The sequence below is a fragment of the Pelodiscus sinensis genome, chromosome 4 (assembly GCF_052426305.1).
Source record: "Pelodiscus sinensis isolate ZL-2025 chromosome 4, ASM5242630v1, whole genome shotgun sequence".
In the NCBI taxonomy this organism is placed as follows: Eukaryota; Metazoa; Chordata; order Testudines; family Trionychidae; genus Pelodiscus; species Pelodiscus sinensis.
This window is the reverse complement of record NC_143055.1, coordinates 65,956,021-66,085,501: the sequence shown is the minus strand read 5'-3', so window position 1 is coordinate 66,085,501 and position 129,481 is coordinate 65,956,021. Positions and strand designations below refer to the sequence as shown.

General features: G+C 44.1%; 2 protein-coding genes across 5 annotated transcripts; both read left to right on the top strand.

The window, feature by feature from the left end:
* Positions 1 to 23,806: 23,806 nt before the first annotated feature.
* WDR17 (WD repeat domain 17) lies at positions 23,807 to 128,812 on the top strand. Of its 3 annotated transcripts, none has more exons than XM_089777908.1 (29): positions 23,807 to 24,032; positions 49,895 to 50,023; positions 52,838 to 53,021; positions 57,046 to 57,276; positions 64,397 to 64,648; positions 65,528 to 65,650; positions 67,039 to 67,226; positions 74,882 to 75,050; positions 77,353 to 77,444; positions 78,381 to 78,463; positions 80,324 to 80,410; positions 84,777 to 84,941; positions 89,039 to 89,241; positions 89,384 to 89,533; positions 89,627 to 89,757; positions 91,119 to 91,244; positions 94,450 to 94,605; positions 96,391 to 96,455; positions 101,106 to 101,238; positions 105,804 to 105,892; positions 109,211 to 109,310; positions 110,884 to 111,023; positions 117,547 to 117,658; positions 120,663 to 120,804; positions 120,909 to 121,011; positions 124,310 to 124,411; positions 126,112 to 126,210; positions 126,431 to 126,614; positions 127,800 to 128,812. In XM_089777908.1, the coding sequence occupies exons 2-29, from the start codon at positions 49,901 to 49,903 to the stop codon at positions 127,917 to 127,919; spliced, it is 3,852 nt and encodes a 1,283-aa protein (XP_089634034.1). In that variant the 5' UTR covers positions 23,807 to 24,032; positions 49,895 to 49,900; the 3' UTR covers positions 127,920 to 128,812. The 3 variants fall into 3 exon arrangements, 2 of the variants coding, with proteins under 2 accessions (XP_089634034.1, XP_006131660.3); XM_006131598.4 differs by lacking the exon at positions 23,807 to 24,032 and adding an exon at positions 40,593 to 40,658; XR_016349417.1 differs by lacking the exons at positions 126,431 to 126,614; positions 127,800 to 128,812 and having other exon boundaries at positions 120,909 to 121,007.
* XAGE3 (X antigen family member 3) lies at positions 67,234 to 70,763 on the top strand. Of its 2 annotated transcripts, none has more exons than XR_016349418.1 (2): positions 67,234 to 68,984; positions 69,527 to 70,763. XR_016349418.1 is itself a non-coding variant. In XM_089777910.1 (2 exons), the coding sequence occupies exons 1-2, from the start codon at positions 68,735 to 68,737 to the stop codon at positions 69,640 to 69,642; spliced, it is 375 nt and encodes a 124-aa protein (XP_089634036.1). In that variant the 5' UTR covers positions 67,234 to 68,734; the 3' UTR covers positions 69,643 to 70,763. The 2 variants fall into 2 exon arrangements, 1 of the variants encoding a protein (XP_089634036.1); XM_089777910.1 differs by having other exon boundaries at positions 69,518 to 70,763.
* Positions 128,813 to 129,481: the final 669 nt, after the last annotated feature.

Below are 129,481 nucleotides of genomic sequence, written 5' to 3'. Positions count from 1 at the left end.
CATCTAGACTGCAACAAGTACTTTCGAAAAAGCAAGCCGCTTTTTCAAAAGAGCACACTCAAGCAGTCTGGATGCTCTCTTTCGAAAAAGCACAGTTCGCATTACATAGCACCTTTTTCAAAAGAGCACTTTCGAAAAAAGGCGTTCTTCCTCGTGAAATGAGGAGTACCACCATCGAAAGAAAAGCCACATTATTTCGATTTAATTTCGAAAGAACGCAGTTGTAGTCTAGACGTAGGTGACTTTTTTTCAAAAAAAGGCTACTTTTTTCGAAAAAACCCTGCAGTCTAAACACAGCCATTGTTAGCATAGCATGACACTATGCCCCTTACTTCTGTAAAGAGAATACAGATCAAGTGCCTGCTTTAAATATAAAGAACCAGTAGTACATCCATATCTGTTAGGCCGAAGAGCCTGCTGGATGTGTCTACAATTTAGAAGGAATTTGATTCAATATTTGTTTCACTTGAGCTTCAAAAAGATCCTATCTGCTGAGGAATCTTTGGTATTGGAAAAGTCTGAAAATGAAAAAAAATGACATCTCGTTTATGCTAGTGTAAATCTTGAGTAATTCTGTTGGAGTCAGTGGAGTTTTAAGTGGTATATAACTAATGTGGCATCAGATTTAGAGTCTTTGTTATCTTTAGGGATGCTCAAACACAGGGTCAGTTTCTAGATGTGTTTGTTTATTTTCCTGTTATGGAAATAACAGAAAAAAACACACACAGCAGGATAATGGGATTTCCTAGTATCATAGTAGTCAAGGCATGTTATTTTATGCAGTATTTGCTGAGCAGTGCCTGTGGGTTGCTACTGAGCAACTTTAACTACCAGAGAATGATTCGGGAGTTGAGGGTGACAAGTACATCACATGAGCATTTACAGATTGCAGCTACATTCTGAAGAGTGCTTCATCTACAGAGGTGGAAAACTGAAATAAGGCGGCATTTGTGGGCAAAATACATACAAATCAGAATCAGAGAAACACATGTTTCTCTAATTAATCACATTTTATTGTAAACCTTACCTTACTTTCCTCTTCCTCATCTCCTTAGATTTAATTGTATCCATTGGGAGGTAAATCTCCAAACTTTATGAAAATAATCAAAGGAACTATTTCTTGTCAATATCAATAGATTAGGAGGACTGAAACTGGCTTTTTATTATATTTCTAAAGCATATAATATATTGGAGCCTCTAGGTACAACAGAAATATAAATAAGAGTCTAGTTGACTTTGAGATATTACAAGCCAGAAGAGATAAACTTAAAAACCAACAAATAGTCTGGTAGCACTTCAAAGACTAACAAAACATGTAGATGGTATCATGAGCTTTCGTGGGCCCAACCCACTTCTTCAGATGACCAGAGTGTTAGATGTCCAGAACGAAAATAAATAAGGGGAGGGGGAGAAAAGAAATGGGAGAGGGAGGGAAAACAAGAAGAGGTAGTGGGTATAAAAAATATCAGGGAGAAAGCTGAGCTGGAATGTAACAGGAAAAACAAATAGTCTATAAACACCTAAAGACTGGATAGTCAAAAGAGGCAGATAAGAACCATTACTAGGCAATAGAGAAGAAGAGTACTAACACCAGATACTATACAGAGAAAGAATCAATGGCATCTTCATTGTTTGGTGGGTTGATAATGTCCCAGCAATCTGGTATCTTTATTTAACCCATTAGCATGAGTATCAAACTTGAGAATGAATTGCAGTTCCAGTCCTTCTCTGTGTATTTGGCTTGTGGAATTGGTCTGTAACAAAACAGCAACTTGAAGATCTGTTAATGAATGCCCTAGTAGATTGAAATGTTACCCCACATGTTTTTGTATGTACCTTTTACAGATATCTGATTTATGTCCATTAATTCTTTCCTGTAGGAACTGTCCAACCTGAAACAAATTCTCTCCGGTAACCATGCTATACAGCTACATCATAAATGTCCAGGAATCCAGCCCTGCAATCAGCCCCGATGCCAACTCTGTCCACATAACTATACAAGTGAATTCATCACTAGAGCCAACCACAAAAGCCACCAAATCAGAGGTTCATTTAACTGCACATCCTGGAATGTAATCTATGCCATCAAAAGTCAATGATGCCCCACTGCAATATATATTGGACAAACTGGACAGTCCCTATGGGAAAAAATTAATGGACACAAAAAGGTTGAGAGAATAATTGTTAAAACAAATACATTACATACATCAATCACCAAGTTCTTGATGCAGGCTCTTAGCAGAGATGTAACAAACTACCAGCTTAAAAGTCTCTGGTGTACATCCTATTTTAGGACGGGTCCATGAATCCTTTGGGCCCTCTGTCCTTGGCAAAGGTGCTTTTGGAGTGGAGGGCAGAAGCAAAGACAAGATGGAGGCATCCTTAGAATACTTTTGTAACCTTGCCTATGTGGAAGGAAAATCCATTGTTCTCCTGGGTGCTGGTTCTTCCCAAAATAGGGCTGACCACATGATCACCAAATGAGACTATGTCCTTTTTTAGGCAAGGGGCCATGGAGTATCCAGGCGTGTCTTTCTCAGGCCAGGGGCCATTGTGTGCTCTTCAGGTGTCAACTGGCAACTCTTAAGAGCCAATGTCCATGCAGCATTAAGTAACCACCCTTCACAGTAGAAAACATTTAAAATATAAATACAAAGCCATATTCATAACTTTATACACACAGATCATACAAATACATGAGTAACCTAGATCAGTGGTTCCCAACCTTTTTATACTGCAGACCGGCAAAGCCATTCACAAACTTTTGGTGGACTGGTAACATTTTATTTGCATATTTTGCATATTCATTATGGTAATTAATTTTAAGAGGTCACATGTTATTTTACATCACATCTGTATGCACACAATACATGTCATAACAGATCAGAGTTTGCAGAGATTTACAACACTAAAAAAATTCAGAGAAAGACTTCTCCTCTGGCTGCTGGGTGGGGCAGCTCCTCCCCGAGGGGCAACTGGTTCCTACAGAGGGAGGGGCACCCACAGGGCAGGGGGCATGTGGGGTGCCCTATTTAGCAACTGAAATTTTTTCACGGGCATAGGAGCTGGTACTCCCAAGTGCTACCACCAGTCACCTCTACCCTCCCCACCTCCTGTCCCATGGGATGAGGGAGCTGCCACTGTATCTCCTCCATCTTCTGCACAACCCCTGCCCTGTGCCTCTCCCTTCCCCAGCCAGGCTGTTCTTGATCCCACAGTCTCCCCCCAGACTTCCCTCCCCACATCCCTGCTTTCCGTCCCTGTGATCCCCCCTCAATGTTTCCTGCCATCGCACCCTGCTCCCATCTGGCCCATAAGTCTCCCCTAAATCCTCCCAATCTCCTTTCAGCATCTCCTGCATCCCCCTCCTGCCCCCGCCTCACACATTCCTGTCCCCTCTCACCCTTCTTATCTGTCCCCACCCCTCCTCAGCTCCCTGCTGACCCCCCCTGAAGGGCTGGCTCTCCCCACCCCGCACATGCTAAGAGCTGGTGGCAGCTTCCCTGGGTCTCAGGCAGGGATTGCAGCCAGCTCCACTGAGAGCAGCCAGGGGAAAACCCACCCCCTGCAGTCCCGAGGCACTGCTCCTGGGAAGAGGTGTCTCTCTTACCTACCTCCAAGCACTGCCTACCCTGGAGCAGGGGCCAGACTGGGGCCACTGCCCTGGGAGAGGTTCGTAGGGAGCAGCAGGACTTGCCCTGCTGGAGACTCCCCCCTCCCAGCTGCATCCCAAGCTCCAGGGGCCCAGCAGCAGCCCCCCGCCAGGACTCAGGGATCCAGCCCCAGAGTCCCCTCGAGCTGTGGGTACAAGTTGCTTCCTGTTGCAGAGGCCAAGTCCAGCCCTAGCTCCCAGAACCCCTGCCAGCTGCTGCTGGGTCCTAGCGAGCAACCCATCGCACTGCAGCCCCTGCACTCGGGCAGCGTCCCCGGCATCAAGGCAGCATCAGGCAGAGAAGCCAACGCAGTGCTTGGTGCAGGAAGAAGAGACAATCCCAGGGAAAGAAGAAGAGGGGTTTCTGGGCAGACTGGGCAGTGCTCCAGAGTCCCACAGAACCAACCATCAAAGCATGGGCATGGCCTGGCAGTGTGCCACAGCCCAGCAGCCAGCAGTTTGCAGTCTGGCACCAGCCCCCAGACCTGGCTGTTGGGAACTACTAGCCTGGACAGAGTCAGCATAGCATAAGCTTTCATTTAACACCTCACATAGCCCACTTTGCACCAAATTTGGGGCAAACACACACTAGTGGGTACAACAATGATCTGCCTACTCACATTAAAACCCAATAACGTGACACTGATTGAATGAGTACAATGATACTGTTGGTTACCAGTTCTGAGCAGCTCCTGGTGCTCTATGGAGTGTTGTTCATAGCTTGGCTTCATGAACGAAGATCTAGGAAGGAAATCCACGTCTTCTGCAGGCACGCTGGTGGCTGACGAGGCCTATGCGGGACAGGCAGGTCCTGCCACAATGGCTGCAAATATAGGTCTGATCCAGGATAGGTGCTGAGGGGTCACGGTTCTTCCTTCTTCTTCTTTTGTCCTCCATACAGGCCCTGCGGGTATCTTCAAAGAAGGAGGTGGCCTGGTGGACTGCGTGCCGCCAGGAGTTGTGATCAGCTGCTTGTGTTGCCCACTGACGGTGATCGATACAACAAGCAGTGAAGGACTTCTTCAGAGAGTCTTTGTACCGCTTTCATGTGCCCCTATGTTGCGGTAGCCAGAGGACAGTTCCCCATACAGCACGATCTTGGGTAGGCGGTGGTTCTCCATCCTGGCGATGTGCCCTGCCCAGCGAAGCTGTATCTTGAGGACCATGGCCTCGATGCTGGTGACCTCCGCTAACTCGAGGACTTCAGTGTTGGCGACGAAGTCACGCCAATGAATACTGAGGATTGTGCGGAGGCAGCGCTGATGGAAACGCTCGAGGAGACTCAGGTGACGACGGTACGTGACCCAGGACTCAGCGCCATACAAGAGAATGGTCAGCACAACAGCTTTGTAAACGCTGACCATTGTGTCTCTTTTGAGGTTGCTGTTGTTCCAGACACATTTGTACAGTCTGCCGAATGCATTGTTTGCCTTGGCCAGCCTGTTATCGACTTCTTTGTCGATCTTGGCGTCAGACGAGATCATGCACCCCAAGTAGCTGAACTGGTGGACAACTTTCAGTTCTGTTTGTTCAATGAAGATGCTTGGTGCTCCTCGTGGGGTGTGGGCTGATGAAGAACTTCAGTCTTCTTCAGTCTGACTTCAAGACCGAAGATCTGAGCAGTTTTTGCGAAACAAGACGTAATTCGCTGCATAGCTGCCTCTGTGTGAGCAAGGAGGGTGGCATCATCAGCAAACAGCAGCTCCCTGATCAGTTTCTCCATGGTCTTTGTATGGGCCTGCAAACGCCTCAGGTTGAACACGCTTCCGTCGAGACGAAAACGGATGTATACGCCATCAGCGTCGTCGAGGTCCTCTGTGACCTGCTGGAGCATCATGCTGAACAAAATGGTGAACAGTGTGGGAGCAAGAACACAGCCCTGTTTCACACCGTTTGCAATAGGGAAAAGCTGCGAGAGGTCGCTGCTATGTCTGACTTGTCCAAGCTGGTCTTCATGAAGCTGGATGATCATGGTGAGGAACTTCGGTGGGCAGCCTAGTTTTTCCAGGATTTTCCAAAGTCCCTGCCTGCTCACAGTGTCAAACGCTTTTGTCAGGTCCACAAAGGTGATGTACAATGCTTTGTTTTGCTCCCGGCACTTCTCCTGAATCTGCCTCAGGACAAACACCTGCGGTTCCCTGGTTGGCTATGAAGCCACACTATGTCTCTGGGAGGTGATCTTCTGCTATCTCGGGTACCAGTCTATTCAGCAGTACTCTTGCGAGGATTTTGCCGGCGACGGACAGAAGTGTTATGCTGCGATAATTGGAACAGTCTGACTTTTCCCCTTTGTTCTTGTACAGGGTGATGATGACTGCGTCCTTGAGGTCATGAGGGAGTTTACCCTGCTCCCAGCAGCAGACAAAGAATTCATGGAGTTTGGTGTACAGTGCTGGGCCTCCATTCTTCCATACCTCAGGTGGGATGCCATCAACTCCTGCAGCTTTACCACTCTTCAGCTGTTCAATGGCTTCCTCAGTCTCCTGTAATGTTGGTGCCATATCCAGTTCAGTTTTCACTGGTTGTTGTGGGATGCGGTCAATCGCTGGTTCTTGGACTGAGCGGCTAGCATTGAAGAGGGTGTAGAAGTGCTCAGACCAGCGGTTCAGGATAGAGTCCTTTTTGGTGAGCAGTTCTTTCCCGTCTGCACTCCGCAAGGGGCCCAGGATTTGGTACGAAGGGCCATATACCGCTTTTAGAGCTTCGTAGAATCCCCTGTAGTCACCAGTATCAGCGCAAAGCTGAGTTCTTACTGCGAGGTTGGTCCACCACTCGTTCTGAATCTCTTGAAGCTTGCGCTGGAAAGTGCTGCATTCCAGTTGGAAGGCTGCTTTTTTGTGCAGGCAAGATGGTTGGGCCAGGTGGGCCCGGTGTGCTGACCTCTTCTTTGACAGCAGCTCTTGGACTTCTAAGTTGTTCTCATCAAACTAATCCCTGTTCTTCTTCGTGGAGAATCTGAGGATATCTTCAGATGTTTGCAGAACAACGGTTTTGATACGATCCCACAGCACTTCTGGAGCCGGAGGCGAGTCTGTTAGGCAGCTCGGTTCCTCTAGCCTGGATCGTAGGCTCTCCTGGAAAACTGCCTTGACCGCAGCAGACTGAAGGCTGCAGACTTTGAAAGATAGTCTGGATGCACCCTCGGTCAAAACACTGGCATCTCATAGATTACATCTTAGTGCGCCTGCGTGATCTAAAAGATGTCTTTCACACCAGGGTAATGCCCAGCGCCGAGTGTCACACAGACCACCGCCTTGTCAGCTGCAAACTCAGCTTCCACTTTGAGCCCAAACCAAGGAAAGGTGGCGCCCCGAGGAAGAAGCTCAAAGTCTGGAAGAGGGAAAACAATGACATTACTGGCATATTAAACATTTAAAGGATAACCCTTATGGTTGATAAAAAAAATGAACTCTAGGTATTCCTTTTTAATAAGACATTCATAAATCAGCTACCGAACTGGCTAAAAAACTGTGAACAACATGAGTTCTGCTTTTTGTTGTCACAACACCTAGATTCTGTGGGAGAGCTTCATTTGATGGAGTGGGGGCTCTTGAGGTGGAAAGTCAAAGTCATTAGTCTTGTTAAATTTAATAAGATCTAGGTTGTTACCGGTCCACACAGCCCTTTGAGATGGTACAAAACAATTTTCCCTTTTAGGGTGGAAAATATTTTTCAGTTCACCCACTTCCAGGCACCCAAGTAATAAACAAAATAAAACAAGGCCCAACAGAATGCCCCCTCCCTTTAATAACTCCCCCTTCTCCCAGAAGTTGGCAGTCAGGGTGATTGCCCTGCTTACCTGGAGGGAGATCAGAGACATTCTGTTCCACAAAGGCCTCCTGAAACTCTCCAGCATGTTGGGAAGAGTTCAACATCTCTTTAAGAGGTACAGCATACTCCTCTGGTGAATGGGAAAAAAACCCCTCAATAGCTAAGGAGACCCCTCAATAGCTAAGGTCTGAGCATTATAGTTTTCTCTAAGATGTGCGCACAAAAAAATTCTACACCTGCTCACCTCTTCTGAAGAGCTGTGCAGCAGCATTCACTTTCCTGCTTTCCTGCTAGCCTGGATCGTGATGTAATGGACTCGACCTCTGGCGGCAGCCACGCAGCTTGGCTAGCAGGGCCATGTGACGGGCAGCTGTCCCGGGGTGGTGGTGAGGCTGTCCCTATTGGGGAAGCCTCACCACAGCGCCAGAAGGGTTGCCAGATATCCGGTTTTGAACCAGACAGCCCAGTATTTGAGCTTTCTAGCCGGGAAACAAAATGAGAAAATATAAATGTCCAGTATTTTCTAAATAAGATGTAATGTAGATTGTGATGTAATGTCAAGAGTGTCTAGTATTTTTGTTGAACCATCTGGCAATCCTAAGCGCTGGGTCCAGCTCCCATGGCTGCCATGCAGCCTGGCAGGTAGTGCTGCATGGCAGGCGGTGCCGTGAGGCAGGCGGCTGCCCCAGGGCCACAATGAGGATGTCCCTTTTGGGGAAGCCTCACCATGGCCCTGGTTCCAATTCCAGCGGTGGCCTACCACGCGACCTGCTCTGGGAGCTGCTGGGCAGCCACCATGAGGCAACTGCTGGAGCTGGAGCTGGAGCTGGAGCTGGAGCTGGAGCTGGGCTGTGGTGCAGCTGTCCCAGTGGGAGACACCTCAACCCCAGTGCCCCACACTGGCGATTGCTCCATGCGGTGCCATGAGGTCCTAGGATTTGGCTGCCCAGCTGAATGTGGTGGAGTTTGGCTGCCAGATGCTCAACCTCACATGGTGAGGTCCAGGCCTGGCTGTGGGCCCCAAACTGCAGGGTTCTGGCTGCCCATCCCTGAACAGTGGTATGTGGGTCCATTTGTCCAGCCCTGTGTCCAGTGCTTCCCTCATGGCACCAGTCACTGAAGAAGTCTCTGGGGGCACATCAGGCATAGAGCCCAATGGGCTTAAGGGGAATTGGTGGAGGGGTGCTACGGTTCTCAGCCTGCAGTCCATATAACACATCATGGGCTACACATGTGACCCATGATAAAAAGGATGAAATCCACTGGGCTAAACAGAAAACATAGTCAAAGGATAGGAGTCATAGCAAAGAGGAGAACCCACAACTTGTTTATACAACAAGGTTGATCCTGGCTGGCTACTGCTGGAGACCTTGACTGTTTCTATTTGGCTCCTGGTCTCATTCCCTGTTCTTTGATACTGTCCCAGTTTCCATCTCCAACCTTGTTCTGGTCCCTGAACCCTTTTGTCGTGTTTTCTGACTGCTCCAGCTCTGGCCATAGGCTCTGGTTCTTTGACTTCCAATTCAATGCTGACCCTTCTTGGATTTAGCTCCTGTGAATTATTTTAGAGGAAACACTGATGATCATATTTCTCTATGCTGAATATGGGACATCTGGTAAAATTACTCATATTCAAGCAAGTTCAACAGCAATCAATTGTACAAGCATTCAAATTAACACCAAGTTTACTGAGTCCCTGTTAAGATATACTGTGTGGTAGGATTCTTTTATTTACTTTCTTATCTTTAAGGCTTTAAGGTTCAAACGTGGAGGGATGACACACATTTACACTCCTGTACACCTCTCTCACGTGGGGGTAGTGGTGTCTGACTGTCCCTTTCTGCATGCCACTTTGCAATATTTGCTAAATGGGATCTCAGGACAGACCCGCCTCTCTTGGTACCTGGTACACATCTTTCTAAGCAACATATGCATGGAGGGAATGCAGGGTTAAAGGTGCACAGGGGCTGCAATTCTGTTTTACTTGGGCTATGCAAGTTGGAGAGAAAGTTTGTTCATGCTTAGAATTGGGATAATAAGTCACTCACTATTCAGGCATGTTGCAAGGCTTTACTAACTAATTTTTATATATTGCTTTGAGATTATCCCCTTGTAAAATGCTTTATATTATATTATATTATATTATATTATATTATATTATATTATATTATATTATATTATATTATATTATATTATATTATATTATATTAAACATGCTAGCCTATAACTACAAGTTAAATATGAGTCAACAGTGAGACACTATTACAAAAAAGCAAACATGATTCTGGGATGCATTAACAAGAGTGTTGAGAGCAAGTCACGAGAAGAAATTCTTCTGCTCTACTTTGGGTTGATTAGGTCTCAACTGGAGTATTGTGTCTAGTTCTAGGCACCACATTTCAAGAAAGATGTGGAAAAATTGGAGAGGGTCCAAAGAAGAGCAACAAAAATGATTAAAGGTCTAGAAAACATGACCTTTGAGGGAAAATGGAAAGAACTGGGTTTGTTTAATCTGGAAAAGAGAAGGCTGAGAGGGGACATGATAGCAGCTTTTAGGTACCTTAAAGGGTGTTACAAGGAGGCGGGAGAAAAGTTATTCTCCTTAACCTTTCATGATAGGACAAGAATCGATGGGCTTTAATTGCAGCAAGGGAGGTTTACGTTGGACATTAAGAAAATCTTCCTGTCAGAGTGGTTAAGCACTAGGATAAATTGCCTGAGGAGGTTGTGCAATCTCTATCATTGGAGATATTTAAGAATAGGTTAGACAAACATCTATCAGGGATGATTTAGAATGGTACTTGGTCCTGTCATGAGGGCAGGGGACTGGACTTGATGATCTCTCAAGGTCCCTTCCAGTTCTAGTGTTCTATGAAAGTTTACTCCCTTCTTCTCCATCACTATATAGCTAAAAGCAAGGACTATATTACGGAATCTGTCATAATCAATACTTTACCTGAAAATGTGAACAACAGAATGAAAGGTGAGTAGCAGCAAGGCACCTCGTCTCACCACAGGGATTATATCAGATGAATTCCTAAGGGCCCCACTGAAAACAACGGAAGCAGGATTAGCCCTTAATAGACTGATGGGAGTAGCTAGAGATAAAGAGGTCACTGGCTAATTCTAGTCTGGTAAACTAGTACAGTTGCCAAAAATTGCATTGCTGTTTTTAATAACAAGAACATGACACAAGATTATGGACAAAACTGCAATGCTAAGTGTCTCTACAAAATGCTCTAGCCTAGGAAAATAGGGGATACATAACTTTTAAACATTCAGTAGTCTGTAAAACAGTGCACTGTAGACATTCAAATAAGAGTAGTTCTCTTAAAAGAAACATGCCCCATGTTTTCTGATGTCCTTGGCACATGAACAAGCTTATTTAAAAAAAATTATCTATATACAAAAGATAATTTTACTTATTTTTATCCTAAACAAATAGTATTTATTTATAATCTGTGACATTTCTTGCAATTACACAGAGTTCTTGAATTGAAGCTGAAGGATTTGGAAGAACAGAGGATAGTGGGTAAGTAGAATGTAATGCTCTTGCAAAAGCTTTGGCAGTTACTAAATGAGTTTTAGCCTATACTATGTGTCAGTAAGCTATTTTAAGCTAACCTCCAAATGCTAATTCAAACCTCGGATTCCTTGAAAATGCCTCTCAACCAATCAATATTTCTGCATGATTATTTCACCTTGAAAATGAATTAATAGATTTAAAATATACACGTTTTCTGACACTACTTGCATGCTTTTTGCAAAGCTGTATAATTGCTTTATAATCATACTTGTATCTATCCTATTTATAAAGAAAATGTAGCTGAGAAACAGAGGAAATAAATTATGTGGAAGACATTGTATATATCAGATGCTGCACTGAGATTTTTTTGGTTAACACTGGCTATTGCGCCAATAACAAGTGTTGTTTGTAGTATAGTGGAATGTGCAATATTGGAAAATCTCCATTTGCTAAATAAAATAAATCTACATCTAGGCCAGGTAATAGTCAATCTTTCTCACCAGCTTTAACAACTCTTTTCCCTTTCCTGCATGCACATATATCCCCTGCAAAAATTATATTTATTCATTTTTACATCTGTCTAGAAAATTTTTTTTGTCCTTATGATGTTACAACTGAATTGTACTAATAACAACCATGTTCTTCTTCGAGCAGTGTCCTGTGGATGCTCCACTGTAGGTGTTGGGCTTGTCCTGGCGCCACAGATTGGAGATCTTTTCCAGCTGTAGTCTGCCGGACGGTGCACGTGTGAAGCGCATCTTGTGCCTTTTGTGCCATTTGTGTGCACACGGTCCAGCTCCCGCCAGTTCCTCCTGACCATCCTCAGCCGCGGACAGAGTGAATAAATGTGTCATAAATGGACATAGTTTTCTTCATGGTGTTCTGAGACGCACTTAGATGCCTACTCTGTGCCTACCCACCGGATTCTGGACTATCTCTTACATCTTAAAGATCCTGGCCTTACCTGCTGTTCTATTAGAGTACGCATAGCAGCTATCACTGCTTTTTGTCATTCAGTGGACGTCTACTCAGTCTTTTCACATCCAATGACAAAGAGATTTATGAAGTGGATGGCTAATCTCTTTCCACACCATAAACAGCCTGCGGACCCCTGGGATTTAGAGCTGGTCCTGAACACTCTAACACAAAATCCCTTTGAGCCCTTAGCAACATCTGACCTACACACTCTCACAGTGAAGGTCATCTTCCTGCTTGTGATAACCTCTGCACGGAGAGTTGGGGAACTGTCTGCCCTATCAGCTTCACCACCCTATACAATATTCACCCCTCAGGGAGCTATTATGCCCTCAGCCTACGTTTCTCCCCAAAGTAAATTCAGAGTTTCACATAAATGAACCAATTGTCCTTCCCACATTCTACCCTAAACCTCATTCTTTGGCACAGCAAGCATGCCTCCATAGCTTAGATGTCAGGCGAGCATTGGCATTTTACATAGACAGAACTAGATCCTTTCTGAAGTCTCACAGGCTCCTACTGTCCATGGCTGAGCATCATAGGCATGCGCAGGACATGTCATTAGGGTGTGCACCCAAATAATTTTTTTTAAATGTACTTTGACCCCCATTAGCCACACCCCATACCCTGTTAATCACGCCCCCTGATCCCCATTGACCACACCTCTGGAGGGAATACTCTCCTGGCAAGATGGACACATAACCAGAAGTAAAAGGTGTCATGTGACCCCCCTCTAAGGACTTTTTCCACCATCCTCCTACCAATAGGGATTAGTTTGCCCCCCCTCCTCAATCTCCCCTCATGCAACTATCCTGCAGTTGCATTACCCCAATGTGTGTGACATTAACTCGGGGGTGGAGGGAGCAGAGAGGCTGGGGGAAGTGTTCCCTCTAAGAGTTTCCTCCCATGAGCAGAATGAATTTTGTGTTGTGCACCAGTACTGAGTTCATGTGGCTTGTTTGCATGTGCCACTGTGGCACCCAAGTTATTAATAAATATCTCATTAACCTCTACCTTTTCCCTCTGCTGCCATGTCTCCTGCCCTTGCTCCATCAGCTCCCCTGGTGCCTGCTGCCCCCCAACTCCTCACCCTCCTCTGCTGTCCTGACTCCTGCCCTTCTCACTGCCCTCAGCCCTCCTGCAACCTGCCCCCCTCCACCAGCCCTTCACTCCCCCTGTACCCACTCCTCCAGTAGCCCCACTCTGATCATGTGAGCTACACCACTTCATCCCCTCTCCTAACACCTCCCTCTACACACCTGCCCTGCCTCTCTTCTCTGGTGCTGGTCCCTCCCCTGCAAGTGTCTGCCCTTCTGCTTCACCCCAGAATCCTCTGGCACCTGCACCTTCCATTACCCCTGCATCCTCTTGGTGCCTCCCCCTTCCCTCACTTCCCTTGCCCCCTTTTCCCTCTTTTTCCCTGATGCCCACCCCCTAACCACCCTCTGCCCCCATTCCCCGCATGCCCCTGTGCCCTCACATATGCTGCTGGTGCATATGTATTCTCTTGGCAGTACCATGAGAGGAGTAGAACAGGAAGGAGGCAGAATTGAGACCTTTCAAAGTTTTGGCCTAAGCAAGGGGGTATGAGGGCATCATTTGAGCTCCCTGCCTCAGGTGCCAAAATGTTGTGGGCCGGCCCTGCTCTTGATCCAGCGCAGCCTCTGCCTGGGGCTGTAAAGCCCTCTCCATAAGGTACATACGGAGCCTAAACTCTCTGTCCTTTCTTGTTCTCGCAGACAGGATTTTTTAAATGGTTGCATTTATGTGGATTGTGCTCCTCTCCCAAGCATTTGACACAACAGCTGTGTCCATCTGAGGCTGGAATAGGATCCCTGCAGCCGCAGCACTTTTGAAAGCCCTGCGAGCCAGGCATATTTGAGCCATTGGTGATTGGGCTGGGGGGGAGGAAGGGGTTCGCAGTCGAGGTGCTGGTGCCCTGTTAATCTGAGGGCGTCAGCTTGTGAGCATTTTTTTTCTTCAGATTCAACTGAGAGAAAGCAGCAGCTGCAGCTGAAGCTGCTAGCACTGAGGGAACAAAGTGTTCCACAGTTTTTTTGGTTTTTTTTGTTTGCCTTTGAAGTAGTTAGAAAGTATCAGTGTGATCTAAGATTAATTGAGGTCAAAAGGTTGAAGGTTTTATCTATGAGGAGAAAATTGCCTGAAGCAGCAGGAGAACTCCCTCTAAGGCCAAGGGCAGTAGAAGAAGAACTGAGGGGAGAGGGTCGGGCCATGCTCAACTGTCAACTGCCACTAGCACAAGAGGCTCACTGCGCGCACACGCGCGGCCCCCTGCTAACTGCTATGAAAAAGTCTCTGATTTGCGGCTCCGGGGAAGACTTGTCACCTACAGTGGAGCACTCACGGGGACATCACCCGAAGAAGAATAAAAAGTCCATGCCCTTGGAAGGGGCAAAGTATTTTCTGTTGGCCTGTTTATTGATGGGGGAGGCTGCAGCTGGTGTTTGGAATTGTTTTAAATTATCTGCCTATAATGAATCAGCCGGGATCACCGCTTCCTCAGGTGTGGAGGACAACTGGACAGTTTGTGAAGTATTTGGTGGCTGAGGATCATCCTCATCCATGATTTGTCTCTCTTTGGTGTCCAAATTCTCTGTTGGAAGAGGGCTCTGAGGGAGAGAGGATATTGCAGATCTCTTAGAAGGTGTTGATGGCGCAGTAAAAACCATGTCTTGAGGATGACCACTGATGCCAAGAGTCCCAGTGTGATGGATAATAATGTACTTGATAAAATCAGTCTGGGAACCACAGGGGATGGTGAGAGTATGGTGGTCTGTGCCTCTCATAGGGTGCATATGATCTGGCAGGAGATGAATACTGGGAAGAGAACATACCCCTCCAATCATCCTCAAACTCACATTGATGAGAGAGCACTGGTTATCTGGGTGAGCAAGGAGACCCTCTTGATGATGGAGGGGATGGAGATGGTTGCCTCGAAGTGGTGCTGTGTGCTGATGTCGAGCATGGCACCAAAGGTAGCACCAGTATACCACGGTCATGTCTACGTGAAGAGGAGCAGTGCCGAACCGGGTCATCGGCTAGTGGTAGAGATGGCACCAGTTCTGGGCTAGGTGTGCATAGCAGAAGTCTGGTCCATTTGGACTGTGCCTTTTGTGGTGCTGGTGTTTTAGTTGGCTCCTGTGGTGCAGGTGGTGCTGAAGACTTGTCTGATTCTCAGGTTTTGGCTGGCATCGGTTCCGCTCTAAGCGGTGCCACAGTCTGAGTGTTGCAATTTTGGGAGCAGCCAGTGCTGGATGTGCATACTTTCCCTGGCCTTGGGTGGTGTTGTACTTCTTCAGACCTTCTGAGGAACAAACCTGGACAAAGGGTGGGCTGGAGCAGTATTACTTTTGGGGTTGTTTATTGGTACAGATTCTTAAGAGTAAAATGATACTCACACACATACATCACATTCATGCTACAAGTTTGGAGGCAGGCTTCAAGTACAGTGTAGATTACTTTTGATTTCACTGGTGGCTGGAGTGCTGGCCAGGCATCAGCTTCCTGAAGACTTGCCTATAATGTTCCTTGGGAAAGCCCTCTGGGTTGGTCCCAGGTTTCTGCTCTGATGTTACATTTTGTCCAAGAGAGAGAGAGATTTTTCTGACCGCTTCTCAGTTAATTTATCTGTTTGCAGGGTCTTTGTCTGCCTTCAAAGGTTACGGATCCTAAACTGCCTTTTTGGTTGGGTATTTTTCATTCATACCTCACACACATTCCACAGGTTACATATATATTCATATCATAAGCAATATGGTTTCTAAGCAAAATGGGGCCTCATGGCCTTGAATATAAGAAATTGCATTGTAATACAGACAGCATACCAAAGGCATGATAAAAAGCTTAACAAATTATAACTAAGAAAGCCAAGGTCAGGGAAGAAGGGAAAAGCAGAGGAATATGTCTGGTCAGCTAGATGCCAGTGAAGAGGAAGGAGGGAGGTCATGTCCAACTGGTTACAGTTGGTAGATTCGAATTCCTAGGCCCGGGGCACCAGCAGCATGGGTCTGCACCCCTTTCTGCCAGCTAAATCTGGGATCTAATCACTAGACCACCCCACTGCCAGGGAGACCTGGTCCCAAGTGGTGAAAAATGTGGGCACTGCCCTAGCCCTGCTGAGGGGTATTATTAAAGAGACAGCAATAGAACAAGCGAGTGTGAGCCCAGTCCTTGAAGTGAAATGGAGCCACTGTTGAAGTGGATGGCAGAGCAAAATGCCAACCAGCAGCATCCATAACAGCAGCTATTACAACAGGTGGCTTAGCAGCAGCAACATCTAAATGAGGAATTAGCAGCCCAACAACAACAGCTAATGCAACAAGTGATTCCCCTGCTACAACAAACAACAATAGCCGAGCTGCCTGCACCTGCACTGGCATGGGCATCTATCAAACTTGCCAAGATGGGGCCAGAGTATGATCTGTAGGTGTTTCTGGTAACATTTGAGTGGGTGACTGTAGTAGCCTGGTGGGCCTAAGTACAGTGGGCAGCCGTGCTGGCCCCATACCTGACTGGAGTAGCCCAGACTGCTTACAAGTGCCCTAGATCCCACTGCCACTCAGAACTATGCCCAAGTCAAAGCTGTGCTCCTTGACGCCCGAGACATCTCAGAGGAGACGTTCAGACAACGTTTCCGAGAGGAACAGTACTCACCAGGAACCTGACCCCACCTCAACAGCCAGAAGCTGCGCGACGGCTGCTGGAGATGGCTGAAGCCAGAGACAAAGACAGGAGCGCAAGTGACTGAGTAGATCCTGCTCAGTTTACCCTCTGGGGGGAGGGAGTGGGTTGTGCAGAATCACCCTTATAGTATGGCCACTGCCATCCAACTGATGGAGAACTATCTGGCAGCCAGGCCCCTGGGGATGACACCCTCTTCAAACCTTAAGAGCAATCAAAAGCACCACGACTGATAGACAAAACTATCCGGGGGCCCCAGGGCCAGGGGGAACCTTGGCATTCTCTGTCCTCCCCGGGCCCTAATGAGCTCATGGGTTCAGGGGTATCCACATATCCTAACTCCTGAGCTTGGGACCAGCCCTCCATCCCCCTCTTCAGGAGACCATGTGTCTACCAGACGTGAAGCCTGGGCCCCTACTGAACCGCAGATTCAGGGAAGCCTGCCCAGACCCATCTCCTCAGGCACCCAGAAGAGACGACCCTAATGCCACCCACAGTCAGGATTTGTGTAATATGGGGGGCTTTGGGCATTGGTCAAGGAACTGCCTGTACATGGAATGTAACTTTGGAAAGCTTTGGCCCCACACCCTCAAGATCCCACAAAGCTAACCATCCCACTGTGGATAAATGGGCCGAAAGCAATCAGGCTGATTGACTCTGGTTGCACTCAGACCCTGGTATGGCATGCTCTGGTACCTAACCTTTGCCCTCCTCAGGGCACCATTAGGCTGCAGTGTATCCAAGGGGATGTAAAGGCCTACACAAACATCCAAAAGTAGAGAGGTGCAAAGAGCCCTTTATGGCTGGCATGACCCCAACTCTTTCCTACCAAGAGATACTGGGCAGGGACTGGAGGTATTTTGCTGAGTTTCTGGCTGAACAGGTGCAATCCCCTTCTATGGAGCACTGACCCCAGCCTCTAGAGGCCGGTTGATTGGAAACAGCGACTCTTGCAGGTGTGTGGGAAGTTACGGATCTGGGGGAGAGGACCTTCCAATGCCCAGTGCTTGCCCAGATGGACCTTATGTCATGATTATGAGGGTTAGCCAGCAGCCTGGGGATTAAGGGGTTAACTACACCTAGCCAGGTGGAGTGGCCAATAGGAATGTAGGTAAGACTTTCAAACTGGGACAAAGGAATTTGGGTTTTTCCCTCTTTGTCTCTCTGAGCAAGTCCTCTGCAGATACAGGGAGGGACAAGCATGTCTCTCTTTCTTCAAGAAACAATTCTTCACTTTCTGTAAGTAGGGTAAAGTTTAGGTAGTTTTGCTAGGCTTTATTGTTTTAAGAATTGGGTATGGGATCTGATATCTGGCACTGCTTAAGAGATGTTTGGCTTTTCTTTTTAACTAAGTTCTAGCCCATGGTGTAATTCCTCCATGAGTATATTTTGTTACCTTTCCATCTGATCCTTATGCTTGCAACAGGAATATTGTTGTAATAATAAAAGTTCTTTCTTTTCTTTTTATTAACCCGAAATTGGTTAATTGTGTGCCCTGATTTTTATTCTAGGGGTGAGATTTCCCAAATGATCTTTCCCCTGATTTCTTTATTAACATTTGGGTGGTGGCAGCGGAATTTTTATTCCCAAAATCTAGGGTTTTAAGATTTTGGGGGAAGTTTTATACCAAAGCCTGGTAGATAAGGCTTTGGGGTACACTTGCTGGCCCCCACTTCTGCATTTATCATGCCAGAGTGGGGAAGGAACCATGACACCATATCCCCAGCTGGCTGGAGAAAGAGCCAGCCCCATTTCCCAAATCAGCCATCCTGAATCATCTCACAGACTTTGTGGGAGAGCAATGAGCTGATGACACCAGGAATTGAGCATATGACCAGGTGGCCATGGTGTATGGAGAAACCACGGACCCCCACCATGTGGTACAGTTCCCCCATTTTGAAATTCAGGGAGACTGCCTATATTGGGTAGAGAATGACACACAAACAGAAGAGGAATGCCACCAGCTTTTGGTGCTTTCACCCTAGTGTAGGGAGGTCATGTGGTTTGCCCATGCTATACCCATTGTGAGACACCCGGGGAGGGAAGACACAGACTTGGATCTTGGCCCACTTCTTTTGGCCTCGGGTCCACAGGGAGGTGGCAGACTTTTGTGTCTCCCATCCAGAGTGTCAGCTCACCTCCAGTAGAGAAAGCCCTGCTAATTTCCCTCCCACTTGTGAGTATACCCTTCAAACAGATTGGCATTGACATAGTTGAACCTCTGGAGGAGAATGCTGCTGGCTACCCGTTCATCCTTGTGGTAGTAGACTACACAACTCAGTATCCTGAGGCGGTACTGTTATGCTCCATGAATGCCAAGAAACTAGTGACCAAGCTCATGGACATCTTTGTCCGTGTTGGAGTCCCTCAGGAGATCTTAATGGACTGGGGACAAACTTTATGTCTCAGATGGTGCAGCAACTCTGCCAATTATTAAAGATCAGAACACTCCGAACATCCATCTACCACCTCCAAATGGATGGCCTAATACAGCTTTTCAACAGGACCCCGAAGGCTATGCTGCATAAGTTTGTACTGACTGATGTGAGCGTGACGGACTGGGCCGGGTCTGGGCACCACTGAGGGCGTCCACTCAGGGCGAATTGCTCAAAACATGGGCTACTTTCAGCCCCCGACTGGAGACCTTCCCAAACAGGTCACAAACAAGTCACATCTAACACTTCAGCTGCCAATCTGGCCAGCCAGAAGTCTCACGAGTAAAACCCCTCTGACACCCGAGCTATTCCTGTGCCCCAAGCAGCCCCTGGCTTAACACACAGGTGAGGGGTTATAAAACCCAATCTCACCTACCCCGAACGGATTCTTCTGGTCCCAAGAAACCAGCCAATCAATTTGCACTCTGGATCTTACCCACAAGATCACGCTGAGCCAATCCTTTAGAATCTAAAATCTAAAGGTTTATTACTAAAAGAGGGTATGTCTACACTACCCTCCTAGTTCGAACTAGGAGGGTAATGTAGGCATACCGCACTTGCAAATGAAGCCCAGGATTTGAATTTCCCGGGCTTCATATGCATAAGCGGGAAGCCGCCATTTTTAAATCCCCGCTGCTTCGAACCCCGTGTAGCGCGGCTACACGGGGCTCGAACTAGGTAGTTCGGACTAGGGTTCCTATTCTGAACTACCGGTACACCTCGTTTTTTGTAACTTTCGAATTTTTAGTATTCAATGCTTAATATTGAATGCTTATATTACAACTGGTTTTAAATACAAAATATTATTGAAAACAATAACCAACAACTATGTGCAACCGTAATGCCTATTTTGCATCAAATTTTAGGGTGATCCCTAATATCTATCAATTTGGTTAAAGAACTAACTATAATAACTAACATCAGGTGAAGCATTGTATGCTCTATACAGTCATTGGAAAGAATATGTAATACATTGAAACATTGGATTACATTTTTATGCGTAATTCCAAATTACAGAAATGAAGAATTTAATTTTGACAAGAATTTAAATTTGACAGATTCCCTATGAAAGTTGTTCAGTTAAGTAGTGGAGCCATTGCAGATTCATCCCAGCTAGTGCATCAAATTTCAGGGTGATCCCTGATATCTATCAATTTGCCTCTCACTAAGGCATTGTTCAATATCAAGGATTGTGAAAGGTACAAAATTATTATCATTAGTTGATATAAGACGTTCAATGTATTCTGATCTCCAACCCAGTGCATCTTTTAGTAAGCAATAGGATATTTTGAATAGTTGTAAAAGAATCAGGATTTGTTCTGTCCAAAAGATGCAGTTCTGGACCCAGAATCCTGAAGTGACATGCTGGGAAGCACGCTTAGTGAAGATACAACATTCAGGGATGTTAGCAGCAAACTTCAGTTAAGTGAGCAAATACAAAACAGAAATAACTGAAAAACAATGAGTAGAAATATTTAACAATTACAATTTACCCAAATCTGAATGGATTTCTATGGGGACAAGAAAAGGCACCTCTCTGACCTTCTACCAGATGTACCTGTTAATACTCATCTAATGGCTTTATACTGTTGCAAGAGGAATGTAGGATAAAACGGAGTGTCACACAGTGAACTTGGTACTGAATTGTGACTTGTTCTTCTGGAGTGAGATAAAAATCTAGAGGATTCAGAGATTCTTAAGGGTGGGCTAGCATTTTTTTTCTCTCTGCTGGGAAAAAGGAATAAAACTGATTTTCATCTTCATGAGAGAAGATTAGATAGACAAAGAGAGCGGTATGTTGGTGACATCTCTAGTACCTACTCATCTGCTGAAGATAGAAGCCAACATATATCCAACTGCATATGTAGGTGCACAGATGGCCAGAGAATCCCATGTTTTCAGACCTTATTCACATTGTGGGTTTGAAGATATCCAGGACAAAAAGTGTGGGCAATTCCGATACAGTACTGTATAATCATAGGACTGGAAGGGACCTCAAGAGGTCATCTAGTTCAGTCCCCAGCACTCATGATAGGACTAAGTATTACAATTCTGACAGGTTTTTTAAAAAATCTGCAATTATGGAGATTTCATCACCTCCATAGGCAATTTAAGGCAGTTCTCAATCACCCTGACAATTAGGGAGTTTTTCTTAATGTCCAACCTAAGCCTCCCTTGCTGCAATTTAAGCCTATTGCTTCTTGTCCTATCCTCAGAGGTTAAGAACAATTCTTCTCCCTCCCCCTTGTAACAACCTTATAAGTACATGAAAACTCTCACTGTATCCCCTCTGTTTTCTCTTTTCCAGACTCAACAAGCCATTGTTTTCAATCTTTCTTTATATGTCATGTTTTTTAGACTTTAAATTATTTTTGTTGCTCTTCTGTAGACTTCCTCAATTTGTCCACATCCTTCCCAAAATGTGGTGCACAGAATTAGACAAAAAACTCCATTTTAGGCCTAATCAGCATGGAGTAGAGGGGAAGAATTATTGCTCATGTCTTACAATACTCCTGCTAATACATCCCAGAATTATGTTCACTTTTTTAAAAAAGTGTTACACTGTTGACATATTTAGTTTCTGTTCACTATAAGGACGTTAAAATGCGATTATCTGGCTAATCGTATAGGCAATATAATTTGTTCGCCCATACAATTAGTCAGTAAGTGCTGTTGTGCAGAGCCACAGCAGGGGTAGCTCCAGGAGCCGACTCCAACTGGGAATGAGCAGTCCTGGCTCATGCTAGCTCCGGAGCCACCAGTGCTGTGGCTCTGCATTTTAAATGTAGTAAGATCTGCTCTTACATTTAAAATTCAGAGGCACAGTGATCAGCGCTACCTAGGACTGCTTGGTCCTGGCTCACACTGAGTCCAGAAGCCTGTTCATGGAGGATGACCGTCGCAAACAGGTACTGGTGTTGGACCAGTCCCGGTTTATGGCGAACAGAGACTGCTGTGGTACCAACCCCTGTTCTGATAGAGACAGCAAGGGTGGGGCAAGCAGCACAGCACTGAGTCCAGAAGCCCTAGAGGGCTCTTGTACATTTCAAAAGCAGACACGCCCACAGTGGGAATGGCACAAGCAGGGACTGAAGCAGTCCCGGCTCACATCATTTCCCTGATGTGTCTCTGCCTCCCCGTCACCTGCCCTCTGCGGAGACGGTGCTGGCGGTTCTTCCCAGCACCCGTTCTTCCACACATACTGCCTTTCTCTGATAAAGGCAGCAAGGGGAGAGACAGAGCGACTAGTTGAGTCTCTACTCGACTATCCAATAAGCATTTGCTAACATCCCTAGTTTACTATGACTTCTCACTTCTCCCATCCACATGGTATGTAACCCTCTCAAAGAAATCTATCAGGTTGGTTGGACTTTCAAAGATAGTTATAAGTTATGCTGAATGGTAGCTCTGTAAATTCCATCAACAACTTGACAAGGTTTTGACCTGGAAGGCTCTACATCACCAGAAATTCTGTTTTTCATTTTTTTTGCATCATGTATCTTGTAGGAATTGTGACACAGGAACCTCCTCTTGCTATCTGGCAGAGGGCACAGATGGTCACAGAGTTTTATAGAGCTACCCTTGATGTACCTTGCATAATTTTCTAAAGTGAGGCATGTAAGGCTTCCACCAGTCTTGTGGGAGGGACGACTGGACCTGGGGCTCGACTTATTACTTGGTATAACTAATAAAGACCTAGGTCAAGGAGCCAGTAACCCACTGGTCATTCTAATCATTGTGAAATATTTAAGGAGCTGGGCCCATATTAAACATTATGCTCTTAACGAGGGTAACCAGATGACATGTCTTAGATAGGTTTCTTTCAGGCATGGGCTAGGGCAGTGGTTCCCAACCTTTTTATACCATGGACAGGCAAACTCATTCACAAACTTTTGGTGGACTGGTAACAGTTTACCTGAATGTTGGATATTCATTATGCAAATAATGAATATTCAAATATGCAAATAAAATGTTACCAGTCTGCCAAAACTTTGTGAACAGGTTTGCTAGTCTGAGGTATAAAAAGCCCCAACACCCAGAGCCCCACAGTGCCAGCTCTAACCCCCAAAACCGTCAGCCTTCAGTACTCCCCAGAACCAGCTGCAGATCCTATGGTCCCCTGCACCAATCCCCCCTTGCCAGCCTTCCACCCTCAATGCCCCCCAGTGCCAGCCCCTCATGCCAAAAGCCTCAGTGCCAGTCCCCTGCCCCTTAGAGCCCCCCCACCACACTCCCCAGTGCCTGCCTTGTTTCCAGAGCCCCACTGCACCCCACCTGCCCCAGAGCCCCCTCCCCGTGCCAGCTCCCAATCACCAATATTAGCCCCGTTCCCAATGCCCTACGGTGCCAGCCCTGCAGCCCGGGTGGCTGAAGCCCGCTGGGCTCGTGAATACTTATTTCTTGTAAGGTCATTGCGTACGGCACGTCTCGCAATACCGCCTGTTTGCACAATGAGCCACCGACCGACTGCGAAACATATAAGCAGGGAGAACAGCGGGGGCCAGGGGCGGCCTTCGGCCGATTCCCCGGCATGGAGCCCCGCGCCTGACGGCACCCCGTACCCAGGAAAGTGACGCATGCGCCGTGTGCCGGGAGCACGACGCTTGCCCGGGGCGGGGGAGGCCACGCATGCGTTGTGCTCCCGGAGCACGGCGCATGCGTTGTGCTCCCGGGCGCACAGCGAATGCGTCGTGACGTCCAGGACGCACGCGTTGTGCCTCCAGCTCGCGACGCATGCGCCGTGCCGCCCGGGGCCCCGCGCATGTGAAGCCCCGCCCCCGGAATCGGGCCCCGCGCTCAGTAGAGCCGGCCCTGGGGGAGGGGTCCTGGTTATGAATGAGCACAGTGGATTGTTCTGAGACATCTGGGGTGCAAATAGATCTTTCACCCAAGAGGCGAGCTGACAATGTGACTGGTTTTATGAAAGGAGGATCACAGCCACGCCTGGCCGAGCGCGTTGGGAGGACTGTAGGTGAGCGGGCTTTTCAAGATGTGCAAGTATCTCCCTAAACCGTTCTAGGGTCTGTAATGCATCTTCTGATTGTATTTCCTATGTAACCAGTGGTTGCCAATACTTTTACTTCCTATCACTGGAATCTCCGTTCTTTGTTAAGAACGTTTACTGATTTGCTCTGTAAATGGAGTGTGTCATGGGGAGTTGTGATCTGAGGTGAAACTGGTAAGCCACAGTGTGTGGCTAATTTAAAGTTGCCATATTGACTGCTGCCAGTATCTCTTTTAGAACAGAGGCTGGACAATACTGGGAGACACTTGGAGCCTGGGATGAGTCTATTACTAACTTGGAGAGAGGAATAACAGTGCTTGCTTAGTTAGGCTTAGAGGAGAGTGCTTGTGTTGCCAGTGGAGTTGAGCACAGACAAGGCATTTTCCAGGGCAGGTGGTATTGAGGTATCAAAACCTGAGAAGTACATACACTTGAATGTTTTGCCTCTGCCTTGGAATATCTTCTTGCTTCTGAAGTTGGAAAGTAAAAGGACTGTTGCTTTTGTCCCCACCTACGGTGTGTTTTTGGGCCTGTCTTGGTTTGATATTCATATGAGTTTCCTGTGGGGAATATGTTAGGACTGGAGGTTGTCATTAAATTATGCACCAGTGATGAAAGCAAGCCTGAGTGCTTCATTCAGAATGAAATTATAAAAACATAAGAACTGCCATACTGGGTCAGACTAAAGATCCATCTAGCCCACTATCCTGTCTGCTGCTATTATGAATTATGCTTGTTTTGTTGACAGCTGACAATGCATTCAGTGGATTTTCAGATTGTTGTTCTCTTTTCCTCCTCTCTCTAATGATTTTACTGATCAAACAATTTGCTTCAGATGTCCAGCTTTTGGGTTTTTCCCAATGTAGTGGTTTGGAGGAAAGTATTCTTAACACAGTGTAAATTTGGAATTGTGTAGAATAATTGGCTCCCACATATTTGAAGATGCAGATATTCTAGGTTTCCAGATTTTTGGGTCTGATAATATTGTGCTGTTCTTTGCTGTTGTCCCCTGAAAAATCAGGATGATTGTCCCTAATAGTTGCAGCTAACTTAGGGTGGTGTTGGAGTACTGGATTCTGATGCAGATGGAAGGAAGCATTTTTTACTTTCTCTTTATCCATCTTTTTTAACAATGCTTCCTACTCCTGTGGTTTTGTGGGGAGAATATGGAACAGAGAGGTGTACATCATGGCTCAGAGGGTAACAGTCAAAGTAGAGAATAGCACATAGATGGAACTATCTCTTTAAATCTGCTTGATTCCAAAGGGGTTAAGAGTGAGGGAAAAGAAACAAATACTGCATAATCCTATAAAGATATGGTGTGCTTTGAGCTCCTGATCAGTCCTGGTAAATCTAGAGATCCCTGTTGTAAACTGAAACAAAAGACAGAACTATGTAGTACTTTAAAGACTAACAAGATGGTTTATTATGTGATTAGCTTTCGTGGGCTAGACCCACTTTCTCAGATCAATACGTGGAAGAAAATCGGCACGACCGTATATACCAAAGTGATACACTCAAAAAAATGAATGCATGTGAAATTGACAAATCAAATTTTAGAACAGAATGGGGATGAAGGGGGAAGGTTAGTGTCTGTGAGGTAATGACATAGGGGTAATAATAGGGGAAGTTTCAGTGAGGTAATGACATTAGAGGGGATAATTGGGGAAGCTATCTTTCTAATGGGTCTGGCCCAGGAAAGCTCATCACCTAATAAACCATCTTGTTAGTCTTTAAAGTGCTACGTAGTTCTGTCTTTTGTTTCACCTAGACCAGACTAACACGGCTGCATCTCTATCACTGTTGCAAACTGTGGATGCTTTAGAAGTCTTCAAAACAGATTTATTTTTCTGCGATAAATTGTTAGGCAATCTGTATATAGGAATTGTGACCATTACTGCATGGTATATTTGTGCCATTCTAGACCACTCTCAACAAAACTGAAACTCAGATATTGAAATTGATATTGCCTAATTTATCTAGCCACATAAATCTAAACATTTGGTATAATCTAAAGCTGAAAAAAGAAAATCTGTTTTGGAAAATAAATAAGAAGCATTAAACATTCTAACAGTTGTTTTTCACAGTTCAGTGCTTTTAATACAGTTTGAATGATTAATCAGCTTTAATTTTAAAATATTGACTTCTGACTCTAATGATTTTATTGATTTCTATGTCCTGATTGAAAATTTCTTAAATTGATCATATTCTCATTAAAATTTTTTACATGGAATATTCACGAATTTACAGCTTATTATTATATGGAATTATTTCACTGAGCTCAGAACTGATCTCTGTGTAGCTTGGTTTAGTTTGGGTAAATTTTAGCGCAGAACCCATATTGTCCTTACATGTGTTTAGAGGCTGAGAAATAGTCTTACATAATTTGTTGGAAATTTAAAACAATTGTATCATGGCTTGGATGAATTATATTTCTCACTGGTTTGATGAAGATGATTGGTATGAAGAACACAAAAGAGTAAGAAATCTTTAAAATTACCAATTTTTATTGTACTGCCTTACATTTTTCTTTATTGCACTGCTGTTTCTCTGTGTTGCATATACTATTAGTATTATTTGCACTGCAGTACTGTGAATGGATCAGTAAATATTTTATTCAGATTGTCTTAAACTTAGGATAAGTATATAGTGTCCTGTTTTGAAGATTTCAGTATAATATGATTAACTAGCAGAACAGCATTTTTCATTCTTGGAGCTTCAGTCACTATATAGCTGCATTTTTATTTTTTGGTTGCATACTTCAATATGTGGTAATTTTTCAAATATTAAATATTACATTTTAGTCTTTTAGAAGGAATAAATATAGTAGCTATGGGTTCTAGTGGACTAACTATAGTAAAGAATAGACTAGATTGTGGAAAATCGGAATAAGACAATATTTAATAAATAGAGCACAGAACTTTACTCGGGGTCTTCTCCATGTTGCATGGTGGACATCTGTATAGGATTTTATGGAGCAAGTGACATTATTTCAAAATAAGAAGAATGTTGCTATGGCAACCTTTGCAAGAGTATTGGAAAAAATAAATCTGTTTGCTTAGAATATGCTCCAGGCAAGCTTGATCAATTACCGTTTTTCATAGGTTTAAGGCAGGAAAATAATGAAAGGCATATTTCTTTCAATATGTTATGCTGTCTTTTACTGTAATTGCTTGGTGTCTCTTTCATATTTTTCTTTTAAAGGTATATTTCTCAGCCATTAGTTCATCTTGCACCAGGAATTGTTGGCTTCCCTTTTTTTCAGTAGTTCCTTATTAATTAACTATATGTGTGATTTGTTAAGTGTGGATTATGTACTCACTGCTGCTATGTAGAGCTGGAAGATTTTAATCTTTGTTCTCATTTTTATCTACTGTATCTTTTCCAACACACAGTTGCTTTTGATACAGCCTCATACTCTAGCAGCCACACATGAGGTAAGAAGGCATGACATAAATGGTAGACATACCTCAGACAAATAATGATGCACTGTAGGGATGTAAGTGACTAGTTCAACTACCCGATATGTAGTCAAGTAGTGACTCAATGAATTGCTCCCTGTGCCCTGCTATCTCTTCTCTATCAGAGAGAGGCAGTGGGGTGGAGTAGGCTCCGATGCTGGGGGAGCTGGCTTAAAAGCTGGTTCTTCCCAGCACCATCTGGGAGAGCTGCAGAGGAAGAGGTGTAGCTGGGACCGGGCGTGAGCCAGGAATCAGCTGTTCTGGCTCATGCCCGGTCCCCCCAGCTGCACCTCTGCTTTTTAAATGTATTATGAGCATGATGGCTCTTAATGCATTTAAAAGGCAGAGCTGCAGCAGGGTTAGCGCCTGTCATGTTATTGGATTTTATAATGAGCAGACAGAACGAGTGGGGTGTGTGTGTGTTTTGCCCCAAAGTCTATACAAACGGGGCCATGTGGGGTGTCAAATGAAAGCTTATGTTCTACTGATTCTATGTATGCTACTCATATACTTGTGTGATGTGTGTATGTGGAGTTATAAATATGGAATCTGTGCTTGTACTGTGAATGTTCTCTGTCTGAGACAGAGCAATGGCCTGGACTGCCTGCTATAAGGAAGGAATGGCCAATGAATGACTATGCTAACTAGCATGGCTTCGTGGACAATGGCTCTCAGAGAGGCCAATACATACCTGAGGAATGCGTCTGGAAACATGAAGACCAGCCAATACCACATGGCTGCTGGCATGTGAAATGTGCCATCATGTGACCAGCTCCAGCTTGGGAGACACCAGGAATGAATATAAAATGCCACGAGGCTGTCTCCATCTTGTCTTTAACCATGCTGCTGATCCCAGATGCAGCCTCGCTGGGACAGAGAGCTGGGAAGCATTGATGACCCATTCTGACATAGGATATACACCAGAGATTTCTAATATTGCAGTTTGTAACATTTGTGCTAAGAGCCTGCATCAAGAACTTGGTGATTGGTGAATGTAATGTATTCTCCTTAACAACCTTACTCTCAATCTTTTCTTTCTTTTATTAATAAACCTTTCGATTTTAGATTCTAAAGGATTGGCCCAGTGTGATACTGTGGGTAAGATCTAAACTATAAATTGATAGGGGATCTGTGACTGGTTCTTTGGGACCGGGAAGCTAGAGGGCAGGACTAGGACTATAAGAGCTGCAAGGTCAGTCAGAGCTGGGCAGCTGACCCAAGCAGATGCCTGGTCCCGGCTCCTGCAGCGAAGGGCTCAGCCGTGGTACCCCCGACCGGAAGACTGGATTGGGCTGCCAGGACCCCTGCCAACGCTGGAGCTCTGTCCTGGGCTGTGGAGACCCTGGCCACTACTTGAACCCTCCAGGACCCTTGCTAGGCACAGATGACTGGTTCAGTGCACCTGGATCCCTGCCTGAGCCGGAGCCCATGGACACCCTGCCAGCCCCTTCGTTGCCCGCGGACCCCACGGAGCAGTGTCAGAGTGTGGTAGGCCCTTGGGGGGATTGGGAAGCGGCCCAAGGTTAGTCGATCTCGGAGCGGCTGAGGAGATGGAGGTCAGGTGGGCAGCGCATTATGACCTGGACTCCCGCTGACCCTCGACCTAGTCGGCATGTAACGGCCTGGATCCTCGCCGACCTAGTGTCTGCAAGGCCGCCACTATCAGGGCCCTGGGCCGGGACACAGTGGAGTGGGTGGGCCTGCGTCCCCTCCTGCCACCCCTACCTTTGGGTGGCAGCTTCCCCCTGTGGGGCCAAACCCCCTCTGCTTGTCGGCTTTCCAAGATGAAGAGACCTGACCCTTGCTTGGCTGGAACCTGGCCGGAGCTTTAAACTACTGAACCCCCATTGCCTAGCACCCTGACCCAGGGCTGCACCTTAGACGGTGACCTTTGAACTATTTGTGTTCCTCCATTGCCTCGTGCCTTGACCCTGGGCTGAGCCGTAGGAGCTGTCGCTAGGGCAATGGCCAGGCTGAAACATGCCTTAAAGACTGGTGGGCACTCTGGGGAGTCAGCGATGCCTTCCTCCCCTGCTGACCATGACCCTTTACAGCCTATGAGGGATGTAGGTGACTAGTTGACTATCCGATAAGCAAATGCTTATCGGAGAGTCGATTTGACTAGCTGCTCCCCCAGCCTCACTGCCTCTATCAGAGAGAGGCAGCAAGTGGTGGAAAACAGTAAAACCAGGGTTTCCCCCAGCACTGTCTGGGGGGGGGGGGGGGGAGAGGGCAGGGGAAACAGAGGCACAGCAGGAAATGGTGCGAATGGGTACTGCTTCAGTCCCCACTCCTGCTGGTTTCCACTGCCAGCGCTTCTGCTTTTGAAATGTACAAGAGCCCTCCAGGACTCTCGTACATTTCAAAAGCAGAAGTGCTGCAGGGAGCATGGGGTGAGCAGGGATTCAAGCAGTCCTGCTGGCCTGGTACTCTCTGTGGCTACCCTCTGCTGCCTCTCTGAGAGGCAGCAAGGTGGGGACAGGAGCCAGTGCAGGGGGGAGCTGGCTTAAAAGCTTTAAAGAGCTGTCTCTGGGGTGCTGTCTGCTCCTCCCCTCCTCCCCCTGTTGCCCCTATCAGAGGCAGCAGTGGGGGGAAGGGGGGAATAGGGGACACTGCTGTGAAGCAGCCTCTTGTCTGCAAGGGTCCCAGTGGGGAGCTGGGCCCCCTTGTGGACAGGGGCTGTTGCTGCCAAGCAACCCCTTTTCGCAGCAGCCATTGCTGGCCACGGACGTGGACTCAGTGTGAGTCAGGACCAAGCAGTCCCGGCTTGTGCTGATCACTGCCCCTCTGTATTTTAAATGTAGTAAGAGCCCAGTGGCTCTTACTACATTTAAAATGCAGAGCTGCAGTGTGGGAGGTTCTGAAGCCAGCACAAGCCAGGACTGCACAGTCCTGGCTCAATTCGACTCCTCAGGAGCTACCCCTGCTGTGGCTCTGCAGAGGTGCTTATCGACTAATCGTATATTCGATACAAAGTGTATCGATTATACTATTAGCCAAATCATCGCATTTTAACATTCTTACTACCTATTTCTGTCTCTTGTCCTCCACGGTTGCTGTGATAACTATAGCAATAGTTAATCTGGAAAACTAATTAATTGGAAGTATTTAATATCTTTCAGCTGTCACTTTAATTGCATTTAACATTGAAATCTATTAATTCTAGTATCACATGACCAGCCAGCTCTTAAAAGATGTTGGTTTGAAACCTGCACTACATATTGTCTCAGTCTGAGATAACTACTTGTATAATTCAGCGTCTTGCTAAGTGCTGTTAAGAATATTAGCATTCTGGAGCACTGGTATTAGCATTTGCATGTTCATCTTAATGCAGTTCTAGAAGAAAGAATTTGAAGAAGGAAAAGAATAAAATCTTGTAATCTAGGGATGAAAAAATCTAATAGATAGCACTGGTAGAGTTGCCTATAGCTAAGGTCATCAAACACTTTTTGTTATTAGACCCTTTTTTAGAAGCTCATAAGTTTGCCAAACATTAATCGTTTAGGCAGAAATTTTCCGTGTTGGTATCTTCTTTTTATGTTTCAGCCATTTCTGAGAAGCTTAGGAAAAAATACATTCTCTGCCTATGTTATAAAATTCTTATAACCATTTATTTCGGAAGCTCTACTAACTCTTCTCTGCTTTGCAGCGAAGACTCAACATTTTGGTAGCTAAGTCTGGTGGAAAAAATATGTGATCGTGTAATCAAAGACCATACCATGAGCATATGTGTAAAAATGCTGAATTAAAGTTGCATGGGCATCTTTAGTTCTGGCATTTCCTAATGCTTGGGGCATTAATTCTGACTGAAAAAATAAAAATATCTACGTGATTTTGTAAAAGACTTCAAGGTAGGGGTAGAGGAGTAGAAGACGTTCTAAGCTGGAGTGCTATCTTTATAAGATAGCATTATGTTCTTGTGGTTTATTTTGTATGTGTCTCTTTAATTCTTCCTGTGCTAATGATTCCCAGGATGTCACAAGGGGTTTTGCATTTTTCCAAAATGGAACTTCTGAGTTCCTGGGCTCACCCTTTGAAATCAATAGAGATACCACAGAAGCCAATGTTATTGGGACGCGACATATAGACAGGTTCTCATCCCCATTGTGAAGTACAGGTTGGACCTACCAAAACCGGGACTCCCTCATCCGACAAGATCTGGGAGTCCTGGCTGAGATCCTCATTGACAGGAGGGCTGGTATCTCGGAACCCAGCGGGGCTGGAACCAGCGCCAGAGCCCCAGTAGTGCAGCAGGGGCTGTGGCATCCCAGGTAGCAGGGCTGGGGACGTGGCAGTTGTGGCAGCGGGGTTGGAGCCACAGACGAAGAAATCACGACATCCCTGATAGTAGGGCCAGGGACAGACGTGCGGGCCAGAGCAGTCCGGACTGCTGGGGCTCAACTTCCAACTCAAATGTATCTTTAAATCAGAAGTACGCAACCTTTCCAATAATGCAAAGTCAGCATGCTAGGAGCTTGAGGATCAGGCATAGGTTTTCATACTTCGATCCATTGTACATACACACAATTACATATTTATGCAGTAATTGACAAAATATGGGTAGATGTCTGCAAACTATCAATGAAAAATGGGACTGGACATACCTGTTTCTTGAAGTTTGTTTTTATCTTTGAAGCAACCACCAGCTCTTTAAATCTTACAGGCATTTATAGAAATATAGTAAATTCTCATGATTGACGTTGTATTGAAACACTGTAACTCAATGTATTCTCGAATTTCTTAGCGTGCGTGCGCGCGCGCGCGTGTGTGTGTGTGTGTGTGTGTAAAACCCACACCTAGTGTGGTTACTGAGCAATCAAAGTGGTACCTAGACCACAGCAACAGTTAAGACCAAGAGACCTCTACAGGATGTGCTGGCAGCCAGCTGGCTTTTAGCTCAGAGAGTAGAAGCTCCTGTACTCAGCTCCAGAGGTCCTAGGTTCAAATCCGCCTGGTGGTGATTGCGCACGTGCATTTATGAGAGTCTACTTAAGATGGGTCTGTAAACATGTTTGAACACCTCTTTGTTCCTTTGAAAAAGCTTTGAATTTTGAAGCTTCTTGCACCAATTGACATAGAAATGGCAGGCACTCACACTTTGATTTTGAGATTTTGTTGGCAAGCTGGCAATTAGGATTTATCATTCCATGGAAGCTGCCTTTGTAAAAGCATATAGCTAGCTGTAAGCAAAGTTTTTGATCATCCAGAAGACTATTGTTTAAACTGAAATTCCTAATTCTGCTATCTTGCACAATGAAATCTCGACTTTTTTCTTTTGCTCATTTTCATTGGTTCCTGCTTCTTCAAAGGTATGTGAAAATTATGGGCAGTTTGGGAACTTGGATCATGCATGGGAAACTTAGTAAATTTTTCCTGTCTATCTTCAGTGAATGATCACACTAGATAAGCACATTAGCTGAATAGTTCTAATAAAATGGCCAGCAATAAAGTAGATGAACTATACTTAACATTTTAACTGTCATCATTAGTTTACAGAATTGAAATCTAATTGAGAAATATGAGGCATTAAACACTTATTTTAGAGCAGCACTGGCACCAAATCTGTGCAATTATTATTGTCACTGTCATTATAAATGAAAAATGTATTAGTGGGCCAGAAAAGCTTTGCAAGGCTTTGGGCTGTTTTTCAAGGCAGTGGGTATATAGGTTCATTAAGTCTGCATTGGATCAATTGATATTCAGAAGGCCATTTTTGTTACCACTAGAGCTAGAAATTTGAAGCTCCATATCCAGAACTGGACATTCATGAGACTTGTTTGCCACCAGAAAAATAACAGAGCTTTTGCCCCTTTTGATTGGTATGTACCTAATGAGAGAGTTATCATTAATGTTTTCTGTAAAGGGGAAATATAAAATATTTTTAAAAAGCCATCATTTAAAGTACCTGATTTTGCCATCTCTTGCTAGATTTCTAACTTTCTCTACTTAGTTGAGGTTACCAAGGAGTTGTTAACTAATAAACATGACATAACTGTTTTCTGTCAATATTCTCAATTAGAGTCCACATTCGTTTATGATAGGAAGGGACTAAAGTAAGGGAGAGCAGCTGGTGAGCCCAGTTTGCTCTATTTTGCTAAAAACTGCACACTTCTTTCTGTATGATGTGTTTAAGTAAAGCTTCCCACTATTCCCCTGGTGAGAACTCCTTCTGATTCCATCTATTTTAACAGCTGGCATAGATGGTGGATTTGCCTTTTAGCCATGGGCAAAGGACATTGGTGATTGATTCATATTAATGTTACATCTGTCATGTTACTGGATTTTAAGGCGAGCAGCCAGATCACTGCTTCACCCATGGGAGGGGGGTATTTGCCCCAAAGTGTATACAAAGGGGGCCATGTGAGGTGTCACATGAAAGCTTCAGTTCTACTGATGCTATTCATGTAATCATCATATATATAGTAGCCCAATGTCTGTGACTCTGTAACACTGAAATACTGGCTGTTCCCTCTGGGCGGCGCTGTTGCCTCCCTGGCTGTTCCCTCTGGGCGGTGCTGTTGCCTGAGTCACATTCTTTGCCTCCCGCTGTGGCACTTGGCTGACTTCTGCGCCGCTCAGCCGGGCTGCCGTGGGGGAGCAAGTGGCGCAAGTGGCCGTTTGGGCACTGCGGTCCCCATGCAGCACTCATGAGCTTTCGAGGGCACAACCCACTTCTTCAGATGACCACGGCGGGAGGGGAAGGGGACAGGGCAGTGATGTACATGGCCAGGGGGCGGGGCCTGGCTGTGTACATCACCACCCCGCCCTCCTTTGTGCCCTCCTCTGCCTCCTGCCATGGCACTCGGCTGACTTCTGCGCTGCTCAGCCGGGCCGCCGTGGGGGAGCACAAACGGCCGCTTGCTCTGCATGCTCCCCTGTGGTGGCGTGGCTGAGCGGCACAGGAGTCAGCCGAGCGCCACGGTGGGAGGCGAAGGGGGGCGGGGCTGGACGAGCGTGCATCCCCAACGGAGACAGAGGAGAGCGGAGAGAGAGTGAGAGGCAGGAGGGGGAGAAGAGAAAGAGAGAGACGAGGAGAGAGAGGCAGAAGGCGGAGGAGAGCTGAGAGAGAGAGGAGCAGGCAGTAGGAGGAGGAGAGAGAGAGAGAAAGAGACACGGAGCGAGAGACCAGAGGCTCAGGAGAGAAGACGGGCGTGGAGGAGAGACCTGAAAATCCCGTCTTATGATGGGCTAATTGGCTAGTCATATATATATAGTAGCCCAATGTCTGAGTGTCTGTAGCGCTGAAATGCTGGCTGCTTCCTCTGGGAGGTGCTGTTGCCTGAAATGCTGGGTGTTCCCTCTGGGAGGCCCATGCAGCATGGGGAGTGTGGGGCCCAAACGGCCGCTTGCTCCCCCGTGGCGATCCGACTGAGCGGCACAGAAGTCAGCTGAGCGCCATGGCATGAGGTGAAGGGTGGGCGGGGTGGTGATGTGCAGCATGACTGCAGCTCCAGATCCTGCCCCTTGGCCGCGAATGTCACTGCCCCGCCCTCCTTTGCCTCCCGCCGTGGTGCTCGGCTGACTTCTGCGCCGCTCAGCCAGGCTGCCGTATGGGAGCAAGTGGCGCAAGCAACCATTTGGGCTCCGCGCTCCCCGTGCACCACGGGGAGTGCAGAGCCCAAAGGGCCATTTGGTCTCTGCAGTCCCCTGAGTGAGAGGCAGAAGGGGGAGGAGAGCTGAGAGAGAGGGGGAAGGAGGCAGTAAGAGGAGGAGAGAGAGAGAGAGAGAGTGAAAGACCGGAGGCTCAGGAGAGAAGACCGATGTGGAAGAGACACCTGAAAATCCCGTCTTATGACGGGCTAATTGGCTAGTTGTATAATATCTGTATATAAAGTTATAAACGTACTCTGTGTGGATGCTGGAAAATTCTGTCTCCGGCTGAGAGATGGGCAAGGAATGCTCAGCCTATGGCTATGCTAATTAGGAAGGAGACAATGAATTTCAAGGTTCCAATACACACCTCATGAGTGTGACTGATACCTGCTGCCAGTTTGGGACACAGGGATAGGTCATTGGACCATGTGACCTGCAGTGACCTGTTCTGGCCAGGAAGATGTCAGGGGAGGTATATAAGTGCCATGTGGCTCCCTCCATCTTGGTCTTCAGTTTTGCTCCAGATCCCAGATGCAGCCTTGCAGGGAACAACGAGCCAGAAAGAACTGTGGACCCATCCTGACATAGGATGTACACCAGAGACTTTTAAGACAGCAGTTTATAACATCTCTGCTAAGAGCCTGCATCAAGAACTGGGTGATTCGATGCATGTAATGCATTCTCCTTTAACAACCTTACTCTCATGCTTTTCATTCTTTTAATAATAAACCTTTAGATTTTAGATTCTAAAGGATTGGCTCAGCATGGTCTTGTGGGTAAGCTCCAGAGTGTACATTGACCTGGGAACTGTGGCAGGTTTCTTGGGACTGGAGGAACCCATTCAGGGTGGGTGAGATTGGGTTCTAAAACTCCTCACCTGTGTGTTAGGCCCGGGACTGATTGGAGCACAGGAAGAGCTTGGGTTTCAGAGGGGTTTTGCTTGTGAGGCTTCTGGCTGGCCAGATTGGCAGCTGAAGTGCTCGGTGTAACTGGTTTGTGGCCTATTTGAGAAGGTCTCCAGTGTGGGGCTGTAAGGAGCCCCAAGTTTGAGCAATTCACCCTGATCGGATGCCCTCAGCTGTGCTCAGACCGGTCCCGGTCCATCACAATGTCTATGTCAGTTCCTCATCCAATAAAGGTCTGTCAGTCTGCATACAGGGTTTGGTGGGAATGCTGGTGAAGTGACAGTAATTTGCCTTCCTTTGAGCCTATTGGCCAAATTCTAGAAGGATCAGCTACAATACATCTAAACAGATCTATGCTGGAACAATGGCTCCTTTCTCTCATCAGTTCACTTCTGTTTGTTGGTGTGATGCATCCAATACTTTAAGGTTGGCTAGTGTCAAATTGTACTTACAGAATGCAGAACTGCATGTATGCACAAGGTGTTTGAGTGTGAGCACACGCTCGCATCTGTGTGTGAGAGAGCTCTCTCATTCTGCCATCTTCTCAGAAGAACCATGAATAATCACTTGAAAATGAGTGGTAAGTAAGTGGTATTTTTTTGTGTGAGGTATACATTATGTGTTTTGTTTTGTTGTTGTTGTTGTTGTTGAACACACTATGCTTCTCATAGACTTCTTCATCTTTAGTTAGATAAGTCCTCATATTTGACTTATTTTCTTCCTTTACCCTCCTTTAAAAAATGGTTCCTTAGTCTTCATTTCCATTTCAAGTTGAATGTCATGGAAATTTTTGAAACATAGCTCCAAAGCTCTCTTTTTGGGAAAGTTTGGGATAAAAAATGAAAACAAATCTGATATGAAGCTTTCCATGTGAAATGCGAAGGGGTTTGGTTTTTTGGAGATATGGGGGGAAGTACTTACAGTCTGTTTTATAATTGAAAGCTGGACTCAACTTCATCTCCATAAGTATTTTAAATAGTTTCCATGCTTTGAAATAGGGATGTTAGATATTAATTGAATAATTGTGTAACCACATCAAAGGTATGAGACATATGCCATAAGGGGACCGTGTGCTGATTCTGAGTGGCAAGTGCAGCTTCCCTGGCTGGAGTGTTGTAATTGCCACACAGCTATAGGCTAGAGGACTAGCTCTAGCTTCCTGCTGGTAGGACAAGTGGGGGGAAGTGGAGGTGTGAGCGTGGTGTAGGGGGTGAGGCAGTCTAGCAGGTGCAGTGGGTGGCATGACCCCAAACTGGGCTCCGTGTCCCAGGAGCTGCCCCTGTCCAGCCTGGATGTGCGGCTCCTAGGAGGTAAGGGGTTAACATCCCTCACACTACAGACTCTGCTCCAGGAGGGGGTGGGGTTGGAGCTGCTCTGCAGATTCAGGGATGTGCATCCAGTCACAAGCTGCTGCCACCTCCGTGGAGTGCTGGGGCACGGGCTGCGGCATGTTGCTCCTCTTCCCCAGTTCCCCCCTGCACCTGGCTGGGCTGGAACCAGCCCCAAGCAGCCCCTGGCTATGCCTACCCCAGCCCATCAGTCTGCAGGATAGGAGGTGTGCAAGGGTTTCTCTGAGGGGGATAGAGCGATGCAGGGGATCAGGCTGAGGGGTTAGGATCATGGGACTGAGAGGAGCAAAGCGGGAGCAGAGGGAAGATGTAAGAGAGGGGAATACAGGCAGTCCCTGGGTTACGTACAAGATAGGGACTGTAGGTTTGTTCTTAAGTTGAATTTGTATGTAAGTCGGAGCTGGTACATATTGTACCCCAGGTGTCCCCGATTCAGCCGCTGCTGAAACTGACCAGTGGCTGACTACAGGAAGCCCGAGGCAGAGCTACTTTGCCCCGGGCTTCCTGGAATCAGCAGCTGATCAGTTTCAGCAGCAGCTGACTTGGGGACACCTGGGGTAGAGCAGCTGGGGTGCTGCCAGGTTGGTGTCCGCAGCGCCGAGGTGCAGCGCTGTGGGGACCAACCCGGCAGCGCCCCAGCTGCTCTGTCCCAGGCGTCCAGATTCAGCCGCTGCTGAAACTTACCAGCGGCGAGAAAAGCCTGGTCTGCTGGGGGGGGGGGCGGTGCAGCTAGTGCGCTCCCCCCAGCAGACCAGGCTTTTCTCACCGCGGAGGACGGGGGCGGCGGGACCGCGGCGCGTGTCGGTGGTCCTGCCTCCCGCATCCTCCGCGGTGAGAAAAGCCTGGTCTGCTGGGGAGGAGGGGCACACTAGCTGTGCCCCCCACCCCCCAGCAGACCAGGGAGACGCGGGCGGCGGGACCGCCGAGATGTGCCGCGTCCTCCGTGGCGAGAAAAGCCCCATTCGTAAGTAGGGATCTGACATAAGTTGGATCCATATTACCCGGGGACTGCCTGTACAATTTTACTTTGCAGAAGTTGCGCTTTCCTTTACTCCCTATTTCTTTGCCTCCCTCCTCAACTAACTATTTGGCTGCATTCTCACCTTTTCTGTGTTACTCTCTCTGCCTCTTCCTGCCCCCAAACTCCATCACGTATCTCTACCACGCACTCTGTCCTGCTGCCAAACTCTCTTCCAGGTCCTGCCCTCCTCATCCCCTCCTGCACCCCAACTCCTGCCCAGATTCTGCATCCCTATCCAACTCACTAGCAGCCCTGTCCTGCACATTGAACCCCTCATTTTTATCTCTTCCCCAAAGTCTAAGGAGGTCCACAAAATCCACTAACTCTGGAACCCCAGAAAAGTAAATCTGGCCTGTGAGAAGCCCTGAACTTCAGTCATCCCTGTCTCTTTCCCCTTATCCATGGGGCTGGTACTCCAGAAGAGTGGGGTGTCTCAGCTGGGGGCCACATCAGTGAGGGTTAGTGGTATTTGGTAGAGTTTTTTTCTCTTTTCACTTGTGTGGTCCCCAACTGATTTTTCTCTGAGTCAGTGGCCTCCGACCCAAAAATAGTTTGCCTACCTCTACCATAAATGAAGAAAACATTGAAACCTTTTGTGTTGGACATGCATTTGATATTTTACTTTATTTAAAATGGAGTTTGATAAACTAATATGCAAAAGTTAAAACACTTAGTCTTTTTAACAATTTAAATTTAAACTGTTCTCCCTAGCTGCAGCTGGTTCAGAAAATATGGTCACCGTACTCAGCTGGCCCCAACCCCAGCTTTCCCTTGGCATTCATATCTGTAACTAGAAGTGAATAAGTTAAATCTTGGCACAGCACTTCTGAAAGGTTGCCAACCCCTGAATTAAGCAGTTGAATGTGTTTATTGGCTTTCAGATGATACACATGTCCTGACTATTTCAGTGTTCTTTCCTAGTACCCTGCATTATTCCCTGTGGAATCATTATGTTTGACATAAAAAGATCAGTTGGGACTTAGTTTTGCTTTGTAGTCTTCAGTCCCTTTGGAAAAGAGGTAGTGTACTAGTTGCACTGTTACTTAGGGTTGCTAACTCTAACTTGAAGCTATTGCAGGAGGGTTTTTTTTCAGCATGACATAATGTCATTTTCTTTAAATATCCTATTAATCTCCAGGATTGCTTTCAGTAGTCACTGGGAGATTGACCTGGAGTCTCCTAAAATCAGCTTCAGTCCGGGAGGGTTGACAACCCTAACTGTGAGGCTTACTTCCTCTGAGGCTGGGGGAGAGTGTTAGTGTGTGGCATAACTGGTTGTTTGGCTAGTTACCCAGATACCAATATGGATAAGGGGTGGGGAGCAGGAGCCCGTTGCTGGGGGAGCCGGTTTAAAAGCCGGTTCCCCCCAGCAGCATCTCCACGGGGACTGGGTGGGAGCCAGGAATCAGCTGATTCCCAGCTTGCATTCAGTACTAGATGCTACGCCTCTGCTTTTAAAATGTATTAAGAACCAACAGGGTTTTAATATATTTAAAAGGCAGAGTTAGCTCTCAGGGCAGGAGCTAACTCCACTGTGGCTCCCTCATTTATCGTCTAATCGATAGAAAATCCATCGACTAATTAATTAGTTGATTAAACTAAATTTAACATTCCTCATGCATTCTATAGACTCAGAAAATGGGGCTTTGAATAGTCAGTATTCCAATGTATAAGAGGATCATAAAGATACAGCATATTCATGCACCCATACAATACTATATATATCAGCATAAACAAAATGATACCTTATGAGTCAAAATCATTCATAGCATGAGGATATAAAACTGAATTGATTGTGGCCACTAGTCATTAATTTATGTGTGTTTATATTATACATATATCCTGATTAAACAATGCTGTACTGTGGTAGTCATGCCTTTTCACTGGCCTTGAAAAGGCTGCTGTTTTGCAAATAACAATGTAGTACCATCTTGAAGTATAGCAAATAGATGAAATACACAGAGTACATGAAACAAAACAAAAAGAGTTAGTTAAAATGGTACCTCTGAAAGAGCTGCAGTTGCCAGGCTACTGACACTGCTATTCTGTGTGTGTGGCGTGACACAATGCTCAGGCTTTTCTTCTGCTTCCTTTAGTAAGTCTGCACTATCTTTTGCACATCAGGATTTCGTTCCTTCATCTGTTGAGTAACGTGATCTCTTTCTACATCCAGATCAAGAGATTGTATATTTTGGGAACTACAAGGTTTTGGAATGGACATGGAAATTCTTAAGTGTTTCACAAAAAATGATATTTGTGCCAAGGTAGGGATATAGACATAACTGAAAATAATGATAAAGCTGTAGCTATTCATCCAGTTCATTTTGTCAGATGGGTTTATATAGTTTAATAATAGTATCTCTAAAGGAAACAGATTTTCAGTTTAATGATGTTTTCTGTATTTAGTAATCAGGAAAGTGTGCTCATGCCAGTTGAAAAGAGGAAAGGCTTGGGCTTTTCTCTATCTCCTAGGAAACTGTAGACATTCTTTAATAATAGCTTCCTTAGTGCTATATACATTTGACAGAATTTTTGAGTAAGCAAAATGTTTCTGCATTTTATATATTTATACACACACACACACACACACACACACACACACATCAAATAATTATTTGTATTTGGAATAGAAATGAGTTTAACAGAGTACGACTGGAAAATAAAGATGAATGGCTAAAGATGTAGCATGTAACACTTTGGATATATATTTATATTGTTTATCTAATTTGCTGCAGTTTTGTTCATTGTGCTGTTCTGATGAATGCTGGTGTTTGTCTCATACTATGAGCATGTTTGACTGAAACCTGCAATGTCTGAGGAAATCTACAGGATGCTGGCCTGAAACATGGTGTTGATAAGAGATAACCTTGAAAAATATGATTTAAGTTCTTTAGCAGTAATGGATTTATCATGAAATAAAACTGAAGTATTTTGCAAGCAGATAGTATCATTGAAATTTTATAAATAACAAAATATCAATACGTTTACAACAGGCACTAGAAAGTCAAGTTTAAAGTACTTTATATTATAGCTCAGAGTAAACACTAATATTTTGAAAAAATGTAGATTCAAATGTAACTGCAAATCAAAAATAAAATAACCATGTAAGGAATTAATACAGTATTGACAGTGTTAAGTTCTATTATCTCAAGAAAATATTAAGCAAACTTAATATTTTCGTTTTAACTGTGCTGTTTATAGCATAATTTCATTTTGAAAACACATTTTAAGAAAAACACCAATTTAGCAAGTCAAAAAATATATTATTTTCTAATGACCTGGCTCACCTTGTTTGCCAAGTCTCCTGTTTGTGTCTCTAAAATGGTCATGCCAATTCACTTTCAGAATATGATCCGAAGAAGTGGGTCTGCCCCAGGAAAGCTCATCATCTAATAAACTATCTTGTTAATCTTTAAAATGCTACATAATTTTTTTCCCTTTTCTTTTACCAAGATCAGACTAACACGGTTACCTCTCTCTTCTCTAAATTGTGTATTTCTATCTTTTCATAGAGTTGCTTTTTGCCTTTTTAAACATATTCTGATAGAAGAAAGTCAAGCCAAATTTAATGTTTTAGATAGGAGCACAGTAGGTAATGTGGTATATACTTTGATATGGACACACATCAATTGGGAACTAGAATGAGAATACCAACTTGTTTCAGAGCCATCAGAAGACAATGGATTTTGATCACCATTAACAGAGCTTTCACTCACACCAGCAACCTAAAGGTCTTGTATCCCATTAATGATACCTTCAGCTGTCCAGAATTCTTTATATAATTTAAAAATATAAAGGACTATATACATCATGCAGACACATTGAAGGAGAGAGTGGGGCTATCTCTAATGCAAAATTGCTGTTGTCTAGTAGTTGATGAAGGAAATTTGCAGCCCAGCATGAGAACCCTTTCCTCTTCCTGCATCTGCTCTGAAATTGAGCTTTAATCCTTGGAAGTCTCCCTGTTTTAGAACAGTTTTTTTTGCTGACTGAATTTTAGTGAGCCAGGTATAATCCAGCTAAAGGGAAAGGGTACAAGAAATGTTTTTAAAATGAAAACTTTACTTAATATTTTACATTTCAAACATTTTAATTCCTTTTCTGTATCTTCATTAAAAATCCGTTTAACCTTTTATTAGCGTTTGCGCCAGGGTGCTCAGATCTCTTTATATCAAATCCTGGACCTCGTTTAACACACTTTAACATTAGCTAGTTAGGGGGGCCATGTCTACACTGAGAGAGAAGGCTGAATTTATTAGGATCAATTTTTTAGCACCTGATTTTGTAAAGTCAAAGGCACAGGTTCCCACTGTGTGCAAAAATTTAATGTAGTTTGAAGTAGCGCATCCCCAGTAGGGTTGCCAGATGGCTGAAAGAAAAATACCAAACATCCCCCCCCCCCCCCCCAAAAAAAAACCACCTGGAAAATTTTGTTGAAGGAAAAAAAAGAGGGGGGGGGGGGAGGACCAAAGTTGTTGAGGAGAAAAAAAAAAAAAAACCACCCCTCTGAGAACCTGGATCACTGCTAGGGGTTACCAGGTAATCATTTAAACCCCCCTCCCCCCAAAAAAACACCCTGAACACGCTTCATTGGGGAGGGGGGGACCGGCCAGGAAGGGAACGGTGCTGGCCAGCAAGGGGGGGCCTGGAAACAGCTGATGGGGGGGGGCAATGGGAAGCAGGGCGGGTTGGGAAGAACGGGGCTAGCCGTGGGATATCGGGGGAGGGGGGACGGGCTGGCCAGGAGTAAGGGAGGGGGGGCGGGAAGCACAGCTGGAGGCCGTGAGGGTGGCTGGGAGGAAAGGGGAGCGGGAAGCAGAGCTGGGGGGGGGGGGGGAGTGGGAGAGGGTTTGCAGCAGTGCTGGCTTGGAGGAAGAGGGAGTGGGAAGTACAGCTGGCGGGGCAGAGGTGCCGGGAGGAAGGGGGGCGGGAAGCAGAGCTGGCGGGGGCAGAGAGAGGTGCAGGAGCGCTGGCCCGGGGAGAAAAGGAAGAGGAACGGGCCGGCGGGAAGCAGAGCTGGGGGAGATGCGGGGGAGGAGGGGTGGCCAGGGAAGATCAGGAGGGGAAGTGGGGGAGAACCGGCCGGCCGGGAAGGGGGTGGTGAGCACATTGGCTGGTGGGGAGCGGGACTGACATGCACTTGCTGCCTGTCCCGTGCAGGCTCCTGGCGACGCACGAGTGAGGAGGCGTCTTCCCCTCCTCACACGCATCCAGTTGAGGGACTCCCAGCCGCTCTCCCTGCTCACGCCAGGCTTCCGTCCGGTGCACAGCTGGAAAAATCAGAAAATACTGGACATTGCACATGTCCCATATTTTCTGATTTTTTTTACCAAGCGCACAAATACTGGACTGCCTGGTACAATACCGGACACCTGGCAACCTGATTCCCCAATAGAGTGGCTACTGTCAACTTTGAGAGCGATGAACTGTGGGCAGTTATCCCTCAGTGATTGTGCCCCTTTCCATTCTAGGTTATGCTCCCACGGCAGGCCGGGACCAAAACTGAATGACATGTCATCAGTGGCCCATAATGCACTCATTCCTCCCTCCCTTCCCCCTCTACCACCGCAATGGCGAACCGTATTTGTGCCCTTTTTCTCTTGTTGGTTATCCACACAGACACCATAGTATATGCTGTATATTTATAATATAGATGACGAAGAAGCGTTGATCTTGTTCAGCATCAAAGCTTTATGATTATCACGTTAACTTTGGTGCACCTAATGCTTGAGTATGTCCAGAACATATCCAGGATCTGCCAGAATGAGGAAGAATCTCAGAAGCATACTCTTTTTGTGATGCACTTGAGTTAATTGCAAATGCCACTGGCATTTTATCCTCTCCACACAATGGAACACAGATTGTGGTTGCTGTGAGACAAGCAAAGACTGATCAGCTGTGGCTGCAAAACTTTTGCATACATAAGACTGCTTTCATGGAACTTTGTGAATTGCTTTCCTCTGCCCTGGAGCACAAGAATACCTGAATGAGACTTGCTCTGACAGTGGAGGAGCGAGTGGCAATATCCCTGTGGAAGCTTGCATTGCCAGACAGCTACCAGTCACTTGGGAATTAATTCATAGTTGGGAAATATACAGTGGGCGCTGTTGCAATCCTTGTAGCCAAGACAATCACTATCTTTCATCCATGGAGGGTAGTGACTCTGTGAAACATGGAGGACATAGTGGAGGGCTTCGCCAAACTGGGGTTTCCTAACTGTGGTGGCGCGATAGATGGAACACACTTCCCTGTTTTGGCACCCAGTCACCTTGCAAAGGAATATATGAACTGCAAGACGTTCTTCTCAATGATGCTGCAGGGGCTGGTGGATCACAAGGACCATTTCACTGACATCAGCATGGGATAGTCAGGAAAGGTGCATGACATGGACATCTTTAGGAACTTCCAACTGTTCAGCAAGTTACAAGCTGGAATTATTTCCGCCCCTCCTCCCCCCACTGGAAAATTATAACTGGAGATGTTGAAATGCTGCTAGTGATCCTTGGAGACCCGGCCTTACCCCTTGCTCCCATGGCTCAAGAAGCCTTACATGGGCAGCTTAGGCCACAGCAAGGAGAGGGTTCAGGAATGGTGGCAGGGCAACCCACTTTGAGCAAGATAAAAAGTATGAACTCATCAGAAGTGCCTTCCTTGGGATCAGTGCCTGACTGAGACATCCTGGAAGGAGGGGACTGTCTCTAAAGTTATAAAAAGTTCTTGGCTGTCAGTGACCTTGGTTGCCCCACTCACCAGCTGGGCATTCTGTCCCTTCTCTTTCTCCTTAGCCATGTAGTCCTCCATGCCCCTTCCTAAGGCTGCCTGAGTGCCTTGGGAGGAATCCACTGAAAGACTATGGAAGCTGGTCTGGGTCGCCCCCAAAGGATTGCATGCAGGTGCTCGTACAAGTGGCATGTTTGTGATGCTGCTGCAGACCATCCGTTTGCCTCTTGCCTTTTGATATGATTGCTTCAGCTTCTTTATTTTCACAAGTTACTGCCGGGCATCTATGGCATATCTTCTCTCCTCTATGATCCTTTCAGTCTTGGCATGGATATCTGCATTTCTTTCACTGATTTGTAGTTCTGTGAAAACAGATTCGTCTACTCACATAGCAATGAAGTTCAGGACCTCCTGCACACTCCTTGCTGGTGCTTGTCTGCAACCCTGGGAACTTACGGAGCTCATGGAAATTGAACTCACGGAAGTCACGGTCAGGTGCGCTGCTTGGGTGTGCTGCCTTCTCTGAGATCTGCAGGCCATAAAGGAAATGGAATTTCCCAGGGCTTTTCCTGTTCACTTGGAGAGCAGTAGAGTTGAAAGTCATGGCTAGACTGGTCATCATGGAGCATTGTGGGGCACCTCCAGGAGGCCAAGAACATCAACTTTCACCGTGCTACATCTGCACTACTGGAAAGTTGACCATTAAAGATATAATTTAGAAGCTACTCCTTGTGAAAGCAGGAGTGCAGAAATGGACTTTAATGGCCCTTAAAGTCGATGGAATGGGCTTGGTAGTGTGGACTCATTGTTTAGAGAAATCCGTATAATGTGGTTAAGTTCAAACTAAACTCTAGGGCTGTGTCTACACTGGCCCCTTCTTCGGAATAGCCATGCTAATTTAGAACTTTGGAATAGGGAATGCGCGGGGGATTTAAATATTCCCCGTGGGATTTAAATAAACATGGCTGCCGCTTTTTTTCCGGCTTGGGGAAAAGCCAGAAAAGAGCGTCCAGACTGGCGCGATCCACCGAAATAAAGCCCTATTCCGGAGGATCTCTTATTCCTACTTAAAAGTAGGAATAAGAGATCCTCCGGAATAGGGCTTTATTCTGGAGGATCGCACCAGTCTGGATGCTCTTTTCCGGCTTTTCCCCAAGCCGGAAAAAAAGTGGTGGCCATGTTTATTTAAATCCCACGGGGGATATTTAAATCCCCCGCGCATTTCCCTATTCCAAAGTTCTAAATTAGCATGGCTATTCCAAAGAAGGGGCCAGTGTAGATGTAGCCTAGGTGTAGAGCAGGCCTAGGTTATTTAAAACACCTTTAGTGCATTTAGTTCATCTATCTTAATGCAACATAGCTGTTGTGCGAAGGTTGTACCATCCCAGGGCACTTACTCTTAACAGTTGTAGCCAATTCTCCTTCCTCCCAGCCCCATGCACTTTAACAGCTGTAGCTTCCAGGCCTCCCCTTCACATAATAATAACAATGACTCTGAAGCTTTCTGCAGACTTGGGAAGTTAATGTTGCATCAGCTGACACTTGGTTTGTATTTGAGAGGTTTTTGCCTGAGCTAGAGACTTTAACTTGTTTTTTTAAATAAAAGCTGAGATACTACAGAATCTGATGGCCCACATCTGAGGAAAGAGCCCTGTGACGGGGCGCTCCCGCCCCACACTCGGGGACCGAGGCGATGGCCGGAGGAGTCCCTGGGGTGGATAAAGCCAGCCTGTTGCGGGAACCCAGGAGCTGGCTCCGGACTTGTGGGCCGGCTCCATGGGACGCGGGGAGCACGGTGTGCTGACGGGGAATGCCCCGGGAGGAGGGGCTAGTGCGACGCGGGCGGATGACGTCAAAGGGGGGTGACCCGGGTCGCAGGCGCGGTGACGCCGGGAGCTCCGCTGGCGTGGAGCTTAAAACAATGCCTGGCAGCCGGAGAAGGGGAGAGGACGGCGAGGCACTGGACGAAGAAGAGGGTGAGGAAAGGGCACCCGGGAGAACTGGCCACTAGTAGTGGCGAAGCAGGAAGTGGCCCAGGGCAGGGTCGCGTAGCCCGTGAGCGGGTGTGTTTAGGGGCACTACCCCCATCCGCTGAGCAGGGACCGGTCGCCCCTGCCTTAGGGCCCTGGGCCGGGGTTCGGAGTGAGGGAGGGCCCGAACCCCCCTACTCCACCTGCCGGGGCGTAGCAAGGCGCATCAGTGAGATGGACTGCCCAGGTCACCGGCAAAAGTAGAGTGACTCTGGAACCAGGGGGGCGAGGCACGGGACTATTTTGGGGGTGCTTAGCCATAAGAAGTACACAATAAAGAGGATGGCAGGAACCCACCAACTGTTGGGGTAGCGTGATCCTTCTACAAGCCCACCTTGACCTACATGAGTGGATTTTGTAAGCCAGGGAGTGAACAACTTCTTAAGGAATCTTTTCTCTGAACTTCCCAATTTTATTTCACACTTCTCTCTATTTACGTGGTTGTGTGTTAAAGTAATATTAGGACAGTCTTAATATGAAACAAACAAACTCACTGTAATATGATGGGCAGAGCTTCTTGGTTACATACCGTTATTTTGTATTCATGCTATTTATTTCCTTTGCTTTAACTTTACCCTGTCATTGCTTAACTAATAGTAATTAGTATTTAATTTCCCCCTTCAATGTCTGGAACACCCACTCCTGTAATCTCTGAGTCACTTTGAAGTTTGGCTCTGTTGTCATGTATGTTTACTGTCCCTCCAATTTTGCAGAATCTGCAAAATTTAATCATGGTTGAAATTGTGCCAGAAAAACACATAAAAAGGGCATGAAGCAGTGATGTGTTTTTGGAATGCCTAACGTGGCCTAGTCTGGATTAGTCCTACAATAGTAGGATTTTTCACTTCTTGGAAACTAGAAAGGCAAAGTAGGTGAAGTCATAGGCGTGCACAGGGGGTGTGCCAGGTGTGCCCAGGCACACTCTAATGTCTCAAAAAAAAGTGGCTTTGCATTTTAATGTAATTGCATGATACGCTCTTTTAGTTTTAAAGTATGGATTGTTGTATTATGCAATAAGCGCCGAATGTAGAAATGTATAGAAAGCCCACATTTGCTCGCAGCATATCCTTTATGATTGAGTATTCAATATATGTTCATCTTTAAAAAAAAAAAAATTCCCTGGGTGCACACACTAATGAAATGTGCTGCGCACACATATGGGTGAAGTACTATGTTTTATTGGACCAACTTCTGATGACGAGAGAGAAATTTGAGGTACAAAGATCCTTTCTTGAGGTTTGCTTGGAAACTGACAGATGTTTCATACAAAGACTGAAATGGAAGCACTTGGAAGTATTCTATGAACCACTGGTGGCTGTGAACCACCGTTGGGTAACCACTGATTTAGAGTGCCAAGGATTTCTCTCTCTTTGCCCTCCCTTGTCACTTAGATTATTGATTTAATCCATATTGTTATAAACCCTACTATTTCTCATTTAAATGAAATTAAATGGAAACACACTGTCAACTCAGTGAAGAGCACCTTTGGATATGAATTGTACAGCTAATGAACTGTGTGTTGAGTTGGGAGCATGCTTAATTGTTTACAAAGACCGGTGCGCATATTTTAATCTTCATTTTAAATATAAGGGCTATGTACAAATATAAATGGATTTTTGGGGGGAATTTTTAAGAAACCACTTCACTTCATTATAAATATACATCTCCCAATCAGAGTGAGGTTGGGATATCACACCCTGCTTTGTTTTATACTGGAGTAATTAATTTGTGGGAAGAAATAGAGGTTAAGTGGCTCATTTTTCCAATTGGTCTTGGTGTTGCAAACATTTTGTATCTGCAGAGATGTGTGCTGTCTCGGTCACTAGATATTATATGAAGGGTGTGAATGAGCTGAGTCACTATCTTATCCCCAACAAAACTAGTAACAGAAATAATAACAAAGCATACATTTTTATCTCAAGCTTCATTCCTGAACTTGGCCTTATCTTGGTTTTTCTGTGGGACCTTTCCTCCTTATATACCCACTCTCATAGGCCACATTTTTAGTAGGTGGAAGTCAATCTTCTGGGGTTTGATTTAGCCAGTCTAGTGAAGACCCACTAAATTGAACTTACAGGGCACCCCCATTGGTGCCAGTACTCCTATTTCTCATGAGGAATAAAGGAAGCTGACAGGAGCATTTGCTCCTGTCGACCTACTGCTCTGTGGCCAGCGCGGAAACATGATATTAGATACATTGACTCTGGCTACGTTAATTACTTATCTTAATTCAAGCTTCCACTATAGGTAGACCAAGCCATAATGTTCCAAAGCTAAGTACTTCTTAGCTTTATTCATGTGTCTAATAGCTACAAACAAGGCATGTCCACAGGAGAGTCCCATTTCAAAGTGGTAAAAGCGCATCCACAAAGACATTTAGAGATACATTAACATGCCAGTTGTCGTCTTGTTTATTTTTTCTGATGCATTTTAAAATCTTATTGTAGAAGTAGAGTACTCAAAAGCTATGAAATTGCATTTTCACTGATCCAAAGGGAAAAAGTAGGAATTAAATAATTAGCCCAGAATAGCTAAGACTAATTGTTTAAAAGATTTAAAAAAATCATGAAAATATGTTGCTTAGTTTATTTTACATTGAGATGTTTGGCGCACAATATATTTTACTTGCATATTTTGCGGGGAATTAGATTTAATAGAAAATGTTGAATTTTACTGTTGAACAAAAGTGTTGGCTCATTTGAAAAGGGTCCTGTCTTTTGTTCTCATTTCCATACTTTAATTTTTTATAGGCAAAAATGTCACAGGTTAAGCAAGTGGGCCTGTTAGCTGCTGGATGTCAGCCATGGAACAAAGATGTATGTGTTGCTAGTGGCGACAGATTTGCCTATTGTGCCACCCTTGCTATTTATATTTATCAGGTAAGACTACTTTTTTTTTCTCAACTAAGTACTTTAGAACATTGTTCTCCACTTTTTACTTCACTTTCGTCCCTTTCAAGAAATGTTTCTGCAGTAGTTTTGAAGTATGATTATAATCAGAAAAGTGACTGTAGAATTGGCATCTGTTTACTCAACATATCTATGGAAAAAGAAGTTTAAAAATGAGTTACAATTTGTCATTCAGGTCAGCATTGCAGAGCCAGTATAGATATGGGAGAGGGAACAAGATTTCATGTTGACTTGTGCATCACCATCAGAATTGTGTGGCACTGATAAGTAGGGCTTCCTCAAATTCACAGCCATGCAAAACATATCAGACCATGAAATCTGGTCTTGTGTGCTTTTACCCTGTACTATACTGGTTTCATTGTGGGGAGACTGGTATTTCTCAAATTGGGGGCCCTTATCCAAAAGAGGATTGTAGAAGGCTCACATTATTGCCACCTCTACTTCTGTGCTGCCTTTAGACCTGAGAAACTGAAGAGTGGTGATTGTAATGTTGGCCATGTGCCCAGCTCTGAAAAAAAGGCAACCTTCCAGCAGCAGTGCAGAAGTCAGGTATTTTCCAGGTAATACCATACCCATATCATCCTTCTGTGCTGCTGCTTTTAGAGCTGAATGGTCAGAACATGGCAGCTATTGACTAAGAGGCCAGCTCTGCAGGTAGCAGCACAGAAGTAAAGTTGATAATGCCTTACTATGCCATTGTTACTTCTGTGCAGCTGCAGAGCTGGATTCCTGGCCAGCTGCCACTGCTCTTCCGATGCCTAGCTCTGAAGGCAATGCTGATGAAGCTTTTCCCCAGTGCTCCCAGGTACCTTTCCCTGACACTATGGGAGTGGTGGGAAAAAGCTATAGGGGAAGTAGATTGCTGTGCGCCATTCTCCCTCATGCCTAAACTCTGTACTGCCCTACCTGGCCTGGCAACATCTTTAATCTGGCATACCTCATTTTCCAGAGTTGCTGGATTAAAGAGTTTCAAATAGATCTGAAATAATTACATTTACCATTTTTAAAATCCTATAATGTGAAATTGACTATGATGGGCCCTACCGATAAGAGAATGTCAGGATCAGATTTACCTGCAACCACTCCCTGTTTCCACTACTGTGTTCCTTTAAAGAAGTGGGCCCAGCAGAGTTCATCATGTGCTGTGATGAGACTGAGCTGGTTTGGGGTATGTGCAAGTGGCATTTGAACGTAAGAATGGACATGCTGGGTCAGACTAAAGGTCTATTTAGCCCGGTATCCTGTCTTCTGACAGTGGCCAATGCCAAATGCTCCAGGGGGAATGAACAGAAAAGATCATCATAATAATCCATCCCGTTGCCCTTTCCTAGCTTCTGGCAAACAGTAGCTACGGACACCATTCCTGCCTATCCTCCACAAATGTATCTCTCCTCTTCTTGAACCCTGTTATAGTCTTGAACTTCATAGCATCCTCTGGCAAGGAGTTCCACAGATTGACATTGTGTTATATGAAGAAATATTTCCTCTTGTTTTAAGCCTACTACTTAAATTTAATTTGGTGACCCTAGTTCTTGTGGTGTGGGAAGGAGTACATAACCCTTGTTTATTCACTTTTTAATTTATTTGTTTTATTTTAATTTTAATAAAATTTCAGTTTTCAATCCATCTCTCATTTTGAAGTGTAACAGTTCATAATTGGGTAAAACATCTCTGCATCAAATAGAGTAGATGAGGTGCATATTATGGAGATCAAGCAAGGTGATAAACGGCAGCCTTTCCTGTAGCCTGTGGTCTGTGAAAAATTAATGGGGCATAACCATTTTTACTGCATGTGGGCTGTGAAACATTAATAGAGCAAAACCTTCTGCTGACAAAAATGAGTATTCAAAATGGCATACAAAATAATCAAAATTAATACTATATGTAGTCCACTGAACTCTTGCAACACCAGAGCTTCTCCATGTGTCATTTTCCCTTCTTTGCTATATTAAACAAAACAAAAAAAGCCAGTTAAGAAAACTGAACCAGAGAACATACATGAAAGAAATATTAATAGTTTGATAAAAGGTAAAAAAAATCAGAATCAAATCTTTACTAAGTCTTTAACCAATCATGTGTTCAAATGAGACAAACCTGGGTTGATGTTGCTCACCATAAATACTTAAACTTCTAACTCTGAAGTGTTGGATACACATCAGTGGCACTAAATAAATGTTCCTGGAGATTATATTGATGACCAGATATGGAAAATCCCCACTGAGTTCATTCAAAGCAGGATCACTATATCACAAGTAAATGTTTTAGGTTTCTTCAAAGCGCTTTCCATTAATGCCAATGCCAAATTGTTATTGGTCTATGATCTAGGAATCATAAATTCTCTGCCACTGACTGGCTATGTGATGTAGGGAAATCTCTTCATCTCCTTCTTCTGTAAAATAGATATAATATCTGTAAAGTACTTTAAACTTCGGATATGAACATTGCTGTAGAAATGAAATAAAATAAGTTATATGGAACACATGCATTTATTTTTTAGGAGGGAGGGGAAGGAGCGTAATTGAATACTTTTCTGTGTAATTTAAATGTATTTGTACCTAGCTTATTAAATGTAATTTAAACGTATTTGTACCTAGCTTATTATTGCAAATACTAGGACTTGTTAAAAGCAGTGGAAATCAAAGTACTACTGTAAGCTTCATATTCTTGGCCATTAGTGACTTAAGCCACTACACTAACTTAGCAATGTATACCATAGATGTTAAATTAGTTTACTGAAATTTGAGATTCTAAAATAAATGGTTTTTTTGTTTTTGTTTTTTGTAGTTGGATCACCGGTACAATGAATTCAAACTCCGGGCAATTATGTCTGAGCATAAGAAAACAATCACAGCAATATCTTGGTGTCCCCACAACCCTGATATGTTTGCAAGTGCCAGTGCAGATAACTTAGTGATCATTTGGAATGTGGCTGAACAGAAAGCTATTGCAAAACTTGACAATACAAAAGGTATCCGAAACACAGAGGTTTATTTCTTATCGCTGTTCATGTTAGCAAAAATATTCACATGTACTGATTGTTGAATGATTGGTGGAGAAGGTTTTAGAAGTTAAGCAGTTATTGAAAGAACACAAAATTCTTTAATTTCACTTCTACTATAGTTCATTGTAGAAAATGAGAAAAATACAGTATTTTGGTACTGCGTCAAAGTTGCTAATTTCACATGGTGGGTCACTTTTGAGTAGTAGGTTGAATGTTATCTCTCCACATTTGGGGAAACAGCAGCTCTCTGTCTAATTGCTCACCATCACTCTCAGCCTAAACTCTTTACTTTAGGGGCAAGTCATAATCTGACTTTAGCTAGTCTGATCACTGGCATAGCAAGGGGTGTGGATGCAATAGACTAAATTTCTTATCCCAGTCTTTTCCTCTTTTTTACTCCCTCAGACTTCTGGGGCCCCAAAGGGCTGTTCCTTGGGCTTGCTCTGCTTGCCTCAGACCTTCCCTCCTGGTATCTGACAGTTCCTGCAACAGGCCTTCCTCTAACCACTCCTGGCACACGTCACTAAACTGACTAAAGGGGAGGTTTTTAAGCGTTTTCAGAGGGTCCTTGATTGGCACCAGGTGTCCCAATAAACCTCACTGTTTCAGCTGATTATAGCAAGGTCTAAATGGCCTCCAGGTGTCTTAACTAACCTGACTCTCTCAACTGAGTTATAGGAGCTTTTTAATTGACCCCAGGTGTCTTAATCAAAACAGAGTAAGTGTCATTTGGCTGTCATGGCAGGGATTTGTTCATTGTAGGGTTAATATTTATCTCACTTTCTGGCTTCTCCCCATCCAGTACATTGTTCTGAACTATATAGTAATTGCTGAAAAACTGATTCCCCCTCCTCCCCCCCAACTCTTCTTACAGCAAAAATAGCCTTTCACATTTCTTTATATTCAGGGAAAGTTTATTTTTATTGGCAAATAAAATAGTATCAGTTATAATCATTGTAGTGAAATGCAGGCAATTATGATTTACGATTTGGATGGTGAGTTTTCATGACAGTTTTGCAAGGCTGAACACAAGTAAAACCTGATCTACAACAAAGGCTGCTGTTTACAGGAGGCTGTTTACCAACTATGATCACGCTTAAAATCTGAAGATACAATTTTTGGTTCTGTTTAGATAAACATCTCAGCTAGCTCTTATCAAAAGCATGAAACTCTTGATCCACCTGTATTTTGTTTCAGTGTGTTTGCCAATAGTGAATATGATGACTGCCTCTGCAATAAGTCCATGTTCCTTCCCTGCAACTAGCTAGATCACTTCAGGTGCTTTGCTGCAGTCAGTTTTTCAATACAGGCAGTCCCCGGGTTACGTACAAGATAGGGACTGTAGGTTTGTTCTTAAGTTAAATCTGTATGTAAGTCGGAACTGGCGTCAGCCGCTGCTGAAACTGATCATTTCAACCGCGGCTGAATCTGGATGCCAGTTCTGACTTACATACAGATTCAACTTAAGAAACCCAGGCGTCCCCAAGTCAGCTGCTGCTGAAACTGATCAGCGGCTGATTCCAGGAAGCCTGGGGCAGAGCAACTCTGCCTGGGGCTTCCTGTAGTCAGCCGCTGGTCAGTTTCAGCAGCGGCTGACTTGGGGACACCTGGGGCAGAGCAGCTGGGGTGCTGCTGGGTTGCTCCAATAGCGCGGCTCCTCGGCTCTACTGGAGCAACCCAGCAGCACCCCAGCTGCTCTGCCCCAGGCTGACCTGAACCCAGCAGCGGCTGAATCAGGACGCCTGGGGCAGAGCAGCTGGGGTGCTGCCGGGTTGGTCCGGAGCGGCGCTGTGGGACCAACCCGGCAGCCCCCAGCTGCTCTACCCCAGGGGTAGGCAAGAAAAGCCTGGTCTGCTGGGGGGGGGGGGGCACTAGCTGCAACCCCCCCCCCCCCAGCAGACCAGGGGGACAGGAGCAAAGCCGCGGAGCACGCCCGCAGCGGGACAGCCTAAGCGCGCCCGGGCTGTCCCGCTGCGGGTGTGCTCCAAGGCTTTGCTCCTGTCCCCCTGGTCTGCTGGGGGGGGGGTCCAGCAAAGCCGCTGGACCCCCCCAGCAGACCAGGGACACCAGAGCAAAGCCGCCACCTGGGTGGCTTTGCTCGTTTCCCTGGGAGCAAAGCTGCCCAGGTGGCGGCTTTGCTCGGGTGTCCCTGGTCTGCTGGGGGGGTCCAGCGGCTTTGCTGGACCCCCTAGCAGACCAGGGGGACAGGAGCAAAGCTGTCCAGGCGAGGGGAGTCCCTCTGCCTGGGCGGCTTTGCTCCAGGGCAAACGAGCAAAGGCGCCCAGGCAGCGGGACTCCCCCCGCCTGGGCGGCTTTGCTCGGGTTTCCCTGGTCTGCTGGGGGGGGGGTCCAGCGGCTTTGCTGGACCCCCTCCCCCTCCAGCAGACCAGGGAGACCGGGAGAAGCTTTTCTCGCCCCGGAGGACTCTGGTGGCGATCTGCCGCCCGTGAGCTCCGGGGCGAAAAAAGCCCCGTTCGTAAGTGCGGATCCGACGTAAGTGCGGATCCGACGTAAGTCGGGGACTGCCTGTATGTTTCACCTGCATAGCTGAACCTTTTCAACTTCTGTGAGATCCAGGAAGTCTAGCAGCCTCTCTAAGGTTTCTCAAACTCTCTGGTGCTCTGTGGCTTCACATTTTGTATGTATAGAATATATGGCATGCCTTTGAAAACCTTACGCACTGTGAAATCTAAAGGTCACATGAAAGCACAAGAAAGCTGCTTTACCAAATGTGATACAGTGGTACAGCTGAAATTGGTGCAGCTGTGCCAATGTAGCCCTTCTAGTGTGGATTGGCCCACTGTGATTAGACTTCCTGATGGTTTTTTTCCCCAAAATGTCAATACTTGTTTTAAAAGTTTGTATATAGCTTTGGTTTTAACTGATCAATAACAGTTTATTACTCTTACTGTAAGGCAGTGGTCTCCAACCTTTTTTTGTGCGAGATCACTTTCTGCATTTAAATGCAATCCAAGATCTACCTCAGATCCCCTTGCCCCACCTCCTTCGTGCCCTTCTCCAAGGCTCCACCACTGCTCACTCCATCCTCACCCTCACTCACCTTCACCAGGCAGGGGCGGCATGTTGGGGTGCAGGCTCTGACCTTGGATTAAGGGATTTGGAGTGGGAGAAGGACTCTGAGCTGAGCTTGGGGCTGGCAGTTGGGGTGTTGGAGGGGGTTCTAGGTTCAGGAACTGAGAGGGTATTTGGATGCAGGGTTGTTCAGGGCTAGAGGTGCAGGAGGGGCGGTTCATGACTGGGGTGGGCACCAGCTGGGCACTGCTTACCTCAAGTGACTCCTGGGTGCAGTGGAGCTAAAGCAGGTTCACCTCTGTCCTGTCCCTGCACCACTTCCAAAAGCAGCCAGCAAATCCCATTTCAAGTCCTGGAGATAGGATACAGGGTGGGAGAGGGGGAACCTCTCCTCCCCCACCTGCCCCACAGAAAATAGGATGCTCCTGATGGGACAATTCCAAGGCAAAGGGCAGGAGATGAGCAGCAGCGGGGGGAGCGGCAGCTGAAGTGCCAGCACTTGACAGCCTCTTGGCCAAACCAGTCAGGATCCCCTGTCAGAGGCTCCAAGATCTACCAGTAGATCCCGAGCTACTGGTTGGTGACCACTGCTGTAAGGTAACTAATTATGTAAAAATGAACATACATCATATGGGAGCAGGATAATCCTCTTTGGCACTAATGAAACTTAAGCATGTATTTCACAGTATAGTCTGCTACCATGTAGTATATACAATCATTTTTCACTCTCTGAAAATGTGTGTACTTGGTATGGCATGAAAGTAAACTCTACTTACACAATTGCCTACATATAGATTAAAGTCTGTTAAATTACTAGTAAAGTAATAACATATTTAAGATCTGTATCTTTTTAAGATCAATGTCAGTAATGGGCTGAGAATATTTGGCAAACAATAGCATTCTAAATTTTAAATGGTAGTTGATATGCAGGTGTGGGTTGTTTTTTTTAATGTTTCAGGGGTTCCTGCCTCACTTAGTTGGTGCTGGAATGCAGGGGATGCAGTTGCATTCGTTTCCCATAGAGGCCCATTGTATATCTGGACTATCTCCGGAGCAGACAGTGGGGTAGCTGTACATAAAGAAGCACATAGTTTCTTGTCAGACATTTGTCTATTTAGATGGCATCCAAAGAAGAAAGGAAAAGTAGTATTTGGACACACTGATGGAAGTCTTTCTATTTTTCAACCAGGTAAAATTTACTTGATAACATTATTATTGATCAATGTACAATTTCTGTTATCATTAGGTTTGATAAAACTTTTATAAAAATTTGTTCAGAATATTGTAGTATTCCTGTTCACTGCATATGAAAAAATGCATCTGATTAGCTCAAGAAAATGCATACTCTTTTATCTTTATGTTTAATCCTATTTGGTTTGCAAATCAACACTGCATCTTTGAAATGTACAGTAAGCTGATTCTTAGGCTGTGATAACAGCCCTCTTTATAATTTTGATCTGCCATGATCCCAACGTTTGCTAGAAAGTTCTGATCTTCTAATTTTATTTATTTGGATTGTTATTTGTTAATGTACATAATTCTTTGCCTTTTGGGGGGAAAGGGGGACCATCAATTATGAACAGATCTTGGAGTCTTTCTCCTATTAAAAAATATTAAGCCAAGTAACTGCCTTTTTAATTTTTCTGAAGTGTACCCACTACATTCTTGGACACTTTAAAAATAGAGCAATACAGTATTAATGCACATTCCTTAAAGGAGTATTTGGAATTATCCTTTGGGACTAAGTAGTTAATTTTTGTATACATTCCTCACTGCTTGGTGAGAAAAGATGACTATCTGTGATTACCATTGACTCTGTTGAGGGGTGCCTTGTCCACTCTCCAAAGACGGCAGGGAAAATTTGTTGCAGTCCTTTGGACACCTGTTCAAGATAGACTTTGTGGGTGATAGGCCACCCTGTGTACTGTGACCGGCAATCAGGGAAATATGGCCTAATGGCCACTGAGTCCAAACATTCCCCCTTGCATTTAGGATAACATGGCCTAGCGGCCACAGATTTAGTACACATTATGGCCCAGCAGCCTCAGTCCACATGCAATCCCCCTGTATTCAGGGTAGTACAGGCCAGTGGCCACAAAGTCTATACACAGTACAGCTCAGTGGCCTCAGTCACTAAATAATCAGTATTCAGAGTAGTGCAACCCAGCGGCCACAGAGTTTATACACAGTGCAGCAGAGAAGCCTCAGAGTCCATATACCGTCCATCTGGGATCAGAGTAATACAGCCCAGCAGCTCCAAAGTCCAATATATAATAGACAAAGCTCCCTCACACAGGGGTATCTGAGGAGAGAGGGGCAGGCCCTCCCTCTCCACCAGGTCCCAGCCCAGGGCCCTATCAGCAGTGGAACAGTCCACTACTAAGTTGGCAGGGAGTCCCATTGCAACACACCAAGCTCTTGGGGCACAGTTCCCCACCCTGGGCTATTTCCTACATAGATCTTATAAGAAGTACCCTTTGTCTTCACACTCTGGTCCAGAGGCTTCTACTGCAATCCCTCTTAGCTTGTTACCATGCAGTTCGGCTGTGCTTCTCTTTTGGAGCTCCTGTAGCAGTCAGTCCCTGAGTGTCAGCTCCAGAGGCCTTTATAGCCAGCCTCCAGTGGGAGCATGCCCAGCAGAGCTGTGGGGGTGAGACTTTCTCAGCCAGTTGGGGCAGGTTAATGCCTTCAGCCCCTGTGCCTCCATCACAGTGTCCCTTTGAACAGAAGTAGTTGAAAAGACTCGCACTTCTTGGGCAGCTCCCAGGCAACGGTCCAGTAGGACTGAGATCTGCGAGCCCTTTCAGTTGCTTCTGTTTAAAGGGTTTGCGCCTGTCTAGTGGTTACTAGGTAATGCAGCTATCCAGCAAGCACGAGCTTTTTAAATAGAAGCAGTTGAAAAGGCTCAGGTGACTTCGGCTCCCAGGCAGCACGCTAGGGCAGGGGTCAGCAGCTTTCAGAGGTGGATTGCTGAGATTTGACTTCTTAGCCTCTATTTACGGGTCTGAGTGCCAGAGTGACTTTTTAAAGTCAATAATAGTCCTATTTATAGCAGCTTCATTAATAAATAAATAAAGATGCAGCTCTTACCTTTTAGTGCAGCAGTTGGCAACCTTTTAGAAGTGGTGTACTGAGATTTAACTTATTCACAGATCTGTGTGCCAGGGGAAGGAGAAGGGGAGGGGAGGCAAGTTCAGACTGGGTACGGTGACCCTATTTTCTGAACCAGCTGCAGCTAGTGAGAATGGTTTAATTTAAATTATGAAACAGATTAAGTGCTTTAACTTTCTCATGTTAGTTTATCAAAATTCATTTTAAATAAAATAAAATAAAATGTTATGTTATGTCCAACACAAAAGTTTTCAATGTTTTCTTTATGGCAGGGGTTGGGAACCCACAGAAAAATCAGTTGGGGATCACACCAGTGAGAAGCAAAAAAACTCCAAAACCCGCCAACACTCACTGATGTGGCCCCATCTGAAACACCTTACTCCTTGTCAGCCGACGGTCAGGGCAGTGTGTACGTGTGTGTTATACACCTGAGACTTCAACTGCTGAGACCGGGGTCCCTTGCAGCGGGCAACCTGGAGGAGGTTGACGGACACCCCAATAAGGTTACAGGGAGAGCTTATAACACCTCAGATTTTAGCTGCTAGGATGCAGAAATCCCTTCGCAGTGGGCAGCCTGGGGAGGCTGAGAGGTGCCCCAACGGATCTGTCCCCTGGAAGCGACACGATCCAAAACGCCCAAGCTCTCCCTATATCTGTCCCTTATGACCGGCTGAAGTTCTTTTAAAATTGTGCTTGGTTCTGTTACAGCAACTGAAGGAGTCAGGTTAAAGCTTAAACAGTTACTATTTTATTGTTACAGGGTAAACTTAGTTGTTAAATGCTATTACTGTGTTACAGATAACACAGTCACTACAAAGGACAGGACAGAAATTACACTAATAAGTCACTTATAGGTACCATGAAACCCCTTTGGTTCACTGACCTCTTATTAAATGCATGCAAAATAGACACATAGCAGGTATATATTCTCACCCCTGCGTTCCAGACTTGGCGTGGCCAGCGTCTTTCTCTCAATCCCTTGGGAAGAAGTAGGACGAGGTTGGGCGTCCCACAGACCTCGGGAGACAATCACTACCTGCCAGCAGGTATAAATGATTGGAGCTCAAATGGGGTGGGCTACTAAACCCCTCTTTATACCCCTTGGGTCACATAGGCTTCTTCCTGGTCTCAAGTGGCCAATTAGGAAAAATGGCTTTGAATGCCAAGTTTCCCACGAAGGGTGCAAAGCATAATTCACACCTGGGAAAATGCAGACAATGGGCACCTCTGGTATGTGATGGGCGAAGATTCCTCTCCTGGGACAGTGCAGGCATGTCAATTACTGATACTAGCCATCAGGACGACGGGAGGCCCCGGGTCGTCAGCTAGCCCATTTACTGTCTGGTTTCTGTTTATGGTAGAGTCAGGGACAGGCAGCACACCTGCGTTCCCAGGGCACCAAAGGCTGACTGCCTTTCTCTTGCTCTCTGGGGGGTGGGGGAACAAGATGGGGTTTGTGTCTGGCTACACTCCTGTGGTGCCCCAGCCTTACGGGGTGAGAGGAAGGAAAGGGGGGTGGGAGGGACTGAGGTTCAGGGCTTCCCATAGACCAGATTTACTTTTCTGGGGTTCCAGAATTAGTGGATTTTTATGAACCTCCTTAGGCTCTGGGGTAGGGACAAAAATGAAGGGTACAATGTGCCAGACAGGGCTTCCAGCAAGTAGAATAGGGATGGGGTGCAGGATTTGGGAAGAAGATGGGATGCAAAAGGGGAGAAGTTGTGAGATCTGGGTGGGGGTAGGGTGCAGAAGCAGGCTGGGCGTAGGGTGTCCGGCCAGGTGGAGAGAGAAGGAGCAAGGGAGGGTACAGTGTGTAGCAAGGAGAGAGGGTGCAGGAACAACATGCATAAAGGAGCAGAGTGGGGTTTCTGACCAGGAGAGAGGGTGCAGGAACAAGGGAGAGTGTCGGAGCAAGGTGGGGGTGCTAGGTCTTGGGGGGGGAGGGGCGGAAGTGAGGGGTTTTGCATGGGGGTGTCTGGGCATGAGGGGGACCTTACCTGGCTTTGTGCCCCCTTTCAGCAATGGCTGCAGCCAAGCTGTCCTGGCCACCCTGAAGGGAGGTCCTGCTGCCAGGGCCCATGTGGTCTGTACCTGGCCTTGACCCTGGAGGCCCCACAGGCCACGCTGCCAGTGCTGACACAGTCCAGGGCCACCTTTTAGCTGGATTCTGGTCAATAGCAGCATAGGGAAAGGCTCCAGAGAGCAGGCTGTTGTTCTCCTAGCCTGGGGGGATGGGGAATGCTTCTTCCCCACACAGGGAGGGTCTGTACTTTCTCTCCCTACCCCCACGGGAGGGAGGGCGTCTTCCCTACACAGCAAGGCTCAGAGCTTTATCCCTGCCCACCTCTCACTCCCTCTGCAGCACCCGTCTCGGGTGGTGGTTCCGGCTCAGGGCTCTGTACCAGCTTCCCCTGGAAGCAGCTGCCCAGGCTGTGGGCCACCTCTGGCAGGAGCAACCAGTGGGTGGGGGTCAGGAGGTGGTGGTGGCAGACTCCAGGACACCTCGGGCCCAGTGTTGTAGTGTGACAGGGTGGAAAGGGTCTTGAGCTCCTAGCTCATGAAGCCACTGAGCAAACAGGCTGATTCTGATCCATCCAGCCCAGCCCCAAAACAGCCACTTGCTGAATCATAGAACACTAGAACTGGAAGGGACCTCGAGAGGTCATCAAGTCCAGTCCCCTGCCCTTATGGCAGGACCCAATACTGTACACAAGTGTTTCTTAAACTGTGTTCCGTGGCACACCGGTGTGCCACGGAGAACCACAGAGTTCAAAATGGCCACCCTTAAAGGGGCAAGTGACCTTTTCTTAAATTTTTTTTTGCTCAATAATGTTCCCCCTGACTTTTTTTTTTTTTCTCAACAAAAAATCCTTGTTCTTCATTTAAAAAAAAAATATTGTTTGGTGTTCTTCGGTCTTAAAAAGTTTAAGAAACACTGCTGTAGACCAGCCCTGGTAGATGTCTATCTAACCTGCTCTTAATATATCCAGAGATGGAGATTCCACAGCCTCCCTAAGCTACTTATTCCAGTGTTTAACCATTCTGACAGTTAGGAAGTTTTTCCTAATGTCCAACCTAAAACTTCCTTTCTACCGTTTAATCCCATTGCTTCTTGTCCTATCCTCAGAGGCCAAGGAGAACAATTTTTCTCCCTCCTCATGACACACTTTTTAGATACCTGAAAACCGCTATCGTGTCCCCTCTCAGTCTTCTCCTTTACAAACTAAACAAACCCAATTTTTTCAGTCTTCCTTTATAGGTCATGTTCCCTAGACCTTTAATCATTCTTGTGGCTCTTCTCTGGACCTTCTCCAATTTCTTCACATCTTTCTTAAAATGTGATACCCAGAAGTGCTGAAGGAGCGCTTCTTCTTGCTACTGCCAGAGCTGGCCGACAGGATGGGGAGAGAATCCACTGGTCTCTCCAGTCTCTCCGCTCCTTCACCTCGGCTGTCAGCGATGGGGGAAGCTGTATGGCTAAGGGTGGATGAGCAGCAGGATGAAAACTTTTCCTGCGGGAGACAGTGTTACATGCTGACTTTACTCTGTTGTCCCGGAGGAAATTTTTTTTTTAAATATAGAGAGATTTTATTATACCAGAGGATGATCATAACCCATGACAGAAAAAGAAACCTAATTCTCCTGTCGCAGGAAAGTGATTTGACTTCAGAACTGAACCCGAGTGCCTTTGTGGAAGAATTTAGACACTGTTATGTAAGATTTCAACTTTAGTTTCATAAACGGTCTTTATGTTATGCAGGGCATCCCGGCTATAAGTTGCTCCTGTATACGTCTGTTGCACACTAAAGTCATGGCGCTTTTAGGAACTGATGTGTTATAAGTCCTCCCATTACCCGCTCTTAAGTTGCACAAAAAATCCCAATTTGCACAAATGAAAGTCAGCTGCGGGAAAAAAAATTCTCCTCTTTTATAAGTCTACGTTTTTTGGAATGTATCTTGGACTTATAGCGAGTATGGCCTGTATTCCACTTTCATCTTAAAATCAATCTTTTTATATTTATGAATCTTTGAATTTGGAATATATCTTACATATTTAAATGGTGGTTCAAATACATCTTTTCCTTATTGCATAACAATAAAGTTTTTAAAAAAAGCCTCTGGCTAACACTATGCTTTTCACTAAGCATGTGAATTTTTGAAGGTAAGGACAACAGCACCCCTTGTCATGTGGTCCTCTATGCCATGTCAATGTGCTGCTAGCTGTGGGCTTCAGACAAATTAACACAAATGTCTATCAGTGTATGTGTATATTCATTTTTATCAAGTCTGGCATGTATTGTTTGCCCAAACAGCAGGAGCAACAGGTGGTGTTTTAATTCTACCTCATAAAAGCCATACATCTGTAAGCAAACACACCTACTGAATTATTTTCGGTTATTTTTACTTCCTAAGGAAAAATGTTCCCCAGTGAGCAGAAATATGGGTTCAGTATATTAATGATAATTGAGATTAGATTTTTTTCTTTTCTATCTCAGGCATTAAACAAAATCCATCAAAGGAATAACATAATTTTTAATGTTTGTCAAAATATGACAAATTAATAATATTCCTAGGTGTCAAAATTAAAGTTATTCAGCTTTTTATCTACCTTTTTAGAGCTAATTAGTGAATTCATTCTTTCTAGGGAAGAAGCACAGCATGTTCATTTATTTATTTTGACTAGAACTCCATCATTTTGTAAAATAAAGATTTGTATTGTTATCTGTGAGTGGGATTGTTTTTTGTAATATCAAAAATCAGCACTAGCTTTCTATAATATTGGATAATGACCATCATGACACAAGTTACTGCGCTCATTGCTAGGACAGCAGAGTGTAATTTCATGGGCTGATGTATACAGGATGCATTAAGGGCTTGATGCTGCAAAGCCATGAATAAGGGCTTGCAGGATCTAAACATGAACAGCTTTTTTCACTTCTTCTTTCCATTATTAAGATAGAAAGGAAGCAGTGGAAATGTTTGCTAGAGTCAGAATGACCTTCGTTAGTGTGTACAGCAGAGGATTAGCTTTGCTGGCTTCAGTAATACAGCTTGTGCAACAAGCTACAGAACGTGATGGAGAAAAATATTGATGGCTTGCCAGCCTATATGGAAATAACAAAACTATGCTTAACATCACTGTAATTGAGAAACATTATATCTAATTGAAGGTGATCTGATGCCTTTTGTTGTTAAAGGTTCAAAGAGTCAGAAACATGTCCTGAGACCAGAGTCTCTTGAAGGAACAGACGAAGAGGATCCAGTTACAGCCCTGGAATGGGACCCTCTGTCTACTGACTATCTTCTTGTTGCTAATTTACATAATGGCATTCGACTAGTTGATTCTGAGTCTCTCTGCTGTATCACAGCATTTAATTTTCCTAGTGCTGCAGCATCAGTTCAATGCTTAGCCTGGGTTCCTAGTGCTCCTGGAATGTTTATTACTGGAGGTAAACTTTTCTTTTTGCAAAATACAGGACTATGTAGCACTTTTTGGTTATCGTTTATTGATTGGTTATAAATATTGCATTGACTCTCCTAAATGGGTATTTCATACTTAATTTTTCTACTCCTTTGATTTGCCTGTCAATAGAAACAGAAATATTTTAATATATTCTAGAAAAAATGAAATGAAACAAAGGAACAGAGAATCAGTACAAACAGTTTTCCATATGGTATGTCACTTTTGTTCTCATGGAGAAAAAGAGTATTTATGTCTAGAAACTTTCTTGGTTTTGATTGCAGTCCCTTTAACATTTTCTTGGTGCATACAGCTTTATTATGAGTTTACCAGCATGGATTGTAATTGGCTGAGGGATGGGAGTAAGCAAACCACTCCCCTCTCCCTACTTTCCTTTCTGTTGTTTTTAGAGCTCACTTTTTTCATTCCTTTCTCCTTTATGAGCCACATAGTGAAGGGGTAATTGTGGGAGAATTGTTAGGGAGAGGGAGAGAAAATATATGTATCCCACACACCTAGTGGGTGTGGTTCACTGTCCCACAGAGCAGCACTTAGGACACTTTCAGTAATTGATAAGAATAAGTGAGCTCTACAGCGTAAACTGAGCGCCAGCTGCCTCTATAGCTTAAGCTGTTGAGGCTCCTACACTCAGCTCCAGAAGTCCCAGGTTTAAATCTCCCCAGTGTGGGTTGCAATATGTAATTATTTATGCTGTTATTGATTGTTATACCTACTGTTCTATAAGAATGAACATCTCTATATTAAAGTAATATTGTGAAACTTGCTTCTATTATGTACATTGTTTATATAGAAGAGACATTAATAAATGGAGCTACTTTTTTTTTTTTTTTTTTTTTTTAAATCTCAGATTCTCAGGTTGGAGTGTTGCGTATATGGAATGTTTCACGCACAACCCCCATAGATAATTTTAAACTGAAGAAAACTGGGTTCCATGGTTTGCATGTGCTCAATTCTCCTCCAAAGAAAAAGTGTAAGTGTACATTTTGTTGTTATTATAATTCATTGCAATGGATGCAAGTTAAAATATATAGTTGGTTCTCTTTGTCTGACTCTGTACACCCTAATCAAAATTCTCTGACTTTGGATCTACTTCTGCAGTCTGTAATCAAAACAGCTATTGATACCAAAGTATTATCAGATTAAGTGTTATCAGATTAAACCTTTTGTTAAGTTCTTCCTTAAAAGGCACATATTTAGGAATATTATACTCTTGTTCCCAACACCAATGAAGGATAATATACATTCTGTTTATCACAGATACCTCATAACAATATGCAAAGGTTATAGAATAGCATTATGGAGAAGGAACACAGTAGACAACATGAGGCAAGGTTGGTGAGATAATATCTTTTATTGAACCAACTTCTATTGGTGAGAATGTACAGAGATCTTCATTAGGTCACACTTGATGCTAGATTGCTTTTGCATCAGATTTAAGTTTCTTGTCTCCACCTTCATAGCTCCATTTACTTTAAGGATGTTATATAGCGTGTAATTGAATAGTCTTGTAACCACACCAAATTTTATCGGTTACATGACTATTCAATAGTTCCCAGAGGCATGGCTGGCAGCCAGTGCACTCCCAGCCCCACTCTTGGGGATCTCCCTGCCACTCCATGCTGCTGCCTCTATATTAGTTTTAAAAACCAGCTCCTCACACAAACCAGCTACTGCCTGTCACATGGTGCTGCTGCCTCTGATACAGAGGCAAAACATGTAGATGGTATCATGAACTTTCATGGGTACAACCCACTTCTTCAGTTTCATCTTTAAGGTGGTGCTAGACCATTCATTGTTTTTTAAGTTTTTCCAGTTACAGACTAATTCAGCTACCCCTCTGACGCTTTTCTAACCTATTTTCCTTTAAGCTGTCAGTCTCATTGCAGGAGGGTCTATCCCTTCTTGAATGTCTGGAGGGTACCTAGCATTTTTAAAAAGATGATTATTCTGGTCTTCTTTAACTTCTGTTCTTGTTTTATGTCAGGCCCTATTTTTCTGTTACCTGTATCAATTTCTATCACTTTATTTACTTGATTTTGGAGAGACACGATCAACTTGACTATTTTGAAGAAGACAATTTTCAATAATTGTGGATTCTGATAAAGCACCCTTTAAATGGTATAACCTATTATTATTTTTTTAAGTTTCTTTAATATTTTTCTCAGGGAATTTCTCTGCTCTCCTGTTGATGTTTAGAATATCCGATATACTCAGGCCCACCTGTTAACCATGGAAACCTTGCTACTTGTCAGCATCATATACACAAATAAATTGTAAACCCTGATGTGAAGTGATGTACTTGTTTTTAAATATGAAAGAAATCAAAATATGTTAATATGTCTATATCTTTTTATTAAGCACTTTCATCACATTCTCCTACTAAAAATCATCATACATCATCTACCAGCGAGGCTGTTCCACCCCCAACTCTAACCCAAAACCAAGCATTCTCTCTTCCTCCTGGCCATGCTGTCTGCTGTTTTATGGATGGTGGAGTGGGGCTTTATGACATGGGAGCCAAGAAATGGGATTTCCTTAGAGATTTGGTATGTCTCTCCTCTGCCTGTCCAATGTTTTGAATGAAATAATAATCATCATTAATGTATGTATATACACACATACCACATTTTTATGAACAATAATCCAAGGATTGAGAATAGGTTTGACAGTGCAGTGTGCAGCCAAAACAGCTTTCATAGGGCTGAAGATTTAGAAACTTCTAAAAAGTTGAAGACTGCCAAATAATGTAGGATGCAAATTTGAACTACCTTCAAAAGTAGTATTCTTTAGTGAGGGGGGGATATTTTAAATATATTAGTTTAACTTTTTTCATTTCCTCTCTCTCCTCACAAAAAAGAAGAATTACCTTTTCAATAATGGCTGAGGAGAACATGTATAATAATTGTCAGACTCTTTGTATGATGCATGTTAGTTATTCAGCCAGCACATGCTGCAAATAATGCCTATGTATTAACTGATGATGCTCTTAAGAAACAAGGAGGTAAAAAAAAAGCAGTTTTGTGTCACATTTAATATAAAAAAAACTAAAAAAAACCAAAAGCCTAAAAAGGAGAGATGAGGGAAAAACAGTTTACTTAACTGAAAAAGCCTACACAAGCAAGCAAATAAGCCTGTTTTCAAATGTCTCACCGTGTGATCCTTCATTCCATATGCAAACAAAGCATCTAGTGAAATCAATGAGTTTTGCTGGAGTAAGCCTTGTGAAAGAGACTATTAAACTGTCTCAGAGAAATGGAAAGTAATGCAAAAATCTAAAACTATTAGAATTACATCATAATGTCTTTTTTCAGTGAGCAAAGACAAGAGTTAAAATCAGCAAAGCTTTTTCATGGAGCAAAAGTTTTGTATTACACTGAGGGTGTGTCTAGACTACAGGGTTTTGTCGACAAAAGTGGACTTTTGTCAACAAAACTATACCTGCATCTACATTACCGCCGAGTTCTGTTGACAGTAAGTCAACAGAACACGGCAGTTTTGTCGATGGCGATAAACCGCATTCTACGAGAAATAATGCCTTTGTCGACAGAGTTCTGTCAACAAAAGGTAACTGTGGATGCAGGGAAGAATTTATGTTGACATTAAAAGCCTCCAGGAAGAAGCCCTGGTGGACACTCCTGCCACAGCTTTCAACTCTATTGTTCCTGCCTGCAGCCATCTTTAAAAAGCACAGGCACGTAGGATTACTATTCTGGTAGCAAGCCAGCTACTTCCAGGACCCTGAGACTGTGCAGCTCAGTCCGATCAGGAAACTCGGAGCCATGTCCCAGGGACAGCCCCCCAAGGCCCTTCCAAGGACACATCCCCCCAGGAAGCCAGGGACATCAAACGCCGAGCACCCTCCGGGTCTGGGTCCGAGATAAAAGCCCTCTTGAAGCTGTGGTCTGAGGAGGAGGTTCTTCAGTTCCCACAGTCCAGGCACAGGAACGCAAGGAAAGGCCACCACCCCTGCACCATATCCCAGGTCAGAGCCAAGGTGAAGGAGCTGCAGCAGGGGTATGTCAGGGCCTGTGAGTGCAGCTCCCGCTCCGGGGAAATGGCACACTACTGTGCCTACTACGAGGACCTGGACCGGATCTTGGGGGCAAGGGAACCCCTGCTTCCTGAGATGTTTGTGGAGTCTGGCTTAGAGACCCCTGTGCAGCAGCAGCCGCAAGTCCAGGCAGACGACCAGGAGCTGCAAGAGGAGGAGGAGGAGGAAGACAGCACCAGGAGTACCCAGGAGCCAGACATCCACGCTCAGGAGGCCTCCAACACAACTTCGGACACCAGGGAGGGAATATCAGGTGAGTGCTGTGAGGATCCAACACACACAGGGCAGGGCAGGAGGGAGCAAAGTGGATGGTGCAGTGCTGTGACATGTCTTGCTGATCACAGCCTTGGGGGGGGGGGCACACCCATGGCCGCTCTCAGGGAGGGCCATCCTACCCTTGCACCTGCATGGCTGCAAGGCACCACCTGCTCCTGCAGGCAGTGATGCCAGGTGCAGGCATGGGTTGGGGACGCTGGGATTGCCTCACAGCTTCAGGCCTCTCAGCAATCTGTGGGAACCCCAACTGTGGTCTGACACTTGTCTATGCTGCTTGGCCATGGGGTGTGTGTGGGGATGGGGGTTGGGGGGCAGGATGGTGGCATGTTCACTTTCTGGGCTCCAGGGAGGCCGTGGCTGCTAGCCAGGCCACACCATGCCTTAGTGAAATGCACATGAGCATCCTCTGATCCTAGGACAGGCATTGACTGCTGAGAAGAAAGAGGGCATGCCCTCTCAGGGAAAGTGTGAACATGCATGACTGATGACTTTCCCTCTTGTCCTCCACAGCTGGACCAGCTGACCAGGAGGGGTGTCACACCTGCACCACCACCCAAATGGCTGCAGGGAACCCGCACTGGCACACATATTTGGACCTGCTTCGCCAGCACATCTCGGTCATGGAAGGGATGTAGGACGCAATGAACCAGAGGATGGAGGCAGAGGCAGAATGGGGCAGGCACTTGCTGGAGGAATTTGCCCAGCAATGCTCTGAGATTTGTGCTGCTATCCAGGAGGCATGGAGTTCCCCGGTCTTATGCCTGGTCCTGCTCCTCCTGCCCCACCCCCCCTCAGCCCCTGCCATCCCAGAGCCAGGTGCAGCCTCACCTCCTGCCCAGCCTCCTACTGTCCCAGCTTGCATGCGTGGCCGTGTGCGAGAAGGCCTCTGCATCCAAAGTGCCAGGGGCTCTTCATCAAGGCAGCACCTTCAGCTTTGAGCCTCCCTCCCCCCTTCCGAGTTGACATTTCCCCTTTCTCACCTATGAGAATCACTGAGGGAAGCACTTTGCTTTGTTTACAAACACTTTTATTTTTCTGAACAAAAGAGTATTTTAGTTTTTCCAAAAACCAACAGTGAAATAAAATGTAAACATTTTTTCACCAACACCTGTCTGTGTTCTCAGTGTGTGATGAATGAGTACAATGTGTGAATTTGGGGCCAGGAGCTGTTTTGGGAAGGAAAGCACCGGGGGCATGGAGCAGTCCCACATTTGGAAGGCCCAGGGAAAATTATCGACTTCCTTGGGAGAATTGCTCCCTCAGGGCTTCTCGAATGCGCAAGCCCAGCTGGTGTGCTTGCCAGATGGCAGCTGTCCAGGGCTGCTCAAAGTGCCTGCCCTCCATATCAGCCCATGTCCCCCATGCAGGGAGGAAGGCCTCCTCTTTCCTCTCCCTTAGGTTGTGCAGCACACAGCATGCTGCAACCACATTGAGGATGTTGTGTTCCCCCATATCCAACTGAGTTAGTTGGGCGCCCCATTTAACGCGGCCTATACAAGTCATTTTTACTGCCTTGTCACCTGATCCTGGATTGTGTTACACTACTGGTGAAGAATTACAGCTGTGCTGTATTAGTGTTTTGACAGTTTAAGGTAGTAGCTCTCAACATTTTCAGACTAATGTACTACTTTCAGGAGTCTAATTTGACTTCTGTGCCCCCAGGTTTCATCTCACTTAAAATTTACCTGCTTACAAAATCAGACATAAAATACAAACGTGTCAGAGCATATTATTACTAAAAAATTACTTTCTTCTTTTCTCACAGAATTATAAAATAAATCAATTGGAATACAAATATTGTAAGTATATAGAGCAGTAAGGTCAATCCATTATCTTTATGAAATTTTAGTTTGTACTGACTTCACTAGTGCTTTTCATGTAGTATTTTGTAAAACCAGGCAAATCTCTACAAGAGTTGATGAACCCTGCATTTGCTTCATTCCTTGATTTGCCTAGGGAGTGCAGGAGACAGACGAACCTGGACCTGTTCTAGCTGGGGGACATGCATCCCTCCCCTGGCTGTGCCCATTGGAGCGGTCGCAGCCATAGAGAGGCAGTTCTCACCTGGCCCCAAGCTGCTGTGTTGAGAAGGTTCTGGAATAGTCATCTCTCCTCGGGTATACTGAACCCCTTATTGCAAGCCCCACCCTAGAACAAATTATTTATGTGAAGAAAAACAAAAATTATTTGAGTTAAGGAAGTGTTTCCCAATTTTATTTGGCTACAGAACCTCTAGGGTTGTCTTAAAAAAAAAAAGGCCCTCCCACCACGATTTGTCACACAAAAGAAGACCTGCCACCACTTTTCGTTGAGGAAATAAAAAAAAGAGTCCCACCGCAAAAAAGCTCTGTCTCTTTAAGACAGAGGGGGTGAGGAAGTGTTGGCTCCTCGGGGAACCCAAGATAAGGGATTGGTTGTCCCAGGAAAATGGCGTATGCCTGAAATGGGATTGTTTCTCACAAAACGGAAAAGGGAGGGTTCTTCTGTATAATGACCACATGAGGATATCAGGGGATATGGTATGGAAAGTAGAGACAGTTGACCAGTATAATGACCACTGGGGGCAGCAAGGGGCCAGAGATGGAGACTGAGATGGCTATAACTCTATTCTGACAGCGGGGAACAGGGGTAGAGAAAGGAGCAACTATCTGCTATATATTTGAGCTTCTTATAAAACCATACAGAAAAGAGAGAGAATCACCAGATAGGGGAAAGAGGCTGGTTCAGCCCCCCTGATTCATATGGGAACATTGCTGCCTGTTCCCCTTTGTCAGGAAGCTGCATTCCTCACTTTAGCTAGGCAGTGCAGGGGACAGATGAATCTGGACCTGCCCTAGCTGGGACAAGGGATGGCAGGGAGCGACTGAAGCTCCCCTATTCCTAATTTGTATGAGAACATTGTAGGAGACTGGAAAAGGGCAAATATAATGCTCATCTCTAAAAAGGGAAATAAGAACAACCCGGAAACTACAGACCAGTCAGTTTAACTTCTGTGCCAGGAAAGATAAGGGAGCAGGTAATTAAGAAATTCATCTGCAAATATCTGAAGGAAAATAAGGTGATAGGTAATAGCCAGCATAGATTTGTGTAACCCTTCTGCCCGGTAGGCCTGGCAGCAACTAGGACCGGGTTCAATATCTTGGAGTCCATCTCATACAGAACTGGCTTGAGCCCCCACCCAGTAACCTGGGAAATTCACACACCCCTGGGTGCCTCTGAGAGGCAATGCTTTCCCACTCGCAAGTACAGAGTCTAAGTGTAGGAAAGAAACATTTAATGAAACAGAGAAAGAAGTCCTACAGCATTAACTTGAGAAAATACCACAAACAGAGTTCATAACCCAAACATGAGCTAAGTCCCCCCCTCCTATCCCCTCAGCCAAGAATCACCCGAAGTCCCAAAGTCCGACACCCCAAAACTCTCTGTCCCTGGTCAGTGCCACCCAGAGTCCAAAAGTTCACCCACAGGGTTTCACCTCCCAACCTGGGTAGAAATGGAGTGGGGGGATAAATGGGGGCACCTTACGAGCCGCTCCGCCAACTGTCTCGTTCCACGTGACCAGATGCTCCGCTGGTCGCCTGCCACTGCTCCTACCAGGCGCGCCGCAGCGCTAGTCACCTGCAGCAGCTTCTTGCCTGCCACTGCTGCTACCAGCCGCGCTGCGCCACGGGCCAGTGATTCCCACCAGCCACTCTGCTGGCTACCGCTGCTTTGCTGGATGCAATGGGTCTGGCTCCCAAACAAACCAGTGATTTCAGCTCTTAATGATTTCAACTCTTTCACCCACCACCTGGACTGGCAAAGGATTCCAGCTTCCACTGGACTAGCAAAAAGACTCCTCATAGAGTCTGCTTTAGGTCTGTCCTTAAAACAAAGGGGGAAAGGGGCAGGTTGGGCCAGTCTTACAGCTTACACCTGGCAGGTGTGAAGCAGGCTGACTCAAGCCCTTTAACCATTCCTCCCAGCTCAGTTCACTCAACTCTGGAAGGGGGGAGGCTTGTTCCTCCGAGACTTCTTACAATGATGGTGTCTCTCCTGCAAGCACTGGTGGAATGTTTTACAGTTCCCACATTTAGGGGTAGTATGATTTGTGACCCCCACAACAGCCCCAAATTATTTACAATAAACCTCATTCCATTCCAACACTGATCCTCCATCAGCCCTGGCTGAACTGGATTTACATAGCCACACCTCGTATTCTCTCCCCATCCTGGCATGAGCTGTATTTACATATTAACAGTTAATTATCTTGCACAGCTAAACAATTGTAGTGGGCACACCCACCCCATGGCAGCTCTCTCCTTTTAGCTGGCTTATAGCAAGTAGCAGTTCAGCCCTTGCTTATATTTGCAAAGAACAAATCATGTCAAACCAATCTAATAGCTTTCTTTGATAGGATAACAAGTCTTGTGTATAAGGGAGAAGCGGTGGACGCAGTATACCTTGACTTTAGTAGGGCTTTTGATATGGTCTCACATGACCTTCTTATCAATAAACTAGGCAAATCCAACTTAGATGGTGGGTGCACAACTAGCTGGATAACTGTTCTCAGAGTTTAGTTATTAACACTTCATAGTCATGCTGGAATGGCATATGAAGTGGGGTTCCTCAGGGGTCTGTTTTGGGACCTGTTCTATTCAATAACTTCATCAATGATTTAGATGATGGCATAGAGAGTACTGTTAGTAAGTTTGCAGATACCAAGCCGGGGGGGGCGGGCGAAGGAGTTGCAAACATGATTTTGGGATACATTAATAGGAGTATTGAAAGCAAGACACAAGAAGTCATTCATCTGCTCTACTCTGTATTGATTAAGCCTCAGTTGGAGTATTGTGTCTGGCTCTGGACACCACATTTTAAGAAAGATGTGGAGAAATTGGAGAAGGTCCAGAGAAGAGCAAAAATGATTAAAGGTTTAGAAAACATGAGCTATGAGCAAAGGCTGAGGAAATTGGACTTGTTTAGTTTGAAAAAGAGAAGATTGAGAGGGGACATGATAGCGCTTTTCAGGTATCTAAAGGTGTCTCACAGGAAGAAGGGAGAAAAATTGTTCTCCTTGGCTTCTGAGGATAGGTCAAGAAGCAATGGGCTTAAACTGCAGCAAAGGAGGTTTAGGTTGGAAAGGTTGGTTTAGGTAGGAAAAACTTTCTATCTGTCAGGATGGTTAAACACTGGAATAGATTGCCTGGGGAGATTGTGGAATCTCTATCACTGGAGATATTTAAGAGCAGGTTAGACAGCTATATATCAGGAATAATCTAGACAGTGCTTGGTGCTGCCATGAGGGCAGGGGATTGGATTTGATGATCTCTCGAGTTCTCTTCCAGTCTAGTATTCTACCGTTCTGTGATTGCTGGCTATTCTTCGTCAGGGAGCAAGGAAAAAGTTCACAGTTTGTTGCATTCCTTGCTCTGCCCAGGGAGTGCAGAATGCAAATGAACCTAGACCTGTCCTAGCCGCGGGACATACATCCCTCCCTGGCTTTGCCCACTGGAGCGGCAGTAGCCATGGAGAGGCATTTCTCACCTGGCCCCAACTTGCTGTGGTGAGAGAGATCTGGAATAGTCATCTCTCCCCAGGGCATCCTGTATACTGAACCTCTCATCCCCAGCCTCATCTCCGAGTAATGATTTAGATGAGGAAAAACAAAAATGAATTAAGGACCTGAGCAATACTGGATAAATCTTCTAGTATTTAATATATAATGTTAATATAGATGTAAAGATTTTAGAGAAGTACAGTGAACTGGAGTTAAAATGATAGCAAATAAAGTTAGTTTATCAATTAAATCAACTTATTTTATTTAAGAAATAACTCTTTAATGCACTAGTATTCTTTTTTATTATTATTATTATTATTGTTCTGTCACTGTAGGGTCATGTTGAAACCATCTTTGACTGTAAATTCAAACCTGATAACCCTGACCTTCTAGCTACAGCATCATTCGATGGGACAATAAAAGTGTGGGATATAAACACTTTAACTGCAGTCTACACCTCTCCTGGGAATGAGGGGGTCATTTATTCTCTTTCTTGGGCTCCAGGTAAGAGTGTTTGATTTTAGGAATAAATATTATTTTATGTTGATGGAAATTTTATGCACAAACTGCATTTGACTTGATGAATTCCAGTAAATACTCTTGTAATTCTCAAGTTGGCAAGCTGGAACATACATGCGATTATGTGGAGCTGTCTGTGCCCATGGAATAAATCCTTCCCTTTCCTTGGCTGCAATTTGTAAAAGACCCTGATTTGCACCAGAATCTGGGTGGTTTTGCTTCATTGGAATGGAGGCTGATTTGAGAATTCTATACAAGAGCATTCTTTATTTATTCAATGTGGATCTGAGGGTTACCTATGAGCAACTTTTGACCTTAATCAAATTTAGTGAGATATGTCCCCTAGACCATCTAAGGAGGTAGTTCAGTGCTTCTAACTTAGATTCCCAGTGATATCAGTTAGGCATGTAAGAGTATGTCTACACTACAGCGCTATTTTGAATTAACTTAATTCGAAATAGTTAATTCAGATTAAGCTAATTCGACATAACGCTCCTGCACACAAAAACTATTTCGAAATAGCATTTTGCTATTTCAAAATAGCATGTCCACACTGAGTGGACCCTGAACCAAAGTTAAGGCTGGCCAGAACCAGTGCCGGCAGGCATCAGGTTAGGACTTAGTGTGTGGAGCTGCTGCCTGAGGCTAACTGAGCTCCGTGCTTAAAGGGACCCTACCCCCACCATGGACAGACAGTTCTCAGGGTTCCCTGCTTGCTTGTCTATCTCGATGAGGGACAGCAAAGCAGTCCTGGCTTGGAGTGCCCGCACTTGGGACACCACAGCACTTAGCCACATGGAGCCAGAGCTGCACCTGGGATGCCGGTGCATCTCGTGGGGTCGTTGCCATCAGCCTGACTGCACTTGCTGCAGGCTGCCATCCAGGGGGGTCCATCGCGGGGCTGTCAAGATCCAGGAGGCCCTAAGGGAGAACATCCACCCCTCAGAGCCATTTTGGAAATTGACTATCCTGGAATAACTGCCTGCGTCTACACGCGGCAGTGAAACGGGAGTTCGAAGTAAAGCCCTTCATTCGAAATAGCCGTTAAACCTTGTTCCAGGAGGAGCAAGGAGAGGCTGAGTTGGGACTCCAGAACAGCCATATCTGGTTCCCTAGAGAGCCAATATGGCTTATGAGCCATAGGTTGCTGACCCCTGCAATAGGGCAATAGCACCATGTGGTTTTTTTTCCCTGTATTAGATGTGCCTGGTTAACTGTAGCAGTTTCTGTTCTGGGATTGAGTAACAGTGTGGGTGAAGGTGAGTCAGTGCCTTACTTCTCCATTGTAGAATGTATAGGGCAAGGTTGGGGAACCTCAGGCCTGGGGGCCGGATGTGGCCCCTGGCTTGCCTGCATCCAGCCCCTGAGGGTCAGAGCTTCCTCCTGGCCCTCCCTCCACCCTCCAGCATTGGGGAGTCCATGCCTGCTGTAGGACTGGAGCACACAAAATTTACTAGTGTGGACCCCACCAGGCTCTGATGTGCGAGGGGTATGTGGAGAATGTCTTTCTCCTTCTCAGTTAGGGGCCACATCAGTGAGGGTTTGTCTTTTTTTCTTCTTTGCTTCGCATTTGTGTGTGGCCCCTGGCTAATTTTTCTGTGTGTCAGCAGCCCCCAACCAAAAAACGTTCCCCGCCACTGGTATACAGTAACAATTCCCTGCATCATAGGAGTGCTGTGGAGGTGAATTCACAAATGTGTTTTAAATACTCAGTACTACAAGTGGGGACCATAAGGGATCTGATGATCCAAGTAGTGGAAGTGGAATCTGATGATCCAAGACTGGAAGTAATTTTAAAAAATAAATCATTGGTCAAATGTCCTCATATCTGTCCTGGGGATACCCTAGTTATGAGAGAGGTAATGCTTTTTCCTCTGTGTTCTGCTATTCAGACAGGTAAAATGCAACTACATAATTTTCAGCAGTTGCTTTGAGCTTTAAGCACTAGACATAATGTAGCATTTACAGTTTCAAACAACCTGCTGTCAGATGCCATGGGACTTCAGCTCATGTCTGCAACTGACAATACTGGTTTACCTTGCTCAGTGGAGCATAGAGTAGGAGGGTAGAATACATGAGGTTTTTGTTGGAACTGCTGCTTCTGACCTTGTGTCAGAAGTAGCAGTTCCAACAAAATTTTGGGGTCAAATTGTGAGGATGCATTGCTGATCTGCCATTGCTATCATATAGTTATCCATTTCTTTAATTAACAGGCAAATTTTTACATGTAAAAATAATATTGACATTGTACTCATTATAATATGTGTCTCATGTCTGTTTCTCAAAGGGGATTTGAACTGCATAGCTGGTGCAACCTCCAGAAATGGTGGCTTTATCTGGGATGTCCCAAGAGGCAAAATGGTAACCCGATTCAGTGAGGTGAGATGAATTTATTTTGCTTGGTTTCTTAAACATAAGTGGCTCCCTTTAGTGCTGATCTAGATAAAGCTGGATCAATGTTTGTATGTCTGAAAAGTCCCAGTCTTAATGTCTCTTCATGCAGAGGCCATTCCATACCTCTAATAAATGTTGTTACCTTTTTTTAACCTTTTCTAATTCCTGTATATCTTTTTTGAGATGGGGATGACCATATCTGCATGCAGGGGAGCTGATCGCTATGCCGGGCCCTTCAGTGGAGGGAGCCTGCTCTGTGTCCTTGGAATGGGTGGGCTTCAGCTAGAAGGGACGCAGCCGAGGCAGCCACCCTCCCCCAGCTCTTAGAGCTGCCATGTACATACCACAGTGCACTCTGGTGGCTATTTAAAGGGCCTTGGGTTCCGGATGCTGCTAGACCCCAGAGCAGTTATCTCTTTCTTTCCCCCTCTTCTTTCCCCAATGTCAAGACTGTTTGCACGCAGTATTCAAGATGTGCATGAACCATGGATTTGTGTAGACGCAATATATTTTCTGTCTTATTATCTACTCCATTCTTAATAATTCCCAACACTGCTGCTGCACATTGAGTGGATGTTTTCCGCAAGCTATCCACTGACTCACAAGATCTTTCTTGAGTGATAATAGCTAATTTAGACACCATCATTTTATATGTATAGTTGAGATTATGTTTTATGTATAGTGAAGAATATTTGGGGATCAATGGAGTACAGTGTTATGCTGGCCACACTCTCTTTTTCTTGATCACATACCCTATGTAGCCCAACTGGTCTAGGGACTCATTACATAAAAGTACAGTATATTTGCTGTACTTGGGCAAGTGGGGCTGAATCCTACTAGTTAAACCACAGAGAAGAAAGTAAATAAGAGGAAAAAGAGGTGATTTATTTCTTATTAATACATATTTTGCATTTTTTGAAGCATGGAAAGAATGGAATCTTCTGCATTGCTTGGAGTCATAAAGATTCCAAAAGAATAGCGACCTGCAGTGGCGATGGATTCTGGTGAGTGTCATGTTGAAAAACAGTCCCCTATTTGGGCAAATGAACTTGGATAGCACCATATATTTAATGTTTAAGATCTTGGCATAAATAACCATTGGATGTGTTTTACTCGCACTACATCAGCATCAGACAATGCAGTAGTGACATCTGCATATATCAGGCCACATGCTAGCAAAAATGCAGCATCTTAGGTATGTGTGCTACTGCCTATGTTATGCCCAGGCAAGTGTGGGTAGGGAATTCTAATTCCCCTGGGTGATATGCTCTAGCTGTAGAGTACTCCTTTAAAAAAAATTGTAAGTACAGTAATTACTCCATTTAACACGTTCCTGCTTAACATGTTTTCGCAATAGCACAATTTTTTTTTTAGGGAATGTTTTTCGAATAACACGACTGTCCCCGAAATAACATGAAAATAATCAAGTAGCGGACTACTTTGTGCGGCGGTATAAGTTGGTGAAAACAGTGGTAATACGCATGAGCGGATGAATACGTGTGGTCACAGCACTCCTCCACTCACTCATGTGTTTATCTTTGTGTTTTAACAAACCGTGGCAACTTGTGTTGCTAGATATCTTGTGTTGCTAGATATCTAATGTTGACGTTGATGACCAAGCACCAACAAAAAATTGACTTTGCCACTACCACCTGAAATGCAGCCTTCACTTTTCCATTATTTTGACCCTTTAGCACTTTTTCGCTTAGCACGAACATTTTCAGAAACGCATCTATATAGTGTTAAATGAGGAATTACTGTGCCCCCAGTATCTACAGTTGCAACACTTTTGTTTAAACAACTTAATCGTAGCTGGGGAGGCAATACAATTTTTGGGTGTAAAAAGTACAAAAGATAATAAAATGCTGTAAAATTAAAAAAAAAATCAGTTTTCTCCAAATTTCAGTTGTGTTCACGTACCTCCCCCCCCCCCCAGACTTCTCTCGAGTCACCCTAAGGGTGCTCGTACCACTGGTACCAAGGAAAGTGTGATATGAATCAAGTGTGCCACACTTGACTAGGGAAGTCAAGGAAGCTCTTTCACTGGAGGTTTTCAAAAAGAGTCTGGATAGCCATCTGTCTAGGCTGTTTTAGACACAATAAATTATGCATGTTGGCAGATAAGATGGCCCTTGCAATTCCTTCCAACCCTTCAGTTCTATGATATTGTGTCTTCGAGAAAAAGGTACCTGTAAGCAACCCTTGTATTTGAGGATGCATAGTAACTATAACTGCGGAGCTTTGTGGTGGCTGCAAGGATGGGTAAGCTTATTTTGTTCTTTTTTCATTTGTGCACTTCTGCAGTCTGGCTCCTTGTGCTTATTATAGATGCACAAAATCTCTGTATTGTCCTACTGAGAAATTGGAAAGGGTCCAGAGAAGAGCAACAAAAATGATTAAAGATCTAGAAAACATGAGCTATGAGGGAAGACCAAAAGTACTGGATTTGTTTAGTTTAGAAAAGAGAAGACTGAGAGGTGACATGATAGTGGTTTTCAAGTACCTAAAAGGATATTACTAGGAGGAGGGAGAAAAATTGGTCTCATTGGCCTGTGATGATAGGATAAGAAGCAATGGGCTTAAATTGTTTCAAGGGAGGGGCTTAGGTTGGACATTAGGAAAATCTTCCTAACTGTCAGGGCTGTTAAACACTGGAATAAATTGTCTCGGAAGGTTGTGGAATCTCCATCGTTGGAGATATTTAAGAGCAGGTTAGATGGACATCTATCAGGGATGATCTAGATGGTGCTTGGTTCTGCCATGAGGGTAGGGCAACAGATCTTGATGATCTCTTGAAGTTTAGTTCTAGTATTCGATGATTCTATGTTGATTTTTTCTTATTACCATATTGTAATTTATTTCAGTATTATTAGAACCATTGATGGCAAAGTTCTTCACAAATACAAACATCCAGCTGCAGTTTTTGGTTGTGATTGGAGCCAAAACAACAAGTGAGTAATAGTTAATTGAACATAAAGCAATATGTGCAGCTTGAATGAATGACCATAAAGATCATGGAAAAGTATTTTAAAGTGTAATATCAGTGTATTGAGCTGGTTTTAGAAAGGCAGAAAATCCTGGGACCTTACTGAGAAGTCTAATTTCTCTTCCCTATTTACAAACACTGTTATTTAACATGAGCTGCACCTTGATGTATAGTTCTGTCCTAATTATATGACCAAAAAACCCCATCAAACATCAATCTGTAAGCTGAAAGTTACTTCAAATTCTTTTCCTTATGTAGCATCACGAGTAATACAAAATCTGCAGGCCAAATATTCTGCCGTCCTTGAAGGCAGTGAGATCATGTACAGGAAGACAGGATTTGGCCTGTAGACCTTGTGTTACTGGTGATGATGCATGTGAGAAGAAAAGAACTCTCCTTCACTCTGAATGAATCTGTAGAGCTAGGAACATGGAAGTCAACGCCATACTTCTGAGTCATTTTTCAGAGCAGAACTGAAAGTATTGCTTTTGAGTGCAACAGGTGGCAGAGTGGCACAGTGACCAGACGCTTCACTTCCATAAGAAGAGAATTTTCAAGGCTGAGAGTTGTTTGAAAAAGCTCAAATTGGTCATTTATTTCATAGAAGAAACAGTATGCTGACATATGGAACAATATACCATTGAAACTTAGCAGGTTTGGCTTCGTTCCATGGATGAAAAAAAGCATTATTTAAAATTTATTTATTTCATGTATTTTAGATGCTTCATTCTAAAATAAAACCTTCACTTGTGAGCAAATAAAAAATCATTTATTATTTAGAAATGGGTTTATGTTAGTATTTAACAACCATACATCAGAACAAATAAGTATACTTCTTGACAAGTGAATTCCAGCTCTGCTAACTAAATAAAGGTTCAACAGGCTTCTCATTTGAAGTCAGCAGGAAGATGAGGAATAAATGGGAAGCGTTGATGGTATGTCCACACAGCAACTGGAGGATGTTTCTTATCATAGGAAAGTAGACACATGCTAACTTTGCTTGAGCTAGTGGAAGTCTGTCCACCCATACTGGGAAGCATAGACATACTCTCAGTATAGGTAAACATAAAAAAGAAGATGCACTGCAGGTACCAACTGACTTGCAGAAACAGAAATGATTATATTAAATTAGCAACACTGATACTAAAAACAAACATCTGTCAAGTTTAATAAAACATATTCCATGAGAATAACTATAAAAAGTTAGAATATTTGTAGTGTGTAAGTCCAATAATGGTGTGACTTGGTTACAAGAGGAACAAAGAACACAAAATCTGCGTCATCTTTCCTGAGTGCTTACAACTAAAGAAATTCTGTTTTGAAAACCAATATTTCATATATTTTATCAAAATATTGACGTTGAACAACTGTTCCTGTAAATATTGGTAAAAATGCTAATATTTGGCTTTGGGTGAATAATTTTTCCAACATTAGAAGTTGCACAGGTAGGAAGGAGAGTAGCTTCCTTCCCCATAGAAACATCAGTGTGATTGACTTGCCTGTGGCTTCTTTCCAGTTCCTTTTAGCTTGTTCTGATGGTGGCCAAGCTTGGCTTAGCAGGGAAACAGAAGTGTCTGCCTCTTTCTGGCCCCTTCATGTGGCAAATAGCAAGCTGCTGCTTTTTCTTTTCTTCTAATGATCCATTTGTGACAGACTCCCCAGTTCTGTTCCTCTACAGTGAGGCATACCTCACTATACACAAAGGTGAATTTCAGTATCTTGGAAAACTAGTTTTCAGAGGTATCCAAAGTTTGTTGTGTGGATAATTTTCTTCCTCCTAATCTTTGCTGTCTGTATTTTAATATGTTAAAAAACATTGCTTATAAAAGACAAATATTAATATAATCATGTGCGCTAACTTATTTTAACCCTCTAGGTTAGGGGTGGGAACATATGATCTGTGGGCCAGATTCAGTCTGCCAAGCTGCCAGATCCGGTCCCTGAGAACCTCTGCTGGCTCCCTGCCTACCCCACTCATACTCAGGAAAGCTCTCTGCTGCAGGGCCATGTGCTTCTATGAATACTGAGAGTCCAGGGGAGGGGGTAAAAGGCTTCTCACCCTGCTCCTACTCCCAGTAGCCCCAATTAGCCAGTTTCCGGCCAATAGCAGCTGCTTGCTTGCAGGACAGACAGCATGTGAAGTGCCCCTCCCCCGTCATCCCCCACACTCACAGTGTTCACGGCAGCAATCAGCCTAAAGGCAGGGACCCTGGTTAAGGAACCTGCTGGCTGGAAGCCACCCAGATAAGGCCTGCCTCTGGAACCCCAGCCTCTCCCTCCCCCAATCCCTCTGCCCCTCTCCTGCACGCTTACCCCATATAATCCAAACCTTCTGCACCCCTGTTCCATTCCCCATACATCTTTCCAGACACTGTGTCCCCTCCTACACCCGTCCTCAGGTCAAAATCCCCTCCCAGGCCTTGCACCCCAATCCGCTATCGCTGGTCACTACTCAAATCCCTACATTCCCTCCTGGACCCCTACTCCAGATCACACTCCCTCCCAGACCTTGCACATCTTCCTTTACCCCAGTTCGCTGCCCCAGATCACAATCCCTTCCTTCACCCAAACTCCCTCAGATCCTATACCCAAGTCCCTTACCCCAAGCTCCCTTCTGCACCCAACCTCCATTCCAGACTCCTGCACCTCCTTCATTAATAGAGTGTGGCCCTCAACCATGTACTAAATTTTTGGAATGGCCCTCCATCAAAAATTACTGCCCACCCCTGACTTAGAATGTGCTTTTTAAACTTTGCAGAAAGAACTTTATTTTTTCAAAATAAAAATACTAAATACAAGTAATCATGTGTAGAACAGTTCATTGCCAGAATATCTGTAGAAAATTGAGATAAGTTGAATTGCTTTTTTTTTGTAAAAGAGTGGACTGAAATTTTAGTACATCACTGAATCAAACGTGTATGTTCCCTCTGCAGTGCTTTCTCATAATATACCTATAATAGCCCCTTATTAACAATGTACAGTAGTAAAAAGAATATCTGATCTGCAGTGTTAGTGAGATTATGAGGTTGACTTAAGTTTTAATGTTGAATTTTTAATAGTAATCCTGCAGCAAGAGCTGAATCTGAGTTTATGTTGGGGGAGAGAAGATGCAGGAGAGTTGGGCAGCTGCAAGTGAGATTGAGTCATAGCTGCAGAATGTGGGTAGAAAGGGAATAGGGGAGTCCTGCTGACCCCAGGCTCCATGCGGGCGCTTCCGCTTTGAAAGGTGCAAGAGCCACAGCAGGGGACTCCCCGCTGGCCCTGGGCTCCACATGGCATTTCAATCTTTGAAATGCACAAGAGCCCCTGCTGGCTCTCTTGTATATTTCAAAGAGGTAGCGCAGCATGGAGCCTAGGCTAGGGTCATTGTGGGACTCTTGTGCATTTCAAAGTTGGCTGCCGCTGTGCCCCATCCCTTCCCACGGAGCTGGAGCTGCAGGAACTGGCTTTTAAGCCTGCTCCCCCCAGCACCCTTCCTTCCTCCCTCTCCCCTCCCCCGCGTCTTTGTGATAGAGACAGAAATGGGGGAGGGGGCGGAGTGACTAGTTGATTAGTGTGTTGACTATCTGATAAGCTTTTGCTTATCAGATAGTCGATTGGTCACTTACATCCCTAAAAGGGAAGTTTCATGGGTTCAGCAAATGTGAGTTGCAAATGGGTGCAGTGAAATAATGAGAGAACTGCTCACAGTTGGAGAACTTTTTTCAAAAGAGAATGGTCAAATAAAATACATTGTGATAGATATATGACTTTATCACTTCTTTTTCTGTCACCATTTGACTTTCAGTTCAAATACCATTTCCATTTATCAGTTTTTTCTAATTCTACAGCTGAACTCATAGCCTAATCCTGAGCACAATGCATACAGATGCATACATTACTTTTATTTAAAACCTTGTTTCATAAATATGGCAACCAGGCTTTAAAGAATAACAGAGAAAAGAACATGCAACAGATGTATCATGTTGTTCATTTATTTTGGAAATTTTTGCTTAGAACAGTTAGTGATACGTGCAAAAATGATTTTATCGGTACTGTGTATTAAGTAAATTTATTGAAAAGCAATGAGCTAGATTCTGGTGTAAATTTTTTAGCTCCATTGAAATTCATGGAGCTTTCTCTGTTTACACTAGCTGAGGTTCTATCCCATTGGCTGTGGTTGTGTATATTATATTGAAGCGTAATTTCAACTATGGAAGAAAAAGGAAATACAAATCAAATTTTCTGAGATATACATTAAAAGGTGCGCTACATTTATATTTTTTAGAGTTAAAAACAGTTTATTTCTACTGACTCCAAAAGCTGATGATTGTACTGTTTTCATTTTGCAGAGATATGATAGCCACTGGCTGTGAAGATAAAAATGTTCGTGTTTATTACCTAGCAACCAGCTCTGATCAGCCACTGAAGGTTTTTACAGGGCATACTGCAAAGGTGTTTCATGTAAGATGGTCTCCTCTGAGAGAAGGAATCCTCTGCAGTGGTTCTGATGATGGGTATGTATTCTTGGATTCTGAGAGACTTAAAGTCTGAAGTTGCACTTACGCTGGCACCATAAAAAACACCACTATTATCATTTTGTATCAATGAATAACATTTAATGTCCAACTCTGCCCCTGCCTCCTCCACAGTACAAATCTGGGGTTGGCTCCATGCCTATGTAGCAGTGCTTGCATTTGGAAGCAGCCGTGTGACACAGAGATTACTACAACGCTCCATCCTGCCCAGAGAGTGAAGTCTATGACTGCCACTACTACTTAGTGATTATATTGGGACAATACTACATATTCAAATTGCATCCAAGACCCTGTGAATGTAGGGAATAAGGTTCCCTTATATGACTATCTAGAGTATGATTGATTGAATATCATCTGTGGAGATCTTTGAGGGAACCACATGCCTCATAAGTGGCATTACTGATGGCAGCTGTCGTAAACAGTGTCAGAATCCATGTGGGTAAAGAATCTTCTCTATAAGGGCATATCTACACAGCAGGGCATAAACTATGTCAATTGCGTAACTTAAATCGAAATGGCTTAATTTGGTTTTTGGTGCTGTCTACACAGCAGAAGTTGAAGGAATAACACTCTTCCTTCAACTTCCCTTACTCTTCTTAAAAACAGGGTTACCGGAGTCCAAATAAGAAGTCCTCCAGCTCAATATTATTTTGAAATAATGATTTGCTGTGTAGATGCGCTCTGTGTTATTTCAGAATAATGTCAGTTATTCTGAAATAACACTACTGTGTAGATACAACCTAAGAGAATGAGGAGAGAAGAACCACCTTTTCTATGATTCCCAGTCATTTTCCATCAGGTGTCGAAAATATTTTTGGGAAGGGTCATGAAATCAGATGATCTGAGCCTGTACCTGTCTCTCCCCGACACCCAGTCCATGTGGATTTGTACAGTTCTAGTATGGCAGTAAACTTGGCCTCTGGCAGTGAGAGGATGTGTAGGGAGCTCATGGGTAGAGCCCTGCAAATCTGCAGATATCCATGAACTGTGTTTGCAGTTTGAATGCAGATAAAAATTTTGTAGCTGTACAGTATCTACTCATTGGTATGATAACCATTAAAAAAGCCACTTTATTTTCGAGCTTGGAAGGCTGACAGAAAAAAAATCTTGTAAATTGCATACTTTTTATGGATTCAGCTGGAGATAATAAATATGTAAGACTGTAATATCATAATTACACAAAAGTCTGAGTGCCTTACAATCTATGGCAATAGAGGCCATATCAGTACCACAGATAATACAGAGTCATTTTCAGAGTTCAGTCACACTGTAAACTAAAGTCAGGAGAGTCCTACGCTATTCTGGAAAATGTGTTAGCCTTTTGATTCTTTCTTATTTTGTAACACTATATATCATGAGTGAAATTCTGGAACTATGCCAAATGTTCCCCTAAACTGATTGATTAATGCATTACATAAGATTTCTGAGAGCGGGCTGTACATGGGTGGCCTTTGGACCATTTAGAAATCATGAGCTATATGCATTTGCAAAGCACATCCTCTGACTGTCCATACTGCTTTGTGATACAGGCTTTGTAGAACAGTTCTTCTGCAGGTTTGGGGAAACCCAAATAGGACTGCTATGCTCTGTGGCATGAGTGGGCTTTGCCAGCATGCAAGTAGGCACGTTGTCCGTCAGATTTTATTTCTTTTTATAAACAAATATGATTTTTGTTTCAAAAAACGATTTCCCTTTTAAAAAAAATAAAACCTCTTATGTTCGGGGATGACTGTTTAGATTTAGTCATTTATGAGAACTACTGTATATGAGAAGATATTTAGGATTTTAATTTGGTTATTTTTAAACCGAAAATATAGCAATATTATAGGCATAATTGATTCCCTCCAAAACAGCATAGATATGTGAGGGCTTCCACAGTTTCAGAAATCCTGCAGAAACCATTGCTGCCATAATGGAAATAACAGACTCTAAGGAGAGGCAAGGTCATTAAAGGCAAAGGGGAGATAGTATAAGCACAAAGGGCCATTGTAAGTGGGGGGCAAAAGGACAATAAGTAGGAGGGGACACTTTAAAGTTATGTGGCAGGACCTTTCTGTTTGAATTTCTGCTTGGAAGTTATTCTGAATATTGTTACGCTTCTGCAAGGCTTATTCGGAACAATTTGAGCTTATTAGAAAGAAAAAAACCATAAAATTATACATACATACAGTAGGATCTTTCATTTCATAAAGGCAAATAAATATGGTAATAAGCATAAGGCCATAAAATACAAGTACCTGTCATGATGTATATTGTATGCCCAAATTCTTATACTGACAAAACTTAGCAGCACCTGTTGAGCAGTTTCTCTTTCCCGGGAGTATATTAAATCTGTACTCTATAATTTGTGGTGAATATGTTCTGAATTAATTTTAAGATAATGATTGTAACCTGTAAATGGTCTGGAATCTCTTTATCTAGGAGGATGCCTCTCTTTTGTGTCATACTGCCATAGTTGTTATCAGCAGAAGCATCTGAGATGAAACCCATTCAATATAACACAGAAGGGGCTAATGGTTCTCCCCATTAGAGACCTGGGACTTTTGAACTGACTTTCTCCTTTGGTCTATAACAACCTGAGTTTGTTTGCCTGCAAGGTGCCCTGGAATGCCAACTTTCTCTCCCTAGTTTGTAATGAAGAGAGTGTAGAACAGGACTAGATGTAGGCCTAGGATTGAGTGGGAAAGGAAGGGAGGGGGTTGACTTGATTTAATATAATATATGATTTATAGTGAGTTCAATCTGTTTAGTTTAACAAGTTTAGTTAAGGGATGACTTGATTACAGCCTGTAAATACATATATAGGGAACACAATCTAGCATGGGGATTCTCAACCTTTCTGAAGCCTCCATGACATGTTATAAAAATTCCATGGCCCATTTGTGTTATAACAACTGTATTTTTGCATATCCAGTAGATTAAAAGCTAGGGCCAATGTTAAGGGGTAGCAAGCAGGGCAATTACCCAATCCTAATACCACATGGGGCCCTGTGAAGTTAAGTTGCTTGAGGTTTGGCTTTCAGCCCCATGCATCAATACTTAGACTTTGGCTTTCTGCCCTGGAGACCAGTGAGTCTAATGCCAGTCCTGCTCTCTTATTTATTTTGGTGGGTCCCGTGCATCCTGCTTGCATTTCCTTAGTGGGCCCCAGAACACTCGCTGAGAACCACTGATCTAGCAGAGGAGGGTGTAAAATGATCCAGTGGCTGGAAGCTGAAGCTAGACAAATTCAGACTGGTAATAAGGAATAGATTTTTAACAGAGAAATTACCCATTGGAACAATTAACCCAGGTTTATGATGGAATCTCCATCACTGATAATTTTTAAATCAAGATTGTATATTTTTCTTAAAGATATGCTATAGAACACTGGTCCCCAAACTTTTCAGGGTTATGCCCCCTCTCTTACTCCTGTCTGCAATCCCTCACACACATGTCCCCTGGCTGGGAGTGGGGTTTTGGCTCCTTGAGGGCAGGAAGCAGCAGACTGGGTTAAGGGGACAAAGGCTGGGACTGGATCTAGGGGCAGATCTGAGGCTGGATTGAGAACAGAGCCCCAGACAGAGGTCAAGGCTGTGGCTGGTGTTGGAGCTGGAGTTAGAGACCATGGCTGGGTGCAGAGCAGGGTGTGGTGGGGCTCTCTCTGCAACTTTCATGAGGGCTGGCCCAGGCTCTGCTGTACCCCTCTTGAATGTTTCTCTGAGCCTCTCTAGAAGGACACAGTTTGGGGATCTTCTCTAGCAATAATTCTGGGCAAGTTCTATATCTGTGTAACACAGGAGGCCAGACTAGATTATCACAATAATCCCTTCAGGCTTTAGAATCTATTTTAATCTATGAATTTCAGCTATATTTTTGCTGTCACTGTGTATTTGAATTGATCTGGAGGAACTGATAGTTCTCTTTATTTTAGTGTTCTTTTAACAGAGTGTATAAGGTGCTCAAAGCATAAGAACTCTTTTATTAGTGTGTACATCTAGATAAGTAAATATTCTGTGAAATGTAAACTTTAGAATTTTGTTGTGTTCATATTTTGATAGATTGATGGTTTTAAGCTTTTTGTGTCTTGTTTTCAGTACTGTCCGAATATGGGATTACACACAAGATGCTTGTATAAATGTTCTTAGTGGACATACAGCACCAGTACGGGGACTGATGTGGAATACCGAAATCCCTTACCTATTAATATCAGGCAGCTGGGACTATACAATACGGGTGTGGGACACAAGAGATGGAACTTGTCTAGACACAGTTTATGATCATGGTGCCGATGTATATGGTAATATAGTTTTAAATCTTAATTTTTCCATTGTTATTGTGCTAAAATGTATTTACATTATACATTAAAAGTCCTTGACTGAAAACTATTTAGTAGATACATTTCATTGTCAGAATAATGTTTAAAATGGTCTCTTCATTAGGATTAACATGTCATCCTAGTCGCCCATTCACGATGGCCTCTTGTTCTCGTGACTCGACTGTGAGACTTTGGTCTTTAACACCTCTAATAAACCCTCTCCAAATAAATATCCTTGCAGACAGATCTTGGGATGAGATCATTGGCAATACTGGTAGGTAAATTATACATACTATTATTTTCATGTGCTTTGTGTTAGGTTGCCTTTAATAAAATATTTGTGTACATAAACATTTCTGTTGAATAGATCGTGCTGTGGAACCAGGTGCTCCTCCTTTGCTATGTGGTAAAGTATCCAGGGATATTAAACAGGAGGTGGACAAGCTGACTGGTAATACTCGAGGGAAAAAGCTAAGGTGGTTTTCAGAATGTTTGTCAGTAAGTATTCCACATGTTGCATGTGTATGTATTCCTTAGCTTAAACTGAAGAAAAAAAAAGTGTCTTCTTCCCTTCCCTTTGTACTATTTCCATTAAAATACACTTGGAATATGCAAGAATGACTTCTGTTTAGACAGTCTGTAGATGGAAAAATGTCCCTCCTAGAGCTGGTTGAAAAATTTTCAAATGGATTTCCCGATCAGAAAATATGGTGTCATCAGAACCAGAATTTTGTACTGCAATAGATACATTTCAGCAGATCTTTCTATTGAGAATTTTTTTCAAAAAATAGCTTCACTTTGCTCATCCAGAATTAAATATTTTGTTTCTTGTTTGTGAAAGTGAAGTGGTTCACATTGGGCTAAATCTGCATTAAACTCTGCGATTGTCTGAGCTGCTGCAGAGCTTTAGGAAAGTTGTAGTTCTTGATCCCTGAAGCCCCCTCTCTCACCCACTGGCCCCATTTATTTCAGTCGAAAACACTGAAACAAAAAATTTTCAATCAGAATTTCATGACATTTTTTGTTCCGCAAAGAGTAGCAATCTTTTAATATTTAATTTTTATTCAGAGTTAAACAAATATCAAAATACCAGATTTTTTAAAATCTGCTCTTGTCACTACATTTAAAATCTATTAAACACTTCAGGACTAGAATTGGGGCATAGTGCTTACTCCCAGTTCAAAATATAGTAGACACTGAGAATATATTAGACATTCAAATTACAACATTGCTCTAAGGAGACTTATTGGGTCACTTTGGTGGTCATTTTTTCATTTTTAATTTTAATCTCTCTCTGAGCCCTAGATTCATAGTAACCTAGGCATCTGACTTTACAAGTCGAGGTAGACAAGAATTAGACCCAATAAAAATTTTAAAACTTCATTAAAACATTCCCAAATACTCTTTCTGTAATACATATGGTATATAATAAATGAATGATTATGTGGTGATGAATAAAGGTTTTATCAGCATTCATTAGCATATTATTTGTTAGTTTGCCACATGAGTGTTCTTTATTTCTGATGTTTCTGCAATTTCCCACATGCATCTTCAATCTATTATACAGATATACTTTCCATACCTGTGGTTTGTGTGTGTGCCATGTATGTGTATAAATTGGTTGTGCTTTGTGTCTACATAACTGATAGAAGTTTCATCTTGATACACTTAACTGCACTAATATTTTTTACTACAGTGAGTAGTATCAGACTGTAGTATGTGACTCACATGATACATTCTGAAAATGTTTACCTTTGAATTGACAAATAATTGCACACCGTATCACTTGCAGGTTTCATTTTAATACCTCTTGCCCATTATTGTAATCTATTTCTTTTTTTTTTTTTTAATTATTTCAGCCTCCAGGAGGCAGTAAAAATTTATGGGACCTAGTTGCTGTAATAAAAGGTCAGGATGATAGCTTGCTTCCACAAAACTACTGCAAAGGAATTATGCATATGAAGCATCTGGTTAGATTTAGAATGGTAAGTGAACTATGCACACTATGTGAAACTTGTTCATCGGTAGTTTTATTTTTTTAGTTATGAAAATCCATTGCGTTGCAAAGCTGAACACTTCCAATGAAATGAAGTCACATTTTAGAAAAAGGCAGACACATTTCTTGTTTTTGCAAAAGATGAATTGCAAGGATAAAGCCCGTGGACATAAGTGTAACATGGATTATTGACAAAAGCACTGACTGGATCATGTCTCTTGTATGATTCTTCTTTCCTTGTGGTGTCTCCTAGGTCGTAACCCACCAGTCCACCCCTTTGTGGCGCTGCAGATGCTTTGCATGCAGCACTATCTTAAGTTCTTTCAATCAGTTACACAGACTAGATTAATTCAAAACATGGGGTCTGATTTACTAAGTCTTTTTACAGTGTGTTTTTGATAGTCATCTCACTTCACCACACGCTCAATCTGTAGAAGAGTCCTGGTCAGTTTCCTTCCTCCTCTTATGACCTCTTAAGTTCCCTTCCTGGAGTGGGGGCTGTACTTTGCATCATCACTCTATCAAAACAAAAGGAAGCCCCTTGCTTCCTTTGGGAGCAGGTCAATAAAACAGTCACTGTTTCTCCATTAGTCAGGAGCCCCACCTCTTCTCCTGGATCTGGGTAATTCAGATAATTATTACTTATCTCCTTAAGACAGGAGCCTCCAGTTCTCCTCTTTAGTTCTGGGTTGTAATTTAGTCAACCAAAGGCATTAGTTAGCCCCTCTGCCCAGCTAAGTCTCAGGATGAGAGGGTTCTGCAGCCACACTTCTGCTAGTGTCTGCTCTTCAGTGACAGAGGAGGCAGTGTTTTGGCTGATCCATTTCCCTCACCTCATCCCCAGTTTGTTGGGTGAAAGGGGAGGTTTATCTTATTTTCTCTGCAAGGCTGCTGGCCAGTGCCCTTAAAGACTCAGGGTATGTCTACACTACAGCATTATTTGGAAATATCTTATTTCAAAATAGTTTATTTGAAATAAGATATTTTGAAATAATGCGTCTACACACAAAATGCATTTCAAAATAGTGTTTTGCTATTTTGAAATAGCGCGTCCACACTGATTGAACACTCAATCGCACTTAAGGCCAGCTGATACCAGTTCCAGCAGGGCATCAGGTCAGTAATTACTTTGTGTGGCTGCTGCCTGAGGCTATCTGAGGCCTGTGCTTAAAGGGAACCCCCTGGACAGCTTGTTCTCATATTTCCCTGCTTGCTTGCCTACCTTGCTGAGGGACAGCAAAGCATTTTTGTTTCTGCCTGCTTGGGTTACTCTGACTCGGGACACCACAGCACTCGGCGCCATGGAGTCAGAGCTGCTCCTGGGCACTCTGGTGCTCATTTTGGATGTCTTGCTGCAAGCCTGGCAGCAATTGCTGGAATCTCCCTCGCAGCATCTGCTGCAGCCCGACCCCCAGGCCCTCTTCTGGACACTCCTGGGGGATGAGGAGGAGCAGCAGCAGCACCGCCCGGGTGCCAGCGTGCCCTGTTGCAGAATAAAGAAAACCCTGAATCTGGATTATCCCTGTCTCAGAAGTGCAAGCCTCCCAGCCAATACTGTATCTATTATTGGCAAGGATCTTACCCCTCTTTCTCCAAATGTGGTATGAAATGAAAACAAATATTAAAGTAAGTCAATGTATGTATTGAGAAATAACTAACAGTGTTTAGGAAAATAGAGAAAAATCTTTAAAACACATACTTATATAACCAATAATATACAGCCAGCATTCATAAAGTATAACGCTTCAAAATCCCAGTACAGGAACTATTAATTAGGCATAAAGCCCAAATCCAAAATATCTCAGGTGGCAAAAGGAAGAAAAGAGTGATAGTACAGACCCCAGACAAAAGGAAGTTTACATTACAGTGTCAATGGAAGTGAAGTACAGCGTGAAGCCTGGGACCTCAACCATTGAGCTATTTGAAAGCTCATCAGGAGGAACTCCTGGGTGATCCCACCAGAGAGACTGGTGATAGCAGTGGATCCTGTAGTGATAAGTATCTGCTCCTTTTCATCACTATAGCACAGATGGAATTCCTGAATGCTAAAGGCCTGGACCGCGTGAGGAGTTGCACTGTATTCACTTGGTCTCAGGTGGAGCGAGATCATCTGTCCCTGACTGACAGCTGCAGGGCCTTTTATTACCTCAGTGGCGTGAAAGTTCATATGATTGACAGCCCTGTGGTGTGCAACTCCTGAGGTAAAAGAATGTTCAAGGAGTTTATGGCAGGAAAATCTAGCTATAGCCGGATTGACCCAGCTCTGCTTTATGTTTCCTTGCCGATGTTATCAGACATTTTTCAAAATGGAGTTTCTCTCTCAAAATGGAGTCTTAATCATTCACTTTCAAATTACCTGTACCTAGCTTACAGAAATCATCAGAAAAATGCAGTCTTGGCTGGGAGGCTTGCACTTCTGAAACAGGGACAATGCAGATTCAGGGTTTTCTTTATTCTTATAGTTGCCTTTGTCACTGAGGTAAAATGGCTAAGAATGAAATGAAAATAAATGTAATAAAAAAATGAACCAGGAGAATGGAGTGAAAAATATATGAATACAACCAATTTAGTCTTAATGCAGTGGTTGTAGAAATGTAATACAGTAAAACTCCAATTGTCCTGCATCCAGTGGTCTGGCACTCCTGATAGTCCGGCACCAACTGGAACCTGGAAGAGCTCAGGCAGCTGCTTCAAGAAGTTGTTAGTCAATTACAGTACCACCAGGTGTATCCACAGGTGACAGGTGGTACTGTAATTGACTAACAACTTCTTGAAGCAGCTGCCTGCCTCTTGCCCCCTCTCCGCCGCCGCTGCTTGCAGGCTTTGCCTCCCTGCAAAACAGCAGAGGGTTCGTCCCTCGCCGCGCCGTTCCCCGCCAAGCCCTCCCCTCCCCCCCGCCGGACACAGTGTGGGTCCCGGCGGACCCGTCACAGCCCCCCGCTGGAGTACCTCCCAATAGTCCGGCATATCCGATAATCCGGCACCACCTGGATCCCAAAGGTGCCGGATTATTGGAAGTCTACTGTAATTCAGTGTAATCTCTTCAGGGTTTAAGGTCTTTAGTTAAAAAGCTGTGGTTTATCTTCTCAAAAGGTAATTTTAATATTACCATAACAATTCTTTGTTTGAATACTTGTTTTAGCAATAATTGTATTATTACAAAAAATAAATACAGTGCTTTTTCTCTTTACCAGTCCAGAGCCCAAGAACTAACGACAGTAAAAATGTCCAAATTTGGAGGAGGTATTGGTGCACCTAGCAAGGAGGAAAGGCTAAAGGAAGCAGCAGAAATACATTTAAGATTAGGACAAATTCAGAGATATTGTGAACTTATGGTGGAGCTTGGAGAGGTAAAGTACTAAAGCAACTAATGAAAAATTAAATACAGTATAAAATTGTAATAATACTACTTGTGCAAGAGTGAAAGCAAAAGAGTTATAAATCTAGCAAAGAAAGATCTTCCTGCAGTTTTGATGTTTATAACATATACAGAGAAACTTGGCTTAAGTAAACACTAGGGACTAAGAAAATGTGTTGCTCAGAACAGATGATTTTTAACTGAAGTACAAACAAAATTGTATTGGCAACTGTCGAGAGGTGTTCTATCTTGGGAGGCCCCTTGTGTCTAATCTCCTCTAAGGGCTCAATTTGGCCCTCTCACAAGACCATCCACCAGATTCCAAGTCTGGCTCCTCCTATACCTCTGGCAGAGTGGTTTCGGGTCCAAGTCTGCATCCCGAGTCCCTCTAGGTGGGGTGATATGGCCTAGTGGCCAGAGTCCATACCCAGGTCCCCTTTGGTAGGAATAATATGGCTCTGAGGCCTAGTTCATAAGCAGGTCCCCTCTATTAGGGAAAATACAGCCCAGAGGCCTAGTTCATAAGCCAGTCCCCTTTATAAAGGAAAACACATCCTAGAGACCTAGTCCTCATGCAAGTCTGCCTTTCTAGGGATACCATGGCTCAAAGGCCTAATTCACAGGCAAGTCTCCTCTATTCGGGAAAATACTTCCCAGAGACCTAGTCCACAGGCATGCAGGAAGACTTCCCCCACACAGGCCAGCTATATGTATATTTAGGAACATACCTCAATACTTCTGTAAATCTGGGGATTAGTTACTCCAGAATAAAAGTATCCAATTTGCAAGTAAAAAGTAAGACAGGATTTTTTTTACCTCCATGATAATTTTAATTTTAATGGAAAAGACATGTACAGGTTGAACCTCTCTAAACCGGCACACTCTGATCCAGCAACATTTGTGGTCGAGCATGATTTTAGTTAGCCAGATGTTATAGAATCATAGGGTTGGAAGAGATTTCAGGAGGTCAAGTCCATTCCCCTGCTAAAAGCAGGACCTATGCCAACTAAATCATCCTAGGAAGGGCTTTGTCAAGATGGGACTTATCCACTTATCACGGGTGTGGCCAAGTTTCCTGCAGTCCCATAATGTTTGTTTACAGCCACTAGTCTTGGCTCTCAATGTTCCATGCTGTTATTTAGCTCTAATTTACCCCTAAGGGTATGTCTAGACTACATGGCTCTGTCGCCAGAGCCATATAGAATAGTTTACTAGACATACCCAAATGAAGTAGCGATTTAAATAATTGCTGCTTCATTTAAATTAAAATGGCTGCCGCTCTGAGCTGATCAGCTGTTTGTTGGCTCAGTGCGCTAGTCTGGATGCTCTGCGGTCAACATCAAAGGCATTTGTCGACCGCCCCATTATGCCTCGTGGGATGAGGTTTACTGAGGCGGTCGACAAATACCTTTGATGTTGACTGTGGAGCGTCCAGACTAGCGTGCTGAGCTGACAAACAGCTGATCGGTTCAGCGTGGCAGCCATTTTAATTTAAATGAAGCAGCAATTATTTAAATCGCTGCTTCATTTGGGTATGTCTAGTAAACTAATCTATATGGCTCTGGCGACAGAGTCATGTAATCTAGACATACCCTAAATGTCTTCTAAGAGTCCAATAAGCAGTGGGAGTATTAGTATTGACCTTCTATTGTCTGGCATATTCTCTGGTTCAGCAATGGTCAAGTCTCAAGGGGCCTGGTGAGTTTCAATCTGCACTTGATAAAAACTAGTTCTAAATGTAAATTTTTTTTGTACACTAGTTGTTGTTGTGTTTCAGTGGGACAAAGCCCTCTCAGTTGCACCAGGTGTATCTATGAAATACTGGAAAAAGCTAATGCAAAGGTAAGGCTAAAAACATATTGATCAATTGTAGCTTATAGTATGCATAAAATAAAGGACCACAGCAAATATACATAAGATAAACTGCATCTAGAATGTTTTTCAACGTTTCAGTGATGTTGCTTATATTCATTAAAATGTGATGGAATGAGCCAGTATAAAGCTTGAAAGTTTTTAATGCATGATGAGGCTTGAAATCTTATAGTGATGTGTCTTCATGGGAGAATTAGCTTGTAAGGATATGTTTACACAGCGTCAGGCAGTGTTCTTCTGTGTCTGGGTTGACAGATTTGGACTCATGCTACCATTTAAAGTAGCTGTGTAGATATAACAGCTTGGATTGGAGCACAGGTTCTTTGAGTGCTCTCTCATGTCCATTCCATCTTAGGTGTGTGTACTTACTTAAGTGGTATCCATATAGGGCCAACTCCGGCAGACCCTGAAGAGCAGGGAGTATGGTACAGTATAAGGGGTGCTGCTGGCATCTCTCACCGTCAGTTCCTTCTTACTAGTGATGATGATAGAATGTTCATTTTTCTAGCAAAGATTTTTCTCTCCAGTCTGTTCATTGTTAACTTTCTGCTATAAATAATTAGTATTCTTCCCTTAGTGAGTTTAGAATTTAGTGTCCCAGAATGAGACTTGGTGCAGGATGTTTTGTGTCTCCTGGTGCTGCTTTTGCTGACAAAGGCAGCACCCAAGTTAAGGGATAAGCCTGCCTCTGGATCACCCCTTCAGCATGGTTCCACACACTCCCTCGTGGAATGTTCTGCCCGTGGTCAGCTGCTCAGAGCCACCATGATGCAGATATAGGGCTACCATGTATCAGAGCCCTCTTTAACTGTCTCTGGATTCTGGACACTGCTCTCTGTGCTCAAAGATCCAGTTGTCGACAATGTGGTGCAGGCCTTTTGAGGCATGCATGGCCCCCATCGTCCTGTATTGGGAGTGTAGTAGCTGCTCTTCATCAGTTCGGCATCATTTCTATGGTGACTATGGTGACTATACGTAATGGCCTACAACCTATTGGCATGAGTTCCCACCACAGCACTGATGATTGACATCGCTGCACCAGTTTCCAGTTCCTGCTTCTCTCCACGGCAGTAGTCAACAAATGTTTGGTGTCAATCACCAGGATACTGTTTCAGATCCACTGAATGCCATCACTGGTGCCTGGTCTTGATGCAGTGGGTCATTACCCACATATAGTTCAATTTTGAAGTGAGGTGCATGAGGCTTTGGATACAATCTCACCAGTTGCTTGCTACAATAGATGCCTCTGCTGGGGATCACTGGACAAGGTGGTCTCTGTTCCCCCTAGAACACTCATTGCACTTCAGTGGTGAACTGATCCAGAGGCAGTCCTCTATGGGGTTCCTTTTGACAGCCTGTGTCACTAATATCAGATGCCTCAGATCTCAGTTGGGAGGTGCAGCGTGGCAAGATGTGTACAGCAGGTATGTGCTTAGTACAGGAGTCAATATTACAGTTAAACATGAAGGAGTTCAGAGTGGTCCATCTAGCCTGTTAGGTGTTCCTTCTGCAGTTGTCAAGCTGAGTGGTTCACATGTTAACAGGCAACATGTCCTTGATGATTTACATCAACAGGCAAGGGGAGCTCACTCATCAGCCTTCTCCCAAAAGATACTCTGCCTTTGTGACTTCTGCATCCAGCATATGATTCACCTGGAAGCCTATCATATGCCAGGGATCACAAACAAACTAGCAGACTGACTGAACAGATCTTTCTTTTCTCCTCATGCGTGGTCAATCCATCATGAAGTAGCCCTGATGCTCTTCCAAAGGTGGGGGACTCCCCAAATAGAGACCTGTTTGCTATCAGGAAGACTAGGCAGTGTCATCACTTTTGTTCCCTTCTTGGTCTGGCCAGGTGCACACTCTCATATGCTTTTCTCTTGTCATGGTCAAGAGACTGGTTGTACACATACTTGTCAATCCTGTTTGTCACCAGAGTCCTGTCAAAGATAAGAAGGATAAGGCTCAGGTCATTGTGATTGCCCTGGCATGGCCATACCAGCATTGGTTCAGCACACTGCTAGATCTGGCGGTAGCCCTCCCATGGCTGCCTTCAGACTGTCTGGACCTTCTCTCTTAAGACTACAGTTGTCTCCTGCATCCCAACCTCACCTCTCTCCACCTCACAGTGTGGATGCTGCATGGTTGAACATAGAGGAGCAAGCTTGCTCCAGGGAGGTGCAGCAATTTTTTTTTTGGGGGGGGGGAGTAGGAAACCCTCCATTTCAGAGGCTTACCTGGCAAAGTGGATGAAGTTCTCCCACTGAGTGTTGGAGTGTGACATTCCCATATTCATTCTTCATCCTGGATCATCTGCTCATGCTGAAAAATCAGGGTCTGGCCCTTTCTTCCATCAGGGTCCATCTAGTTGTAGTAAGATGAAGGCCTAAAACATAGGCCAGTGCAGCACAGGCCTGGTCTGAGGCCTAGATAACAATGGACAAAACATGGCTAACATAAAGCAAAGCTAAGCTGTGAACAAGAGGCAGGCCCCTGCTCACAGAACTTGGCACAAACAGGGCTGAGAATGCAAAACACTATTTGGTAATAGGCCCAGGTGCAGAACCATAATTGGTACTGGTCATAAGTTGAAATCACATGGTACAACCAGCTCATTAAAAAAGACCTTGGTAACCACTCCTACAGATACAGACCCAGGTTCAGGAAAGGGTCTAAAATGACAGCATGATGGATAAAGATGGTCTAATCAAACCACAAGGTACAGGGTGATGGGTGATAACCTGACAACATCAGCAGTGAGGAGTGAGTTGTTTGTACCTGTATATAAGGTGGTGTCTTGGGGGGGGGGGACAGTCTTTGTATGACCTGGGTGCAGTGGAAATTTCCTACTGATTGAGTCATTCCATTGTGGAAAGTACATATGCGTAGTGGGTCAGTAGAGTTTACTGACAACTATTACTGTACATCGTTTAACAATAAACCTGGCCAGGCACCTTCGATCCTTATCTGGTTTGTGGTCTTTGGAGGCCCTCTTGGGGTCTGCTGTGGTCATTGGGCCCACATCATAGATCACACATGCAAGCAGCCTTCTGATTATCATCACTGACGGAGCCAGAGGCCTGTGAGGACACCATGGCAGTAAATCCACCTAACTACACTGGTGACCCTGACATGATTCGACAGCCGCCTCCCTGAATAACTACAGTTGCCATTTTGGCTTTTCTGAGGAATATCAGAATTCTCACACAAGATGTCCGTCAGGGGTTCAAGAGGCTTTACCTGTTAAGTTAGGAATATTGTCCTGCAATGGGATCTTAATCTAGTTCTCTCTAGAATAATGAACCCACCCTCTGAACCTTTGGGCTCTTGTTCCCTTTCCCACTTATCGTGGAAGGTCACCTTCCTTGTGGCAGTTACCTTGGCCAAGTTAGTTTTGGAGATTAAAGCTCTGACCTTGGAACTGCCACATACAGTATTGTACAAGGACAAGGTTCAACCATGGCTGCACCCGACATTCCTGCTGAAAGTGGTGTCTTCCTTCTATATTAATCAGGATATATCTTCCTTCTGGTGTTCTGTCCTATGCCGCACAAGATCAGTGAGGAGAAACAACTACACACCTTGGACGTCCATGGGCTTTGGCTTTTTACCTTGAATGGACCAAGTCTTTCCTCAAATCCAGACAGCTCTTCATCATGTTGGCGGATAGGAAGGACAAATCTCTGGTCTCTCTGCATTTGAATCTTCATTTGGATTACTTCCTGAATCCAGGCATGCTGTGAGTTATCACAGGTCCAACCACCTCCTCTGGTAAAGGCACACTTGACAAGAGTGCAGGCATCCTCGGCAGCCTTCCATGTTCCATCCAGAATTTCTGTAGAGCTGTGATGTGGTCTTCGGTTCACGTGTTTACAGAGCGTTATGCCATCATCCGGCAAGCCAGAGATGATGGTATCATCAGAGCTGTGTTACAAGCTCTTACCCCACCTCTGTTGGTACTGCTTGGGAGTCACCTAACATGGAATGGACATGAGCAAGCACTCAAAGAAGAAAAGAGTGTTATCTTTTTCCATAACTGGTGTTCTTCAAGATATGTTGCTCATGTCCATTTCATGACTCACCCTCCTTCCCCACTATTGGAGTTCTAGCAAGAGGGAACTGAGGGAGGGGGGAAGCCAGTGGTCCCCTTTATACCTGGCAATATAGGCATCATTCCAGGAGGCATCAGAGCCAGTCCCCTATGGATACCACAGAGGGAAAAACTTCTGGCACTGATGCATGTGGCAGGCATACACAGCTAACATGGAATGATCACAAGCAACACATCTTGAAGAACACGAGTTACAGAAAAAAGTAACTGTCTTTTCTGAAGCCTAGAGTGGGGGAAAGGAAGTGCTTCAGAGCCTGAGCTCCAACCCTACCTACTGCTTCAAACTGCTGTCCACACAACAGTTTTTAGCAATGAACCTGAAATTACTGACCAGCCTGGGAGGCTCACTGCCATGGGCTCTGTAGTCACACCTGGTGTCTCTTGGAGTCTAGCAAGGCAGATGGTTTTTAATGAATGTTTTATAGTTAGTTGTACCACTGGTGTGCAATAAATACATCTAACAGCAAATGAAACTAAACAGCCAAATCATTTTCAATTTCATTTAGGAGAGCTGACCAGTTAATTCAAGAGGAAAATGATGATGTCATCCCATACTGCATAGCTACTGGTGATGTGAAGAAACTAGTCACTTTTTTTACTTCAAGGGGCCAACTTAAAGAGGCTCTGCTTGTTGCACAGGTATTTTTGCTGATATGTATATTGGTCCATATTTATCATGAGCAAATGCAGCATTTCTCAAACTGAGGGTTCCAACCCCCCAAAAAAGGAGTTACAAGCTATTGTAGGGAAGTCACAAGATGTAAAAAAACCCCATCAAAACAAAACAAAACAAGCTTTTGAAGGTAGCACCACTGCCAGCCCCCACACAGAAGTAAGGATGGTAGTATGTCAGATGTGCTCCTATGACTAGGTACAGCAATTTGCTATCACCTTTTTTGAGAGTGGGTGGAGTTATCACAGCCTGAAATAATTTCCAAGGAGGGTCAAGCAAAAAAAGTTTGAGAATCCTTGACCTAGTGAGTAAGTACTTTTGGAGAAGGGATAAACTTAGTTATTCGTTTCTGACCTTTTGACATGAAATCAGAGACAAAGAGTATATTTAATCGGTCAAAACATACACTTCTGTTAAATGGCTAAAAATCCCAACCCCACATGTCACTCGTATTCAGCTGGCCAACTCTGACTTTGAAGCGATCAAAAGGGTCGCATATTTGGAGATGATAAATTTCATTCTGCTACATCGTCTTTAAGGTGCTACTAGACTATTTATTGTTTATTAAAGTCAAACAAAACAGATAGATGGTATCATGAGCTTTCCTGGGCATAACCCACTTCATCTTGTTATGCCCATGAAAGCTCATAATACCATCTAAATCAGCGTTTCTTAAACTGTGTTCTGCGGTGTGTGCTGTGGAGATATGGTGACCATATGTCTCTTTTTTTTTTTCCGGGACAGTCCCGGATTTAAAGACACCCAGTACTGGTGTGGCGCAGCAGCAGCTCCCCACCTCCACCCAGCACGTAAGCAGCTCCATTGGTGCTTTGCGCAGGCAGCCAAGGGCGCTGTCAGTGGTGCACAGTGTCCAGAACTCCAAGCTCCCATGCAACACGCGGCGCTGTCCGGCAAGCCCCTCCCCCCACTCTGTGGCCCTTACCTCCTCCTGTGGGACTGCCTCGGCTGTGCACCTCCAGCCCGGCCTCCTCCATCCACAGGCGGCCGCCACCGCTGCCAGAGGGGGAGGGGCACTGGTTGGAGCTGGTGAGCTGCTCCTGGGAGCTGCCACCAGAGTCCTGGCAGAGACCGCGCAGAGCTCAGCTCGAGTGCTGCAGAGCGGGGTACGTTCGGGCTCTGCTGGTGCGCTCTGTGCATGGCCCTTTCTCCCCTCACCCCTTCCCACTCTGCTGAGGGAGCAGCAGTGCACAGACCCGCTTGCACAGCAGCGGTCCACAAGCCAGGTCTGGGAGGGTGGGGGCTTTCTTCTCCCCCTGCCCCTCGTGCTCCTCCTAATGGGAGCCAAAGCTGGATTGGGGACTGGAATGTCGCAGGGATGGATTATCCAATAAGCAGACTAAGCATGTGCTTAGGGCACCAGCAAAGCAGGGGAACCAAAAAAAAATGAGAGGGTTTTTTTTGGAAAAAATTTGATATTTCAAAAAAAGCATTGACGTTGTCATCATGGGAAAAGTCAGAACTCTGCAGAACACTCTTTTTCTCAGCTGAAAAGAATATAAAACCCTCAGAGAACAACAATGTGTCAGGACAGACTGGATTCACTTTCCCTATTGTGTATGGAAGCGGACGTGCTTCATCAAGTCAGCTTCGATGAATGTATCCAGAATTTTGCAATCAGAAAATCTAGAAAGAAGCTATTTTAATTTCAGAAGACATGTCAGTTTTGTGTCATTTCAAAAAATACAATTTTATTTTACGGTATAGTATTGTTTTTATTTTTAATTACATTTGGGGGGCACCGTAATCTTTTCAGTGCTTAGGGCCTCTAAAAGTCTTAATCCGGCCCTCGAAATGTGGCACTAACATTCGCACCGGGAGCAGCCCAGCTTCAGGCTGAGCAAGCAGTCCTGCCTTGGAAGCAGCTGGGGCCAGGGCTGCGGGGACTTCTGGGGCCGACCACAAACTCCAGCCCCACAAACTGGAAGGCAAAAGGAGGGGCTCAGAGAGAACTAGGGGGAAGGAGGTGAGAGATGAAGGGGCTTGTGCTGAGGTGAAGGGGGCAGGGCAGGAGAACAAAGGGGAAGGCACCAAGGGACAGGGTGAAGGAGAGACAAATGCCAGGGGGCCAAGCGGATACAATGAGGAAAAGGGCAGGAGGAGGGAGGAGAGGTTTCAGTGGGGGTGGGAGGGTGAAGGGGACAGGGTGATGCTGGGAGAGGAGAGGGAAAGGGCATTGGGGGGCAAGAGGAAGCAAGGAAAGGGGGAGGTACTGGGAGAAGGGTTGAAAGGAGGAGTGGGCACGAGGAAGGCAGGGATGGAGCAAGTCATGTGTGAGGGCACAGAGGGGCATGAGAGGAACTGGGGCAGAGGATGGTGAGGGCATCGGTATCAGGGAGAAATAGGGCAAGGGGGAAGGGACAGTGAGGGAAGGAGAAGCAGGGGTAAGGGAAGGTTCAGGTGCCAAGGGATTCTGGGGATGAAGCAGAGAGGCAGACACCTGCAGGGGAGAGACCAGCACCAGAGGAGAGGGTTCAGTGGGGGCCAAACTCATCCCCTATGGGTATGAGGATGGTGGGAAAAGTTCTTAGAGGGGGTTACTTTTACTTCTGGTCATGTGTCCATCTTGACCCCAAGAGTCAGGGGCATAGTAAACAGAGGTCAGGGGGTGTAGGTAACGTGTCCCTAAATGTGGTTCAGAAAATATGATCCCCATACACGGAGAAAACAGAGTTCAAATGGCTGTCCTTAAAAGGGGCAAGCTTCATTTTTTTTTTTCCTTCAAGAAAAGTCTTTTGGAACACACAAAATTATTGCTTGGTGTTCCTTGGTCTTAAAAAGTTTAAGAAACACTGATCTACATGTTCTGTTAGTCTTTTAAGTTGCTATTAGATTATTTGTTGTTTTTTAAGTTTTTCTAGTTACAGACTAACTTGGCTACACCTCTGTAGCTATTGACTTTTAAGTGTTTAGGACTGGGTCCCTTGATGGGATGATTCTGCACTGTTCTAATAGCTATTCTATCTTTCAGGGAAATTTTTTAGGAAAAATAGTTTGATTAATGTAAATGCAGAAAAGCACGATAGTAAATGTGTTCAGTGAAACTATGCAGCAAAATACTAAAAATGTGCATCTAAAGTTGAGAATATTTCAGAAAATATAGTTCTACATATCTGATTTAGTTAATGTGTTCAGTGTGATTGTAAGGCCAGCTTTGAAAATAGTTTGTCCATTTTTGCCTTCTTTTTGGCTAGGGTTCCCAGGTGTCTGGTATTGACCTGGACAGTCCAGTATTTTCGCCTCCTGGCAGGGAAAAAAAAATCAGAAAATACCGGACACCTAAAATGTCCAGTATTTTCTGATTTTTTTTCCCTGCCAGGAGGCGAAAATATCAGACACCTGGCAACCCTAAGACACTTAGCAACTGAGCCGAGCTCCTGGCCCCGCGCCCTCAGCCCCGGGGCCCCTCTGCTTACCTGGTTCAGCAGGGAATCTGTCTTGTGGCATGGAGAAAGAAAACAAGATGTCCGCCGGCAAAAAAATCCCCAAAGGTCTGAAAGGGGCCATGCTGGGTTTTTTGTATTTTTGATTTTTTAATTATTATTATTTTTTTTAACTTAATAATTGTTGGGTCCTTTTTTTTTTTCTCAATAGCTTTGATCTCCCCCCCCCCCCCTTTTTTCTTCAACAGTGGTTTTTTTGGGAGGGGGTGTTCGGTATTTTTGGTTAGACCATCTGGCAACCCTGTTTTTGCCACCCCAATTTATCTTTGAGCTCCGAGTGCTAAAGGGACACAGGATCATGCCCCTAAAATTATGTTTAAACGACAGAATGTTTTGCCTATTTTCATTTGCTTTCTCTTGTTTTATTCATTGCAAATGGTTTCCATTGATTTCAAAGTGCTTTTATCCATAAATAAGCAAATAAGATGGCCTAGGCTTCTTGGACCTGACTATCCTGGAATGCTTTTGTGGTCTTAGCTTAAAATCATTGTGAACTTTTGATGTATGTTTTGTTTTTTTAAAACTTCGCGTTTGCATTGCTTTTTTCCGTAGTTATCATACACAATTGGGGAAAAAGCTTAGATCAGGGGTTCTCAAACTTCAGTGCGCTGTGGCCCCTTCTGGCAACATAAATTGCTATATTTCCCCAGGATGGGGACTAAATCTGAGCTCATACAAGACCAATTGCCCTGGGCAGGGGGCAAAAGCCAAAGTCTGAGCGCTGCCACCCCAGGCAGGGGGCCAAACTCCAAGGGCTTCATGCCTGGACAGGGTGCCTATAACCTGAGCTCTGCCATCCTGAGCACTGTGTGGTGTGGCTCAGACTCTACAATTTATTGGGCCTGAGAACTAGGAAGACCCTCAGCATTAGGGATAGGGATTGAAAGTGTTTTGCTTCCTCTTATTCTCCTGCACAGCTGAGAAGATTCTGGAAAAAATAAAATAGCTCTAAGTTTGTTCACTGGAATGTTTCCTTTGCTACCCTCGAGCAGTTTCAAAAGGGATAATTTATCAAATTGTCCAGTTGAAAAAATATTGTATGGTTGATGCATTAATTTGTTTGTTTCTAGGCAGCTTGTGAAGGAAATATGCAAATCGTACAGCTTTCAACATCAAATGGATCTTCAAATCCTGATGGAAACATGGAAGATTACAATGAGTGAGTCTACAGAGAATTCAGTTCTTTTAAAGTGTTTCTGTAACTTTTTTTATGCAGAATATAAGCACTCAAGGATGCTTACTACACTGGAACTCCTGTTACTTGGATTTTACACCAGTTTTATAGAGTCCAGGAAACAGCCATTTGCATTCCACCTATACTTAATTATTAGCAGACTCTGCATCCTTCAGTGAATGTCAGCTCCTGGCACCAAATGGATTTTTCCAGATAAATTAGGCTTGAAATGCTTATTATGGTTACTTTTTAGAGTTGTTTAATACCAAAGAGGGGTATTCATTTTCATGAAATTCAAACTTTACTGAAATATGTTTTAATAAGTATCAGTTTAATGATCTCTGTATGTCACACATCCCCTCCCCTGTTCCAGAAAGCAACACTGGTCTTCACCAAGGAGGCAAATGCCACATAGTGGACAGTAATAGCCACATTTTCAGATACTGAAGGCTGACATGCTGTTGCAGGGTCCACTCACTGCAGGTGATACTTGCGCCTAGCCACTCTGGAGAATCAGCTGTTGCCAAAGCCTTCTTTTGCTGTGTAGGTGTACTAGATGAAACTCCCTCCTCCAAGAGAGTAACTCTGCTCTACCATCAATTGTCTCAAACAACTTCCATTTACCCAGGGAGTGACTTCAGATCACATCACTGCAATCCCTTTTTTGATAACAGCTCTCTGGCTTTATAGATGCTCCACCTCTTCCTACACAGGTGATCTTCCCCTACTTACAGCCTTTCTCTCACCCTTAATTCTCCCAGACTGCTGTCTAATAGGTTAATTGACCTATCTGATCTCCATTAACCCTTAAAGGGAGTGTCCCTATCAAACTTCCTGCAGTAAAAACCTGGTGAATGTACTAATGTTTGCACCTACATTTAAAAACATAAATCATGTAATGTATGCAGAGTTGGGCATGGGCAAGCACAAGTATTGGTTTACATGCACAGTTATCTGTCTTAGATAGTCTTTTGAGCAAGCAGATGTAGGTTCAGGCAAATTCGGCATATATACTATGATCTTTTAAAAATACAGTGCTATTGTTCTAATTCTGATTCAATACAAATGTGTATTGATATGCACATGCTAAAATCAGCATCCTTTAAATACACATATATACAGATGTTTATTAGTGGTAGTATTTAGTATTTGCTAGGACTATCAAGTGATTAAATACTAATTGTGATTAATTGCATGATTAAAATATTAATCATTATTAATAATGCTGGTATTAATAGAAGACCGTTTATTTAAATATTTTGGGTGTTTTCTACATTTGCAACCCGAAAGAGCCGGGTTCGGGCAATCTGCGCATGTGCAGATTGCCGGACAGCACGGCTGGCGAGCGGGGCTCGCTACGGTTAGGCGAGCCCCAGTCATCAGTGTGAAAGCATGTTCTCTGTAATGGTGGCCAAATCATAAAGGGACATCTGAATGTTTAGCAAATCTGGTGTGTAAATACTTTGCACTGCTGACTACAAACGTGCTATGTGAATGCCTATTCTCGCTTTCAGATGACATTGCAAATAAGAAGTAGGCAGCGTTATCTCCGGTAAATGTAAATAAACTTGTTTGAATGATGGGCTGAACAAGAAATAGGACTGTTTGGACTTGTAGGCTTCAAAGTTGTATATTGTATCATTTTTGAGTGCAGCTATGTACAAAAATCTACATTTGTAAGTTGCATTTTCATGATAAAGAAATTGCATTACAGTACTCGTATGAAGTGAATTGAAAAAATACTATTTCATTTCTTTATAATTATTACAGTGCAAATATTTGTACTCCAAAATAATAATATAAAATGAGTACTGTACACTTTGTATTTTGTGTTGTAATTGAAATAATATGTTAAAAAATATAGGAAAGCATCCAAAAATAATTCATAAATTTCAGTTGGTATTCTACTGTTTTAATGGTGGGTTTAAAACTGTGATTAGTTGTGATTAATATTTTTGCCTTAATTGGGCGAGTTAAACTGTGATTAATTGCCAGCCCTACTGTTTACATCATGTTAAGAGCTGCCCTCATGGATCAGGACCATGTTAGGTTCTGTACAAGCACAGAACAAAAAGATGGTCTCAGTCCCAAAGGGCTTGCAATAACATGGGAATATACATTTGTATTTCTAGTTCTCCACTTTGATGCAGTCAAAATCCAGGACCCAAAAAAGCTTGGTTTGAAGTCTAGTGGTTTTGATAAGATGAATACAGGCAGTCCCCGAGTTACGCTGATTCGACTTATGTCGGATCTGCAGTTACGAACGGGGCTTTTCTCGCCCCGGAGGACTGGAGCGGTGGGACGCCCAGATGCGCTGCAGTCCCACTGCCCCCGTCCTCCGGGGCGAGAAAAGCTGCTCCACGTCTCCCTGGTCTGCTGGGGGGGAGCCCCCCCTAGCAGACCAGGGAGACCGGGAGCAAAGCCGTGGAGGATGCGGGCAGTCCCGCCACCCGCGTCTCCCTGGTCTGCTGGGGGGTGCAGACCAGGGAGACCGGGAGCAAAGCCACGGAGCACGTCCGCAGCGGGACAGCCCGGGCGCGCCTGGGCTTTCCCGCTGTGGGCGTGCTCCAAGGCTTTGCTCCCCGTCTCCCTGCAGACCAGGGAGACGGGGAGCAAAGCCGTGGAACACGCCTGCAGCGGGACAGCCCGGGCACGCCTGGGCTGTCCCGCTGCGGGCATGCTCCGCGGCTTTGCTCCCCGTCTCCCTGGTCAGCAGACCAGGGAGACGGGGAGCAAAGCCATGGAGGACGCGGGCGGTCCTGCCACCTGCATCTCCCTGGTCTGCTGGGGGGAGGAGAGGTGCAGCTAGTGCCCCCCCCCCGCCCCTCCAGCAGACCAGGAGCACCCCAGCTGCTCTGGCCCCAGGCGTCCCCAAGTCAGCCGCTGCTGAAACTGACCAGGGGCTGACTACAGGAAGCCCGAGGCAGAGTTGCTTCCTGGAATCAGCCGCTGATCAGTTTCAGCAGCAGCTGACTTGGGGACGCCTGGGTTTCTTAAGTTGAATCCGTATGTAAGTCAGAACTGGCGTTCAGATTCAGCCACTGTTGAAACTGATCAGTTTCAGCAGCGGCTGACGCCAGTTCTGACTTACATACAGATTCAACTTAAGAACAAACCTACAGTCCCTATCTTGTACGTAACCTGGGGACTGCCTGTAATTTACAACAGAATGGGTCAGTAACATCTCTAGTTTACTTGTTAGTGTGTTCAGCTGCATTTGATACCCTTACTTATAAAGACTGCAGTTGGTTTAGTTATAAACTTTAGAAGTGTTCTTGCAGAATTCTTGTTTTGCTCTTACAGACTCCTCCACAGGGTCAGTAAAGAACTGGCAGAGTGGTATTTCCAGGATGGCCGTGCAGTTCTTGCAGCGTGTTGCTATCTAGCTGTTGAGAATATTGAGGTAAATTTTTGTTTTTTTCTTTACAGATGAAAAGATCAATAGTAGGTTATTTTTTATATTGATAGTTGTAGTATATTTTCTAAAACATAGATTACATAGATTACACTTATGTCTTTTTATTCCTTCTCATTGATAAATAGAGTGAAATCCTGACCCCATAAAAGTCAATGATAGACCTCCCATTAACTTCACTGGGGCCAGGATATCACTTTTAAGCACAGAAAGAAATTATTTTATATACTATTATATGAATAAATACAAGCTCTAAATATAGGAAAATAGAAATATTAGTGTATTATTTGTATTGCTGTGTTGCCCTAATAAGAATAGGGATCTTATTGTGCTACCTGGCATGAAAACACATAGGGAAATACAGGACTTGCACTCTAAATAGGCAAGACAGGCAAATAGTAATAGAAAGACAACATATACACAAGGGCTACGTCTACACAGCAGGCTTTTTGCACAAGAACGGCTGTTCTTGCGCAGAAACTTGCGGAGTGTCTACACTGCACATGCATTCTTGCATAAGTATATTTACAGTAAAGCATCGGAACAGAGGGCTTCTTGCACAGGAGTTATTCCTCTCCCCACGAGGAATAAGCCCTTTTGCGCAAGTGCTCTTGCACAAGAAGGCAGTGTGGCTGGGCAACAGGGGTGTCTTGTGCAAGAAATCCCTATGGCTAAAATGGCCATCAGAGCTTTCTTGTTCAATAGAGCACCCACACTGCCATGGGTACTCTTGCGCAAAAGCACATCTCTTCCACAAAAGCACATGGCAGTGTGGATGCCCTCTTGTGCAAGACCTTTTGCGCAAGAACTATTGCGCAAAACAGTTCTTGTGCAAGAAGCCTGCAGTGTAGATGTAGCCAAAATGTTAAAAATGCATTTCTTGTTAATTACTTTTTTTATTTACCTTGCTTCAGACCATCACCATCATCTCTCTCTCACTCTCAGTTTGTCCTCTTGCTGTCACATGGTGTCCTTTTTCCACTCTGCCCTCGCCACAGAAATAGATTCCAGGAGAGTGGGAGATGAGGAGAGAAGGCAGACAATGAGCTGGTGCCTGAGTTACAAGGGAACTAGAAGTCTTTAAAGGTCTTGTGGCCTCTTCTGTCCTCTCCAGTCCTTGCTGGCATTGCTCTTTACCGCAAGGAGAAGGTGGGATGAGACTGGGGAAACTCATACCTCCAATCTTAAGTCTCCTGGGCTCAGGAACAGAGGGCAGAATGGCTTTTGCAGGCCCTGCAATCTGTGCTGGGAACTGACAACAGTGGATTCCACTGAAACAATGTTCATTTATATTTGTTTTTTAGACCATTTGGCAGGACAAAGGATGATGTTAGACTTTGGGTCAAAGGAGAGCAGTTTTGTTCCTTAAAAGATAATAGATATGTGGTAGACTATTACTGAGTCCTCTGAACAGCAGAACTTAAGTTTTAGGCTTTTAAATTAATGCATGTTTTGTAACTCTGTAGAAAGTGCAGTCTTACCAATGATGTAACATGCTAGTCACAGTGTTTCCTAAAAAGTGCTTGTGTCACTTACTGATATGATTTTCTTATTGAGCAAGCTTGCCATGGCAAACCTGATTCGTGGAAATGAACTGGAGTTGGCAGTCAGTGTGGGTACTGTCTTAGGAGAAAGTGCAGCGCAAGCAACACATTATGCTCTAGAGTTACTAGCAAGAAAATGTATGACAGTAACAACATGGTAAGAATTTCTTACTCCAAAGAAGATTTTTTTTCTAACAAAGCAGAAAGTTGTTATAACTGACAGAAGTCCATAGAATATGAATTAAGCTATCATTTGGAATCCTTTGTAGCTCTGTAATAGAGCTGCTAATAGAAATGAGATACAAATTGAGATACCATTCACTATATACCAGAGATGGTGAGATCTTGGAACATTTAATGCATAGAAGTAGTGTGCCAAAAGAGAGAGAGGCCATGATTCTAACGTCTTTATTCAGGAAAACCCATTAAAAATCGTTTGAGTTTTGCCTGAGCAAGAGCAGCAGAATCATACCTTTAATGTATAAAACACACATTGTAAATAAGTAAGCAGATGCAGTGTTCCCACAATGATTATCAAACTTTTAACTTGTGTTTGAACAGTTAAATCTACTTCAGTTGCCCAAATCAAGAAATTAAAACTGCATCAATTTCATAAAAGTGAATGAAAATAGTCACTAAAATGGAGAAACTAAGCAGAAGTCACTTGGAAGTAAGGCTAAAAATTATCCATAACTAATAAGTGAACGGCCTCTTAGATAAAAATTTATGATATGGTATTTAAAAGGACTATAAGGCATAAAGACCTAGGCGGGAGAGGCATAATTTAATATGGCATTGGAAATACCAGTAGGAGAGATGAAAATCTATTGAGAGTCCACAGAATTGGTGTTTGACTTTCCCCAGAACGAGACCAGACCTATGTTTCATACAATGGAAATTTCACAACGTCCTGTATTATGCTGTCCTCCATGCATTGGTTTTACTGTGGTCCGGTACAATTACGGCTTATCATTCTGTGATAGAGAATACAATATATAATGAAACAAAACGATTATGTAGGAAAAGTTGGCAGTGTTTTAGGATTTGTATTTTGATTAAAGAAATAGAAATTAACTTGGGATAATCAATCTGTTTTAAAAAAAAAATCTAATGGCCTAAGTTTTAGTTTTTCTGTCAAAGTTGGTGATTGATTGCCGAGACAGAGATGTACCAGGATTAGCCTTGTTGACCTCTTTTCCACATAAGAGTAAGTCTAGTTTATCCAAGGAAACCATTGCAGGAACATTGATTGCATCAAATGATTTGTTATAGCTCTTGTTTTGAAAAGACAAGTTTGGCATGTCAGCACAGCAGAAAGTTTGACAGAGTTGTTCTGGCACAAGCACTTTCAACACTACAATACAATTCAACATTTTACCAATAATAGATGCATTGTTGAATTCTGATGATTGTTCCTGATGATTGTTATTCCACAATACACACAATCACTGTGGAAGCAGTTGCTTTTATGTAACGTCTGAACAGGAATTCTGCAGATATAATTGGGAAGACAGATTAAATGGTACAATTGTAACTCTTGTATCTTACCCATGCACACAATTAGACTGATACAAAGCTGAGGCTTTAAATATATTCTGTGCTCACTTGCTGAGTTCTAACTGTATATACCCCATAAACTAAAAAAACAACAAATGGTCTGGTAGCGCTCTACAGACTAACAAAACATATAGATGGATACCATCTATATGTTTTGTTAGTCTGTAGAGCGCTACCAGACCATTTGTTGTTTTTTTAGTTTATCCTGTACAGACTAACTTGGCTATCCCCTGAAACTGCTGTATGTACCCCAATGATTCAATTTAACAGATCATTAGAGCTCTTTGATCTAGGCTGCTTTGAAATGGAACTAGCTCAAAGCACTCTAATAAACTGTTGATGCATATCATCAGAGTGCACACCCTGTTCACACCCCAGCTTGCCACATCTAATTTCTCATATAGACAGGCCCTTAGAAGAAACCATTGCATTAAGCTAAGGACATCATCCCAGTTACTACAGCCAATGCTTGTAATATTCCTAGGATAGCAGTTGTGTGTACACTGTACAGTCTTTGCAAGCTCAGTGTTCTGACCTAAGTTGTTGCACCAATTTTTAGCCAGAGACTGCTGCAACACAGTTCAGCACACCTTTCAGATACCTCAAATAGCAATAATATATACTTTTGCAATATGTATGTCTTACTATAATGAGAAGCAGAAATTGTGGATTCTCTAACCTATATGGAACTTCTATTAACATTAGAAATCTTTACGTTTCTATAACTCAATTTAAATTTAGAAATACTCACTATTCTGAAACATCTTTATTTTGCTATAGTTCATGAATTGCTCAGAATACTGGAAGATCTTTTGTTAACTGATGATGAAATAGGTTATTAATGGAACATTATACTATACATTCTTCCACTGTTATTCTCTAAAAAACAAAATATACTGAGGAAAATATATTGAGTGTTTGATAATGTCAGCTTAGTTTGGGTATTTACCCTTCACCTACTAGCATCCTAAAATTGCACTTCTTTCCATTAGATGAACCTTTATGGCATGTATTTGTTGAAAGCTTACTCCTACTTCATTGGCCTCAGCTGTACTATTTTTCTAGATACAGTATTTTTTTCAAAATTGGTTCTTGGAAAAAAGTCAGGAACATAGTTGAGGATGGCAGAGACTTTTCTTTTAAACAGCTATTTTCCATGTATGGTCTCAAATTACTTGTGCCAGTTTTCCAAAAAATAGATTTTATCTAGATACTTAGGCCAGTACATGCCAGCAAAGCCATATTATGGAAACAGTTTTTTGGGAACTGATCTTGAAAGCCATTTCAGGATCCTACAAAGATTGTATTCTGAGTATGACTTCTGTGTATCTTGGAAAATTAGCTGTTATATATTTAGTGACACATGCTAATATTCCAAATAGCTTCTCAAATCAATTTTGCAGTGGGGGACAGAGTCGAGCCATTGATATAATTTGCTGCTGCTGTTTCACAAAGCCAAATATATCTGGCTATTGGAGTGCTAGTGCTCTTTGTTCATTAATTTGTCCCTTATTTAGTAAATAATTTTTTTCTCATTACTGTTTCAATATCTTCCTTTTAGCTTTCCACCTCTTGGATACAGGTACTTTGTTGTTTCTAAAGAGAGATTCTAAAAAATATCCATTGATATTCATATACTATCAGCCTAGGCTAAAAATAGCTTTAAACTGAATACTTTTTTCTATTTTTCCCCTAGTGCTGATGAAATATTTATTTTATATATGTTTTGTAGAATGATAGATGGGCAGAAGTTGTTTGCAAAGAAACAATTCAGTAACATTTTCAGGTGACCACATAAACTCTGCTAGGGTATGTCTACACTATAGTGTTATTTCAAAATATCTTATTTCGAAATAATTTATTTCGAAATAACGCATCTACACACAAAATGCATTCGAAATAGCATTTTGCTATTTCAAAATAGCGCGTCCACACTGAGTGGACTCTGAATTGCATTTAAGGCTGGCTGGAACCAGTTTCAGCAGAGCACCAGGTCAGAACTTACTGTGTGGGGCTGCTGCCTGAGGCTATCTGAGGTCTGTCCTTAAAGGGACCCCCGGACAGCCAGTTCTCAGCTTTCCCTGCTTGCTTGCCTACCTCAATGAGGGACAGCAAAGCATTTTGTCTCTGCGTGCTCTGGTTGCCCTCACTCGGGACACGACAGCACTCTGCAACATGGAGTCAGAGCTGCCCCTGGGCACTCTGGTGCTTCTCTTGGATGTGTTGCTGAGAGTCTGGCTGCACTTTCTGCAGGCTGCCATCCGGGAGGTCCATCGTGGGGCTGTCAGTATCCAGGAGGCCCTGCGGGAGAGCTTCCACCCTGAGGAGCACTAAGAGCCTCCCTGGTCTGTCCCACTGGGGGCTTTTGCCTCATTCCTCCCTCATCCTTCCACTTACCCCTCCCTAACCTCCCTTCCTGGTGTAAAATAAAATACATGTATTTTCATGAACACAAACTCTCTTTATTTAACAAAACTGGGGGAGGGAATGAAACTCTGGTGAGACTGGGGAAAGGAGGTGGGAGAGGGGAGAAGAGAGGGTGGGAGAGGGGAGGGGGAAACCTGGGAGGAGGGATCTGGAAGGGGGGAGCAAGGAGAAGAAGGGGAAGGGGAAGCTCAGGGCTCAGGGTTGGGGGTCTCGCTGGACCAACTTAATTGTAATGCAAACCTGCTCCTGGGTTCGCATGTGGCCTTTGGTCGCCAGGCTGTCAGCTATCCTGCCATAGATGGCTTCATTCCTCCGTCTAGTGCAGATATCATGGATGGTGGGAGCATCCCCCCCCAAACCTGAGTAAGGTTCATGATCTCCACCCTGGACCAGGAAGGCGCCTGCCTTCTCTGGGCCCTGGCAGGCTTCTGGGAGCTGGCAGACTGCTCCTGGGGAGCGGTGGACGGCTGGTTGCCAGTGGCTCATGTTTTGGGGCCAGTGGGTCAGGTGCAACGACTGCTGGCTCTGGGATGGTAGGCTTGGAGCTCCTGTGGCCAGAGTCTACCTCTTTAAGGGCTCCAGGGAGGGGAGGAGGGAGTGGAGTGTTCTTGGTTGAGGCTGGAGTGGCCACCAGGGCATCCTGGGAAGGCTGGAGGCCTCCAATCATATATATAGTAGCCCAATGTCTGTCACTCTGTAATGCTGAAATGCTGGCTGTTCCCTCTGGGCGGCACTGTTGCCTGAGTCATGTCCTTTGCCTCCCGCCATGGTGCTCGGCTGACTTCTGTGCCACTCAGCCGCAGCTGGCTGAGCGGCGCAGAAGTCAGACGAGTGCCACGGCAGGAGGCGAAAGGGGGTGGGGTGGTGACATGCTGCGTGACAGCGTCCCCTGGCCGTGAACGTCACCATCCCTCCTCCCTTCACCTCCTGCTGTGGCGTTCGGTTGACTTCTACGCCGCTAAGCTGGACCGCCTCGCAGGAGCAAGCGGTGGTTTGGGCTCCATGCTACCCATGCAGCACGGGGAGCACTGAGCCCAAATGGCTGTTTGGGCTCCGCAGTCCCCCGAGTGAGAGGCAGGAGGGGAGGAGAAGAGAAAGAGAGAGACGGAGAGAGAGGCAGGAGGCGGAGGAGAGGTGGTGGGGGGAGGAAGGAGGAGGAGGAGAGAGAGACACGGACATGGAGGGGAGATCCGAAATTCCCGTGTTATGACGGGCTATTGGCTAGTTTCAAAATAAGTGTCTACACAGCACTTATTTCAAAATAGCTACTTAGAATTTGGCGTTATTCCTCGTAGAATGACTTTTACCAAATTCGAAGTAAGCACTCTGCTATTTCTAATTTATTTCAAAATAGTGATTTGGCTGTGTTGACACTAAGAAAGTTATCTCGAAATAATGGCTGTTATTTCGAAATAACTTTGCAGTGTAGACATACCCTTAGTAAAGAGTAAACACACTAGAAGAATAAAAATATGGAAATAACTCTATTTCTATTCTTAACTGAATGTACATTTATGATCATATGTTTAAGGGATTAGAAATAGTCTGAATCAGTTAGAGCTGGAAAAAGAAAGAACACCCATTTTAATAAGAAAATAACAGAATAATGAGTAGGAAATGTCATCCTCCCCACTCCTATTCAAGTATGTAGTGCCAGAATTCAGCAAGAAGAGACTGCACTCCAGTTGAGGAACATTTGAACCTCAGTGGCCCTTTTCTCCAATATAAGTTGGAGTGCTAGGAATGAAGGGCACCCTTGCTTCACCTGCAGATGCACTATACTCTTTGACAGATGGTAACAATCTATAGATATACTTGATGTTTGGTGAAAACGTATGTGTGTGGAGAACCACCTCAATCTATGCAGTTGTTTGAAGCTAAATTGTGCATTTCCCCATATTGACCATAAGTATCATTTCCTGTATAGTCAGTCCTGGCATAATTAATGAACAATTAAAATTACTGTCAATACAAATGTGTGGATTGTACACTCAGGAACATCAGTCAGAGATAGCTCTGCTGATGAAGAGAGCTCAATGCTATGGCTAACCGCCACATTCCCTGAGCTACAAATGAAGTGTTCAAACCTGGAGCGGTACCTCTTTGATGCTTGTAGGGCTGCAAGGATCAGGCATAGCACACTGGGAAAAGAGGAAGAGCCAGGATAATCTACTATAAGGTGCTAAATAAAATAGCTGTTTAAAAATGTTGCTATGTTAGTAACAGTTGTTCTTAAATAAATGTTCCCTAGATGTTATTTTATGTGAGTTGAGGTTAAAAAAGTAAACTTAATAAAGAGTGTATTTTCAGCAGTGAGACTGCCACAAGGAGCAAATCCATTTGCATTGGACTGAGAATGTATCCCGTTTTGAGTTTGAAATTCTATTTTGTAATTACACAACACTTTTAGTGCTGACTGTTGTTGATTTCATGAAGTTCTGGGAACTTTGTGCCTTGCTAACTTCCTGGAATTGAAGTAGAGCAAAAAGAGGCAGTACTCTCCTCATAAGCCTCTATCTCTAATTATGTAGGCTTACTGGACTGATCCCCATTTTCCATTTCCCCAGCAACAACAGCAGTTTCGTCAGTGTAAGAGGAAAGGCACATGTAAAGAAAACAGTCCTACCTCTGACATTGCATCTCCATGATTATGTATTGGTTGTTGAGAGTGACTGCCACATCTTCTGTTTGCACAGGGACTTAGCAGCAGATCTTCTCATGATGACTCCCAATAATGAACTGCAGTTAGCAAAGCTGTGTGCTTTCTACCCTGGATCGACAGCAGAGATAAATGAGCTACATGAAAAGGTGCATTTAAGGGCTTTTATTTTTAAAAAATTATTTGAAGAGTAAAATGAGATTGTGTGTTAATTTGTTTCTTAATTTGTAGATAAATTCATAACAATTGCAGGCAAATTCATTTTAGCATGGATTTGACACAATAATATTTCCTATTATCTCTCATAAGTTTTGTTGGTTTGTTTTTATCAGTTTATGCACAATAAGAAATGTGTCACAGGGTGCTATAAAAGCTGTCATTCATGTTAAAAGTCTACACTTGCCAACAAGGACTTAACAAATATTTGAACTATCTCACCCATTACCAAGACAGTTTCCCCAATTATCACCTCTAATACCATTAACTCACAAACATCCCACTCTCCCTACCTCTAATATCATCAATTCACAGACACTTACCTTCCTTCCTTCCTTCCCCCCCCCCCCCGCATCCCCCTCCTGTTCTGCAATGTGATTTGTCCTTTTCATATTTGTTCATTTTTTTTAATTGTATCCTTTGGTATATATGGTTGTGACTACTTTCTTCCACTATTTGATCTGATTTGGTCTGGCCCACGAAAGCTCATCATCTAATAAACCATCTTGTTAGTCTTTAAAGTGCTACATAGTCCTGCATTTTGCTTCAACTACCCCAGACTAACACGGCTACATTTCTATCAGTGATTAGATAGTGTTGATAGTAGTTTCCCTGCTTCCCTCCTTGAGGAGGGCATGCCGGGGCCCCATGACTTCAAACCCTGTCAGCAGTGCTCCAAACCCATGCCCCACGGAGATCCACACAAAGATTGTTTGAAGTGGTGAGGGCCATTTAACTAACACCTGCAAGATCTACAGGTTCTTTAAGCCATGTACTCAGAGGGAGGGAGACTCAATGCTTAAGCTCCTGTTAATGGAGTTGGCACTTCAACCCCCCCCCCCCTCCGCTGGAGGCAGCACCGTAGGTAAGGAGTGCACCAGTGCCGACTAGAGAGACAGAGAGGGCTCCAAGGCACACGGAGCCTTCCTGGCACTGATCGGCACCGAGGCACCGATCTCAATCGCCGGTGCCATTGACTAGTAAATGGGTGTGAAGTGAAAGGTCACCGTGGAAGCGGGACTGGAGCACCTGCCCCCTGGAGCCGGTGCTTCAATGGAGGAGCCCGGTAGGATCGGGAGCCCAAGGGGGCTGGGACCTGTCCCTGGAGGAGGTCCGGAGCCATCCATGCCGCAGACATTCTCAGCGGCCCGGGAGCTGATAGAGCTACACACCCTTAAAGACTCCAGGGCCACCCTAAAATCCTTGGGCATCCACACCCCAGCCCTGCAGCAGCATCCACTAAACCAGAGGCTACAAAGAGGCTATCAGCAAGGGCCGCGGTTTGATAATAGAAGGTCTAGGGCTCCCACAGCCAGGGGGAATAGGAGGAGATCACAGGGTCCTCCTGACCAGAACCCCGGACCCTCCAGGGGCCTATGTCCGGCTTTTGAAGGTGCGCCCGAGGACGGAGTTCCAGTCACTTTTGCCAGAGGCTGTCCCCCTTTTACCAGGCCTGGTGTGCTATCACCACAGACTGTTGGGTACTGGACATGGTACAGAGGGGATACTCTATCCCATTCCTTTCTTCCCCACCCTCCCATCCCCCTTCCCTGTCCCTTTTCAGGGATCCCTCTCACGAGACCCTGCTCAGGCAGGAGGTCTCCATGCTACTTTCTCTAGGGGCAGAAAAGGAGGTTCCACTGTCCCTCCGGGGAAGTGGCTTTTATTCCCACTACTTCCTGATCCAAAAATCCAAAGCGGTTTTGTGGGGGCATGTTTGGACACGATGTGTGGCAGGGTGTCCCTCCCATGTCCACAGACATCGTTCGTGGCCTTCAGGCTGCCCCCATGACCATGGCACGGAACTGCATTAGGCTTTTGCTCACATGGCGGCATGCACATATGTGGTGCGCTCCACCAGGCTCCACCTCAGTCCTCTCCAGAGCTGGCTGGTGATGGCGTCCAGGCCAGCCCTCAACCATATCGACCTGGTGGTGACGGTTCCTCCAGCGATCCTATCAACCCTAAACTAGTGTCTGAGGGACTCCAAAGTATGCGAAGGGGTCCCGTTCCACCACCCCTCCCCCACGGTCTAGCTGTTGACCGATGCATCTGACACAGGATGGGGTGCCCACCTGGCGGATCTTTGTACTCAAGTTATGTGGTCGGGGGCAGAGAGGAACATGCATATCAATGTCAGGGAGCTGAGGGCGGTTCAGCTAGCTTGTTAGACATTTATGCCCCAGCTATGGGAGAAATGTGTGTCCGTTCTCACAGACAACACGATGGCCAGGGCTCGCTGAGTGGTGACGAGCCCTGCTCGCCAACTGCGCGGTTCTGCGCTCTGCGCCAGCTCTTCCAGGGTGTAATCTACTCACCACAGGCGAGTAGATTACATTGTTTGTCAAGCCCTGATGATGGCGATGTACTACATCAACTGTCAAGATGGTGTTCATTCCTCTCCCCTCTGGGATCATTCGCTAACCCTCTGGGATCTGTGAACTGCTTTACTTTTGACCTGATTGGCTCATCTAATCACTTCTTAAAAAATGGATTTTCGCAGAAAACCCTCTCACAAAGTTCTTATATGCTGAGGCTGATGTTTACCAGACATTTGGCGTACTGAGTCTACCAATGTTCTAGGGCCATTCTGTGCAAAAAAATTAAAAATTCTGCATGCAATATTTTAAAGTCCTGCAAAATTCTGTGTATTTTATTTGTCAAAACTCTAGTTTCAGTTATTTTGGACAATATAGAAACAGTAAAAAAGATTCCTGTAGGATTAGAAAGTTAAAGAAACTCCTTACAACATCCCCATTTCAACTGAGAGGTGAATAAAGGTGACATCTTTATTACCTTTTAAATAAAGTGAATTATCTTGTCTTCATATATGAGAGAATCTATTTTAGTTATGCTTTATGTGAACTGCAGAAGTTTTTTGAAACTTAGCATATTCAAACAAAACTATTTATTTCTTGTGTAAAACTTGTTTTCCAGTGTAATCTACCAGGAGTAGATGAATGTATGCAGTTGGCAGAGACAGCTCAGGCAAAAGGAGACATATTTGAAACCATAAAATACTATTTGTTGAGTGCAGAACCAGAAAAAGCTCTTCCCATTGGCATTCAATATATTAAAGGTAGGATTATGAATGGAAGAACCTGATCTCAATGTGAACATTTGTTTGGCTTCTTTCCGCTTTGGTATTTACCATTTTAATTTTTTGTTTGTATTTTTCAACAGAACAAATTAGTAGCTCAGATTGGACTTTGGATTCAGTATGCACTTTTCTTGACCTTCTAAGCTATATACGCACTGAAAGATTAGTCCTGCATAAATGTAGTGAGTGAGTATATTTTCAAGGACTATAAGATTGAATCTACACTCTTGGTGTAAAGATTACTCTTTCACTTTGTTTACAGTCATGTCATCTGCTTCTTTCCTACTGCTAGCAATCACTTGGATATCTTTACAACATAGCTTTTAGCTGATGCATCTGAATAAAAATAACAAATATTTATTATTTAATCCATCGTCCCTAACATAGGCAAACTTCATAAGAGCCAATAGGTGTTTTCAAATGTTAGAAGTGAAGGTTAAGTCCTAAATTCAGATTCAGGCCAAACTGTCTGCATTTGTAGTAGCAGAGCAGGATCTTGAAGGTATGAGGCAGGATATTCTCTGGTTATTTCACTGAGTTGATGAAGATGTTGGAGGAACTTCAGGCCACAACTAGTGATGTAAACAACTGGTTGAGGCTACCTGATAAACAAAATGCTTATCAGGTAGTTGCGTAGGAACTCGACTAGTCACTTCCTCCCTCTTGCTGAACCAGTTCCCTCCAACACCATCTTCTCAGGAGGTAGGAGAGGCAGAAGGCAGCGGGGATTGAAACAGTCCTGATCGCACTGGTCCGACTGCAGCTCCTCTCCTTTTGAAATGTTCGAGAGCTGCAGGCAGCAGGCAGCTCAAAGGGAGAGAGGCAACCGGAACCTGCTAGGAACCCAGTTCCCACTGCCTCTATTCCTTTGAAATGTATAGGAGTCTTGTACATTTCAAAGGGAGAGGTGCAGTGAGATAGCGAGCACCCCTCTTATCGACTAATCGAGTAGACTCAATTAGCTGATTAATCAAAATTTAACATCCTTAGCCACAACCTGTGCATTCCCTGTTTTGTGTACTTATTGAGAATGCTGTGGGATGACCACTGCCACAATGTCTATCTCCTCAGAACTCCTTGACATTCTAATCAGAGGGGGTATAAACTTGGATTTAGGACACAGACTGCACTTCTTGCATTTAATTATCCGTTTGTGGTAACAATGATCAGGTATTCTTGCTAACTTTTAGAACAGTCAGCTGCCTTTGAAGATGCTGATCATGAAGTGTTGCTGGCCCATCTGTGGTCTCAGGTAGGAGTAGCTGGGGTGTAATAGGCTGCCAATAGCCTTTGTTAGCTGAGAAGACCTGAAGAGTTGCACTGGGAATTATTTGTCAACTGTAAAGGCACTCCAGTGAAGCAAGTAAAATCTATTGCTTACCGGTATGGGGAGAGGGGAGAGAGGAGAGGAAGAGGTGAGAAGAGAGGGAAGTGTTACCAGCTAAGTGGGGTCACATGGCCTTCCCTGTAACTCCTTCCCTCCCACGGTGCTCATTCTTGCCCCTCCCCAAAATCCATACCATTTTACTTGTGGGGAGTGGCATAGTGTGCTCTCTCCTCCTCCTGCTGCACTGGAGACTTCAGGAAAAGAGCAGAATGTGGGGCTGCTGGGTAGCCCCACACTGGCAGCTCTTCTGGTATTAGTATTGTACTGCCCCTTAATTCGAATTAGCTGTTAAACCTCATTCCAGGAGGAATAACAGCTAATTCGAGTTAGGGCTTTACTTCGAACTCCCGTTTCACTGCCGCGTGTAGACGCAGGCGGTCATCCGGGCTAGTCAATTTCCAAAATGGTGACTGCCTGGGAACATGCTAATGAAGCACGGGATATTTAAATCCCGCGCTTCATTTGCAATGTCGGTCACCCTCATTAGCCTCCCTAGTTCGAACTAGGGGGCTAGTGTAGACATACCCTTAAGAAACAAAATAGCTGTGGCTAGTAGTGCAAAGAGCCATGTATTATATATTTTTATGTATATCTATAAGGCGCATATATATTTATTTTTATATAGCTGTAACCCTAAGGCACCCCCAGCCTCCCTGCTTTAACCCAATACCTTCTCCTTCCCCCAGAGCCAGGCATCCCCAGCCCCCCTTCTCTAACCCAATCTCTCTCCCATTCCCCAGAACCAGGTGGCCTCAGGCCCCTCTGCCCCCACTCTAACCCAATGCCCTTCTAGGTCCCCCAGAGCCAGGCAGCCACAGTGTGTAGGGCAGTAACTCTCTTCCCCAGCCTCCTACTGGTGTCCCTTGCACCACAGCTCTGTGTCTTTGCATGTTTTCTCCGTCTTTCTCCACACAGCCATTTTCTCTTTGGTTGTCCCTGCTCCTTGGGGGAAAAATTCTTTTGTTTTATAAATATTGCCCTATCTGCACGGCTAGTTCCTGCACTCCCCAGGAGGCTGGGGCTGCTTGCCACTGACAGATGAGCACTCTCAACAGCCATCTCCCTTGGACGGGAAGGGAAGGAGCAGGCTACATGCATTGGAAGGGAGAGAGAGGTGGGCAGGGGAATCGGGCTATGCAGCTTTTCACCCTTGCTGCCTCTCTTCCCCTGACCCATCCACCACAAGTACAGAAATACAGCCCCACGCTCGCTGCTCCTGGGAGGGCTCCCTTCCCATTATCCCCTGGGCCAGCAATCACGCATCAGTTTGAACTGACCACCATCTAGCAATCCCAGCCACCCACCCCTCCCCCAGAGCCAAGCAGCCCTAGATTCTTTTATTAACGCCCTGGGTCTCACTGGAGTCGCTGCAGCCACGTGCTTTTTCCTCAAGGTGCTGGGGCACGTGTGCAGAGCAGCCATGAACTGTCCAAGCACATGGTTCCGAAAGACAGTCAAACGTTTCCTTGGAGGCAGGTGCTGCCACCCCCTCGCCGAATCCCAGACATTTTTTATGTTTTAAAAAAGCCAGGAAAATGAGGATATGTCTGGGAAAAAATGGACATATGGTAACCCTAAAGAGCCGCATTTCTATGAGCAAAGAGCCGCATGTGGCTCGAGAACCACGGGTTGGCCACCTCAGATGTAGATGGTATCATGAGCTTTCGTGGGCAAAACCCACTTCTTCAGATGACTGGAGTATTAAAAGTCTAGATTGATGATTAAATAAGGGAATGGGGGGGAGGAAAAAAAGAAGAAGAAAGACAGTAATAGATTGTTCAAGTCGTTACAAAAGGCTGAAATTTGTACTTGAGTTTTATTTTAAATAACTGTCAAAACACTCAGAATCTGTGTGGGGCACTTCTTATTCTGCAGCACAAGAAAAAATAAAAATCAGTAAATGGACTCGGTGTTGAGCAGAAGAAGTGTAGTTTACAGATATCTAGTTAGAGCTGAAATGGAATCAGTCAGGCAGCACAGACATTGCCTACACAAATACACAGATCAAACAGGATTTTGAATTAGTTAGTAGAGTGATAGTCTGTTCAAAGTTTCTGCAAATGATTTAAACTATTTTTTATCTTTTTTTTTTTTTAGAGTTCGGAATGAGCTGCTGATATTGTCTGGTTACATTGGGGCTTTACTTGCTATTAGAAGAGAGTATGCTAGCATTGTACCTGCACTTTATGAATACACAAGGTAATTTTAATTATTGATCTATTTGCACTGCAGTACATCCAGGAGCCTGAATCAGGATTATGGTACATAATAAGAGACAATCCATGATCCCAAAAGCTCATCAATCCAAAGTCCCTTCCTGCAATGATCTCATGTGGATGTATTCCTGTGCTTACCCAGAGCTCCATTGGCTTCTTGGGTGCATCACACAGGTACAAGGGTCAACCTAAAAGCAGAATGTGGATCTCAGTCAACCAGCATGATCCTCAAAGAAAAGATTGTTTTTTTAAGTAGTCTAGATTTTCTCCTTGCTTTATTATAAGTTATAAACTGAACTTTGTCATTTATTTGACTAAAAATAATTTGAGAAATAACAACAGGAAGATATAATAGACTAAGGAAAAATAGGTTAGTAATAACCTCTTTGTGACACTTCAGCATCAAGTTTTGAGATGTTCTGGGACTTACAGAATCCACGGAGAACAAGGCCCTTTTAAAGCCTTATTTCTTTAGCATGACCTTGCAAGATGGATAAAATCCACCACAATCTGCCATCTGAGCTTTTTAGACTCCAATCCAACAAAATATATAAGCATAAGATGTTCCAGTAAAGTCAAATGGTCCTGTACGTATGCTTAAACATAAGTACTTGCATAAATGTGGAATTAGGAACTATGTACATCGAAAAGTTGTCCCTCTTTTCTTGCCTTAGTTCAGGTTGGATCTCCCTGGTCCAGCACCCTTAGGATCTGACTAGTCCTGGATGAGGGATTTTGCTGGACCAGTGAAGGTCATTTCTGTCCCTTTGCCATTGGCTCCCTCCATCCCTGGTCCAATTGCCAGCCTCCTGGCTGGCTCCCCTCTCTCACTGTCCCCTGCTGCTGTGCCTGGCTCCTGCTGCCACACCGAGCAGCCTAGTGGCCTCCACATGCTGGCTTCCTGCTGCCACACTGGGCAGCCCAACTGCTTCCATGCCCCAGGCTCTTGCTGCCCTATGGGGCTGCTCTACTACCACGCTTAGGGTTCCCACTGCCCTGGCGGGAAGCCCTGCTGCTGTGTGTTGCTCTCCTGCTACCTGCCAGTCTGAAGGGCTCCTAGATTCTAGCTTTCCACCTGGACTCTCTGGTCTTTAAACATCCTGGTCCATCTGGACCACGGATGTTACGGACCAGAGTGTCCCAGTTTAGAGAGTTTCAACCTATGTATGTAAAAATTAGGTACAGTATTAGTTTTCTGAAAAATTCTATTTAGACATCTATTCGGGCAAGACAAAATTGTTTCAGATATTGTGCTAAATCACATTCAGTTGATCTACTTAGCCCTCCATCATTCTCAGGTATTATATTTATTTATCTTTTCAGTAAACATCAGGAATACAGGCCAAGCCACACAATACTATAAAATTCAATAACTGTCATTTTAAAGAAAGCATTTACAGCCTTAAAAAAATATATATCAAAGGAAAACTCAAGATAATTAAATCAAGATAATTAAATGTAGAAATATAAAAACTAATTATGCTTAAATTCAGTTATAGCATTGTAGCAAAAATATCCAATTTTATGGTCAGTTCAACATACAGTATACTTAAAACAGATTCACATTGTTTATTTCTAGATTATTTTTCCTTCCAGTCTAACAATGTATATTTTCTTAATTTAATTTTTTCTGTGGGAATATATTTTATTTTCAAATTCTAATTACTTTTTATTTCTCTTTAGTCAGCTTTTAAAACGGCGAGAGGTCTCTGTTCCCCTGAAAATTGAACAGCTCTCTGAGGAACTAGATGCTTGGAGAGCTTGCACTCACTTAGTCAACAAGTACGTGTGAAATGTAAAATTATCATAATAGAAGTTACTATAATTTAAATGTGCTCATTGTAAATACATTGTTTTATCCCATTTTTTCCTTTGTAGAATATGATTATATCAATTTATATAAAAATTAAGGTACTTCATTTTGAAAGAATAGTTTTTGTGCATCCTGAGGCATACTGCAAATAAAATAAATAGCTTAAAATGAAATGTATTTTACTCACAGATCTACTGATGAACTGTCATATACCTCTCCATCTGAATCACAGAGAATGGTATATTCAACATTGGTATCACGAATAAAAGAAGAGCCTCTTAAAGGAATGATTGGACCAGATTACGTCACTGGATCTAATCTTCCTAGTCACTCAGACGTTCACATCTCTTGTTTGACAGGATTAAGGATACAGGTACCGTTTTATGGAGCCTGAATGCTCTTTTTGGAATCTTACTGTATATTTTAGAAATGTGCATCTCTCTGTCCATAAGCATGTCAGTCCATTTGTTCAAGAATTCTTCCTAAACAGTAAGAGCTAGAGTCACCAAATTTGATATGCAGCTTCCTCTTATTATAACTTAAAGCAAGGTAAGGGTTTGATTGTGCCAGAACAATGGGATGTACCTGGAATTCAGTTGTTTTGCATCAAATGGAAAGGGAGCTGGTGTGTGAGAGAAGGGACAGTTATACTCACAAATGACCACATGGTGCCCCAGTTCTGGGGAACAGCCATTGCAGGCCTCCGCAGCCCCAAGCTGCCCCTGGGGAGCAGCCCCAGGAAGAAGATGGTAGGCAGGCCATAGAGAACACTAGAACTGGAAGGGACCTCAAGAGGTCATTGAGTCCAGTCCCCTGCCCTCACGGCTGGACCAAGCACTATCTAAGACTATCCCTGATAGATGTCTATCTAACCTGCTCTTAAATATCTCCAGAGATGGAGATTCCACTACCTCCGTAGGCAATTTATTCCAGTGTTTAACCACCCTGACCGTTAGGAAGTTTTTCCTAATGCCCAACCTAAACCTCCCTTGCTTGAGTATCCTGAAATGGCTATTGCTGCCATTTTGACTTGAAGGAAATTGTCCTTAATTACAGTAAGTTATACAGAAAGAAATTGTCATGAGCAAAAATAGTTGAAATCCCTAACTGGACATTTTCATCTCCAGTGAAGTAGTGGTTTTCAAACCACAGGTTGTACCCAGTACTGGGTCATGGAATGTCAGGCACTGAGTCTCATTGCTGCAGGGTGATCAGGTGACCAGTGGGGGGCTACACTGTGTTGTATCCCAGAAGTGGCTGGCAACAGGCCTGGCTCCTTCTCTCTCTCTCTCTCACACACACACACATCACTGACTGGGAGCCACTCAAGGTAAACCCTTCCCCAGACCTGACCCCCTCCTACATCCCAAAGCTCTCATCCTCAGCACCATCCCAGAGCCCACACTCTAGTCAAATTATGTTGGGTGATGGGCATAAACAATTTTCTTCAACTGGATCATGAGTAAAAAAGTTTGAAGACCACTTTGCTAGATTGCATCGCTTCTTGAAGTATGGTGACATGATTATCTTTTTTCTTCCCTTTTCTAAACATTCACAGGGTCCTGTGTTTTTCCTTGAAGATGGAAAATCAGCTATTTCACTGAATGATGCTTTGATGTGGGCCAAAGTGAATCCCTTCTCACCATTAGGAACAGGAATACGACTTAACCCATTCTGATAAGATTGCTCCACCCCCGCCCCCAGTGCTTAAAAGAAGTAACATCCAGCAGGTTAACGTTAATTTAACCTTGATTGTTGAAGGACAGAAAGATGGCAGTTGATTCTTCCTGAAAGACAGTTACTTGAATTTTGCAAAATGTAAATGAGAAAATGAAAAATTGATTTTTATATATAAAAAGTTATGATAATCCAAAGAAAAAAATGTCCTTACATAATTGACAGCCATTTTTTTTAAAGATGAGAATACTGTTGTTAGACAACATAAACATCTTTCAGTAAATTTTTGTGAACAAATTGTAAAGCAAATAAATACCTGCACATTATCAATATACTGGGGTAGCCTGAACTGTGAAATTCTTAAGACATTTTAAAATACATCAGTACACAAATTATTTATGCTTTTATGAATTGCCACTGAGATACAGCTGAGCTTCATACATCCCTTTTTATTTGTACCGAATACTTGATAAATATGATTCTAAAAAGTGATAGTGTATATTAAATGACAATATAGTCAAAATACTTCAATTTTTAATTAAAAATCTTTTACTACAATAAATATTTAAGCTTGAACAGTAAAAGTCATTTTGATGAATATCTAGATTAGAATAAATTATATTTTCTGATAAGTTCACTTTTAGCACTCCCCCTTATATTTTAATGAGCTAAAATATTTTATGAACATTATTTTTTTAATAAATAGCTTGTAAGTAATAAATAACTTATTCAATGAAAATTATTGAAATACATTATGTAAATTAAAACTTTTGTTTTTTAATTTTGTATAGATTGTAAAAATGCATATGATATTGAGAACCTGATACATAAAATGTGGGCATTGCTTTATTTAGTCGGTTAGTTCATGTCCAGAAGTATCTACTCAAATGTAAGTATGTACTCAAATGAAAGAAAAAATGATGGCAATGAGTATTTTAGCTAACCATTGTGTATAATATCAACTACGCTAATGAGAAGACCAGTCGTTCACAAATAGAATTATTCTTACATCAAATACCATTAGAAATCCTTTTACTGTGTTTCCTGATCAGCATGTTAGTGGCACTGTTCTCTTCAACTTCATTTTCTCTTCTCCCCTGCATCGTCCCCAGAAATAAGTTATGTTGGTTAGGTTATAAAGAGGTAACAGTCAAAAATAACTGAATGTGTTTTAAGTAACCTGTACAAAATAGGAATAACACAAGATACAGCCCCTCTCATCTTATAATGCCTTGCAAATGTAACCAATATAATTAATCATCACATTAACCCTATGAGGTAGTAAGGCATATAAGGATGTTAAGAAGCAGGTAATTGACTAAATGTGTATTTGATATAATTTGTATCAAGTACACAATTAGTTGTAAGGGGCCTCACTGTGGCTCTACAGTTTAAATGTAGTGGGAGCCAGGCACTGGGTCACAGACCACTGTGTGTCTGCTTTTTAAATGTAGTTAGAGCTGCCTGGCTCTTATTACATTTAAAAAGAAGAGATGCAGCAGGGGATCCAGCACGAGCCAGGACTCAGCAGTCTCGCCTTGCGTCAGGTCCCAGACTGCTGTG

Coding starts and splice junctions, on each gene's coding strand:
- WDR17 (XM_006131598.4), top strand. CDS start 40,608: ATGGACATGGAAATTCTTAAGTGTTTCACAAAAAATGATATTTGTGCC. Junction 40,659..49,894: donor AAAATGATATTTGTGCCAAG/GTAGGGATATAG, acceptor AATTTTTTATAG/GCAAAAATGTCACAGGTTAA. Junction 121,012..124,309: donor GTCCTGCATAAATGTAGTGA/GTGAGTATATTT, acceptor TTTTTTTTTTAG/AGTTCGGAATGAGCTGCTGA.
- XAGE3 (XM_089777910.1), top strand. CDS start 68,735: ATGGCACACTACTGTGCCTACTACGAGGACCTGGACCGGATCTTGGGG. Junction 68,985..69,517: donor CACCAGGGAGGGAATATCAG/GTGAGTGCTGTG, acceptor TGTCCTCCACAG/CTGGACCAGCTGACCAGGAG.